The sequence below is a fragment of the Lepeophtheirus salmonis genome, chromosome 7 (assembly GCF_016086655.4).
Source record: "Lepeophtheirus salmonis chromosome 7, UVic_Lsal_1.4, whole genome shotgun sequence".
Lineage (NCBI taxonomy): Eukaryota > Metazoa > Arthropoda > Copepoda > Siphonostomatoida > Caligidae > Lepeophtheirus > Lepeophtheirus salmonis.
The window spans coordinates 16,718,672-16,838,896 of NC_052137.2; the positions used below are offsets into that span (position 1 = coordinate 16,718,672).

The 120,225-nt window shown below is 31.9% G+C and overlaps 1 protein-coding gene across 2 annotated transcripts; it reads left to right on the forward strand.

Moving 5' to 3' along the window:
* Positions 1-37,529: 37,529 nt before the first annotated feature.
* On the forward strand, positions 37,530-117,295 carry LOC121121729 (uncharacterized). Of its 2 annotated transcripts, none has more exons than XM_071889925.1 (3): positions 37,530-37,596; positions 97,443-97,860; positions 115,506-117,295. In XM_071889925.1, the coding sequence occupies exons 2-3, from the start codon at positions 97,654-97,656 to the stop codon at positions 116,250-116,252; spliced, it is 954 nt and encodes a 317-aa protein (XP_071746026.1). In that variant the 5' UTR covers positions 37,530-37,596; positions 97,443-97,653; the 3' UTR covers positions 116,253-117,295. The 2 variants fall into 2 exon arrangements, with proteins under 2 accessions (XP_071746026.1, XP_040572634.1); XM_040716700.2 differs by lacking the exon at positions 37,530-37,596 and adding an exon at positions 97,098-97,157.
* The last annotated feature ends 2,930 nt before the right edge of the window (positions 117,296-120,225 follow it).

The following is a 120,225-nucleotide window of genomic DNA, read 5'->3' on the forward strand; positions in this document are numbered from 1 at the left end:
GTCATCATCCCTGGCACCGAGAGACTCCACCAGATAAAATCCGGTGTCGTTGGCCACCATCTCGCTTAGGCTGAAGGGTATCTCATCACTGAACAAAATGACGACATCCGCTGGCTTTTTCTTAAGCTTGTTGAGAAGAATCTTCGACCTTGCAAGGCGTTTTTCCTTGTCTACAAGCTTGAGAACTTGATTAGGGGCTTCTTTTGTAGACCTTAAGGCCAAGATCTTTCTTAACTAGCCGGTCCATGGTCCTTCTGCTGACGTTGAACTCCCTAGAGAGGCTGCTGGCGGTGACCTTGCCTCTCTTGTCCTCGACAGACTTTTTCAAGACGGCGACGATTTCGGCTGACCTTCGAGTCCTTGACTTAGATCTTGTGGTTGCCTCAGGAGTCCCTTTGGCTACCACGCTGTAAACAGTGATGCTGCTGCAGTTCAGAACCTTGCCAATTTCAGTAGGAGTTTTTTCCTGCACGGAAAGTTCCAAAATTTCTACTCGACGTCTCTCCATATTATCGGCTGTTGTTTCACTGTTGCTATTTAGATTTTGCTGGAGTTTTGTTTATAACTAGTCAAGACCCTTGCCTCGAAGTATAAACCGTTTTAACTTGATAAAATCACGAATATATGCATGTCACAAAATTTAAAGGAGTGTCCAGTTTTAGACGCGCACACCTGTATAAACGGATGTGAAGGAGAGCTAAAATGCACCACAAAGTTTTTGTTTTGATTGAAAAGTGGGGTGCTGTTCTGATGCAACACTAACTTAAAACAATAAAAGAGTCTTTTCTTTACCAGCCTCGTTCTGTTTCTAAGCTCAACTTCTTTATTTATTCTTGATATATGTATTTTTTTATAGTATGACGAATTAGTCACTTACGGGCGTAAAGAGTTCTTATCATTGAACAAAGAAATGACAAACCACAACATGGGGGAAATTTAATTAAACCTTTCATTTTATTCGATCTTTCATCCGGAAAATCGTCAAACGAAAGTCAAGACATGCATTTTACTTCGTTAAGCCCCAAGGCTCTCATCGTATCAAAGCTAACTAAGTGTAAAAATATTTGCTGGCAAGATTTAAGATCAATAATTATATCGACTTCCGCGAAATATTCTGCTTTTTATCTCAAAATTCTGGGTCTACGCCCTTGAGGGGATTTTGTATCTTATTTTTAATTCTCTACGATACTATTCGACGTTGAAGAGGATCGTCCGAAGGTATAAACATTTTATGAAGAGGTCAGCGTTTTAAACTGAGGACTTCTTCGCGGGTTTTACATTATCTTATCCTTGTTATTATTCATTACTTAATTAATACTCGTATTGTTGTTAGGTCCTAGTTAGGCAGTGTAATTGGGAACAACCTGGTTAATTTGTACTAAGTAACCCAGCTCAGTGAAAAAATTACTTTTTATCTACATAATTCTCACAACCCCTCCAGCTATTAAGACCAGTAATATTAACCTAAAAATGAGGATTTTTGCCTCCGTAAAATATATAATACTTTACCAGATAAAACTAGTATAGTTCGACCAAAAAGAAAAAACCCCTACAATAGAAAAACACATAAAAATTTACAACTCCGCCACAATTTTACAAACTTTTTAGACCTCCCCCCTTCATTTACTATAAAGAATAATTGAGAACTATACAAAAGGGAACCAAGGCACCTAAACATCATAGTCTTAAACTAAAAAGTATTCTACTAAACTGTAAACACCTTTCCATGAAAAAATCTTTCCTAAAAAATCCAGTTAAATAAGGTAAACCATAGATACTTATTATAGAATTATCTGAAACTCTAGTGAAGTGTAAAATCTAAATAAATAACTAAAATTTGATGTACGTTGTGTTTAAGGTTGTTTACTTATTAACCGGGGTTGGTCTCTTTCTTAGGTGGGACAGCTATAAGTTTAGTTAGGGGGTCTTAGTAGGGTGCCAGATAAATTGAGTTTGAGTTGAGCTATAATGCCTTGAGAACTGGAGTTTCCAAGAAAAAAGATTGAAGAATGTAAGGTCTTAAGGTAATAGCCATTACACCAGAACTGTAACTAAAAATAAAGTCATTTAAAGTTATATCCTGTTTTTGACGGATCGTCCGAGGATATTCAGCTTATCTTTCAGCGAATGTGTTTTTCTAGGGGCACGCATGACATGTATCTGTTTTGACTGAAAAGCAATGGGAAATGATTAAAAAAGATACAACCCACAAAAAAAAAGAAAAAAATTGTGCATATAAAAAGGAACAAATCCTGATGGTCTTCATTCTAATGAATTCTTCCTTAGTAAATACCAAAAAGGGGAAGGAAAGGTTGACGCAATAGGGATTGTTTTGCTTCATGCTTCTACTATGCAAAGTATTTTATGTAGTTAAAATTTATATAATTCTCAAAGCAAAGATTTACTGTTTGTTGACGCCTAAAAAATCCTGGCTATGTTGGGTACTTCCGCTAGTAATAAATAATATTTTTTTAAATTAGAAAGTTATTTTTCACCAAGCCTGAGTTTTTAATAATTTTTATATTTTCAGATGGTGTTGCTTGACGTTATGAACGTTGATAATTCCACATTTGTTGGGATGGTAATTTATTCTTAGAAAATATTTGTCTAAATATAATTTAGTAACGAATTTAATGAATTTATTATTGTGACATCGTCATCAAAAGGATTGTTCAAAGAGTAAATTTGTGGTCATATGATCCTTTTTATTCTTTTTAAAAATGGATCACTTACTATCAAGGAATAAGGAGCACCATCAGTCCAAAAATGTGGTCATCTACGAGTAGAAGCATCTTTCTTCGCTTTCAGTTATATATTTTTGCGACATCGTTTGTTCTACTTGAGTTCTGAGACATCCATTGACTGTAAATGGAAGTATGCAAATGCCCTAACTTAAATAGTATCTCCACTTTAATTAAAGTAGATACGACGCATACGAGATAGTGATTGTGTTCCTCGACGACGACTCGTCCAACTATTATCATAACTCCTCTCTAGAGGGGTGTCAGAGGGTTCTTGTACCTTATCTCCCTCTCACGGAACTCAAACTCAATGGCTCTGGTTTATTCCTCCAAAGTCCTAATTGACCCTGATCTCAAATTCTACCTGACATCTTACCGGCAACACTGAGAGCGTGGTTCCTGTAAGCTTAGAAACATCTTAATTGAGATCAAGACATTCTCAACCTGCCATTGACATTGTTACAAATGATTTTCGCCCCTAATCCAAACGGTGTTACAATTAATGTCCTTTTTACTGCCTCTAAAATCGACCCTTCAGTGTATCTCCCATACTCCTGGTTAACTATTCTTAACATTCGGAGTACAATTGGGGTGTTGTTAGGGGTTCTTAGTTGTTTTTTAAGTATCGGCGGTGGGTTTCATCCTGTTTTTGGATCCGGTGGTACCTTTTAACACCCTCAACCTTCGATATACAATTGGCGAGATGTGGGAGGCTCTTAGTTGTTTTTTCAAATATTGGCTGTAATTTGCATTACGTTTTGACCCGGAGATACCCGAAATAACTTTCAACATTCGGGGTACAATTGGGGAGTTGTGAGGGGCGCTTGATTGTTTCTTCAAGTATCGACGGGAGGTGGCATCCTGTTTTGGGACTAGCGGTACCTGAAAACACACTCAAAATTTGGAGTAAAATTGGGGGAGGAGGTTTTGAGGGACTCTAAGTAGTTATTTAAGTGTCGGTGGTACCCGAAGTACCCCCAACATTCGGGTACAAAATGACAATTCATAAAGTTTATGCCGTGTTTCCTCATAAATTTATTCGAAATTATTTTTTTACGAAAGTGTTTTATACAAATTGTCCTTATAAGAATATGTTTTATACGAAGTCACCTATTCCCTTATACACATGCGTATAAAACCAACATGAGAATAATTATGCAGAAGAGTTCCTAATCCAATTTAATTTCTTAATGTTCCGTGCAACCCTGGGCAAACCTACTCAAGTTTACATGATTTCTAAATATGTATCTTAATTCTTTGGGCATTTCCATTAATTTTCTTATTATCCTTTTATTAAAATGCTTATTCTTTCCTATTAATCGATATCTTGTTATAAAACATATATTTTCATTTCTTGAACCTTTGGTATTACTATCATTTTGGACTGTTGATACAGTTGTTAGAAAAGGATTGACCACATTCAAATTTGCAGAGCTGTTTTCTTCTAAAAGTGCCTATATCCGGAGAGAGCCATTTATATCTAAATTTGATGATACAATTTACCATTTTAAATTTGATAAATTGTTGCCAATGTCCAAATTAGAGGAATTGATAACAAAGTTACCTTGCTCTATATTTTATGTTAATTCAAAAAAATATATATTAAGTTAGAATTGCGTATTTTCAATATTAACTTCAACTTTAGGATGGGGTGTTGTACTCTTGAAGTTGGTTTCTGTACTAGTAATTTTTTTTTTTTTAATATTCTTAATGATAATGTTTTATACTTCATGGATTTCATTTCCACCCTAAGGAATAAATATATGGTAAAAAAACAAAAACAGACTAATTATTTAAATATGTTTAAAAACGGGTCAGTATTTAGAAAGACACACAATTACTATGATTTTTTTGTATGTAACATGAATATTACTCTCTAATTGAATAGGGCTATAAAATTATAATGTACTTTTTAAAATGCTATTAAGCACATAACCCTCACACAAATCCTTAAATGGAGGAAACACATCATTATTTAGTTAAGACTTTATCTAACATCCCTTAGTTCATCATCCATCAGTATCACACTAAGGTTATGAATTTATACATAAATACATTTCCTTCTATGTTATATTCATTCACTTGAGACCTGAAAAATCCCGATACAAAACGGTATGAACTCTTCTATTTGTTCGTGAGTCAGTCCATGGTTACTAAAGAGGAATACTTGGAGGGTTGAGCTTCTTTACGATCATCATCTAAAACATTAAATAAGGATGAGAGCAAGTCGAACGTCATTTAGGAGTCCTTCCCGAACAAAGAAGCAAGCAGAGATAAGGAGATGGATTCCTCTTGGCAAACGAACTTGTTCATGAATCCATGGGATAGATTCGCAAGTAAAAATTCCATGAGTCCAATAATTAATTAGATTATTACCTATAATTCCTAACCAAATCAAACAGTTTTCCTTGCCACGTAGATAAACTGTCAACCTATGTATTTTCTGAAAAAGAAGTGCACTCTCCATGTTTATAGTGATCCCTCATTAATATTATATTAATTGTACATTTTTATGGCATCATTGTTATTAAAAGAAAGAAAGATGCAAACAACCATATTAGCAAAATTGGGAGAGCATTTTCCTTAAGTCCATTGTCAAATCTCATCAAATCACTACTCCACTCAGTAAATATTTCAAAGCCGTTAGGACATATTCATATTGAAAGTATTCCCAATCTTTAGATAATGTAATTTGATAGTTCACTCCCATAAAAAATAGGATAACTTAGAAAATATAAAATCAACAAAAATCTTTGGAGAATAAACTGAGATCAGACTTTGATTCTGCACTGAAATATAAATTCAATTTTGGGCTTCAATTCATTAATACTAAGTTTCCCTTTTCAATTGCTCCCCTGTGTAATTATTAGTCACATTTTGCGTATTACTGCTCAAAAGGGAAGTAAAACTGTGTCTTCACTACAAATTTGACGATAAGATTATTCTTAAGAGGGGAGGGGGATATAACACGGGTCTGGATGTTTAATTAAATAAAGTAAAAAAACATGTTAATGATAGATGCTTTGTAAATTGGGTTGTCTGTAGTTTATAGTGATGTCTCTCAGCAGATATGTCGTTTCTCATAGTTATCATATTTTTAATGACATTTATTTGTTTGTTTAAATAAGAGTAATTGAGGTTAAAGATAGAACGAATCTACATGTTCTCGCATCTGAGTCGGTTAAGATTTTTAAGTGTAAATATTCAGGTAAATATGGGGTTACCAAATTTTCAGATCCTGAAACTAAAATGATTCATTTACTTGTCTTGAATATAATGAATATTTTACCCGAATTTTGAGCCTTAATAAAATAGGATCTTGATTATTGGTATTATTATTATATTATTGAGCACGTCGTTACCTGCACAGCCAAATACAGTTTATTTGCTGTCAGTTGTTGATGTTACTACTTATATCTCATCATCAATGTTGTGAACGTTGATTGGTTGAATTAGATTAGATTCTTTTTAAATTGTCGACAACTATTGAATAATATTTTCATATTTGGCAAGATTTGTTCAACTACCCACGATTTTGGGCATTTTATCTGTTTCTTTTTGGAGGAAAGGTTGAGTCATACAATGAAGGTAATGACGTACGTGGTATAATTGTTTATGTAGATGTTGCTACAAACACTAATCAAGATAGATAAAGATGCTACTTTCAAATATATTTCATATATATCTTGTTTTTGTAATTAAGATTAAGTAATACAATAAGCTTTTTGAGATCCGAAGATCCTTGAACTTTTTAAAGATCTTTAAAAAGTTCGAGTACTTGAAACCAGTTCAGGTCTTCGATCTTTTCTGAAAATGCAAGTTTACTTATACCATATCTGGGTACTTCAGATCCTATCTCAAACTCGATTCGAAACAGAACTCGAACCCTACCAAACTTTTTTTTTAATCGAATCCAAGACTACTAGTCATTATATCAGTTCTAGAAATAACATTACTCATTATTTTTACAAATTTCTGAGAGTAATACAAATATTGGACATCATATTAGTGTGGCCCTTAATGTTATATCTTTTCAATATTTCACTTTCTGGTATGAGGCTCATTACCTATATATTTATATTTTTATAAATAGGCATATGAAAGGCCATTTTCTACATCTTCAGCAACCCCTAATGACTATGAGTATTAAATAATTTTAATTTTTGTGGCCCTAATATCCCACCGGAAACATCTCCCAAATATTTATACGACTGCCATCGTGGATCTATGCCCAGGAAACCCATTGTACGGTGTGTGCGCTCAGGTGTTTTGTATGACGAGTCAAAGGGTGCATGGGAACCAGAACCCATTAATCCTTGCTGTATCATATGGGCGTTGTCTCGTCAGTCTAAAGGACGATAGACTCATATTTATTGGAGGCTGGAAAAAAATGTTAATATCCTTGAAAATGTAGAATGGTTTATATACAAAATTCAAGCTCTTTGGATTTAGCCAAACATGCGCTCGTTTAAAAAATGGAGGCGTCATGACCCTTGGAGGAAAACCAAAAGGAAAAAATCTTGTGGAAGTATGGAATTCGGAGTTTGGTTTTTGGAGTGTAGAAGATGAAGCGATGTGTGTACTTCTTGAATATATTTGGTATCCAAGCAGTGCTCTGGATTTTGAAAGAAATGCTCAAATTATTGGAGGAGAAACTCCAAGCGATGGGAATTACAGTAGTTAAATGTAGGAGGGGGAGCACTGGATTATTCAGGAGGGATCACTTCTTTGGGTGGGTAACTCTGGATACTTTTATTTCTCACGTTGAATTATAATTAGTATAATATAATATATATATTCATATGAATAAGTCTTCAAAAGCTGCTCAAAAAAACAAAAAAAAAAAAAAACAATCCGAAGAGGTTGACAGCTTCTTAACAACTGACGATATTTGAATAATGAATATTGACGTATTTTTACTGTTTGATTCGATTTTTACAAATTCTAATATGTATATATTCCAAGTTATAATATACTTTTATTTATCATGCCCCGCTGAGAAAAATATCAAAAACCCTTCTATCAAGATCAAAATATAGTACATCATATGCAATTTCCTTATATGTAACTCTAAAAAGAAAATGCTGCTATATTTTAAATTGAGATTACCATTCCAGCTTCATTTTGAACGCGTGTATTACTTTGAATTCCATTGCACATTACTATACTTAGGATTTTGAGCGATTTGTTTTTTTGACAAAATGAGCAAAAAATAAATGTGCTAAAATTTTGAAAATAAGCACTGAAAATATTAAAATTGAGGAGTTTGAATTGAAAGAAAAATACAGTTTTGTGAGAATCACTTAAAGTAATTAGTGTTGTTTTATATTTATCATAATTTATTGATAAATTTTGCTATATTACATGGACAAATCAAGATTTTAGAATGATTTTCTTCCTTGAGATTTTACATTCGTTCAGTATTGGTAAAAGGAGAGACACTATAGTACCTTTTTACGAATGAAAACGTAAAAGTTAATACACCAACGTCCAAAATCCACTGTTGTAAATAACAGGAAAATCGCTTTTAATTGATGTAAAGTGGTTCATTGGACTCGCTGAGACATTTATAATTATCCAGGGATAATTTGATTGCAGTAAAACTAGAATAGGAGGACACATTTTATATGTTTGCTTCGTTTTATCAAACTTTTGTAATAATATAGTAAGTAATAATCCAATAAATACAGGGTAAGACAGCAAAACGTGGTCTCGAGAGATGAATTTAGAAATACATCAATAATTTTATATTTTCACAAATAGGCACAAAAAAAGGTTAGCAAAACATATAGAACAGGTTTTGTAAACACATCTTCCACTCAATATGTCCAGCTTCATTATCAATCAAAGCCTTTACACGTCGCCTGAAGGTCATGCAGGAGTAGCCCTCTTTAAATTATACCTTTGACTTCCTGACATCCAAGAGTGGTCTTCTCCATTTTCTTCATCTTGGCCAACTTATAAACAAAGCTCCTAGAACACTTAACAATTTCCGTATTTTTCATCGCATCAAATCCAGCATCTAGGAGATCTGAGATGATAAATTGGTTTGAAATTCGTCCATAGTAAAATTAGAATGAGAAAAACTGATTAAATCGATAATTTGTTTGATCTCAGATATTTCTTTTTCAAATGAATCGTCTTCTTTTTTTCATTACATATATGGAAGACTCTAGAAATTTTCCTGTTACAAGATTCAACTAAATGACTCTAGGTAAAGAGTGGACACTAAGGCAAGGAAGTTATAAAAGGCCAACTCCCCATACTAAAATAAATAAAATACAACCTATATACCTCTCATGACTGCCCCCCACACCTTCAATACTTACAGTTGGGTTGAGAAAATCTTGCTGTTGAACTTCTTGTGGTTGAACTTCTTGTAGTTGATTGGGTTTTGAGTAATAGAGTCGGAAAATTATCAAAAATAAGAGGAATTTTAAGAACTTGTCGAATTAAAGAAGTTTTTTTCCATTTTCCTGTTAAGGTTGGAATCCGTTGTCTCTATTTTGTAGTCTTCTACTGGTAAATGGTAACTACATAATCTTGACTGTTAATTGGGTTATAGTTTGTTCTGTAAAAATACATATTTTCGATAAACAAAATATAATTCAAAGTACTTTTTGTTTGTTGACTAATTTACAATGCAATCTCACCTAGGCATAATTATAATTCAAATTTGCAGCAAACTCTCGTTATTCAACGGGATAAGATGAAAATAAACGTTATTATCAATGGTTTGACCACTAAGTCCAGATTTGTAACCTGGCACACAGCATGAAACAGGTATTTCTAAATTTTGTATTCGAAATTAAACGGAAAGTACCGGGTCCGGCGAAAAAATCTTTACACTTCGTTTTTGCAACAAATATTAAGGTTATTGTAAATTTTTCGGGTCAAATACTTAAAAAAAAAAAAAATGAAATAAACAAAAAACTAGATCTTCCTAAGTGTCTTAGAAGCCGAGGAAATGCTATTTGAACGTGACCAACAAATTTTGGTCTATTCACTTTTGGACACTGGTAAGAAACCAACGGAGATTGGATTGTTACCAAGGGTCCAAACCAACTACGCAGACATGAATGTGGTATTCCAGCAGGATTGTGTGCCTGCACAAAATTTCCAAACAGGCCAAGAAGTGGTTGAGATCAACTTGCCTTCCCGGCCAAGGGAAATGTGCCCCACCTCCTACTCACCAGATGCTTACCTATTGGATTTCCCTTTATGGGTGTATTTCGAGTCCAAGGCCTAGACCGTCCTTCACCCAAATATCACAACTTCAAGGACACTGTCAACCAGCACTGGGATGCTATGTCTGAAGAGTACATCTGCAATGGGCGCAAGGCTTTCTGTGGCCGCCTGGAAGCCATCATTGCTGCCAAGGGGGTTATATCGATGATTAAGGTAGCCAAGATATCATATTAGTTATTTTTATTTTATTGACATACACTATTACAATTGGTTGCTGAAATACATCTTGATGAATTTTTAGATTGAAAGTTTAAAGATTTTATTCGCCCCACCAGGTAAATGCTTTTTCAAACTCTTCAGACAATGAATTAATTACCTTTTGAATATAATTGGTCATATTCATAGCCTCAGATTTTTGTTAACATTTATTAAAACTGAGTTGATAAAAATGAAGGGAGTTGATCCCATCTAGCTTTACTCTCTGAGCAACAATATTATTAATTATTATTATCTTCGTATTAATCACTATTTGAGTATTACCGGGCTGTGCAAAATTATTTACCGATGATGTAAATATACTTTTTAAGAGGTTTGGTGGCAACCAATCTGATTGTTTCGTATTGTTACTGTTAAAATAAACAAAAATCCTTCCTGTGAGAGCGTATCAACTTCCACACGTGAGAACATGTCCAATCAGGAAACAAAGAGGATCGAAACTGCAGCCCTCCTCCGAGCGGGAGTGCCTCATAACAACATTAAGGAACAGGTTGGGGCCTCGTTGAAAACAGGCAAAATGACCGTGTTGTGAGCTTTGGAGATGTACAAGATTAGCACCGCTAAAAGCAACAAGGGCTGGAGGAAAGTCCCTGTGGCGTACTGAACGCCCTCTGGTAACTGAAAGCACACTGCTTCGGTGATGCTGTTGGGTCTCGTGGCCTCCAACGGGAAGGCCATGAAGCCAAGGTCCTTCCGTGGATCAAATCCATAGTGGGCAACTCTCCCTGGGGGTTTCAACAAGATAGAGCACCCACCCACGCTTCCAAGAAAGCTCAGGAGTTGCTCAAGGACAACATGAACTTTTGGCCCAAGGAATACTGGCCCCCTCAGAGCCCAGACCTGAACCCACTAGACTTCTCTATCTAGGCGCACGTGGAGACCAAGGCCTGCTAAAAACGACACAAGAACATAAATTCCTTAAAGGCTGCTATCAACAAGGCCGGGGCCTCCATGGACGCCGATTACATCCAGCAAGTCTGTGGCAGCTTCAGACGTCGCCTGACCAGTGTCATTGAGTCAAATGGTGGGTACATTGATTAAATTTGATCTCAAACTATTTTATTATTCTTAAAATGTACGAATAATTGTTTCTCAAGTCATTCGAAATGTCATTATTGTCTGCGATATGTTTTGAACAAAAATCGGTAAATAATTCTGCACGGCCCGGTATTTATACGATTAGATACCATTATAATTAAGCTTCCAAACATTATAAGTTAATTCTGACACCATTTTTTCCACCTCCTTTTTCGATATTCGAATCGTTTCCTTATCGTTGTGAGGAGAAGGAAGACCATGAGATTTTTGCCAAATATGATGCGATTTCTAATTAGGGCCTCAATAATCCTGTGAAAAAAGAGGTACGTGCTGTAATTTGGTTTTCCCCAAGAAGTTACATTTTATAGGGATCAACCCTTGGGAATGGCGACAATTTCCAAATATTCTCTCGAAATGTGTGTTCTTGGACATTATTCTTGAATCGGTAAAAAAAGAAGATAGGAAAATGCACTTTATTAAAGGGAAGCATCTCATAGCATGTGTGCCAATCAAATAGATCTATTGATAAACCCTTACAATATGAGCAACAGAAAGGTATCTAGGTATTTCTTGAAAATCTCATGATGAACATGGTATTTTCATTCCTCGAAGGTTACCTTCTCATTCAAACTTCAAAGCTGTTGGGTTTCGAAGTCATTGGAATAAATTCATCTTATACTAGAAATATGTTCAATCATGCCAGGATTTTTCAGGATCATTTTCAGGATATTGTTGAAAAAATACATTTATAATGTAGTGGAAGAAAGCATGTCCACAAATCATCATCAACGTGGGTACCTTAAATCTAGATAGCATTAACCAAGAAATGAATTTGTAATGATAAGGAAACTGAAGCAAACCTCGACCGATTTCTTCTATTTGAATATGTTCCTCACGAATTAATTTTCTCGGTAGTTTGAATGATTGCAACTGTTCTGTACAAGGCTTAAATCCGTCAACGGTTCCATAACTAGGAGAACGGATACTCTGTGCTTGCACGTAATGTGAAGCTGCAAATTCCCAGTTGCTGTTTAAAACCTTTTCTGATGTTTCCACAACAAGCTTTATATTGTAAAAAATACTCTTCCTTTCGGTTACTACGATTCAATTAGGAACATCTTCTCATAATCAGGTTTCCAAAAGCTCATAGCCGTTACTGAGCTACATGACTTCAACCCTTGATCCATTGAAGCAAGATCTTGATTCTGAGTAATACTTCTTCCTTGGTAGTAGATAATATAGTACCAAATATGAGTATTTGCCATAAAGGGCATATCCAATCTATTGCATTCAATGATAGTCTGTAATTCTTAGGAGTCTTGCCAGAGTTGCATCGGATTCTCTTCAAGAATATGAATGGATGGGCTGACAAAATCATCATTCCAATCATTTGATTGAAGACGCTTAAACACCACTTCTCTAAAGTTCACATTTCCGCTCTGTCAATGTCCAGTCAGAATAAGTTGATTTTAAATTTATATTTTAAGAGATTTTAATCCTCGGAGCTTATCATAAGAAGTGATAAGGAAAAATGTGAGGCTATTATATATACGTCATTTGGTGGATTTACCTTGAGCCTCTTTATTTACTTTCACACCCTATTACACACGAATTGTCTCTTTACAACTTCCTTCTGCTTCTAGGAGATATAAATTCAGTTTCTACAAGGATTTTCGAGGCTTCGATGGATTATTTAATGCTGTAAAAACTGGAGAATGTTCAGAAATGAACGAAAGAAACATAGTAAAATCTACCAAAAGATTCGCCAATCTACTTGAAGACAAAACATAATCAAGTTGACTTAGTATTATGTTACAAGATCCTGTAATCCCTGTAAAAGTAATTTTTGGTGCAAGCTCATCAAACTGAAGCTCAGTCCAATAACTATGATGATTAACATCTTATAGTTCTTTGTGTTGTTTTTGTTAGAAGAATCCCCATAGCCGGAAGTTGAAGTCACCCACTATTAGACACTCATTCTCCAATTTCGGGTCAAATTTTTTAATTATGTTTGAGAACCAAAGATTGGATTCCTAGTTTGAACCATAAAACGTATATAGTGTTGTTTTTCTTTGAAGAAAAACCATCTCTATTACTCAATAGTTCCTTTCAGTGTCTGACTGTCTCATCTGAGGACTGAGCGACTTTTTTATAAGAACACGGATGGCTTGTCTTTCCTGTTACCTTTGTGAAGAAGACAGAATGAGTTTTTGGGAAAAGATGGACATTTATATCTTACCGCCTCGTATCAGTTAGAGTGACTACGTCTGGAAAAGAAATTTCTCTGATGTATTTAATTATTTTTTATATTCTACTTACAGAGACTATGGAGTTAACTTTATAAGTCATAAGTTTTCTTTAATTATGGAGTATTGTCTTAATATCATTTTTTATTAATCAAAATTCAGGAAATGTTCACCTCTTGGGTTTTTTTCAAAAAGTTATTTATCTAAATATCTATACTTTTCATTTATATGTCATGTGGGGAAGGATGTGTGATATGAAGAAGGCATAAATAAGAAAGTCTAGGCACTAGAAAAAAGGAACGTTAATTCTTAGGCCCACAAATGGAGTGATGTTACTGGAATAGAGTAGGGATAATCATCTTACTATTTAGTGCTATCTTAATACAATAATAAAATAAATGATATTACTTTATATTGCTAAGAACACTATCCAAAGAAACTTTACAAAAAAAAATTATTTAAATTAAAGAACCTAATTTTTAAAATGTCTTAATTATTTAAGTAAAATATTGACAATTTTTATAAGGAATAAAGTTTACAAAGATGAGTTTAGTAGGACTTATAATTTACTATTCGGAAATTTGAAACAAAATTAAGCTAACCTGTTTGTTTAAGTTTTCTTATTCTGTTAGATGCAGCGGCGTACTATATTTTCATGTTAAATGAAGATATTCTTATAAAAGTGCGATTTGGTGCAAACTTCTTACTTCTAATTAATTAAAGTCAGTGCTTAGGTATGAAATAACGAATTGACTTCCACAATTGCAATCAAAACAAATAATTATCTTTATAAGCTGTTGTTTTTTATCGTTTCATCACTATTCCAAGATACGAGAAGATACATCTTGTTGCGTCTTGACGAGGGAGAGACACAAACTTATTTATAAGGTGGAGAGATCCAGGATGACCGAGAGACACGAGGAGAAGAATTCACGTGGAGGAATAATGTAACACTGTTTATAAGATCATGTGTATTCTAACTATACTCTAATATATTTACAAAAGACAAGACTATTTATAATACGTAAAACACAGTTCTTATAATACATAGACGAATATACAAGAAGATAAAAACATGTAAGGAAATATTAAATACATAACACATCTCCAGCAAAGACATCCACAATTGTTTTTGCAACATGCAGAAGTATGCACGTGTATGGTTTTAAGAATCCTACTATTGTGTGAATTTCAGATCTACTTGATGAGCCAGACTATTTACTGTATAAGATTTATTTTATAACTTTTGACGGTGAAAGTGCTGGATGGCATGTATGTAGGAGGCAAGCATGACAATGCAAGGTTGACGGCGAGGGTGCTCGAGGCAAAAGAGTGCAAGGCGAACTTGTTTGAGGCAAAGCTACCTGTCACTATAAATTATATTTATTATACACTCATTTCAAAATTAATTGCATATCTGCCAAGAAATCGATTACGGTTAACATATTCCTAATTTCAATTAGCCTTCTATATAATTTTTTTTTCTTAAAGGATAAGTGCCTGATAGTTATTGTTACAGAACTACATCTTGGAGTCCATTTTCTCGTGTGATTACGTTTATTAGCTTCCAGATTGAGGGATGCTGGTACTTTAGAGGGGACTGGAAAGCCATATATAGCGACTCAACAGAATCATTTGTCTTTGGCATTCCCTTGTCCATATTCCAGAGAGCTAGTGGATGCCTAGCAACTTTTCTGGCTAAACCGTACAGTCTACCTATATAGGTTTCTTCAAAATAGTCTGCCACAACTGGCAGTTCGCTCGGAAAAGTAACTGTCAGCTCTTGGAAGTGTACTGGAATCTGGTCCAGATGTAAAAAAACGCAAGAAAATATGTTTTTGCCTTTAATCAGAAATCTGCAATAGTGTGTATGTTTTCCTTAATCCAGAAATTTAGATAATTCTCCAAAATGATTGCCCAAGTGAAAGAAGCAACCAACTAATTTTATTTGTGGAAACGCAGCCTTTGTCGCTGATATAGTTGCCTGTTCAAAATATGTCAGGATGCTTTCAGGATAGAAGACTCGGCCCTGGCAACTGAGAAAAAGTATATTCCAAAATCTTCTATAAGTCTGACTTGACGTATTAGGAAGTATTTCATGGAGACACGGAACTCCTGTCCCCATATCAAGTGCATGGACAGTGAAAAGTTGGTAAAATATAGTCGGACAGGCTTTAAATGTCCCATCTACAAACTAATGTTTGCTTTTGGTCATTAAGTGCAACATTTTTGTCGTTTCATATATTATCATTCGATTTTCATCATCGACACCTGAATCATACAGGAGAAATTGTTCTCCAATATTCGTTTTTTGAAATTCTCCTAGAATCTAAAATCCATTTCTTGCTCCCAGTGATGATAGAGCCATTTTATTGTCCCGTATCCTCTGGATTGTGTGGGCTAAATTTCCATTATTTCCTAAACAAGCAGATGCTTCTTTGCTTAAATTTCGGACACTATTAGCAATAATTGCTTCTCTAGGCTTGGAAGATATTTTCACAGAATTTTTTATGGAAGTGTACAATTTCTTGATTTCTATTTTCGATGGTACTGGGACATGACATTGGTTCGATAAAACAAAATTGGCACATGCCCATTCTGTGGTCAATTATATAGAATATATAAAAAGATTCAAAACAGGTCCTTTACTTTGATTTTAAACGTTTAGTATTAAAAACTTAACTGGATTTGTTGTGACTGACGGTCAGCAAATTTGATTTGTATGTTTAAAAAAAAAAAAAAAAAAAAAAGTCCTAGAAATGAAAATTTGATTGACAGTATCCAGTACTAAGTATATTTTTGTCTTAAAAAGTCATTCAAATAGTGAAGAAATAAGTAATTTATTGGGAATAATCGGATATTATGTAATAAACATGTAATGACCATGTGAAAAACAAAACTAATAATAAGATATCAGTTTGTCATTTATCATGAATATAGTAAATATATAGCTCAATGTAATGATCTTGCTAACATAACTGAATATTATGTCTTAAGTAAATCTTATGATTTTGACTATTATTTCCTTTGAAATATACATTTTGCAATTATTTAAATGATACTTAGGAGAACAAGTTTTCTAAAGTATCCCGACATTCAAATTACTTGATCAGTTTGTAACACAGACCAATATATTAGTCCTAAAACTTATAACAATAAGAATTTTGATAACTTGTATGTCTACAATCACTATAATTATATAGGATTTGCCTGTCTAAATAAAGTTGAAGGAATCCATAACATACAAAAATAAAATAACGGATAACTCATAAATAGCCAAATAAATTTTGAGGAATATCTTCTATGTTTTAATTTATTTGTCCAACTAAATCGTATTATTACTTTGTTGCATTTTAACTATTGTCTTCAATAAAACACATTAACATTAGTTCTTATGGAAAACATTTAGTTAATATCTATAATAAATTTATTAGTGTGAAAATTCTCGATCTTTGCAAGAGTAATATTCCAATATGGTGAGAGGCTGCTTGGAAAAGGATCCTCGACTCAATATTTTTGCTAATTCCAACGAAATTCAGATATCACCATTGAAGTATCGGTAAGTTAATTTGTATATATTTACTTATATTTAAAAAAAACATATAATCACTTAAAAGTTCCCAATAACAATTTATATGTAATAACATAACAGAATAGAATATGCCTTGTAGATAAAACATTCGAGAAAAGAGATATTAGATATTATTTTTAAGAGCATAAAACTATCTTTCACTTCTTTTCCAATGACAAAATAGACTCAAAAGTAAGATGAGCTTGAACTGTTACAGTTATATAATTATCCATATAGGGGGCATATCATAAACTCCATCTAATAAATGGAATTATGTCAATCTCATACATATGAATGATTTCTGCATTTCAGTGGAATGAATGTTTTCTTCAAGTATGAGACGAATCAGAGTTGACTGGACTATATCATTTCATTGAAGGAACTGTGGATGGAGAATGATTAATATATATCTATTCTTCTCTTGGCCTTTCTTTCGATTATTGTCTCTTTTTATGAAACTCCTTAATTCTTATAGAAGTATAAAATGATTTCTTACAGGATTTGGAGGAATTCATGTATTTTTGAGCACAGAGGGAATTGTTCACTAGGTCACAAGTCACTATTAAAGATCTTGATGTGAAGGGACATATGCACAATGAAAGATTCCTCCATTAAAGGGCACGAGATCTCTTGAGCAGAACATGAAGTTGAAGCAAAGATAAGAAGGGATATTACTAGGATATCGGAATAGAATAATATCAATTGTTACGAATGGAAACGATGGATGAATATAGAGATATACACTCCTTGTTAGAGTGGAAAGATCGAAACTTTTCGCGAAAGTATTAATCATTATTTTTGCGAGTGCAGAGGAGCAATTAAGATAGTGGTCAACAATTAGTACGACAAATGTCACCTGTATATTATCGAAGCCGTTCCACCCAGTCTTATAAGTTCGAAGGAATGCGTCCCTAAGAGGATATTGTATATATTTGTTTGATAGACACACGTTCCAGAATATTTGGGATGAAAAACACAAAGTTTACATAAATGAGGTGGAACTGGGAGTAGTTTTAAAAATGTATACAAACTCTTTAAATTTAGGATGATCCTCCAACTTTTTTTTCTTATTTCTTAATAGCAAACACCCCAGAAACTAGTTGTATCTGTTCCAAGTTTAGGTTAACTTTTTCAAAAGGCCCAGAATATAGCATCTCATCTTTTTCTTTATCAAATGCCTTATTAGCTTTTCCCCTTTGCTGTAGATTTCCCTGAAAAAAGGAATTTCTAGGTACCCTGATAAAAGCTGTTACCTATAAGCGTCACTGATTAAGTTCAAAATAAAGGAGCTATCTGATACAACACCCAATTATTATTGAGAAATTGCATGCCCTACTGCACTGGTCCAGATCGTATCTATTTCATAAAAATTGAAATTAAATTTTAAGAATACAAATTCATATAATTTATACGGCAATTCTTGTTAAAAAACATCAACTAACTCCCGATAAGTATGACAATTTAAAATACACCTAACTTTTTTGCAGGGTTTTAATCCAACGGCCAGGCGTTACTACTGGCTTAAAACACTTCAGTCTGTTGGAAAAAACATATTGGCCCTCGATGCTTCCACTACTTCCTTGATGAACTCGGCAAATAACAAGAAATTCAGCTCTTTATCCAGCGCCGAAGCTTCCATATCCAGTCATCTCTTTATGAGATACTTCATTCCCGAAAGCAGGTTTCCGATCTTATTAATTTTAAACAAGATTTCCGGCCTCCTGGAAAATTTCAAATATGGATCTTTGATTCGTTTGTCGTCTTGATCTCCTTTTCTCTTTTATAAGGTGAGGATCTTTACCCCTTTCTCATTCTTTTATATTTCCCATGGCTGCTAGTACTGGGCTAAACTCAACTCATCATTGCCAAACATCCATTACACATATCCCTCTTTGAGTCATCTTAGTTCCCGATTTAATGGAGGGGGCTCCAATTCGTAATACTGGCCCTTCCCCCAGCGGTATTTACCCTTGATAAATGCCTTGAATTGGGGTCCGTAGAGAGCTGTCTCTGGAGAAAAAAATTCGTTTTTTAACCGAGTAATAAAAGACTCCTTGTACTTAAAGTTAACCACCGTGTTCTCCACTAATAGCACGATAATCCTGTGCATCTTTTTCTGGACCATTTTTCAAATTTTCCAGGATCCATGGAAGGACCCAAGGAAAGGTTCCCTTATCAAAATATGTTGGTAGACTAGATTCCAAAGCCACTGGCTCTTCGAATGAAGCCACGATGGTTGGCGGTTTCAATGTTATAGTCCTAATATTTTCCTCATCCCCCTCGAATGAAAAATCTTATTCTTCAATATTAGAGAAACCCTCGAGATGATTTTCATCTTGGTCTTCCATAGTTTATCGGAAAACAATATTTAAAAAAAAAAAATTATACAATTAAAAAAGAATATACATGAGAACAAAAAATCTCTTTTTTACTCATAGAAAAGAGAACAGCGATAAAGGAGGACAAAACAGCTATAGTGATGATATTAGGTTTCGTGCTATTCTCTAAGCAAATCGGATGCGGACATAACAATAGTATATGTTCAAAACTAAGTTATGTGTTCTCTAAAATTTTATAATGACTTTGATAACATGTGTACCAGTTTTTCGACATTAATTATATAATCATTTGCATATGAACAGACCAATCCAACACCACATTTTTGTTGTAAACATTTCATTATGCTAAAGACTAAGATTTAAAAAAATTGAATTTATGAACCTAATGTTCATTTTCAGAAATGACTTAGTTCATTTTTTTTTTTTTTTTTTTTCACTCTCTAAAAATAGTCTGGAACTCAAAATGTAATTACCACCACCAAGTTGACGATACTTCCGAATCTCCATTCAATGCTGTCAGAACATAGGTCAAGTGGGTCAATCCTTTAACTGTGTTAATTGTAGTTTGAAATGTTTTATTAGATATACCGTTACGCTTACCAAATATTGTTTTCCATTTAAATAACCATTCTCCGGATGAAATAAGATACTTTATTTGTGTTCTTATGTCGTTAGAATTTAGTTTTCAACTACAATCCCTTCACTTAACATGATACATGGTTGAATCAATATTTACAAAATACTAAAATCTTTTTATTATTTCTAAAAATTTGGCAGTTCCGACGTAACTTAGCAATTCTCTGTTATTTTTAAGACCATGATTTAAAACCTCTATTGTTGATTCATTTAATTTTTTTATTGATATGTTAACTTTTTTTTATTTCTATAGGTTGTGGTTAAACTATATGATTAGTTATTTTATGTCTAAATTTGATGTTCATTCCTATTTTTTTTTAATACATAGATTTTATGTTGTCAAATTTTGTATCATATTTTTTTGTCATTTTCAAAAGATGGGAAGATGAAATTTCGACGACTTAAGAAATTATAATTTCAAATATCGTGAATATTTTTCCCCAATAATTTGGAAATGAATTCTTAATATAAGGTTAATAAGGTTCATTAATGGATAAGAAGTGACCCAAAATATTAAATAAAGGAATCCAGGACGACCCAGGGAAATGAGGAGAGGCGTGAAGGAATAAGGCAACGATGTAATTTAATCGGAACACGTATAAATTCTTATTAATACATAATCATACTACTCTGACAGACATACACAATATACGGCTATTTATAAGAATAATAGTGAGGGTTAAATAATAGCAATAACTAAAAGATGAGACGGTAGGAAAGTAGTCACGAATACATAACAATTAATATACTTCATAAAATATTAATATACAACACTGACGAATAATTATGTTATACTAATATTATGTAAGTCGTTTTTGTGGACATTCAGGTTGATATGTTTTTAAGAAGCTTTTATTTCGTATAATTTATTTTCCTTCTACATCAACAAAGTAGGATCCCCGAGTGTTGATAATTATTCCACGTATGTCCCACATCTTAATCTTTATATTTTGGATCCTAACGTGATCTCCAGGAATCAAAGGGTTTCACTTTGTAGAGGTATTTCCATGGTTTTTTTTGATGAGAGGTCTTTCTATCTCTTCTCCTCAACCCTCTCAAAGTCGGAAGGCAACATGCGAGTGTACACAATGAGCATGCTGGGGCCTGAGATCTTTGTAACTAGTCAAATACCTATTTGGCTGGAATGAGTCCGCTAGATCTTGGTGTATTTCTCCATTCCAGGAGGGATGAACGAAATTAAATTTTTGAGGATCATCTTCATAGACGGCAGCCTCTTGATGCCCTTTTCATTGGGGTGAGTATGGGGCTACGAGCTCATGTTTAATGTATCAATCTTTGCATAAGTCCTTTAATTCTGTTCAGAATTGTGTCCGCAGTTAATTCGAATATGCATTGGAAGCTCCCCATCATCAAACTACGTCAACATTATATCGACTTAGTTGTAGTCTTTCGTAACTGAGTAATGGTGGTCCACCTTGAATATATTGATAAAAAAAATATCCAAGGAAGATTATATAATTTGCATTATAATAATTGTTTGAATAACACAAGGAATGAAAAGTTTGGGACTAACAAAGAAAATACGTTTTTGTCATTCAAACTTTTTTATTATCATTATCATATTGGCATTATGGAGTGGAGTCCCCAAAACATTTTTCAAGCCATTGCTTAGCTTGAATGATGTTTTTTTCCCTCAAAAAGTAAATTTAAGGGCATTTCCTTGCCTTTTGAGTATGTTCAGACAACAACTGGTCAATAATTCAGGTTGGATCACACAGTGAAGCAAAAAAAGGGTATAAGATCTTAGAGGTAGATCAATATGATGTACGAAATATGAACGTTATATTGATATATAAATTCCTCCAGTGGATTTTCAACACGAGTAAGAAATAGTATTTTATATTGTCGGATATATATCACAATTATTATACAAAAACTTGCAATGTCTGCAGATTTTTCTAAAGGTCTATTTATTATATTACCTTAAATCAAATAAGATTATTAAGTTAAATACTCAATTACCGCTATCCATCAGAAGCTATCATAATACCTTCAACTAGAAATGCAATACTTAATGTTCATAAATAAGCAAAATTTATATGGTAGTGAGATATGATAAAAGTCTTTCGCAATGATCAGGAATTCTTATTACAACGACAAATCTGTTTAGACTTAATGTAGGAATATTCTTTAAAATCACTTAGTTTTTAGTTAATGGTATTATGATAGTTAATAGTAATTGAGTATTGAACCTGTATGTCATATAATATCTTGTGAAATATTATCGACAATTTGCAAATATGGTCATTCCAAATATATGTATATTCCTAAAACATCTATAGATTTTTTAACGTGATGATTTTTTTTTAAATAAAGACCTTATTCGTTTGTAGAAGTTACATATATAAATAAACATTTTAGTTTATAATTAAATCCCTAAACAAAAGTCAATACAACAATAATTAGCACGTTGAGTCAAAAGATAATAAAAACACTCTATAGTAGTTTATCAGATCTCATAAAAATCTTCAATAAAATTAATGAAATGATCTGGTGGGAAACAAATGAATAAAAACTATCAAATTCATACGACTAAAAAAAGTAGGATAGATACAAAAATCACAACATTTTAAGAATTAGATACACAAAACTTTTTAAACTGTGTGTGGATGCATATTAGACGGCGAAGAAGCCTCATATTATATTTCGAACCATATGGCGTATCAAATCCTTGGTGTACTTCCACGTTAGATTAAAACAAATTGGAATTTTTCAGGCAAAAAAAGAGTATCTCGCAGCTGTCGTAATAAGAAAAGCTCTAAATTCTTCATTTTCGGATAGGGTCGCCTTCTGTCAACTTCTCTGATATCCTACTTTTACAACTTGAGATATTGTTTGTGTTGCGTACCAATGATCAAATATTTGCCATCATCAATACAAACAAAAGGAACATTGCACATTTCACTCTACCTAACAGTTGATTGTACATCACTTGTAGATGTTTCTATCATTACTTACGAAATATAAACTATTTTTAAAATAATGTAAAAAAATATATGCTAAGTGAATATCGAAAGTAATACATATAATCTTGTAATATGTCTGACATTAAAATGAAATGATTAAGTTAAGGGATTAATATAATTAGAGTTATGCTAAGAAATTGACTAATTTAAGATTGTGAGACATTTTTACGAGTGGGACAAATTTATCAATTAATGTTCATACTTGACGTTTCTCATTTTTTTAGTTATAAGGAAAGAAAAATCTGGCGTCTGTGTCTAAGTGCGATGTTTTTTCTTCCTTTTTAGTAGTTTTAGTATTCTTTAACTAGTTATATATAACTACTAACTAGTTTAGAAACACAAACCATGTTACGTCAAAAAATATTTCCCCTTCAAGAAGGGAAATAAATGTTCAGGGATGAAGCTTGGGGAGAATAAATTAAACTAAGAATGCACATATTTACCCAGCAACAATAGATGTATCTACCGTGAAGATGAAAGCCAACGAAAATACATTTTCTCTTAAAAAGTAAACTTAATTTATTATCCAGTGCATTTTCATAAAATATATATGTAGAACATGGAAAGTATACTTTTAATAATGACTTTCTACCTCAAGTCTAATAAATCAAGAATAAACGCCCTTCAAAAGCCAAGATACAGGAAGAAAATACCTCAAATCTGTTTCAATTGCACTTTTTACTGGTAATTAATCAACTTCCTATTTTTACTCTATTTAAACGTTTCTATATGAATAGCAGGGCCGTCCGGAGGGTTATATTTTTGTGCGGGTAGGGGTTGTTTGGAGGATTTGGTCAAACAACCTATGGAAAATAAATCCTGAAAAAGTGTTATAAAATAGCACAAAAGAACAAACATCATATAATATAAAAAAGGTGAAACTTTAAACAAATATGATTTGATCAGGATTTCTGGTAGCAGTGGCAACTTAAGAAATGCACCAAACTAAATGCACCACAACATCCATAATCTCACATTTCATACCAAACCCTACTCTTCGGGTCTTTTTGGCAGCAACGTTATCAATAATGCATCATATGGCAGCTGATATTAGAGCACATTGTTGATGCTGACAATGGCGAGCCCACTTAGAAGGTTCTGATGCATTGTTAATCTCAAGTATGTTTTTATTAACTTGAGCTGTGCGAAGCTTTTCTCAGCAGTTTATATGCAAAAAGGCCAAGATTTCCATCCTCATCATGTTGTTTGATGGCAATGGTGGGAAATACTCAATTTCCTGGGTTAGAGCAATCCCGTCAATGTTTGGTTCAGAAGCATTTGTAAGAGCAGTACTTAGGGGTTGGCACTTTCGTAGTAGGTCCTCTCTTCCTAAGTTAGTTATTTCGTGGAGTACAGAAGAGGTGTTATTCACCTCTCCAAGGCTCTGAAATCTCTCATCAAGTGACGAGATTGGAGTATCCAACGACCACATTAAAAAATGCAGTTTCAATTTTTTGAGGTGCATCTTGTATAGGTTCATCTGGATACTCAGCCAAATAGCCGTTTTGTGGTTCTCAAACGCTTCTGCTTGAGTTCAGCCTCCACGTTCATTTCCTCACACATCTGTTTTGCAGTTCTGTACACACAAAAAAAAAAATCCATTCTTTCTGTAACTGGTAAGAAAATGTTTGGTTTTCTTTAGGGAGTCGACAGCCACACCAAGCTGCATGGAGGGTGACTGCATAAGTTTACTAACATACTAGATCTTTCTGAAAACATACATATGCAAAAATTGATAGGATGCAAGCTCCTGGGCCAAAGACTGGGCTTCAACTCCAACCACCGGATCTGCAACTGTGTTTCTCACCTCTAGAAGAACTTGCTCAGCCTAATACCTTACTGCCTCAATGCTTTTATCCTACTTTCCCTTCTGGTCTCTGCCCATAATTTTGGAGTGATTCTACCATGTTTCAGGAGGACGTGTAGTACGTGTGATGACGAGTAAAATAAACGAATATAAGCTGAATGTAATAAGTTTAATAAGGTATTTAATTATATTTTCTAAATTCTTTTTATATATACAGTACTTTAAAATCGTCCCATCTTAATAATAAAAGGGTTTAATTAATAAAGAAAAACCAAGGGAGGAAGACAATATTTGGTGATGGAGCTTGCTTGCTAAAGACGTCCCACCTATGGGTAGGGGCTGAGAAGAGCTTTAATAACTATTGTCAAATGCCCAAAGTAGTGAAGGACATCTGACGAGCTTTTTGCAGCATCAGCTACAACCAGATTTAATGTGCTAGCACGACATGGAATAAAAAATACTCTTGAGTTCAGATGAAACAACTTTGCCTGAACACCTTTTTCCTGCCCTTTATGCTAGCTCCATTGTTGTAAGACTTGCCTCTACAATCCTCAAATGAGATGTTAAGCTTGTCTAGCTTTTTAAGGAATAGAAATGACAAATGTTCTCCAGACGACTGCTCTGCAACAATTAAGCCCAAAAAATGCTCCTTAACTTGGGGTACGCCTTCTTGTGACACGATCCGGACTATGACAGAGAACTGCTCTTTTTGACTCAGATCGGTTGTGCAATACAAAATGATTGAGAAATATTTGTACATTTTGACCTCGTAGACAATTTTCTCAATTATTCTAGAAATGATGGATTCAATCAGGTCATTTTGGATTTTTTTTATCGAGGTAATTTACATGATTACCAGCTCCATTTTCCACCCTACTGATATGCTGCTTCATTTAGCATCAAATTTTGCCAATAGCTTAACTTTTTTCAGAAAATTCCCATTGCCTAGATTGTTCTATGTGTCTGTGGAACCCCTAAAGGCCATGTTTCTGACCACTAGTGACTGAATTATTTCCACCAATCGACGTAAAACATCCACCTTCTTTTCTCTGCCTCTGCAAGTTCCCTCTCTTGTTTGTCAATTATGAACCCTTTTACAGGACGGACCTCCAAGTCCTTCCATGTTAGCATTATGATCTTGGCTATCCTCATGGACCTTCAGTAAGTGACCTGCATCTTTCCAATCCTTTAAGCCTTCCTTATGCAGTTTATACTCTCTTATAGAAAAACGTTAACAGGAGAAGCAGTATAAACTGTCCTTTTTTTTAGAGTACATTTGCCAACTTCTTCTCAATGCTTCACCATTGACTAAGAGTCTGTTAAAATAGTAATATTTTCACATTCGCCTATCGTGCTTAGGGAATGTTAGGCTGCTCTAGTTTGGCTTTTGAAGGGCGTTTATTCTTATTGATTTATTACATTTTAGTAGAAAAATTATTATTATTAAAAGTATACTTATCATGTTCTATATATATTATTTTTCATGTATATATTTTATTAGATAATAAATTACGTTTACTTCTATGTATAGGAAAAAGGGTTCTAGAAGGTTTCATCTTTTAGGTAAATACAAGCATTGGTGCTAGAAAAATACATTCCTAGTTTAATTTATTCCCTGTCTGTTTGTTCCTGGTAATTGCGTTCCCCGTAAATGTATGCTCTACAAAATTCATCTCCATATATTTCATTCCTCTTTTATTGGGGGACATTTTTTGACGTCACCCCGGTTTATGTTTCTTAACTATTTTTGTTAGTTGTGTGACCCTTGTTTAGTGTCGGTCCTTACTTAGTACTGAAAACTGATGTCTGTCCAGTTCATTCTCGGTTTGGTCCAGTTCAGTCTTAAAACTTATAAAATTCTGTCCTTGACAGTTCTAGTACTGACAATCCAAAGGACCAGTCCTAAGACTGGACTGGATAGAATGTATCGGGACTGACACAGCACTACTTGTCGATCCTTAAAGAAAGTAAAATTGATCCTTGTGACTTCATGGAAAGTGTTTTTCATTTTTTTAATTTAATTATTACCCCCACCAATGAATTTGAACGGAGTTTATGTTTTTACATCTGTTTGATTGTCAGTTGGTCACCAGGATTACTGATACATTTTGATAGAACTTGGTGCATTGCTTTTACATGGTGCACCGGTAAAAGGTCAAGGTAACACAAAGTGTTAAAAATGCATTATCAACCATAAATTTGGAACATATTGAGGAACATGGCGCAAATTGATGTCATTATGTAGGTTTAATACAGATATATTATATACACAAAAAATCCAATATAAAAAATGGCCATAGGTGAAGGTTTGCCCATTTAATTCTGATAAATGTATAAGTTATGGGCACTTTGGAAAATTGGACATTTTGCACATTGCCCCATTAAAATCACATTTTCTAAAAAAATTCTAACAATAAACTAAAAAATAATAATTTCAATATGTCGCAAAATAATAATATGATTGAAAACCAAGAAATTACATTCTTTGTTTAATTGTACATGTACTCCAAGGCGTCCTCACATTTTCTAAAAAATTTCAAACAATAAACTAGAAATATATAATTGCACCAAAAACCCCAACGCCGTCTTTTCCCTGACCATCAATGATCCTAGTTATTTTAAATTAGTCAATGGCTTAACTATTTGTCTGTTATACTTAGAGGGCTCTGTTAAAGGATGTGAAACTTTTGTTGTGGTTCATGACCCTCTTGCAGCTTCTACACAACCGAAAGATTCCGTTATTTTTAAATAATATAATATATGCCAAACAGGTACGCAATTTGGATGAACTTGATAAAATGTGTGCATATCAGGATTACTACAGAAACAAGTAAGGATCTGATAAACATTTAAATAGGAATCGTTGATATTATTTTATAATATTCGAACTACACAGTAATATATTTTATATATATTCATTATTTTTTTCAAAACTTCAAAATAAAGAACTTAATTCAAAATAATCTTAAACATCTAAAATAATAATTTCTAAAATCATATCTCTGAAGATGGATTTATTTATATAAATATTTTTACATATTTTACATTTCCCCCAATGGCAACGCTACATGGTGCTGAAGAGTGGCATTTATAGTAGCAGATTAATCACTTTTGCTGTCCAGTTACAAAGCAGCTCACAAAATACACATTTATTTTCAATATCTGGTATTCTCACTATGCCCTCCCCTTCTGGTCTTTGATTGTCTTCATTTCCACATATCTCCAACAAATGTTCTTCTGTGGTCATATTGCACTCCTTTGATAAATTCAATCCCTCAAGTCCGACCTGTATTGGATGGTCATACATTGCTTCGTATGGAGTTCGCCCAATAATGGAGTGAAAGTAGCGATTCTTTGCATATTACACAAACCACAATCAGTCAGCCCACTTATTTGGCATATTGTCACGCTGCCACATCATAATAATGTCCTGGATGTCTCAATTGGCTCTCTCAACAGATTCCTGAGATTGTGAATGACAGGGCTTTCCATGCATTAGTTTGCAGTCTGGCCACATGGTAACCAGTTCTATAATTATTCTATTAGCAAACTCCCTACCATTGTCACTTTATAATATCTGTTGTGCTCCCTTGTCACTAAAGATGTGAAGTAAATCATGAGCAACCTCTTCAGTGGTGTTTGTCGTCAAGGGACGCAGGCAGACAAATTTAGTGTGGTGAATTGTATAAAAATCCAATTTTTCTAAAATTATTTTACCGGTCAATGTAAATAAAATTAAATTGACCAAATTTATTGGAAATTTTATAGATTTTCCACATTGCCCGTAACATATATATATATCAGATAGAGATGAAATTTTTGTAAGAGTGCAAGGAGAAGGCAGGAGCAAGAAAACATGGTATAATTGAATGAACACCATTTTTGATATCAGTTCCCTGTTATATGATTTTAGCGTGAGAAAATGAATTACTTCTATAAATGGGTGACCCTTCTACATTTCAAATAGCATTAGTGCAGGGAAAATATTATATTTACCTTATTATAAATTGTTTAAAAAAATTTACACCAAAGAAAGACGAGAATTCTTCTTTTAGAGAGAGATGTGTACACATCCTCGACTTATTATATATTAAGCAAAGAAGAAGTAAAAGCAGACACATCAGCAGTTTTTTTATCTATAATTTCGATAAACTTCGTTTTTCCTTTACACATCTCCATTTTTTAATAATGGAATAAGTTATATTACTAAATAAAAATGTAATATGTTTGTTTTATATCCAATTTATAATGTAAAAATAAATATTTTTTGCAAGATATGTGCAATGTTCTTAATACATACTTCATGTATATTATTTTTTGTTATAAAACATAGATATTTATAGGGAAAATTCCAAGAACTGATATTTCATGACTGGGCTCTAAGTGGATTCGCCTTGAACATTTATGCCTGGAAGATGTTTGCCTTCTGAGAATTTCTCCTTGAAACGCTTATGCCTTGCGATGTTTTCGCAAGGCGGAGACTTTTTTTTGCCTTGGATAATAATAAATAGAATGCAACTCCTTCTTAATTATAAAGGAATTTTTATAACATTGATAAAACCAAGTATATGGGAAAATTTGTCCTCTAAATCAGTTATTTTCCAATATGGGTAGCTTGCCGTGTACATATCAGATGTCTTATCATGAAATAAGGCCAAAATGATGATTTATTAACAGATTTCAAGGATCTCAATTACCATTAGGTAAATTTAATAAAATATTTCCTCCTTATCGTTCTTAACCAATAATCGATATGCCCTAAGACTAACAAAATTAATCACGACTGGACTGAGATAACTATAGTGCTTTTAGTTTTTTTGTTTGTCTGTTTTTTGAGGGTGGGGGGTGATAAACATAGGGCAAGTAGCAGTGATACTGCTTTAAAAACTGTTGTGAACCCCCATGGTATAATTTGTTTGTCTTGAGCTTTAGAGATCTGGATCTTATAATAACTTTTGTCCTTTGTAGCATCTTCTTAATCCAATTTGTAGAATTTTATACAAAGGAACCCATGCTTTTCATCTGCGCTTGTAATAAGAAAATATACATAAAATTTATTAATAACTATCATTAAGTAAACGAATCTTTTCGATCATCTTCTCAAGAAAAAATGACAAGTGCTCTTTTATATTCATTTATATGATTCAACATCGATAAATTTCTTTTATGGCTTTAGTGTACTATAAATAATCCACGAAATATATAAATGTAACATTGGCTAAGAGGAGAATAGGACTATTCATATAAAAGTCAAGTTCAAAAGAAATTTCATGAAATCATCATTATATACATATTTCTAAGGAAAAAAACACATCTTATTACATGCTCCATCAATTCCAAATATATTTTATATTTCACAAAGAAATTTTAAAGTGAATTATTTAATTATTCAACTAGGATGGTTCATAAAATGGGAAAAACTGTAAATTGCTCTTAATCTAACATTACAAACAAAGGTATTCACAGGCAAGGATATTGAGCAGAAAACGAGCGTTCATTTTTAAAGGCCTGAACTAAGAAATCTTTGAATGGCGTTCATTTAGTCGTTTATTTCAACACCCATATTTGATTGTTTTTGAAAGGCATTCTTTACTCGAAAACTAAAGCTAAAAACAAGAGTTGAAACAATATCTATTTTTATCCAAATTTAATATTTTAAAATTATACTTTTTGTTCGCTATACTGAGAGTATCATGAATTAACATAGATGAAAAACATACTAAAATTAAAGAAGGGACCGGCTTTTCGTAATTGCTATCTGAATGTACGTTTTTATTTTCTAAAGTGTTTTCATTATTGAGGAGAGAACATGTTATGCGTATAAACTATGCAGTGTAACTAAAAATTTGCTCATGAATGACCAAGAGTCAAGATGAGGATTTAAGTCAACAAATTAAGTGACAAACTGAAAAATGGAAAAGGTAGGAAATTTCGTAAATTTTTAATATATCTCAGTTGTTCCCAATCCTTTTACTAGAACCACCATATTGATCTTATTATTTAAAAGATATAATATAACCATATACACCCCTCTACACACACACCTAGAGCCGATTTGGCGTGAGTGGTGCCTGAGGCTAAGATAAATATGGAGATTTTTTTTTAAATATTAATTTAATTAGTCAGATGGGGTGCACTGATCAATATAAGTAAACATTATATTATTACAGTTATCAGACATTGGAACTGTCTTTGTAGTCCATATACATAATATATATTTCCTTCTCTAGGAGAGTTGGACATCAAAACACACATTAGGTGAATTTTTTGGAAGGGCAGTGGCCAAAGTAGAACTATGCCTCATTGCCCTATAACCCTATTGCCCGTATCGTTTTTCGTGGAGCCTTTAAGGAAAAAGTATAGTTGTTTAAGGTAAAAGGTTAGAGATGCAATGGGAAAAGGATGGTATTTTTGAATTATCACATGATTAGCTATTTTTAATTCCGCCTTATCCTTTGATTGGCTAACAAATTTTAAATTATTACAAAATAAAACTAAAAGAACAAGAAAAATGAGAAAATATTATTTAAAATACGAAGATTTGGAAGTGCATCGTCATAATGGAAATGTCCCCAACAGGTTTTGGAATTAATTTAGAGAATCCTCATCTCTTGTGTAGGAATCACGAGTAGGTTGGGAGTTCAACATGCGAGAAAGAAAAAGTTGTTGAAGAAGGTAAGGTTTTTCTTGAGTCTAATTTTTGTAACTAATTAATTTAATTTTAAGTACAAAGAACAGAACTCTGTTTATAATTAAAATTTGAAATGTTTATTTTAAATTAGCATAGTATATTTTGCCCGTACAGGAATTAATATAAAAAAACAGCAACATTATTTTAAGAAAAAATAATCGAATGCCTCAGCTCTAACAATTGGTGGTTGAGCTCCAAGTGATCCTCGAGTTGACGATTTTTCTGCCCAAATCCTTCCTTCTGGAAAAGTTAATGTGGATTTGTTAACTGGAATTGATTCCTAAACTAGCTTACAACAGCCAAGTCAAGCTCAGGGATCATATGTCTTATCTGGTGTTGCAGGATTTAAAAAAAATACAAAATTGTACTTTAATCAAATTCCCCTTCTTATAAATAGTATCTGTAGACAAATATATTTGGTATAATTTTGATGTTTATTTGAATTATCTCCCTTGTAACAAATTAGCATAAATTTTTATCATTAAATTACAGATTTACAACTATCACAGCAGTCATCAAACATATTTTTTAGTATCCAGGTAAATAAAAAAAATTCATGATATTGAAAATGAATTTCCTTATTTATCTTGAAACTCCTGATCATGAGGGATGAATAATTACTTACTTTGATGCACCTCTAACAAATGAACTTGGACTTGAAAACCTCAGTAAGAGGAGCAAACTCCAGAATCTACCATTAGAGAAGATCAAAATATTGAGCAAAACATCTACAACCAAGGAAGTGTGCAAAAACAAATTAGATGTGTTTCTAACAGGTAAAAAATACATCTTTTACATTTATATAATTTTTTCACATATATATCTATGCTTATATTTTTCCAATTACAGGCACCGACAGAGATATAGCACAGTCGTAGGGGGGTATTATGTTATGTTCAAGACAGGTTGGAATACAAAGCAAAAATGATGGAAGTCCAACCACAATGAAAAAATGAGTACTGCAAATAATGAAAATCAATTAAATAAGGTATTGCAGAAGAGGAAAAATCTTGCAAGAGGAAACTTTAGGTGGAAAAGCTAAAAACTGCAAAATCAGAAACGGCGGCTGCTCTTTCAGAAGTGGACATTTTAAATATGAATTATTAAAAAAATCCATTATAAAAGAAACTGACCGACTCACGATACAACAATCTTTTATAAAATATTCTTGCTAATTCTCGTGTATTATTTTTTATTGTATTGTTGAATTAATTTTTTTTTAAATTGGAAATGAAATTTGAATAAACCCAGTCTTTAGAAAAAGTTGTTTTTAATTTTTTACACATTATTTGATTGGGGATACAAGGGCAACTCAAGGACATACATGCTAAAATAATATGAACAGAGGTACAGATATGACTCACTAAACACCGTCTTCTCCTTGAAGTAAAGGAGCATCTGCACAATGAACGATCCTTCCATTAAAGGAGATTAGATTTACCGAGTGAATTTTGAAGATGCGAGATCCCTTGAAAATAAAGTTTAAAAGAGGATCAGATGGCGTGTGTATTGGTTATCGGAATGTGAAAATGTGAATTACAAGGAAACTGTAAGTATGTACTTTTCTTCTCTCAACTCCCTTCTTCTGCTGAGTAATTCGTATTTTGTATGAATAAGGATTTGAGGTTTCCTTAATCAATAGGAAAGAGATCAACATCATCCTCAGTCTTATTTGGCGAGTAACGCCCAAAGGAGCTGCAATCTGGGGAAAGGGTAGTGTATCCAAAAAAAATTGACCTATTAAGTTCATTAGAATAATTTCTCACGAGGGCGATGATATACATTAGGTCCATTTTCTTTTTTTTTTCGTTTTTGAAAATTTCAATTTAATTTGCCCTTTGTCCTTTTCCTGAAATGAAGTTTCTCTTTTTTCTCAAAAAATTTCAATTCCCAGTTATTGCAGTGAAAGTAAATCCATTATTTTTTTAATATATGGCTTTAGCAATGTGTATCTTGCGTTATATAAGTACAATCGGCTTACACTATATAAGTGGGGTTAGAAAGACAAATTTTGTAATTAAAAAACTTTATTAGACAGTTTTGTGATTGTTTGACTCAGTAATATTTGAGGGCGCGTCAAAGATGGACACCAAACAAAGAGAAAATATGTCATGTAAATATTTAATTAACATTTTCTCAGAGGTAATCTGCTTGATATTTAAATAATTCACTAATACTTATTTTTTAATAATTTAGTTGAAAATGACCAGTGATGAATCTCAAACAATTGCAATTCAGGCACAAATGATGATAATTGAGTTTTCATTCGTACGTTCTACAGTCTAGTAATATAGTTTGTGTCGGACGAAAGCACGACATTATTTATTACATTTGAAATAAGTAACATACGATTATACGACTATTTCTCAGATCCTACAGTTTGAATGCAGTAACTCAATAAATACTTGATTTTGGACATAGGTTTTGAATAATGATAATGATTTATCGCGTTCATGCATTGCATGGACCTACGTATTTATTTATAAAAATAATAGGATCTAATATATTTGGTATGCATATAAAACGATTATGACTTAAGTTGAAAAAATGTCATAGTACTTTTGACTGATCTATGTAGAGCGTTTTCACTGACGTCATAAATAGCATCATAATTAAAGGAGATTAAACTCATTAATCTATTAAAAAAAAAGTATAAAATAAGAGAAATTGTAAAATAATATATGTACACTGTAACTTCTTTCCTGTTATTGTAAGTATACTTATACATATATTTGTGTGGCGATAACATTGTCCTTGGCCAGTTGAGTCATTAATTATCGTATATTTAGTATGGAGGTATCAAAGGAAGAAATTTGCCATATTTTACATTTTTACTAAAGGGTTTTTCATTAATAGCGCTCACCTTTTTTTTTTTAAATAAAACGAAAACGGTTTGAGATATCGACCATTTCTTTATTTGCCGTTAAAATACATTCAAGTTAATTTATGAATAAAATTCGATGTTGTTTGAATGACCACCACGTGCACGTTTTACGAAGTCCAATCGTTGAACCCAATATTCGACTACTTTTCCGCATAAATTGGCTGAAACTGCAGCAATTTCACGTTGAATATTTGTTCTGAGCTCTTCTAACGTCGACGGATTATTGCTGTAGACCAAGACTTTCACGTGCCCCCAAAGAAAATAGTCTAGAGGCGTTAAATTGCACGAGCCTATTGACTGGTCCATTTCTGGAGATAAGACGCTCACCAAACATAGTCTTCATTAAATCGATTGTAACATTTGCTGTGTGTGAAGTGGCACCGTCTTGTTGAAACCACATATCCTCCAAGTCCATATATTCCAATTCAGAACAAAAAAAAATCGGTAATCATGGCATGGTAACGATTTCCATTCATAGTAACGTGGCGATTGCCATCGTCGACGAAATAGTTCGGCCCAATGCAATCCACACCAAACAGTAATTTTTTGAGGATGTAATGGCACCTCATTAATCACGTGTGGGTTTTTGGCCCAATAGCACATATTCTGCTTCTTAACAAAGCCATTGAGCCAAAAATGTGCCTAATCGCTGAAGATGATTTTACGTTGAAAATCAGGATCATTTTCGAATTTTCCTTCAGTCCATTATACGAATTCCCGACGTTTGAAGAGCTCAATCGGCTTCAGTTCTTGTATCAACTTGATTTTATACGGGTGTAGGCCAAGATCTTTTCGCAAAATTCGCCACAACGATGTCACAGATATGCCCAACGATTGATAACGGCGCGTAAGAGACAAATTTGGGTCATCTTGAATTGATACACTTGCAGCAGCAATTTTTTTTACACTTCGTGCATTTCTTTGTCTCACTGGCACAAGAACATTAAGTAGCGTGTATGTGGACTCAAATTTTTTCACCAAACGTTGAATTGTTGATTTTGCAGGTTGATTACGTTGACCATAAATTGGCGTTAACGCTCTTAAAGTTTGGATCAAAGACTCACCAGTTTTGTAATAAATTTTAATAATTTGCAAGCGTTGCTCGTGTGTGTACTGCTCCATGATGAAACTACAGTTATTTTTGAGCACAGCTGTTAAAGAAACAATAACAAATATGACGTCGTTTTCGAAATCTATTAACGTAAAATGGGAGCGTCCCCATTAAACAACCCTTTACATGAAAGGGGAAAATGCGTCAAAGGGGCTATTAAAATTTGTGATGTATACGGGATTGATTGTCTTTCTGTTCGTGTTGTTCTTGTCCAATTATTTGTTAAGGAGTTAAAGTGGGAATTGTTTTTCAACTCAGTGTAGAACTGAGGATAGACATTGGAGTAATTTTTCCTGATAACATTGATAAATACAAAGTGGGACTTGTGATGAAACGTCATGACAACTATGCTTCTCTACCTCCAAACATTCTTTAAATTGTCAGGGGTACAACGTTAATTTTTCTTTTTTATTATATTTTTACGTAACGGTAGGACATGTTTTATACATCACTGGTCATGACCATAGATGAAAATAATATTATAATGGAAGAGGCTTTTTGTAGTTGATATCTAAATAAATATATGTTATTTATTTTTGGAAAGCTCTTATCATTTCCAGGGGCAGACAGCAGGAGAATTTTTTTTATTATGGGTAGGGGCTTGTTATTTGCAATTTTTTAAATTTCGAATACGAAATTTTTTGGAAAAAAATTTCAAAAGTCAATTTCAATTGTCATAAATTTAAGTTATTTTAGAAACAAAATTTCATAAATCCACAGCTATTTTCTAAAAATTTCAAAAGTTAATATTAATATAATTGAATTAGTGAAAAAAATTTCAAAAATACATTAGAATTCTAAAAAAAAAAGTTTGTGGCGATTTTTTTTTTCAAAAATCCACAGCTATTCAAAGAAAAAAAAAAAAATTGGAATAACATTTTCCAAAAGTCCATTTCTATTCTCATAAAATTAAATTTTTGAGTAAAAATTTTAATTAAAAATCTAGAGCTATTTACTAAAATTTTTGAAAAATAAATTACATATATTGAATTTTGTGAAAAAAAATCGAATATAAAAATTTGTAGTCAAAAACAAAAATTCCAGGATGTTGGGAGGGGCTACAGCCCCTTCAGCCAACCCCTGTCAACGCCCACAATTTATCTTACATTCATGAAGAGAAAAGTCATAGCTTATAAGTATACAGTAATTACTAAACCGTGAAAAAGGAAAAGTAACAAGGACGATTTGTTAGGGAGTTATACGTGAAAGTCCCCGTTTCACTCATATTAGAATTGAGGATGTCCATCAGTCATTCCTGCCTGTTTTCTTGCTAGATGCTGAGTGGGATTTGATTTTTTTTTTTTGGTTTTTTTTGGTTTCATAGCTCCTTGTAACTAACTTAATGAAACGTTATCACAGCTAAGTTGCTCTTTTCTGAAAAATTCTTCAAATGTTTTTTTCAGTTTCTTTCTTTTTTACACACCAAAAGGGCTTCAGATTCACAACCCTACGTATGAAGATATAAATACTCTTCTATAACTTTTTCCATGTTAGTATTTTTTTATTCCACTGTGTAAGTCTAAGGGGTCAATATTTCAAAGAGGATTTTATTTATTCATATGAATATTATGACAGAATCTCTTATTCTGAGAAAGGATTTATTTTCTTTTTCAATTCTCTTTATAATTTTTTGGAGTTTTTCTTCTTATTTTTTATTTTTGTTAGAAAACCATGGGTCTTGATCATTTTCTCTCTTTTATGTACTTTTTATTCTCTAATTGTAAAGGAGTAAGTGGAAAAAGACTAATGAAGGTTAAATCTTGATTTATTTAATATGTGTGAGAATAAAAAACAAGATATATATAAATTATACTTTCCTTTGGGAATATGCTTGTATGTATAATATATATGTGCGGAACTATGTGGGTTTGGTGGGGAGGATAATGATGGTCAGGGCAAAGACTTTGTACAACAAGAAGAGCCCGCAATGAAGGAGATGTTAAAAAAACCTTCTTTTTTTTTTATGTACAACAAAAAAAAATGAATATAAGGATAAAAGACAGAATCTTGGATCAGTAAAGTGTTGAAGATTCATCTCAAAGGAGCCATACTCAAGTGAGCTAATTCATTCCTATTTCGTAGTAAGTAATATCTCATCTAATACTTGTAGAAATACATCAATGATTTGCCATCTTTATTAATAAAGCAAAGTTTATCCGTATGTATGTACAACACTCGGTGTAAATTATGTACACTTTTGAATTTTAAACTTCATAGGATATAGCTTATTAATTAACAATAGAATTTCAACAAAATATATACTATGAATGTATGCGTGCCTCACCTCTCTTAATCATTAATGTAGCCGCCCTTAGCAGCAATGACGGCTTCCAGGCGGTAGAAGGCCTACGACCCACTGAGGATGTATTCCTCCACTGTCATGGCGTCTCAGTGCTGTCTAACAGTGGATTTGAGGGCCTCGGTATTTGTATGACATACACAGAAGGCCTTCTCCTCGACATACATGCAAAAGGTGTAGTTGAGGAGGTTCGCCTAAGGCCTTAAAAGGGTGTAAAAGTGTTTTTTTTAAAAAGATTTATTCAATAGTCTTGCAATGGATGAGATGGGCTTCTTTCATTGCTGGTGTCAAAAGTGGCATTTCCACCCTCCCCCCTTCGCAAGGCTCTTTCCACCCACTTTTTGATAGTTGTCTGGAAAATCTGGTGTGAAACCCCGAAATCTCTTGCATGGGTCCTTATGAACTTGATGATATTGGCCTGGGCTGTTTTCTTTAACTCCTCCTTATCCAGTTTGGCATTTTTGACGACCCCTACTTCCTTTCCAATGTTTAGGACATGCTAACGGTATAGACGATATTCCTTGAGACGCCCAATTGGTGTTTTGTAAGTAGCATTCAAGTAGAATTGAGCGTCTATAAAGGTGAATTATGGGTTCATGCGGGAGCTTTAGAAATGAACTATCATGGGTTGAGGCATCAAAAAGTTTTTTCTTTAATTGAAATTAATTTGTCCGGGACCCTTAGTCAACCCCCCTTTTTTTTTTTACCGGAAAGGTTCCTTCGTGAAGTAAAAAAAGTTCTTATTAAGTAAAAAAAAATTTGTCATATATTTAACAGATTTAACTATTAAAAAAAATACACTTTTTTTTATTGAACATTTATAGCACAATAAACGTTGGGTGCTCCTGTATTTTTTATGTGGGTTTTTTTGTTCCCAAAAGCTGCGATAAGGAGAGACCTGTACATAAGTTTGTGTATGCCATTGTACAATAAAGTTTAATTCATAAGAGTTTTTACAAAAGAGGGGAGGGTTTAGTAGGGATCCCAGATTTTTATTTTTTTTATGTAAGGATTTATATTTACAAGTGTCAACTTTTGAGATGCCTTAAATCACCATCACTCATTGTTTGGTTCCCGTTATAAAGGATAAACTGAACAGGGTAAGACAACAACACGTGGACTGTTAATTGGTGTTTATTTTCTCATTACTATGAAAAGGTTTATTATTTATTTCTTGATATTCTGTTTCCACCGTCATTTTTATATACACAAGCTATACTAATTATTCTGTCATTTAATCATCATGTGCGAGCAACATGCACTACATCTCAGATCTCCTAGATGCTGGGGCTGATGTGACGAAGAATATGGGCATTTTAACTGTTCTTGGAGTCTATTCTCTAGGTTGGCCGAGATGAAAAAACGGAAAAGACCTCTCCAGGGTGTCAAGAAGTGGAGGGCATAATTTAAAGAGAGATACGAAGTTCTTGTTAAGTTTGGAGAAGAATATAAAGTAGGATCCCACTAGGTAGATGAATCACCTCGCCAACGACTTTTCTGATGACCATCAGGAGGGCTATAAAGCACAACTTGGGATTAGTTTATTTTCACAGGGACCCACACCACCTTCTGACAGAGGTCATGAAAGCCAGCAAGCTCGAGAGATGCTAGAAAATCCTCACAGGAGAAACGGGTCAAATTAGAAAATTTTCTCGGACAAGAAGACTTTCACAGTTGATCAATTCCACAACTACAGGAATGAAAAGAGGTTTAACCCAAATATCTGGTCCAAACAGTGATCCTCGACGTTGTGGCCTCCAATGGAAAGAAGATAACTCTGTTCTATGTCAAGGCTAGACATAAAATCGGCCAGGAGGCCTACTATAAGGGCTTAAGTACACCATCTTGCCATGGCTGAATACCAACTACCTGAAGGGTAACTAACTGAGGACTCAGTACAGCGCTCTCTCACACGTCCGCCAATTGCTGAAAGTTCTGCGTAAATAACATGGCTCGATTCTGGTCCACAGCGATATTACCCCCCTTGCTCGCCAGATTTGAAGCCCGCTGGATTTTTATATATGGGGGACTTTGTAGAGGGAGACCAACAGAACCTCACACCCAAATGTGGACTCACTGAAGTCCTTCATAGTGGCTGCATAAGACAACTTGTTAGAGGAGTTTGTCACGAGTCGGCCATAAACTATTTAGAACTTTTTGAACCTGTGATTGAGATGGTATGTTTCTGAGTTCGTTTACACAGAGAAACATGTAGTTAAATGACCTTTATACCATAAAAATGTTTGGTTGTGTGATCTATGTACAGAGTGCTACAAAAATTTACTTTTTTTTGGAAGTATAATAAAATTTTCATTTTTGTTTTCAATGACAAAACTTATAGTTAATGGTTTAAGTAAATATATACAAATTTATAACATGTATAGAAGCAGCATAAAAAGATTCAGGAAAAACTTTTTGTGATAACTTATTCTGTAAAATTTACTTTTTTCCGAAGATACTGCTCTTACAATTATATTAATGATATTTTTTCGAATAATTACTTGGAAGCTCCGTCATTTAGGATTATATTGGAACACTAATTATAAACTATGAAGGTATTTTCCTTCAGTCACTCTCGAAGTTGGGTTAGAAAGATGAAAGAAAAATCAATCATATTCAAAGCGAGAGTAAAGCATGAATCTTTGTCTACTCTCAATGAATTATCACAAAATAAAGAATAAAAGAAGTTCCACGAGAGATTTACTTGTTTAAATTGAGTGACTTAATTAATTTTTTTATCAAATATTTAATGGGATGATGACTTCAACATCAAATAAATGAAATCTTGCAGGCGTCATTTAAAAAAAATAAAAAAATCTGGAAGTACTTTATATAAATGAATGTGACTTTAATAAGCCTTAGGAATGAGCTTAAGTAATCCTTGGCTCATCAAATCATATCAAATTTTTTTCTCAATCTGTTATAATTATTTTTTTTATTCTTGAGAAGAGAATGTCATAGGTATTTAGTGAGCAGCTACGTCTGAGTGTGCTCATGAAAAACAGAGGCTTACACTAAGGATTTGTTGTGGTATTGACTTTATATTATAAAACATAATTAGTAAATTAGTCGCTGCATAATCACTCCGAGCAATGCTGGGTACTATGTACATCTAGTTAGTTATAAGTAAAAATTAAATATTTGGCCTATAAAGTATTTCCGTAACCTTAGCCAAGGAGGGTTCTAGGACTGTGACTAGGATTTTTATTTGTTAGTTGACTACTATATGATGACATTTTAATTTGTTTGTTCTTGAAATTTTTGTAAGAAAAAAAAAGACCATTTATTTAATATTTATACTGTTACTACAGGTAACAGTAATCACAAGTCTGGTAGTACATTTAAAAATAAACTATTGTTGATCAAAATTATGTAGTTTTGGAAGAATACAATTTAATTTATGTTTATATTTGTAGTACGTCAACATACCGATAATCTTGAACATTATATAGAAATTGTATTCAATTTATGGGATAAGTTAAGATATCCCAGAACTTTATTTAGAGTTTAAAATCTTTAGTTGGTTTAAGTGCCCCGATATAATTTATTTCAAATAAAATCTTTCAATTTCTCATTCCCATAAACATTGCAGGACCTCCCAATTTTTATAAAATAATAATGTGTTGATATTTGACAAATGTAATCCCCGTTCAATTTTGAGAAAAATCCTTCTAGCTTACTTTTGTGTTGCGGGTCACATCTGAGAATGGTTATCTTTATATATCCATAAAGAAAATTAGAACCACATTCAATAGCAAATACTATCTCTTCTGCATTCAATGATCTATGATCACATATGTACGTATATTGATTGTCCAAAAATTTGTCCACTCTTGTTTTTAATATTCCAAACTTAAAAAAGCAACTGTCATTCATAACTTATTAATAGATATCTGGGGGGAAAATGTATTCCACTGATCGTGAATATCACAGAAAGTACGTAAGTGAAGTCAGTTTGAAGGTTCAAAATATTATCCGTTAAAATGTTGTCACTCAAACGGCCTTATCATAGTAACATTAAAATCTGCAATGTATTTTTTAATTATCTGTCATTGTATTTATGGTGGTTCTTTATTCATGTTCTGAACGTGGATTTGTTTTACATTAATTAAATAATTTTATGGACTGAACATATGTTTACTTTTTAATATAGTTGGGTGAAAGGTTTTTCGAAATAACATGTAGTGTAAGGGGTATTCGTCTTAAACATGTCCGCCTTGTGCGTATTTTCCTTATGATGTTTTCATCTTGTAACGTGTTTGCCTTGTGCCATTTTTGCCTTCTGCTGTTTTAGTAGTATAGTACTGTTTTGCCTTGAGACATTTTCGGCTATATAACTTTTTAATTTTTTGCTTTGGAAAATAATAAAGGAAATACGATTTATAAAATATACTAGATTTTTTAGTGTAATTTTTAATCATAAATTTCAGTTTTGAGAATTTAGAAGAAAAAAAAGGTAAAAAAAAAAGACTATCTTCAATCACTATTGTTCAAACTTTAATAAGTAGGTTTCAACACATTTCGAAGGAATCACTACTGCTACAGTCCGTCACGAACAATAATTGGCATTCAATTGCAGCCTATTTCTTCATCAAAAGGATATAAAGATATATTGAAATCTCTACTCCCCTCAAGGTTTGTACAAAAGTTATAAACCTAGATCAAGATATGGGGACCTGGTCCATAAAAGTCAAGGATCTAGGTATTATTCTTTGCTAAAAAAAACTAGGATTATTTTTAGGATCTACCGATACCAAATTTTCAGCTGTTTCCGATACCATCTTTATAGGAGATCCCGATTCTTTATTTTGTATTAGGGAATTTCATAAACAAATAACAAAATTGTTTACTTTTTTTTAATCTTTAACATTTGATTAATTACGAATAGGAAAAAAAATACAGAAATTTATCAATCGTAATTGGTTGCTAATAAATTTAAATTTAAAAAAGTTAATTACTCTCTGTGCTCAGGAGTAAATTTATTTCTGTTTGGCTCATATTAGGAATTTGCTATTTTTAATTATTTAAACACGGTCCACATGAGATCAAATGGTCTTGAACTGTCTTCAGTTTTTAACTGAGCTTTATATGCTTGCTCTAGGAATTTTAATTTATATAAAACAGTACTTGAGTCAGGACTCTTGTCTTTTTTAATAGACCCAAGACGGATACTGATGCCTCGAACTTGACTCAGAAAATATCTACTCGAGTTATGTTGTGTTATAAGCAATATTATTCAACAAAAATACAAAAAAGAAGAAATAATCAGTGAAAAAGTTTCTTAATAGTTCAAGAGTAAACCGTGAAAGCCAAATCCCACGACTTATTATACAATTCAAATATGGTTCTTTCTAAATTGTTACTTTCAAGTAAATTTCTTATACAAACCTGCAAATTTGTATAATCTTTCTATGTAGTTACCCCTCCCTTCAATTCTTTTTTGTCAATTTGTCCGAACGTCATCGTCAATTTTAGTTATTTTATTGAGTTGTAACCATCATTTTGTCTCCAAAAATGAGCTCAAATAAGTCATGTTATCCATATAACAATTGTGAATAGATATAAGTGGAATCGGTACTATTGAAACAATTCCAATAATCAATTCTGATACCTCAAAAGAGACCAATGTTCGCCTATTCCTATGAACTATTACACCCTTAATGATTTTGAATATTTATATGCATTGAAACTTAAGCAAGTTCAAGGTTAGACCATCATGTAATCGGGCTTTCTAGATATTTCAATCTGATGAATTGTACCGACTGCTGGGATAGGCAGGCAGATTTTGAACAAACACGTAACCACTTATAGTCTCTGACGTCACTATTGGTAGAATTTTCAATTTAATATATCGTACCGACTGCTGGGCAAGAAAAACAGATTTTGACAAAACACGTGACCACTAATCTACTATAACGTCAATATTAAATGCGTGGGCGGAAGTCAAATGTCAGTCGTACACGCGTTATGGTATAATCTTGTATTTCTATTATCCTTGGGCAAGTCGTTGAATTTGTTGGTTCACCTTTCTAAGATATCAAAAAAATCTTCTCCCAGGCAGTCTAGAACTGTAGATATCTCTTACGGCAAGAATTTAAATAGTTTATTTATACTTATAATTGTTTTGAATAATTTTTCTACATGAAACCATTGTTATGTATTATATACAATTGATGAAATCTGTATATTTCCCTACTCCATTGGTTATTTTAGTATATCAATTGTATTAGTCAACTATATAAAGTTATTAAAACGTTCCCAAACTTAAGAACTTTTATAACTAATAGTTCTTTTTTAGATATAGAAGTCTATTTTTGTGGGTTTTACTAAATTATATTCTTGAATATTTATAAATTTTACCAAAAGAGTTCTTAGATTAACATTAAAATTTTGGATTTCTATGATGAATGATTCCCCACTGCTTGCTAAAGCAGCTTTAGATTAACTTATATTATTTGGTTCAACTTATGTATGTGGGAAGACCTTTTCTGTATTAACTTACACCCAAATACAGATCGAAGCCTAACGTGGAGTATGATTTTTGAGTTGCTGTGTCCAAAATTAAACTTAGAATAGAATTGCTTTGCTCAATGTACATCCGTCAAACAAGGACATTGATTCGTTTATAAACCTATTTGTACATCCACAGTCTGTAATGTTAATTGTTTATAAGTCTCAATTTTGACATTTTTTACTGCAAAAAAAAAAAAGAATTCTTAATATTTAAATTATTCTAAGTGTTCCTGTGCCGACAACATGGCTGATTTTTGGACAGGACATGTGGCCATCATCTTCACCGGATTTGAACCTGCTGGACTTTGCTGTGTGGGCACTTAGGAGAGGGAGACTAACTGGACATTTCATCCGAACGTGGATTCCCTGAAGGTCACTATTGTGAAGGAACTTGTCTGGGAAGTTCATCATCAACTCCTGCAAGGATTTCTGACGCCGTGTGGAGGCTGCAATTGCTGCTGGGGGCAGCCATATTGATTGAACATGTTCACAAAGGCTGTGTCTCAAAGTCGTATAAGAAAATTTCAAAATTATTTATCAAAAAATAAAATTATTGACTTTTTTCTAAAAATCCGTCATTCAGTCCACGTTTTGGTTCCGAACCCTGTAAATATATACTATATACTCGTATATATATATTATACATAATATTCACAAATTCATGAAGACCTTCATAGAGGAGGTGTCCATCTTGATCCATAACTCTAGTACAATCCTTGATACAAGTATAGATTTCAATATCTCTTCATGGCATTTTGATGAAGAAATGGGCTGCAAATAAATTCCAATAATTCTTTGCAAGGGACTGTGGTAGTAGCAATTCCATGATTTCTTTCTAATACTTTGAAAAATCCACTAACAAGGCTATTATTATTTATTAACTTTATTATTTTTTTAAAGGTAAAAGTGCTACAAGGCGAAACCGTATCAGGGTGAAAATGTCAGAAGGGAAATACGTACACGGGAGAAAAGTTCAATGCAAAAATGTTCAAGGCGAATCCTCATAGAACCTGTTAGGGCCTGCTCCCTTATATTTCAATAATGAGAAGTAATGTCATCAACTTTCCATTATCATATTATTTCCATCTATGGACATTATGCACAGTATACCTTGAATTCACAAAATTATACGGCTTTTTTTTCCACGGTTGAGAATTTTGCTTTTTTTCCTCTAATCAGTTTTTTTGAATGTTAATTGGTAGAATTTGAATTAGCTCGTGTTCAGCTGTAAACAATCCTCAACAATTATGGAATAATCTATCCATAGTTGCGATGAAGTGTCCCAGAATTGGCTCACTAAGAACGGATTTTGGTCCATTTTCTGTTTCTTTTTGAATGAAAGGTTGTGTGATGCATTAAAAGTACGAAGAGTATAGAATATAGATCTAATGTCAAGTTTAAAAAAAATATTTGAAATACTGAAGACTCCCCCAACCTCCTGTGACCAAAAAGAAGAATTTATTAAATGAAGTGCATAAATAAAAATTATGTAAGATTTATTATTTAATTAATTATAAATTATTTATTTAATATAATCTTATTCCTAGTGAAAAAATTTGTATACCTTTTTTGGTATCCCAGTTTCAGTCATGACAGATAACATTCTAAATTTCGTTTATTGATTTGTGCGTATATTTATTAGTGATGTGAAGATTAATCGGAATCATAGAATAGGGTGCTTTTTCTGTAATCATCATCGGTAAAATAAAGTTTAATTAAAAGAATTATTAAATATATCCGTCAAGATATAAAAAACGACATGTGAATATGTTTACTTGAGTCTTATAATTTTATAAATATTAGAATAAAATAATTTATTTTAAAAAATGCTCGAAAACCGAGAAGAACCAAATTGAACACAAATTAAACGTGAACAAAAGTGTTAGAAACATATGCGGTCGGTGCAAGTATTGTTAGTTTAGAGTATTAAGTTTTGTAAAGGGATTTAAAAAAGCTTGCTTCCGCAAAAATAGCCTTAGCTTTAGCCTTTCTCATTTTATCAATTTTAATTCTTAGAAAATTTATAGCAAAATAGTATTTTATTATTATTATTTCAAATATAAAAGAATTGGCATCTGAAATTTTTACAGGCATTTCAATGGAATGGCTATTATAATTTTTTTGGTATCGTTCCATCACTAATACTTATGAAAATGACAGCACGTATATATTTCTGTATAAAGTTATCTTATTGCTGTACAATATTATTCATACATACATAATTCGAAAATATGTATGGAATAAAGATTATCATCACATAAAATCCATATATTCAGATATCTTTGACAATTCCCTAATCCAATATAAATTGATTATACTATGAACCTTTTCTTCAATGACTACTCAGAAAATAGATAAGAACATTAACGTAGTTTTAAGACCTCCATATTTGTTATTATTATTCTGAAGGGATTCTTCATTCATTCTAAGGTCCATCTAGCATTGCTCATCGGAAAGTTAAATATTTGCATCACAGGTAATCTGGATTTCTGCCTGTCGGTTGTAGATCAATTATTATCAAGGGTTAAAACAGGGGCGTCCTCAGGGGGTGGGCTGGAGGGACTGTAGTTCCTCCATCCAAAATTAAGAAACTGTCGCTTTTTATTAGTAAATATGATATATGAATTATTTTCTTTTCAAAAAATTTTATGTTGGACATTTAACTTCTTTTTTTTCAAAAAATTTAATAATTGAAATTTAATTTTCAATTATTTTTTCCCAAAAATTTGATTTTTTGTGAATAATTGAGGATTTTTGAAATTTTATTAGAAAAAAATTTATTTTTCAATTTTAATTTTTGGATTTTTTGTAAAAAAAAAATCCAAAAACCATAATAGAATCTTAAGGACGCCCCTATAAAAGAATATTAAATTTGGAAATTGGGTTTTTATTCGTAATTGCTTACTGGGAAGATTTTTTAATTGATCAAAGCTGTCATCGTTATTCTTTTATTCTTGAACAATAAGTATAAGATATTATTCACATTATATATATTTCTGGGCGAGTTATATACTGTATTATTAAAGCAAAATTCCCAATAAACCGATCCCTAATTACTCCGGCAATCCCACGTACTACTTCTACTAAATAATAAAACTAATATAATATTTTTTGATGCAATTCTTTTTCCATCCAATGAAGGCATAATTAATCATATGTATTCGTTAAAACTACAACAGCAACATTTTCATTAAACATCAATGTCTTGCGGATATAATTTTTTTTCATATCATTTGAAAACAGTAAAGGTAATAAATATTGTGATATAACTACAGATCCCTAATTGAATATTTTTTAAAAGAGATAATTTTCCTAAATTTAACCCCCCAAACAAAAAAAAAAAAAAAACCAACATATATATAATTTTGCAGAAGCCCCTGTTGAATCTATTTATGATAGGATGTTCACTACTCAGGAATTAAATAATAATGCCAATTGGTAAAGAAAAGAAAATTCATTTTTCCAATACACCAATTAATAAAAAAACGCAAAAAACAACAACAGGGAGCTACAAAATTCACTGTCTTTGTAGTTATTCATAAAAGAAGCGCTTCGTATGAGTAAAGGGGCCTCAAATGAGAACAAATGGAGTCAATATATATATATGAGTCTTTTTTTGCGCATTTATGTATGTAAGCTCACAATGTTTGGAACTTATAAAGAGAACCTTTCTCAGATACGAGTATTTATATATTTGTAGGATTTTGTGTTCTGCTATTTGGTCATTTGTAGTTATATATACCTACAAATATACATTGACTTACTTATTATGAGAGTAATAAAATAAATAAAAAACAACAATAAAACATTATGAAACTAAAAGGGGACTACTTTATTTACAATGTTGGACATGTTCTACTTATTTATAAACAATCTCAAAATAGCAAAGGGGAAACCGAGGACAATGGCAACACGTTGCAACAGTTCCATGTTCTCGAACAACAAAAAAGCTAGAACCATAAAGTTTAAATAACAATTGTAGAATATTATGCGGATTATTGGGAAAAAAATCAATAATTTTAGTCAAGTTTGCTTTGATATCTTGTATAAACAGGAGCGTCCACAGGATTAAATATTTATATTTATTGATTTTTTTTTAATATTTTTTTTTTTTTTTTTGGGGGGGCAATTCAAAAATCCGTAGATGTTCACATAAAATTAGATTTTAAATATTAAATTTTTGGAAATTTTTTCCAAAAATTCAAAGCAATTCAGGGAAAATTTAATTTAAAAAAATTTTTTTTTTAATCTAGAGCTATTCACAAAAAATTTATTTTTTTGAAAAAAATGTCTAGTATCCACAACTATAAAATATATTCGTTTAAAAATTTTTTATCCTCACCCAAAAAGAATTATTGTAAAAGCCAAAAATGCCTTTATTTTTTATTTTTTTTGGGGTGGGGGGTCCCTGAAGACCTATAAATACTGCTTTCGAGAGGCAAGCGTAGTTGTTTTTTGGAGGGTCATTACCTCCGCCAACGGAATAGAACGGAAGTTAGGTTTTTGTCTGTGTTGTTTTGTCTGTTGGTAACCAGAATAACGACAAAAATTAGTAATCAAGTTTTATCAAACTTCGTACGAAGTTTATATATACAAGCAGAAGAGGAGGAGCTTAAGGTAACACAAAATATATAAAAAACCATAATCGACTATAATTTTGGATCAAATTGGGATATATAACTAAATTTGATTTTAGGCAAAGGTTGTTGGCTCTACCGAGTGCCCATTATAGTTATTTTGTAATTATACAGTCAGCTTTTCAATGTTTTTTCTATAACTGATATCATTTAAACCCAGAATTCTCAAAGTTTTTTTTAAGATGTAATACTTGTAAAATTTTTATTTAACCCATACCAGTAAAAATCATTTTTATCTTCAATGAAAGGGTTGTCCGCAAGTTTTTTTGTTTTTTTTTTTTGGGGGAGAGAACTTGGCTTATAGAATTTTTTTTGTTAAATTACAAAATAGTAAATGACATGGAAAAAATTTTCAAAAATCGATCGCTATTCTCAAAAAATTTGAAACATCCATATCAATTCTCAAAAATTCTCTATTTGAAAAAAATTCAAAATTAATAAATAATAAAATTTTTCTTTACAAAATTTCAAATATTTAATTTTTTGCCGAAATATTTCAAATATTTAATTTAGTACGCGGCATATTAGGTGTCGTTGAACAGACAAATTTGCCTAAAAAGTATAGAATATAACTACCTTGGAAATCCTTAATGTTACTCAACATTTTTTAAAGTAACAGATAGACAGTGATGAAAATCGAGTGCATTTTGTTGCTCCTGTTATTTTAGGAGGCAAACTGAGGAGGGTATTTTCTATTCTTATGTTGTTGTGCATTATTATTTAATTCCTGAGAAGTGAATTTTCTTTCTTCTACATATCATTGATATATACGAAACCGAATTGAATTTTTGCGTATGTAAGTAGAATTGAGAATCGATATCGGAGTATTTTTCCTTCTCCTTTATCCTCTTTTGCCACATTTGCTTGTAAGTAATGTTGATTCTCCTTTATTTAAGCATGTTACAAAATGCTCCAAACTTGCATAACTCTACATAGATGTTCTCTTGAGATAAAAAAATAATATGACGTTATGACTGATGAACCATAAAATGGTTTAACCTTAGCTACACACGCTCAATGCAATACGCCTGCGATATTTTATTAATACGACTTTATTGTTATTTTTAAGATCAAAAATATGTATATGACTAAGTCCTTTCTTGTTTCTTACGCCTGTTGCACGGCTCTAGAATACAATGGATGCGTGTCTTGAAGGGATGGGAATTGGAAGAAAAGAGGTGACTAATATTTTCTTTGCAAATCATTGCACGGTCATTTTGAGTGTAAAAAAACATCACTGAGAATACTCCAAGCTGCACAATATCCTTGGCAATTTTCAAAAGATGTCAGGCCTGAATATAAATATATCTAAGTCTCAATTTATTACAAATATGTCCACAATACCTCATACCTTAAAATAGTTCAAAGTAGCAGAGACCGGCATCGTGGTGGGAAATCCAATCTCATTTAGAGAGAAAATATTGAAAGAGTCAATGAAAATATATATCGCTCAATTCAAGAAATAAGAAAACATAGACTCGCCATTTTAGAGCAAATTCAATGTTGGAATATGGTAGTAATTCCAAGAGTGAAGCATATCCTCAGATGCACGGCCCATAACGAAACACAGAGTCAAATATGGAGGTAGAAAGGGAGGGAACTTATTTGTTTACCAAAAACGGTCGGATCGAGAAGACTATTTACTCCAAAGAGTCTAGATTGCCTTGGTATGTTCGATATTGGGACACAATTGAACATGTTTTTGCTATCATGGCAAAAGAGGCGCACATCGCTTATATTTCCGTGGCAAAGAATAATGCACTTGGGGGGAAAAAGAAATTAAATGTTCACCATTGAGAGAGATTCAACACATACCCAAAGAGACGAGGAGATGTATTGGCTCCAGGTAGGAAGGGCGGCCCTGCTCCACGAGAGTGAGATTCTCCAAATAAAAATACCCGCAAATGTGAAGACATCTCTTGGATTGAAAACGGTAGACGATGTTTTAAAAACTCAGAGTATTTACCCATTGATAATTATGGTCCAAAATCAACTTAGATAATTCATATTCAAACCAATTACGAGGCAAGGGAGTCCATATAACATCCCCAATAGAAAGATGAGGATCAACTTGGCCAAAGACGACTTCAGAAACAAGTTTTGCTAGGGCAACATTGAAGACAGAAAATATAGACCAATATTTAAAGACAATCTGGGATCCATTCCTCAATCCAAAGAAAATGTATCTGAAATATATGATATCGTGGGGAGTCTTCTTTACTGGATACATTTTAATGACGCTCGGGCACTCTGTGTGGATCGTAGTAAAATATAGACAAACCTTTCACTTTTCCAGGACAGTGGGACTTTGAGTGGCATCATAGAGAACGTTGGGAAGGGTGTAAGAGAGAAAATAGGAAGAACCCCAGATGAGATTCTGTACAACTTCGAAGGAACCAACGAGGGACTCCGTTTGGCTCCAGACTCTTATCTCTACAGCAAGTTTCAACGTTGTCCACCCTGCACCAAGAATAGCGGAGTTGGCTCTCGACGAGTTTAAATTAACGGGAATATAGCCGCACTTTGAATTCTTTTAATGCAATGGGAATGTGGGGATCCGGATTGCTAAACTTAATGTTTTTATTGTTTTTTTTTTTTCTTTTTAAACATTGTGCCTTTGTATTTATTATTGGATACATGTATGATGCGAATTCTGTTGTGTTTAGTTGAAATTATCTTCGCTACGAGCAATTTCTGCCCGCTGCAGGGCGTTCTTTCTTCTGTTGTTATTAATTTTTGTTTTCTCTTCCATTCTTTACTTTTGAGGTGTGGTGGGAAAAAAACAACAACAGGGAAACTCGATCGTACGTAAAATAGCTAACGTATGTGGATCATATTGTTATAGCTTAGATTAATATGATCATGACGTATGATTTTCGTACGATCGATTTTACGTAAAATGATATACACCAGAAACACTGTATTCACGCTCGATGTTACATGCAAAACGCCTGCGAGATTGCATTAATATGACTACATTCTTATTTATTAGATTTAAAATGACTGTTTTTCATTCAAACATCCCAATAAACTTTGCTTTATATAACTATTCTTCGTATCCAATATGTTTTTTAGCTAGTGCAGGTCCATGAAAAGTTTTATAGATACATTTCTCCAATCTTTAATAGAGATGACTGAACGATGATACGAAGCTCATGAAAATATTATTAAGTATAATTTTTTTAAATTTAATTTTAATTTTCCATAATTATAGTTGCAACATTTGACGAGTTGCATTCGAATGCAATTTTGAAAGAACTGCTGACCTATATAGTTTTTAAATATAATTCAAACAAGAGCAGAGTTATGTAGGTCTGTTATTTTAAAATTTGGCAAGCTTACGTCAAAGAAGCTTGGAGTAAATTACCCCCAAAAAAAAAACTTGCCCCATGTCCCCTTACATAATATCATGTATGTAGTTATTTAAGGGATAGTTTATGGTACCGATGAGCAAGACTTCAATTCATTGCTCTTTCCCAGCAAACTAAAGTGAGGAATTCTTTTATTTAAGACAAGAAAAATATATAAGAATTTTGGTCTTGTAAACAACAGATGTAGATGTATAACGAAAAGGCAATTTTTAGCCTTGATATATTAGGTAAAGTTATTAAATATTCATAAAAGTTTGAAAAAGTAATTATTATTTTTGTTTTCTTTTTCAAGTTTGGTAAATTTTAACTTTGTCATCTTTTAAAGTTTGTATTTCAAGCATAATTTAAAAAAAGTGTACAGAGTGGGGACTCAAAACTTGCAACGTAGTATGACTTAATTACGAAAAGCGGAATTTTATGGAATCAAGAGGAAATACTCAAAAAGCAAAATGTGACAAGTTTAAAAACTATATTTTTTATTTAATATGTCCTCCTGTACTAACAATAACAGGGTGTACAGACGGAGAACAGATTGACCCCTCTAGACAATGAAGGATGTGTCCATAGCGTAGCACCCTGTCATGATGATGGCAGTTCTAAGCTAATACAAGTTTGAATAAGTTGTGTAGCATATATTTTTCTCCAAAACGCCTCATACTGCAAATTACATGGGATAAATGTTAGGGCTGAATGATGGACACATGGAGACAGGGTAGAAAGCAGGCATATTGTTACTCTAGAAGTTCTTCTTAGCTGTATGGGAGCATAGCTCTTTAATTGCTTCCTGATGTTGTAGGCAGTACGGACGGTCCTTGCTTCATTCTTATAATTTTAATTTTTTGTGGAATGGCCAATCAGTAAACATAATAAATATTATGTTTACATAAGCTGACATCAAATTTCAAGGAGAGAGAAATAGATAAATGCCATCAAAAAAGTCATGGATTACAAAAGAGAAAATATTTTTCTGCGTATTAAAAATCCGTCGTCCTAACAACCCTTCTTTTGTATATCTTCATAAAAATACCTTTCTCTCTTGAATGTACTAAAAATGAATAAGTAAATATATCATTTATAAGAGCTGTTATACTCATTAAATTCATTCAATTTTGGATTATAATTTTTCTGTCCCATAATATAAGAAACGGATCTTCTATGATATGAAAAAACGGAATATATATTATGTTAACAAAAGTTCCCATTGAATCTCAGGGAGAAAGACATAGATAAATGCCATCAAAAAGGTTTCCTGCAGGGACTGAAGCCCCTCCCCTAATTAAGGAATTTGTGTTTTTTACTAGAATTTTTTTGGTAAGGATGGAAAAAATTTAGACGAAAATAGGGGTAAAAACTTTCTTTTTTTTTTAAATTTATTTTCATTATAAAAAAAGTCAAAAGAAAATTATTCAACAGCAAAAAATATTTGATATTTTATTTTTTTTTTGAAAAGCTATGTATTTTTGAATTAATTATTTTAAATTTTAGAGAATAGCTGTGGATTTAAAAAAAAAATCATATATAAAATTTTAATTTTTTGTGAATAGCAATGGACCCCCAATATAATCCTGCGATTCCCCTGCGTTAATAGACTTATACTTCAAATACCAAGAAACCTGTCATGCTGAATTCCTTAAAATATGTAATAGAGCTGTGTGGCCATCATCAAAAGTTTAATAAATATATTATATTACATATTTGTAAGCAATTCCTATGAGTATAGTTTATATTCCTATAGTTTCCAACAAACATATCCTCCGAAAATTAAATATTAATACAAAAAGCAATCAATATATATTGACTAGAAGCACTGCGCAGTAAATGTAGATGGTAGACTTTAAAAAGTTCAAAGCAGAATGCAGATTTAGCCATAGCTTTCTTTACAAAGCAAGCATAATCTGTAGGATTATATATGTATAAGAGAGCGGTTCTACAATTAAAAAAAAATTTCAACCGGTTTTTCTTGGGAACTCTTAGTCGTACAGCTTTAAAAACCAGTTTATCAGATTCTGTTTACAATGCGTTGAAAAAGTCCTTCGGGTAAGACCGTTGTGCAGCGATCATTATCCCCCACCGTGTAGGCCGTGGGCCCAAAGAGATCATCGACTTTCACAAGCTGTCCCCTGCCACCTTTACAAAGTTCCAAAAGAGTTCAAGGAGTTTGGAGGGATGGGAACTCCAGAAAGAAAGAAGGTAGATCGATCTGCGTACAAAATTGGCATTCAAACAATTTGGAGATGTTCTGGACTAAGGAAATGTGACCCTCTAACTCCCCAGACTGCAATCCTTTGGACTATTTCGTGTACGGCGTCTTGGAGAGGGAGTCCAAAAAGCGTGCTCAAAACAATTTGGCTTCTCTGAGATTCTCCATTATTGTGACTGGGAACAATATGCATAAAGATCACCTGATCAAGGCGTGCAGCAGGTTCCACGCCAGCTTGGAGACCATGGTTGAGGCTACGGGTGGTTGTATTGAATGATTAGGTTCATGAAGGGTCACGACGTTTGTATATATATGGATTTGTAAATATCTTTACTAATTAAAAAAAAAAAAAGGTTTATTTCTTGGTCTCGAAAATTCTTAATTGTAAAGCCGCACCCTGTATATAATTTTTTTTTTGGAGAGCAGGGGATTGGTTTTGCAATTTTTTTTAAAAGAAATCAAAAAAAAAAAAATTTGGAAAATTTTTTGAAAAATTAAATTTTTTCTTTAGAAAATTTAAGAAATTTAATTTAATTTTTTGAAAAAAAATTTCAAGTAATAAATTTGTAGAGCTATTCTTATTTTCTCCAAAACAATTGGTAAAATCCATCGTTATTCTCAAAAATTAAATTTTTTCGAAAAAAATTTCAAAACTCATTTAAATTTTTTGGAATAAAATTTCAAAAATCCACAAGTATTCACAAAAAAAAGAAAAATTAACAATCAAAATATCCTTAATTTAGGTTAAAGGAGGCTACAGCCCCTGTTAATGGAAAAATGTTCTTTGTATTAAGGAGAAATATATTTACAGAAAAGTAAAATTATATTCGGCAAAGTAATAAATTTGATAAAAAAGATAGTAATACTGAAAAAGAAATATATATTAAATCGGAATGGTGCATTATTAATATTTTTAAGTATATTAAAGATAAGTCTTATTTTATTTATGAAATAAAATATTTTTGATTTATGTTGTTTTTCCAATTCTTATGAGTCACTTATAGCTGTTAATCGACCTTATTATTGTTCTCATTTCTCAAATACCTATTATTTATTATTTATTTTGGCTGTTCCTTACCTTGTTAGTGTATCTATATTTTTATATTTCATTTTTCAATAGAGTAGCATTGATATTTTTATTGAATTCTAAAAATTGCAATATTATTCTTCATAGAATGTCATTATAAATTAATTTGCTTCATTTTTACCTCACCAAATCAATTCAACTATGATCAAACACAAAACTACTAATAACTTTAGCTTATTATTATGATAATAGAATGCATTATTTTTTATTAAATTAAAGATGACCAAGAAGTCGTTTCCGCCATTTTTATTTTATGTATGTACCATGGTTTGTCATGTTTTGTTTGAGTCGGACGCCGGGAAATATTAATGACAGTGAAATTTAAGGATATAGTTTTATATTTTTTGAAAAATGATTATTACTTAGTCATATTCTTAATTATCATCTAATTTATTTTATCATTATCACGAATAGTGCTTCGTTTTTTGTTTTTGTTAGTTCCCGCGGTCCCCGTTTTTTTTTTTTTTTTTTTTAAATTCTGGAGCCTGATACGACACTCAATAAAACTTTAAATAGTACATAAATGACAAAAAAACTAGTTGTGCAGTGTTGCTGGGGGTTCTATAAGTGTGAAATACTCAAGTTAAAATTCAATTGGGTATGCATATATATATCTAAAATTATTTTTATATACCGATTTTTGGTCCATATCGTGGTCTCAGACAGTGAACCAATTTTTTTCGGTCTCACTTAGTTACAATATGAAAGTATAACTAAACTATATGACAATTTGATATTTATATGTACTATTAATTTGACAATTGCTAATTCATTAAGACCGGAAGAAGTTGACTTTTATGATCTCCAAGAGTTGGGAGTAAAAGAAGATACTTCTTACTTGATTATCCATGTCAAGAGATAATCGAATTCCGTATTCCTAGAGCCACGGGTAATTTTAAATTCATTCAAGCTACCTCTGTTTAAACTTCGTATGATTTCATTCTACTTGAAAATACATATAATGTAATGTTATAAACAATTTATATGTAAAATAAATTTTATTAGGACCTAACTAGACCAAATTTATACTTTAGACTGATCTACAACGAACTTTTCCTTTGGACCGATCTAGACCGAATTTTCCATGAGATCAGTCCACATCAAGCATTTTGTTGTATATAAGGATCTCAGACCGGTCTAGAATTTCCAGACCAAAACCCAACGCTTATAGTTTTATACGCTTTTAGGGAGGATGGTTCTCGCTGAGTTCGTATAAAGGACCAGGGAGTTCTCTCGAGATTGAAGATGGTTCTTCTTCGTTACTATTGCATTATATAAATAAACAAAATTCCCGCTTCGTGACGTCACGTTGATCGATACTACATCATATATATAGTATATGCATAGTCCATACTGAATGAAATATTGGAGAAAAGATAATAAATGAGCGAGGATCTAAATAAAGATATCTTGATGATGCGTTTGGGATCTACATAGAAAAGAGGAAAGACGCCCTCAAAAAAATATGTTTTCCTGTTTTTATGTTGACACATGTGCAATATTGTTTTTAATTCAATTTTAAAATACTGTTATGTTACTTCTAATTTATTCTACGTACCTGCATTTTTGTGAAGTTTTCAATCGTGTAATAAGCACGATCTTGGACTGAATAAATCAATATTCACTCACAAAATAATTATTATTATCATGTGACAAATTTCCTGTTAAAGTAAATATTTCACGTAGATGCAAAACCCTGCGAAATGCCGAGAGAGAAACCCCAACATAATTTAACTCTTATACTGGGTGTGTAAGCCACCAATTTGGTGCGGTCCCTAGGGCAAGCAGGAGCACTTATGTAGCTCATTTTTTGGAGTGTTTTTTTTTGGCCAATAGATGACTTAAAGATTAAAGTTATTTGACCATATTTATCAAAAATAAAGATTTCAATTCTACATACGAAAAATATAAGAGATACAACGAGGAAATAATTAAATATGTTGTAAAATAAAATCAGCGTTATTTGTACAACTTGCAATCATTTCAATACAATCAATTCTCTTTTTTATTCCCGTAAATTAAGTCAAAATTACTATTAAAAAAATTGTCAAATAGCTTATTCAAACGTGCAGTAGTTACAAAAAAATGAAATCAATCGACTGATTCGCTGTCCCGAATATTTGGAAAAGGCACGGGACCCTTCTTAAAATCCACAAGCGGAGTAACAACATAACAATTGCATGAACTCCGGGACTCAGTGAGATGTTCGTTTGTAAGGTTAGGAGGCAATTTGAGGCCTCTAAAGGTCATGCAGACGAAGTTACTAGACCATATCATGGTGTTTGGGGTAGTTAGCTCCGAAGGCCACGCCATGCCTCCTTATGTGTTCCCCCAAAACATCAGGGTCAACCACAATATGTGTTAGAGATTAAGGAATCGACATGGTTATCAATGGGAGACCTTACTTGTGGCAGAAGGACTCGGCTCCCCCCACACCTCGAATAAAATTATCAAATGGATCCAAGGGAGTTTTGATGAATTTATCTCGTCCAACTTTTGGCCTCCAAACTCCCCAGGTCTGAATCTGATGGATTTTTTTTTTTTTTTGTATCGGGGGCGATTGAATGACAAACCAATCGAACCTCCTCCAACACCATAGAAGAACTTATCAGCAGGATTGCAAGAGGAATTCCAGGATTTGCGAAGGGACCTGATATATAGAGACTGTCACTGAGGTTGGAGGTGATTTTTTTAAATAGAATAAATCAGAATCCATCAGGGTTTCAGAATCTGTTTTTATTTTTAATGTGATAACTGGTTGGAGAGAAAATTGTTTTTGAAAAATATCATTTGCGCAATTTAGATAACTTGTACACTTTGTATATTATGAAATTATTAAAGCCGGATTTCTCGACAATTACTGGTAGGCGTAAAACCCGGACAAATCTAGGAAAAAGAGATCATGGGAGAGAAACCCTCAATATTCAATCCCTTAAAAATATGATAACCTAATATGCTGCAACAGCTACAAAATATTTATTTACTTATATATTCATTTATGTGGAATAAAAATAAATTTTTATTTAAATAAAATAATTTTCCAACCCTTTTAGTGGACTTCCACAACTTGAGTTGACGGGATTGTTTTTTGGAGAACCGGCTCTTTCAGCTCTGCTCACTAAAAATGACAAGGCTCATTTGCCTCCCAAATGGCTCTTCAGATTTTTTTGTTGCTCTAATAGATCTGTTACAATTACAAAGGGGTCCGCAGGGGTTGGATAGAGGGGCTGTAACCCCAAATATCAAAAAAAAAAAAAAATCTTAAAAAATAATTTACAAAAAATTTAATTTTTCAAATTTTTTTCTAATAAATCTAATTTTCTGTGAATAGCTATGGATTTTTTTCCTATTAATTTAACATTTAAATTTCGTAAATAAAAAAATAATATTTGATTTTCTTAAAAAAAAATTTCATATTTGAATTTCTTTTAAAAAAAATTTAATAATTGCATTTAAATTCAAAAAATTAAATTGGTTGATGTCAGCTATAAATTTTTGAAATTATTTTCCCCAAAATAAAAATTCTGCTTTCAAAAAGTTAAATATTTGCAATTTTCAGCTTTTTAAAATTTTTTTCCATAAGATTTTATTTTTTGTAAACAGCTGTGAATTAGGGAAATTTTTTTCCAAAAAATTAAACATTTCAATTTCTTAAAAAAAAAATTAATATTTGATTTTCTTGTAAAAAAATTAAATATTTGAATTTCTTTTAAAAACATTTAATAATTGTAATTATTTAAAAAAAATTAATTCAGTTAATGTAAGCTTTAAATTTATGAAATTATTTTCCACAAAATTTAATTTTTGTTTTCAAAAAATTTTATATTTGCAATTTTCATTTTTAAAATTTGTTTCCATAAGATTTTAATTTTTGTAAACAGCTGTGAATTAGGGAAATTCTTTTCAAAAAAATTTAACATTTGAATTTCTTAAAAACAAAAATTAATATTTGATTTTCTTGTAAAAAAATTTAATATTTGAATTTCTTTCAAAAAAATTTAATAATTGTAATTATTTAAAAAAAATTAATTCAGTTGATATCAGCTATAAATTTATGAAATTATTTTCTACAAAATTTAATTTCTGTTTCAAAAAATTAAATATTTGCAATTTTCATTTTAAAAATTTTTTTTTATAAAAATTTTATTTTTTGTACACAGCTTTGAATTAGTAAATTTTTTTTCCAAAAAATTTAACATTTCAATTTCTTAAAAAAAAAAATTAATAATTGATTTACTTGTAAAAAAATTAAACATTAGAATTTCTTTTAAAAAAAATTTACTTATTTTAATTTATTTTTCAAAAAAAATAATTCAGTTGTTGTCCCCTATAAATTTTTGAAACTATTTTCCACAAAATTTAATTTTTGTTTTCAAAAAATTTAATATTTGCAATTTTCATTTTAAAATTTTTGTTTTCATAAAATTTAATTTTTTGTAAACAACTTTGAGTTAGTGAATTTTTTTTCCAAAAAATTTAACATTTCAATTTCTTAAAAAAAAAAATTAATAATTGATTTACTTGTAAAAAAATTAAACATTAGAATTTCTTTTAAAAAAAATTTACTTATTGTAATTTATTTTTAAAAAAAAAATTCAGAAAATTGCCAGCTATAAATTTTTTTTGAAAAAATTTTTTTGCAATTTTCACAAAAATTTAATTTTTGTTTTCAAAAAATTTAATATTTTAAATTTTCATTTTAAAATTTTTTTCCATAAAATTTTATTTTTTGTAAACAGCTGTGAATTAGAAAAAAAAAATTCCAAGAAATTTAACATATGAAGTTTAATTATTGAACTTTTATATAATCCTCATGATGCCTCTGTTGCAAGATGATATTTTGGAAAGAAATCCTCTGCTGCATAATTTGACCGAATGATTTTTTTTTTCAAAAAGTTCCAAAAACCAACCCCACCATAAAATATAATCCGGCTGATGCCCCTGAAATTGCACAGAACTAATTATTAATCAATTAATTAACTATTTCAAATAGTTTAAAAAACTAATCCCTTATAACCTCTCAATAATAAGTTATTTAAAAGGAAACAAAAATTTAAAAAAATACCGAGTATTAAAGTACCGAAGTTCAGTGTATGTACAATGGGGAGCGTCACACTTATCTGAAATGATTTTTAAAGCTGTGTAAAACTAAACATTAAATGTAACCTTGTTTAATTGCCTTTAGAAAAAAAAAAGCTATGTTGCCGCAGCCAAGTATTTGATAATTTTTTCATACTTTTTTATGGTATGGTCCTGTAAAGATTCTATTTATTATATTTGTACTTTTTGAGTATTTTTATCCTATTTATGTGTTTAAGCCAACTTTTGAGGTAGAAAAAAAATCATAGAAATTTACATAAAAGCTAGTTTTTCTTTGGAAAATTTTATTTTAATTTAAAGTATGTCCCTATATTTTATATACATTCCTCTAATCCTGAGAAAATGCAATAGAAAGGTTAAAAAACTAAATTTGGATATATTTTCCCCCTTTCTTTTACACAAGTTCAAAAATTATTTCGGAATATTAAAAATTCAAACACTAAACCTCAATATATTTCTACTTTTAAAAAAACAACAGAAGTCATATAAATGTGATTGAAATGAGTAATTTCTGTGTTATATAAATCAAGGACACTGCAGGACTCTTATTATGAAATAGTTTTTCTAGAATAGGAGACGAGGCAGAGTTGACATCCAAGAATTTCAAAGAAGGAGCAGTGGATGGAGGATGAGAACTCTCTCTGCTCACTGGGTATGAAGAGGCACCATTAAAGGAGATGATATCCACCGAGTGAATCACTTGTGCAAGGGATCTCGCCTTAAGGGTCTAGATCCCTTGAACAGACCATAATATTGAAGAGAGTTTCAGAAGGCATGTAAATTGGTTATTCATAGTAACAGCATTGCGTTGGAAGGGTTAATTGAGTGATTAAAGTGAATTGGAACAGTTCTGCCTTTTTTAGTTTTATTGGGGGTGTCTTTACCCTCTTTGTCTTTTGTATAGATAGATGATGAAATGACAAATTTTGATTAGGTGTAGACTTAAATGTTTATCAGTGATTTTGAAATTATGAGATGCTTCATGCTGAAGGGTTACTTTTAGATTGGTTTATGGTTTCTAATAAAGATACTGCTCTTGGTTGGATCCATTTATTAGAGATTGATCTGGCAATAACCTTACCTATTAAAGGAATATATATATATTTTTTTTTAAAGTTAACGGAAATTTCATGTAGGTGTAAAACCCCGGGACATCCTTAATTTTTATGTACGCAGTTTGATATGCACTATATTGAATGTCAATGCCTTACCTTTCTAATTCCTTCTTCGAAAAGCCTGCATACATTAGTTTTTTTTGTATGAATAAAACATTTACTAATGACCAAAACACTCCTAATATTTTATCATTTTTCTATTCTATTCAACTTAAGCGAATAATTTATAAGCTTTGAATAAAGACAATATACATTATATATGAGTCGTTATCAAGATACGTATCGATAACAAAGTAAGGCACACAATATCTAGAAGCTATTCTTTCAAATATTATGTATACACAAGGTGGGCCAGATAAATTGGGAAAATCTTTAAGGGCTTATAACGAACAAACTAGATATGAAAGAACCATCAATTTGTTATTATTTGAAAGCTACATTTAATGACATTTATTTATTTATAATGAGATCCGCTTTTCCTGATAACCTCGGTCACACACCAAGGTAAGCATTGGAAGGCCTGAACGACCTCTTCCGGATCCACCATTGTCATTGTACTGCTTCTGGTTCAGCACTTTTAATTTACATTCCTTGGCCCAAGGAAGAAATTACAAGACAATGCATCGGCCCAAAGACCAAAAAAGTACAGGATGTCTTTGACACAAAAATTCTTCACTTTTGAAGCCCATATTTTTGGCCTACAAACAGCTCGTACCTGAACCCATGCAATTTCTATATCTGGGGAAAGTCAAGTATGAGGCCTGTGCCAAGTATCATTCGTCTGTGGAGCCCCTACAGAAATTAATTACTCATATAATGGCAAAAATGGAGCTACACGTGGTCCTTCTGGCGAGCCAACGCTTCCAGCGCCGTGTGACCAAGGTTACAATGAGAGACGCATCTCATCATATAATAATTAAATTTCATTAAATGTAGCTTTCAAATAATAATACAAAATAGTGTGCTGCAGAGCGCCATTTAAAATGCAGTGGAAGTAATGGACTAACTTTATAGTATATAATATATATAATGGAGATAAGGTGTCAGCTGTTTCAAAACCAAAGTCTCTTAAAGAATGTGGAGATACGGGGCTTTTATTGTGTAATTACCATATATGAAAAAAATATGATATTTTGAAATTATAGCTTGAATATGTGTTTTTTATTTTTTATTATTATTTTTTTCTTGACGAGAGGGCATTTAAATACAAAGTGTCTCAATGAAGTTAAGCTGAATGTTATTTTAGGTAATTACAGCTGATAATGTTAAAATATATATCTACAGCCCAGTTTATTGTTTATTGTATAAACATGTTGGGTTATTTAATCATTTATTTGTATAGTTGTGCCTCGGAAAAGTTTTAACAATCTCAAGTAGTATTAGGATCGGTCCTGTCGGTCCTTGGTAGAAATATATTAAGAGCATTGCAGAAATACAGTAAAATATTCATGTTTTTATTACAATACAAATGCCATATATTTATACAACAGAATAATTAATATTAGGAAAAACACCCTGAATGACGTCAAGAGAGATACATTTTACCTTCTTTACGGACCAATATGTGAGACTCAGCTGGATAGGACCAGACTGGACTGCATAAGCACTGACACAATACTAATAACACGTGTGCCTTCAGTTTCAAAAGGTTGGTAACCCCTTCAGAGGCGTCTAGAGGTGGTGGGCTGGAAGGGATGTAGCTCCCTTCCAACTTAATGGTTTTTTGCTTATGACTAAAAAATTTAATGTAATTTTTTGTGTATAGCTATGGATTTTTGAAATTTTTATCCAAAAAATTTAATATTTCCATTTTTTTTTTAATTAATTTTTCGAGAGGACCCAAGGTTTTTTTTTATTTTCTAAAAAAATTGAATAGTTTAATTAAATGAAATATTAAATATTTAATTTTTTAGTAAAAGGCAAAAATTCCTTAATTGAAAGGGGGTTTAAAGCCCCTCCAGCCCACCCCCTGTGGACACCAATATAGGGGTTATGGACCTTTTGAAACTAGAGTCCCAATTTTAAATAGTGTTGTGTTCCTTATTTAGAACCAAGAACTGTAGTCCAGCTCCAATTGTCAGTCCTTAAAGAAGGTAAAATCGATCTCTCTTGACGTCATTCAAATTGTTTTCCTTTTTATAAATTATTTTCCTTTTTATAAATTATTTTGTTGTATAATAGAATAAATTATCTAACTACGTAAACTATATGACGTTTATATTATAATGAAAACATGATTTTTTTACTGGATATGTGCAATAATCTTAATATATACCTTGGTTGGCTTAATCTAAATTTTAGGCAACATTTCAGGGTCCGATTTTTATTTTTATTTTGAAAAAATGTAATACTTGAAATTTAATTTTTGGTTTTTTTTTTAATTTTTAAATAATTTGGGATTTTTTTCCTTTTTTTATTTTTGTTCAAGATTGTTTTTATGTTGACACACCACTTATGAACATATTATATTAACTTAATATTTAATTTTATCTTAAATTTAATAAATCAATTTTTTAAGCAATGTAAAAATTCTTTTTTTAACATTAATAACAAAAATGTATTTTTGATAAATGCTTTTTGTTTGAGTTTAACATTGTTGATAAGTTGTTGACGGAAACGTTAATTAATTAGAATTAGGTAGCATGCTTAGGACATAAAGATGTGATTTATATATGTACAGAGGAAACCCCATTGATGTAATCATGTGTACGTTTAGAAGGAGTGAAGTAATTATAATTGTTAGAAATCTTAATTAATATGAAAAGTTTACTTTTTATTGGAGTGCGTTTTTTATCACTCCGGGACTTGCGGCCTTTTCTTTTATATGCCCGTCCTCATTTTAGTGGTTGTAGACGTCATAGATTGTGCTCTTTGGATATCTGCGAATTTTCATGATGTACACTGGGTTGTGTCCCGTGTAAGCAAATTCGATTACTGATGATGTTCCTCCGGGTTACTTACATACATCGTAAATACTTGTTTTGAATTCAAATTTGCTAAGGCTCAACCTTTGACATTAAAATTGAATTATTTCGTGTCTGATGTAAATTTGGAACCTTCCTCCAATTGATTTGAGGCCAATGAGAAGTTCTTTTACAATGAAAATAGGCAAGACATAACTTATATATGTACTTGAAATAATACCAACCTCCAAGGTTTTAGCTCCTGTTAAGATCATCCGTTGCAACTTGGTTATAATCTTTTAGGAAGGACTCGTAGTTGGTTGATATATTTTCAATAAGTAAGTTACTCTAGTAAGGATTGGTTGATTGTTTCTGAAAAAGAAAGTGATTGGTATGTTCCAATATGTTATCGAGAATGTGGTGTTGACAGCCAATATATTGTGGCCTTGGTAAGCCTTTGCATATGAAATTGTCTTGTATACAATCACATTTATGTGTACGTTATTTACTTCTCTAGTGTCCCAGATTAACATGCCCATATTTTTTCACGCATCCTAATTATCAATTAATTTATTTAGTTCATTAGCAGAATAATGTCAAATTTTAATGCTCCAAATTCAAAATGGCTTTTTTAAATAGAATTACATAATATTACGATCCTTTTAGTTTTTACCGTCAAAATGAATACAATAAGTATCTCCACTCACAATATTTGAAAAATATTGTTTTCCTTTTCTATCATTATCTTATCACTTGTTTTCAGATACTGAACTGACTTGGAGTGGGTACATTATATCTCTGTTCAAATATAGTTGCAAGATCATCATGTGTCTTATAGGTCGATAGTGTTTCTGCGCGTCAGTAAACTTGTTTTTGCTTTTATTTGACTTGTACTGTAGAGATGAAGACAATTACGAATAAATTGAAACGAACTCAGGCAAAGAATAATCCCCAGAATCCTTGTCAGTTATAATTAAATACTGAGTTTGAATTTTTGGTCTGGATCGTTTTTTTAGGGTGCATTGATTTTAATGTTACCTTTTTGTCATAAATTAATCATCCTTGCCTCTACTCTTAATCTGCCTTTTTAGGAATCCCTTGTCATCCAACATTTTCCAATTACGTTGGTGACATTGAATAATTGAAATAGTAAAGAATTGAACTTTATAGATGGACTGTCTTTGTTCTTATGCCTGAAATCCAACAATTATTTTTACAATAAGTGCCCCAGAGGATAGAGGGAAATCAAGAATTTTATTGCAATGCATTTTCTTAATCTATAATCAAAATGTTGATACCATGTTATGGTTGCTTTTCATTGCTGAATAGAAAAATTTAATTCCTAAAAATTCGACGATTTGTTGGCATCCCATCAAGATTTCAAAGTCCAACAACTATAATAAGTTCTAGACATTTTTTATCTTTTGCAAAAAAAAATGAATTATTTCTTCAAAAACATGCTTCACTAATTTATTAAAATGGTACACGACTTCCATGCAGTTAATTTGGTCTAGATTAAGTTGTGTTGGACGTAAAAAGAAAATATAATTCATCTGAAGAATCAATTTTTTTTATTGCACTTATTTAAAACAAAAAAATCTCGAAATATCTCTTTAACAACGAACGGTATTGCATTAAAAAAATACAAATATATAAGTTTTAGAAATAGATTCAGGAAAAAAATATTCTTTATACCAATATATAAACATTGATCTTGGTCTGAAAGAAAGCTTGTAAAAATATATTTGGCATTAAATATAATTTTTCTTTAGAAGTGTCTAATTAGCTAATAAATATACAAATTTAAAATAATTTTTTTTATCACAAAAAAAAAAATTATACATATTTTTAAACTGCTCAAAAAGTATCAGAATAATATGTGAAATATTGGAATTCATAATCATCCATTTTTAATCCTTAGTTTCAATACTAGTAATTCAATCTAATACTTAGAATAATAAATATTCCAATAAAAACTTGAAAAAATCAGCACCAAAAATATCAAAATTGAGCATTTTATATTTTAAGTTCAATACAGTTTTTACAAGTATAATTAAAAGTATATATATTTTTTATGTTTATGATAATTTATTGATAATTTTTGCTCTATTATATTTACAAATTAAGATTTTGGAAAGATTTTCTTCCGTTACTTTTTGCCTTCAATTTGTGTTATTAGGTTTATTCATACTAAAAGACCATTCAACGTACACCTTAATAGTTGGAACACATTTGAAGGTTACAAGATCTTCAGGAGTCCTGTAAGATGGAGGCATGTCATCATCACCACAACTGATTACATGTCCAACCTTTTGTACAAATGGAAGATCATGATATTTCTCTTTTTTCTCCATGAATTGTTCTGATCTTTTTTTCGGGTACAGAAAGTATTTTAAGATAATCATAATTGGATATTCTTTCTCTTTCAAGTTTTGTAATAACTTTCGGTAAAAATGACAAATTAGCTATGATAAAAGAGAAATTATTTCCAAGGGCTGGATCTCCAAGAACTTGTTGTCAATTTTCATTGGTGTGGGTACATTTTGATACAATTCACATAAAATTTTCTCGATCTCTTCGAAATAGATTGTGCAAGGACACAAAAACCTTGACCAATGCCCCTAACAGTCTACTACAGGTTCCAGTGGGAAAGGTAGGTCGGGGTACCATTCCTTAAAAAGAGCAGTCTGGTTGATTAAAAAAATCATTTTGGTTTCAGGCTTTTGACCTGTGAAAAAAGCTTCACAAATTGTTCATAAATGTTGTGTAAAGTATGGGCTAAACATATGACATGATGTAGATTTACATTGTCTTAATTGCAACCAGAGATTACCTTTCGAATGTTATCATGGACTAACCTGCACATATCCTAAGCTTTCAGGGCATTTTCAATCAACTCCATAGTCACTAAATAAGAAGGATGGTACTATTGGCTGTGTAGATTTTCCAAAAGGACATTGGCTTACAATACAACCCATGGTATCATTCGTCTGATCAAGACACATCCCAAATGCTAATCAGAGGGAGGGAAAAATGGTGCATAGGATTTATCCTTCGTTGCAAGAATCAAGGGGATTATTCAACAGTTGCTTTTTTTTTGTGAAATTTTCCCTTCCTCACATGGCCTGTTGTTGGAATCTGCCTATCTCACATATCTAATCATGTGCCTGATTTAACAATGAAGTTTTTTTATATTATTTTCCAAATCAAAAAATCATCAAAGTTGTTGTGTAATCCAACTATGCTCCAAATTTTCTTTATTTATTTCATACCAGTCCAAAAAAATGAACAATTTTGACATAAAAAATGACAAAATAAGCCATTTTTGAGCGATTGAGCGATCTCTAACAAATCCTAAATCTACTCATCAATGATGATTTACAATATTGTTAGAGTCATAAAATTCTGTTTGCATTCATTATTATGGATATTAATTTTTAGAGATGATACATTTACAATTAAAGTGTAAAATTACATCGATTTTAGTGTGTATTATTTTAAGCAGCATTAATGATTGATGAACTAATTACGATAATTTTCAATGGTAAAGTAATGGTTTAAATTAAATTAAAATAATAAAAAAAATAACAAATCTTTAAAATAAAACTACAATAAAACTTGTAAATGACTTTTTTTGAATCCAATTCCCGAATATATTGACTTAATTTTAGTAAAATAAAGAATGATACTCCGATGAGAAGAATTTTCAAAAGTGTTCTCTCTATCTGAGTAAAATACCTAGTTATTTTAAATGTATTCTCTACGTATATAAAGAGTATTGCGTATCTAAAAACGAATTAAAGATATTAAATTACTATATGAACTTCTTCAGAACTATTTTATAACATGTTATTTTCTTTTAAAAAAGAAAAGACAAAAAAAAAAAAAGTAGAATGAAAAAATATTAATATTTTTTTATAGTTATCTTTCTTTAGATATTGTATCTTTTTGAAATAAAAGGCAAACAAATGTACGATTTTTTAAATATGTAATATAATTACTGTCCTAATGGTATGACTGTATTAGGAGATATCTTTTGTCTGCTGCCCACGTAGTTACTATGACAATATAGTGTGAAGAAATGATAAGTAGAAAAAAAAAATTAAACATATTAAACCCTGTCATTTTTTCGAGCAAAATCAAAGACAATAGCTCAAGGGACAACTCAATTTCTAGTGAGATGAAGGCTTTATTGCATCCTTAAAATAATATATATATTGATAAAACAAAGTTCATCTGTATGTATATCTCAATATATGGAAAGCAGTCACAGGGTGAGCTGTAGGTATGTAGTACTCCCAGATTTATACCGGGCCGTGCAGAATTATTTACCGATTTTTGTTCAGAACATATCGCAGACAATAATGACATTTTGAATGACTTGAGAAACAATTATTCATACATTTTTAGAATAATAAAATAGTTAATGATCAAATTTAATCAATGTAGCCACCATTTGACTCAATGACACTGGTCAGGCGACGTCTGAAGCTGCCACAGACTTGCTGGATGTAATCGGCGTCCATGGAGGCCCAGGCCTTGTTGACAGCAGTCTTTAAGGCATTTATGTTCTTGTGTCGTTTTTTGCAGGCCTTGGTCTCCACGTGCGCCTAGATAGAGAAGTCTAGTGTTTCAGATCTGGGCTCTGAGAGAGCTAGTAGTCCTTGGGCCAAAAGTTCATGTTGTCCTTGAGCCCCTCCTGAGCTTTCTTGGAAGCGTGGGTGGGTGCTCCATCTTGTTGAAAAACCCAAGGAGAGTTGCCGACTATGGATTTGATCCACGGAAGGACCTTGGCTTCATGGCCTTCCCGTTGGAGACCACGAGACCCAACATCATCACTGAAGCAGGGTGCTTTGTTGTTGCCACATAGCGGTGCTTATCTTGCACATCTCCAAAGCTCACAACACGGTCCTTTTGCCTGTTGAAAACAGGATCGACCGTAAAAGTTTTCTCATCTGAAAAAATGATGATGCGTCCAGATGAGCTCTTGATATCATTCAAGATTTTCTAGCACGCTCAAGTCTGACTTCTTGCTGACGTTCAGTTAGCAGAGGGCGTTCAGTACGCCTCAGGGACTTTCCTCCAGCCCTTTTCAATGCCCTTGAAACAGTTGATCTCGACGTTCCCATCTTTCTGGTCATGTCGGCAATGGACCTGTTGGGAGTCCTCTTAAACACTACCTTTACTTGCCTTGTTGAGACAGTGGGCTTCCTGCCAGCCCCAGGGGAATGCTTGAGATCACCCCCAGCCTCCAAGGGCTTGGAAACGTTGTAAATTGTCTTCAACGAGGCCCCGACCTGTTCCTTAATGTTGTTATGAGGCACTCCCGCTCGGAGGAGGGCTGCAATTTCGATCCTCTTTGTTTCCTGATTGGACATGGTCTCACGTGTGGAAGTTGTTACGCTCTCACAGGAAGGATTTTTGTCTATTTTAACAGTAACAAGTCGAAACAATCAGATTGGTTGCTACCAAACCTCTTAAAAAGTATATTTACATCATCGGTAAATAATTTTGCACGGCCCGGTATTTATATATTTTGATCGAAGAAATAACAATTTTTTCGCATTAATGAACTATCACAAGTGTTTTGTATGTGCACTGTATATTGTGCTCCCTGATGTATATCATTAAAATATTTATGATCTAAGAAATAACAATGTAGTCTTAATTATGAAATATTGCAGGGGTGTGCATTTATACTAGGAGAACAGTTTCTGTTTTTTATTTATCTCTTGTGAATATTATAATTAAAGAAGGGATATGTGTAAAGAAAAAACTTAGTTTAGCAATTAGAAAAAGAAGAACAGTTGTTGCGTAGGTCCTTTCTTTTTTTTCTCATTATTTAATAGTTCCTCGTGGTTTTAACTTATTCATATTAAGTAAGCGTTCTCGCCTATCTATGGTGTAAATTGTTTTAAAAATGCATTATAAAATAAACAAAAGTAAATTTAAATATAATTATAACATTTCTCTATCGATAATGTTTTTGATATGTAGAGGTTTCTCCTCTTTATAGCCGTAATTCATTTTCTCTATCCAAAGTGGTATAACAGGCATATGATTTTAACATGGATCTTAATTCAGTAATATCATAAGACTCGGTCCTACCTGCTCCTCGTGCTGATACAAAAATTCACTCTCTAATCAAAGTTCATATGTATTCACAGTATTTGTTAAGATTTGATTAAAATATAAACGCTGGTGTGTATAAATGAATTAACATATATCTAACAGGGGTTTTGTATGTAGCATCGTATTTTTGTTAGTGTGCACATAGAGATATTTAACTCATACAATTATATTTTCATCTTTTACCCGATGTCTAATTACTCTGGGCCATGCCAGGTACTCCACTAGTAGACATAAATGCTTCCGAGATTTCATTCATATTTACAAACCGTTCTTATACAACTCTATACATGTGTATATATATAAATATACAATTTTGTTTTCTTTTTAAATTTGAAGTGCACGCTCGATACTACAAAACACCTGCGAGATTTGATTAATATGACTATATTGTCATTCCTTGAACATAATATTGCCAAATATATATCAATCCAACCATATATCCAAACAAACTTTGCTTTATTAATAAAGAATAGCAGTAATATCCGGTATTGCACTGAGTTATTATGCGTCTTCAAACAGACAACTTTTGTTTGAAGGATATAGAAAATAATTACCCTAGAAGTCCTTCATGTTACTCATCGCTTTTCATGAGGACACTCACACGTGGTTACTCAATATTTTTTAGTAGATGTTTTCTTCTCTATAATCAAAGAATAATAACAGTTCAGAAAAAAAAATATGAGTCAGGGATTATTTTAATTCCTAGAGCGCGATCTGGCTACACACAAAGCCCCTCCATTTCATTAATATGACTACATTGTTATTTCTTAGATAAAAAATAACTGTATAGAATCCAAACATCCATCCAGACAAACTTTGCTTTATTAATATAGATGCACTCATATATAATATTATGTTAGACATTAAGTGTGGCGTATCAACACCAAATCAGCTTTCTACAAAAATCAAATAAATTTATAATTCCCAAATTATTATTTTACTTCATAAACATACACATTACCGGATTGATCTTATTAACCGATACAAATCGGTATTTTTTTAAAATTTTCAATAGTAAAGTATGAACGAGAGGTTTTGTTAGGAGATTTATTTAACAAAATTATCTAAAAATAGTGCTTGACACAACTTTTATTCAATATGTGAGCCCTCAACTCTAATAATGGTCTCAATACGAGGCCTAAATTGCTTGCAGACCTAGACTTTGTAGTCAGACTCGAGCTTGGTGCCCTCTTTGTTGATGGAAGTATCTTGAGACTGGACACTCCTGTTAGGAGTATCACAAACCCTCTTCTCCAGACGTGGCTAGATAGAGTACTCTAATAAGTTTACGTCAGGAGAGAAGAGGGCTACATGTTGAGGTCCCAAAAGTCTGGAAAGTTGTTTATCAGGAATTCTTAGGAACGCAATAGAACGTGGCTCTGTCTTGATTTAAAAAAAATTTATCCCTGAACTTTTATCTGGCCCAAAGTAGCACTTTCTTATCCAGAATTTAAATGTAAACATTTGCATTGAGCCACTACTTCTTCTCCACAAATATGGGAGGGCAGACTACACAACACTCAAGACCAGGGTTTCAATGAGATTTTTGTAGTCAAGACATATCTCACTGAAGCTGAGACATTGTCTGGATGTTCGGTTGATGTAACAGCTGTTCTGCTTATTCACAGTGGCATCACGATGAAAAAAATTTCATCAGAAAAGAGCAAAACTTTGCCTGAATGTTTGTTGGTCATGAGGCAATTTAGAATCGTTCTTGATTTTTCCAACTGTCTCAGCTTATTCTATTCGGAAATAACATGTTTTGTTTTCCTCCTCTGTGATTTTGCACCAATGTCATTCTGGATTGAAAATAATAAAATGTGTCAACCCTGTATCTTATATGTAATGCTTTTCATCGACTTATTTAGGAACAAATGGGTATTATACTCTACTTTCTGACATGGATTGAGGTACATGAAAATATTAAATAAACTCTCAAGCCGAGAGTTTATTTAACCGGAAGAACGAGAATGTGATACGTACTTTGACGATTTTTATTAATATAGAAAATAGCCAGGCTCCAACACCTAGGTACTGCGGTCAAAGCCAATGTTATATAATAAAATTAATTTATTATTGCTCTCTTTCTTCATCTTCTATAAAATCCACCCAGGTGGAGGGTCCATCATTAGCGCTTGGGAAATTTCGTCAAACAACTTATATATTGAATCCAGCACTACAGTCTCAGGGACAAGCGGATTCTCGAATGCCTGAGCTTGGGCTCTCTTTTTCTTCATATCATTCTCACTTGCAAAAAGATTTGTTTCATCTTGCGCCCCATATTGATTACAGTTGTTTCTCCTGATATAATGTAAATATATATATATATACCTAGACGTTTACACGTAAAAACAGGCTCGTACACGTTCACTCTTTTTCCGTTCAATCTTTCATTTTCTAAAAAAATTCCGTTCGCCGTTCATTCGTTCATTTTTTAATTTATATTAATTCATTTAGTATTTATTTTGTATAAAAAGTCCAACCTAAAAAAATTATCATTCATTTTTAAAGCCTTTTTTGTTTCGTAATACATAAAAGCAAAACAAGCTATCCCAGGGGTCCTAAAAATATACAATGAATTTTTAGAAAATGGGGTCCAGTTTCTTCAAATTGTTTTTTTTATATCGTTAAAATAGAGGTAGTACAATTATTCAAGGCAAACCCTCCAATTTATTTTCAACACCCCTCCTTTGAAAAATAGCTGAACCGAGTTATTTTTTCTGAGTTACTTTATTTAATGAAAAGGTTGACTCGTAGCATAAACAATATAGGCAAATGCTGAGAATGTCGTTCATTCAGGGGTGCCACAATTGGTATGAGAAAAAAAGGTGATCCCGAACCTACCCGAATTTCAGGCCGAGCTAAATTTTTTCAACATTATAGTTGGGCCAAGTCGCACCCATAAAACTAGGGTTTGGTAGGTATTTAATTGTCAAGCCGAGTCGGATATCATTTTATTTTTTATATTCTGGCTGACTTTTTTGGAGAGGCCTCTGATTAAGTATGTTACAAAGTCAAAAAAGTCAAAATTTGAATTTGGAAAGGTGATTGCACGTTGTGTATGGAGTGTTTCTTCCCATAAATACCTCAATTATTAAAATCCATTGGTTAATCACTGAGAAATCCAGAGATCCGTGGTCGAAAATTTAATCAGTCTTTTCCTTGAATTGCACGTACTAAGAACTGGTTCCTTAAGATATTGAATATGACGCACGGTGTTTATTATTATTATCTCACTCTAAAATATGTCCTCCTATATATACGACTATCGTAGTTTGAATCATAAAACTTACATTTTCCTAGATGTGAATCGTACGAGGTTCAGTGACCGGAAAGGAATGAGCATCACACAAAGTTGATACTCCTCTCATAATTTATAAGCGCCTACAAATTTCAAATTCTCATAAAAACTGAGGTTCTCAATAAACTTTTATCTTTTTTTCACTAATGAATGGAAAAATGTTCAAGCTGTTGTGATTTACAACTAATTTGCACACACCTGGGTAAGAAGATTTAATTAATATAATATCCAGAGTTGTCGTCAACCGCCCACGGTATCAAGGAACAAGAGATTGGAATGATTACGTTAGATATATCATGAGGATCGTAGTTACACTTTATTACACGTTATATCAGAACGAAGGAAGACAAGAGAGTCATCACTCATAGTAATAAAAAGGGAAAAAGAATATATAGTCACGTGCACATGCACAGGTAATACTCATAATACATTACACCTCCTGATTTTAAGTTATTAAATGAAGCTGTATATTGCAACTTTTTCTTTAATTTTTGGCAATGTTAATATAATTTAAACCTTCTAGAACATTAGTATGATAAATTTTTATAAGGTCTTTAAGAAAAAGTCTTCAAATTTATGATCCAAAAGATGTACATATTTACGGAAGTATATAAATGTTTTCGGGATTCCCTTTCATTACTCAAATGGGAGAAATCAAATTAATATCATTTATATTTAATAAAAATAAATTCTTAATATTTTACTCAGTTTAATTTCTTTTTCAATCCATTGCTTCGTTTAATAGCAGCATTTGCAGGAACATAAGTCATCTCAAGGTGATATAATGGATTTAAAAATATTTACTTATCTAGTATTTGTAAAGTTTCCTTATAATTTGTTTCTGAAACAAACATTAATTTCAACACGACATTAGCACCTTTAATACTGTACACTAGGAATGTACTTTGTCTTAATTTTTAACCTCTTTTTTTTCAATAATTCTCATTTATTCTCTGGAGAGCGTGGCATGATATTAGCATACTCGAATTTCTTACACCAAAATATGTGATCTAATAAAATATGATATTTCAATAAAACAACACAACTTTCTTAAACATCAAGAGAATTGAATTAAATTTTCAGGAATTACAGAGTACAGTATTGTGTAAAAGTATATTTTTAAATACCTGACATTGAATTGTATAATATAAAATTCGAGTATATGAATATCTTTTAAAGCATTCCACACAATTAATGATAGATATTGAACAAAAGGAGATGTTAAAAATTATGACACAGTACTTAAAAAAAAAATCAAACAGGGAGGTAGCAAGGTCGGGTTAAAATGTATAAATTTCGGATAAACCGATTGTATAAGAACTAAATAAAATTTTAAACAAATAAAGGCATTAACGTCCAATGTAGCTTTCATTTGATCCATTACAATATATGTGTGACTTTGAAGGCTATCTTGAGAGGACTTCTTTTCCAGTAAATAGTTCAATTAAACGATGCAACGAATTGGAAAAAAAATTTACACTAAATAAACTATATTTTAGCCACCATGAATAATAATAATTATAATTAAATCCATAATCAAGAAAATAAGATGTTGTAATCTTCGGAAAAAGTTTAAAAAAAAAAAAATATTATTTTATGGATAATAAGAAAATGAACGCCGTTTATATTTTTTTCCTTTCGTCGTTCATTCGTTCAAAAAATGAACGGAAAGAATGACGTCACATATACTTTGTATTTGAAATCAGTTCATCTATGCATCCTTATGTACCCTTAAAAAAGTTATCTGATCCTTGAATTGGCCAGGAGTTTCTCATATCCTTCCACCTGTGGACATTGACTTCACCATGTCGATGAATAGGGTTTTTACAGTTTGCCCGTTATTCTGAAGAACAAAACTATGATAAATACTTACATGACTTATATTAATATAGAGACTAGTGATTATTTTATACTTATTATTGTTCTCTCTTCAAAAATAAAAAAATAACGATGCCAACTTGGATCAATAAAAAATTATTGAAATGTAGGAATTTCAAAAAGAGGGGAAACTTCAAATGATAAATATTTTTTTTACCTCTCATGTAATTTATTTTATTCTTCTTCCTAGTTATAAAAATCGTTTGTACTTTTTAGCTCACCTGTTGTTTTGGAATTGATAATCTGAAGAATGAATTTTCTTTTCATCAGTTGTTATCATTATTAATTTAAATCTTGAGGAGTGAACTTCCTTTTCTACTACATTCAATTATATTCAAAACCTGATTGAACGTTCGTGTGCGCTCATAAAAGACGGAGAGTAACCTTAAGGATTTGTTGTCGAGTTATAATCATAAGTCCCTGTTGGACTCAGAGTAGAATTGGGGATCGACATCCGAATAATTCAGCAAATGTCTTTGTTTATTTACTTCTCCTTCCTCGTCACAGCTGATTGTAGCTTGTGTTACACTTACAAATATCTTTTTGAGATTGTATTTTTATAGTTGATTTCGTACCAACATACGTTAAACCTCTAAAATGTCTAATGAAACAACCTCCAATATTAGAAATTTAAAAAATAGGCGTCTTTGTAAGATCGAAAAGTTATAAAGACGCTAATAAGTTTATCAATATGTCAAGCTTCAAAACTAATGCCTTTTTATTAAATTGATTGGGATTTGATTCTTTGATATTTGACTTCATGAATAAGTAATCACATACTAATGCTTGAAATATATTTAGGTACCATGATAATATATTGGATAACATTTATTGTATAGAGTCTCATTTTTTGGCCGAAAAGCCCGTAAGATGGTCCAAAACCTCACACTTTGGAGTCTGGCTTAATCCGAAGTCTGATATTTTCTAGGCCCATTCACTTCCAGCCATAACAGCTAAGCTGCTCTTCTCAAAAACTAAAAATTTAAAATTGCCAGGGTTACCGTGTTGATTTTATGTTTCTTTTTTTTTTTTTACATTCCCAAAATACACACGATTTTATCAAACCCACCCTTTTGCCAGGTAGTTAATAATTAAATACACCAATGCTGTTGAGTTCATTTGGCCTTTAAGCCCAAAACACTTGTACAAATCCGTTCAATATTTTTTTATCTCTATAAAAGTGCAAAGATATGATAAATACTTTATAAGGGAAAAATGAATTTTTACTAAAAAGTCAAACATATTTTGTTTCTTTTGGGCCTTATAGCCTAGAACACTTTCATGATAATGATGGGGCTTTTGCCTTACCCTTAACAACCGGTACTTTAGAAGGTACTTTCATACCAAAAAAAAAAGAAATATATATTTTTTTAAATTATTATTATTTATTTGTAGGATATTAAGTTAGAAAGGCAATAACTATTAGCGCTTAATTAATGAACATAACTAGATAGTTTATTTATCATTTGCACAGTCAAAATATCATTAAGTAAATGTTACATCTACTTGTTTACAATCATATTTCATTCCTACAGTCTTTAACATTGCATTAGCGATCCTCGTCCCAGATGTTCTTTAAATAAAAGCTTTCTAAATTGAATGAATTGATTGTAATTATATTGTCCTATGTTTAATATACATAACAACCACATATCGAACCCCCTTTTGTCTGTTTCTTCCAAAACAATATGTAAACCCCTCTTTCCCTCGAAAGCTGAACCAAATTACATATTATTGAATCAATAAAAACTCTGTTGACAACACAGTAAGGACCAATTTTTTTACCCTCGTCGTTTGTGTTATGTATCCAAGGGTTTGTAGAGTGGGGAAAAGGGGTGAGATCTAGAGGTAGGAAGTATCCCTGACCCAGATCCGAAGTAATTGGATACAATAAAAGTAAATTTGTTGGTATTATCCGAAAAGATATCTAAAATCATAAAACGGGCAACTGATAAAAACAAAGGTCTTAATTCAGGTATACCATTTGCCTCTTTCCCGCCTTCCCCTCGCCCTCTTACACAAGGCCCATTATTATCTATAACCTAATATACATATCCATTGAATTTACTCTGAATGGATAAGTTACAATTATAACTTTTTGAGAGCTTATAAAGCTTATTGATCTCAAGATTTGTTTGGGAATGCTAGATCGTTGTACTGCCCTGGAATAAATGAAGTAGATCATTCGCATTATGAAAAAAATGGAGAATGTATTATGTTTACATAAGTTTCTACTGAATCTCAAGGAGAGAGAAATAGATAAAGGCCATCAAAATATTCTGCCTCTATGCACTTTCTGAAATGTTATATATAATTGTTTTATTTGTAAGCAATTTCGATGAAGAAGTTTTGAAAACCCGTATTCTCTGAAAATTAATTATTAATTCAGAAAGGAATCAATAGAGGTTTATTGCACCCACTACTCAGCAAATGAAAGTGGAAGACTTAATAAATATAATATCCAAGAAGAATGCTGATTTAGTCATAGTTTACCTTGACCTCTCAAAATTTTAATGACTTATTATTATTAATTCTATAATTTGTTTAGTGCGTGCAGTCATTTTTTTATGAGGACGAATGTATTTTTTTATTTTGCTGTTCTATCCTTTGTTAGCGTATCTCAAGGTATATACTGAAAAATTATTTTGAATAATGCATTTAAAAAAATATATTTGTTTGATAAAAAATCTTATTAAAGGACATTTAACACGGATATTTGTCTGCAAACCTCTCCTTCCTTTCCTATCCTCAGTATTTTCCTCCTAGTTTAAAAAGTGAGGTAGATAAACAAAAATTGACTGAAAGCTTTCTAAATGTTCATATCTATGATTCATAAGTACAATGTACATATATTTTTACAATACTTGATTCTACATACCTTAGTTATGTATGTAAATACTTATGTAATGACGCAAGGAAGAGGAAAAAATACGTTTTATACAACAATAAATTTTGTATATGTTATTATCTAATCAAGGAATCGACTTTGTTTTAAGAACCTTGTCCTATAAAATGTACAGTCTGCGAGGTAAAGTTGTGGACTTTTTGATAACGACCAAATAGGGTCAACTTTTGCCACAAAGAAAAGGAATTGAGGCTTCAATTCAGACTTCTTTATTGATATATTTTTCTATTTTTCAAAATGATTTCCTTTGGCTTCTATCATGCCCTTCAACATGGATTTAAAGGCGTTACAGCATTTATCGATGAAAGATTTGGAAATGGCCGTTCACTGGTACTCGACGGAGGCCTTAAGGTTATCCAAATTTCGGTGAGGGGCAGCACAGGCTCTCTGTTCACACTTTAGTGTAGCTTCTCTTTTTTTTTTGCCTTGGTTATTCTTAAAAGCAATACCAATGTTGTAGTACATAAAAGGAATTACCCAAATCCTTCACATATCTTTTCATAATCCAATCACTGACATTGAGAGCCTTGACAGGCTGCCTCATCGACTTGGCCGGACTTCTGATGATCGCAGTTACCATTTCCTCAATGATTCCAATTTTTGGCGTCTACCGCTACCACAGGACCTCTTAATGCTCTGACCTGAAGCCAGCAAGTCTTTAATCTTGTAAACTATACTCCAAGAGCACCCTACGACCTTTATGCTCTCCTTGACACTCACTGGGCTGTGGAGAAAATCAGACACTATTTTCCTTTTTGCCTCCAAGCTGACAACTGTTGATTTTTTAAAGTTTTTATTATGTTTTATTGTTTATAAACTGAAATACTCCTAAATTTTAATCACGCAACATAGTAATTTAAAATTTTGTCCTTAAAGTGATCCGAATTGATTTAATGTAAAGTACCTGTACTCTCTACAAAAAGTATGTACCTAGATATTAGTTGCAATTACATAACTTTATTCTCTCAATGTAACTTGATAAATGTACGAAAAAAGATTAAAATGCTTTAATAAGACTCTTCAATCTTCATGTATATTATGTGTAGGAAATAAGTATTTGATCCATTTCCAATTTATAAGTTTTCTAACTAAGACAGGTATATTGTAACAGTGAGGTACAGAATATAAAAAAAGAATCCAGAAAATCACAACATATAAAAATGATAAATTCACTTGTATTTAATTATTCAAAATAAGTGTATAGTCCTCTAACCAGCAGCAAATATTCTGGTACCCACAGACTAGTTAGATTATTGAGAATCTCAACTCATTATCATAGACAAGAAACGCTAGTCCAAACTTAATATATGTATAAAAGACACCTGTCCATTGAGTGAGTCAGTAAGATGACAACGTCTCCTCAAAGAGCAAGACTAAAAAGCTGTCTAATGACGACAGATACAAAATTGTAGACCTGCACATGATTCAAACGGCCTAAAGACCATCGGAAAATCAATTTGGTATGTTGAGGTCAATATTCATATATGGAAGAAATACAAAATGAACTTCATTTCCGCTCCATGCATGAACCTGTCTCGTAGACTATCTAGAATCATTAGTAAAGTGTGGAATCACCCAAAAACTACACCAGAAGTACTTGTTTCAAGATGACTGGGATCATAATCACAAAAAACAAAAAGTATTTGCAATCCACAACGCCTTAATGGATTAAATTCCTGTAGTGCCGGCAAGGTCCCTTTAATCTGGAAGGAACATGATCAAGACGGTCTGAAGGTTTCCAATGAACGCCTAAATTATTCAAAGGAGGCTTGGGAGAAGGCGGTGAGATCAGATGAGACTAAAATCGAGCTCTTTGGCATCAGCTCGACTCGCTGTATTTTAAGGTAGAAAAGTGATGTGTATAGTTAACCACAAGAACACTATCTCCCTCGTCAAGAATAGGGTGGATATGTTATTTTCTTGGAGTGTTTCTCTGCAAGGGGAAAATATGAATTCACCGTGCAAAGGGAGGATAAATAAGGCTATGTATGATGAAATCTGGGCAACAACCTCTTTTCCTCAGAAAAGGCACTGAAAATGGGTACTTCAGCTCGACAATTACCCAAAACATACGGCCATGGCAACAAATGAATGGCAAAGTGACATCCTTGAAAAATTGTAGGATTTGGAAATGATCTGGAAATAAAAGAGGTGTAAAATCCCTCCGGATGTTTGTGCAAACCTAGTGACCAACTATAAGAAACATCTTACCTCTGTGCTTGCCAATAACGGTGAATCTACCAAATATTGTGTCATGTTTTGCATGGGGATCAAACACTTATTTCCCATAATAAGTTATAAATTAATTTATAAATATAATATTTTATCTCAGTGTTAAAATAAACCTTCATTTGAAATTAGAGACTGCTATTTTCTTTGTGAGTGAACAAATTTAAAAAATCGGCAAGGGATCTGCAAATACATATTTACTTCAATGCATCTACTTACATATTGTCACAAAAAGATTTCATAAGAAAATAAAAATAAAAGAAAGAGCTAAACTGTAATTTGTCAAAAGAAAGAGGATGCAATCATTTTTGTATGTAAAAGAGGCCCATTTTTGGAATTTTATTTGATATTTATGTACAAATTGTGAAAGAGAAAGGAGCGTTTACACTGTCTTATATAATTTATGTGTTGGTTAGATCATAGTGTGACAAAAAATAATTCAATTTATATGCAAATCAAGTCAATAACGACTTTGCATAACTTGAAAAGCTTCTGTAAATACTACATAAATGTAAATGAGAATGTACCAGAATTATAGTGACAATGAACTTTTAAATGGAAAACAAGATGTTCTCTATATTTGGGACTATTTAAGCTAAAGTAGTTAAATCATATGTTTAGGATGTTGATATTGACAGGGTTACAGTTTTTGAAATATAACATGTATTTCCTTCATTCTTTGACCGACTTTTAAAGTTAAATATTAAGTAACATCTCGGACTTATAATAAAAAAATATTATTGAATAAAAAACTGAATAAAACAAGTACTTTTTACAACTAAAATGTCCATAAAGTTAAGGTTGGTAAGAGGATTATCAGGTTAAATATGTAAATATCCTTTTTATTTTTGAACTGATCAATGAAGAGATAAAAGTGAGTTAATATTTTAACTTAAAGCCGATAAATGCAGATCAAGAATACTTTGTTGCACAGAACACTGATGTATATTCTGGCGTTGACCTTCAGGTCCTGCTTGAAGATGAAGATAAGGGGCGGCATTTCGTGGCCTTCTCTAGCAACAATGCCTAGAACCATAACTTGCTGGGGCCTTGATTATCCTAGGAGTTAGCTTGAGGTAATGTTGTAACTCAAACGAGATAAATGTTATTTGCAACAAATAAACTAAAAAAGTACTTGTACACTAAAAAGTACAATATTCTTTTTATTTTATAAAATAATAAATATCCTATTAGAGTCAAATATTTTTACTCAATTTTGAATTTTTATAATAGGTCAACAAGTAAAGGAAATATGAATGTTTTAAGAATGCACAAATAAGATTTTACATCTCACAGTACCAAAATATTTAACCCTAAAGCCTGTCAAAAATCAATTTCTAAAAAATATTATTATTTATCTACATTTGCTTAAATTGACTCAAATTCTGAGAAAAAGCTGTTTTTTATTTAAAATTCCAAAGTGACTGCAAATCTGAAACAGTATATAATCTGTATATATGTATGCAATGAAAGGCTTTAAAGGGTTACATACGTCTCATTCATTCGTAGAATATCTAATAGTCGATTAAAGCCTAATATATCACTTCTTTTCCATATAAAATTTAACATCTTCCATTGAAAGTTTGAATTTATTACAAACAAAACTGAAAACCTTTTTTTTTAATTGAGAGGGATTGCCAAAATGTTTTGAAAAAACCTATGATATTGTTGTCAATGTATACAGAGTGGGGACCCAAAACTTGCAGGACCATGACTTGACTACGAAAAACGAGATTTTTATTGAATGTAGAAAAACCAATTCTTCATTTGTTTAAATACCATACTTAGCTATGTTTTTTATTCAACATGTCTTCCTTTACAAGCAATAACATCCTCGAAACAATGGCGTACAGATTGGGAGCTCTTGACGATATCCATTTCGTATAACGTAATGGCAGCTCGGAGCAAATCCATATTCGGATGAGAGATGCAGCGGATATTTTTCTCCAAGTCACTCCAAACTTCAGAAAGTTGAGGTCAGAGCTGGAGGAGGGTCACATGGAGGAAGGTCATAATCAGCCATATTGTAGCTGTATAATTTTGTTCTTATTTGTTGTATAGGAGGTGGTGCCATCTTGCGCCTAGACATGATTCCCCTCCGGATAGGTACTCTTCCGCTACGGAAAGCCTGTGTACATCAGCACGTCATAGTATTACTTCAGGTGCTGAAGATATCACACACGTGTTGTTTTTTGGGTTGTTGCTCCGACATTTTTATACTTGGAGACAAATTATAAAAAACAACACTTGCTTATTTTTGTTTCAGCTGTCGTATGGTTGTGTAATGAAAAGTTGTAGTTACAAATTGACGGAATTAAATGCTTCCGTAAGATTTAACTTTGAAGGAACAATTTACATTAATATATCGTGTTGACTAAATAATTAAATATAAGATTTGATATATATTATTCATCCAATACATATTTAATGAACTCAGAGATGATATTATTAAACACTTAACCATGCTAAAACAAAAAAAAAACCATTTAGATAGAGACTCACAACGCCTAGATAGTTATAAATCAAGTAACTTTCTCCTTAAAACCTAATAATAAAATCGGGCATGAGCAAGCTAAAACAATTATATTATCTGCAAGGTGGTGTGACAGTCTGTAGTTCATATTTTAAACTAGTTGTTTAAAAAAATGGCGCATGCTGAGAAGAATTTTCAGAGTGCTCTCTATATGTGAGTAACTTAGACCTATATATTTTTAATAAAGCAAATGCAAAGTTTGACTGTATGAATGTATGAAAAAAAAGTCATGGGTTGCTCTCTGATGTATATGGTACTTTGATCTAAGAAATTATAATGTAGACGTATTAATAAAATATTACAGGTGTGTGCTCGAAGCATCAAATATGTTTCTCTATTTCCGTTTGTTTTTATTATTGCTCTCCTATGTAAATCATCATTAATATGCATTTTCAGTATAGGTTAAGATTTTTATGAATTATTTCAATTTGATTAACTCTCGCAGGCGTTTTGTATTTAGCATACCGGGAATGCGTGTTTTTGTTTCTTTGTTTTTTTGTTCGTGAGTGCTCGAGAGACTAAAGTAGTCAATAGTCAAATATTAACAATATTTTGTCAAATTCATACTATTATTCCTTCATTCTTGAGTACACGTCATATGGATTTATATAAGTATTGTGAAGTTACGTACGAGTGTGCTCATGAAAAACGGCAAAAGTAACTCTGATGATTTTTTGGGAGTTATTGTCTTTATTATTACAGTAAATTTGTCATCAAGATTTATTAAAAATTTGTTCATTTTATGTACTTGAAAATATCAAATATGAGCTAGCTGACTCCTAATTACTCTGGGCAATACCGGGTACCACCACTAGTATTATTATAACTATTCATCATTCAGGGAGTTGTATTATTTTGCCGCAAGAGGTCGTCACTCTCTTCCACTCTGTTTACAAACTAATGTAATAAACAACGCTCTTACCCCATTGAACTTAAAAAAAAGTTGCTTCAACTTTTTACACTATATGGACAAACCTTGCTAAAAGAATTATTGATCATGTGATTTTACTTCAAATAACCTACAAAAACCAAATCTTAAATCTGAGATCTTTTTCATGGAGTTTGACAAGTGTTCCTTTAAAAGTAAAATTTTGAGAAAAGTATTTATGATTTCATTTCATGCCATTGCTGAATATGATATAAAATAGTTCAAGTAATAAAAAAACTTATTAATAATACTTTTTGTAATATTATAATTTTGTAAGTATTGAGTGACAATCACTCTACCTTAAAAGAAAGTATTTTGATATTAAGTTAGATACAACGAGATTGTGATTGATTTTAATATTTACATCCCACTTGCTTTGTAAAAAAAAACACAGATTTTTATTTCATACTTCTCAAAGGACATTAGTTCATATTACGTATAATTTGTTATACTACCTGCAAATTGAACAATTTTTGATCCCAATCAAAAATTAAATATACGCCTTTTTTTTTCTAATACTCAGGACTCAAAATTTGCCATTGATTTAATAACGATTTTTTCCTTATTATTTTTAATTATAAGCTTTCATTCAGCAACCAAACGACAACTGAAACAAAACTAAACAAGTTTAGATTTTACCCATTGTCTCTATGTATAAAAATATCTAAGAAAGAAAAAAAAATTGCGAACGCGTAAGCAATCTCCTCTACCCCAGTGGCAGTGCCGAGAAAGCTACAAAGACCCTTAGGATCTCCATCTGGACTGCTTAAAACAACAAATAGTCCTTTACAGCCCATACAGTCAACAAGAACCAAAACATTTGCAGCAACTATATAGCTGACTTCCGGGGTGCCTTCATGTGGCCCTCCTCTGACCTTAACTTTGAAGTTCAGGGCGTCTTAGAAAATAATTTATACCTCACCTTATATCCAAATTTGGATTCTCTCCGAGCTACCATCTTTAAGAGCTGCCAATCAGTTCACGAGGGTGTTATTGTTTATGAAGGAGGACTTATTAAATAAAAAATAATGCTAAATATAGTATTTAAGCAGATCCAAAATTGGTTTTGATTGTTCTTTTCTTAATTCCATAAAAATCAAAAATCACGTTTTTCGTAATTTAGTCAAGTTTTGTGTCCCCACTAGAGTATTATTTAATTAAGAGGTGTTGGAGTATATATAAAAAAATAAAGTTTCGGACTGAAAGTAAATAATGAAAACTTTATTTTGAACTATGTATATCCTTTGACTTATGACAAAATAAAGTGTATTCCGGAAACAAGATTTATATTTATTTAATGGTTTTGATAGAGTGTCTATCCAAATTCTGAATATGAAAATCAATAGTTCTTATATTTTTGGCATCATATTTAAAAGAACAATATAAGTAAATATTATTTTCATCAGTTGGATATGTTTATTCTCTATTAAGAGAAATGCCAAAATGATTTTAATATAATAAATATTTATTCAAAGCCTGAAAACTTTGAAAAATATTATATTTTTATACTCATGTTTTAAAAAACAAATATTTTTATTTATAGATTTAAAATGTTTAATAAATCATGTTTAAATAAATAAATCTACTAATTTAGTAACAATTATAAAAAATAAATATGTACAAACAAGGATTTCTCTCTTACGATTGTTTTCCTTTCATTTTCCCGGGAAATCCGGCATTTAATTATTTCATAATGTAAGCTTCAATTAATTATCGTGATATCTTTTAGCCCATGGGTCGGGTGGCGTATTTTACAATTATACAGCTCCAAATCCCACCGAAAATTTCATTACTTTTGTATCTAACATAAAATATCGAGTGTTTTATTTGATAAACATGTGAATAAATTATAAACTTTAAGCAGTCGATATTCAGCTGATCATGTAATCACATAAATAATTATTGAGTATTGTTTCATATTTTGAATGTTTTATGTATGAATGTAACATTGTAGTTCCTTTGTGAATTCAATAAAGGATGATGACGATTCAAAAAATTTTGTTTCGTAAAAATATACATGAAGGGACTTAAATCAATAAGGTGTAAACATAGAATCAGGATGATTTAGGAGTGAACAAACCCCTAATTGAATTAAGATATGATATGCAGATACCATTTACTCACAGATATTAACTAAACTCTTTACGTATATCCTGATCTGAGCTTCAGCAACTAGAAATTAGATCAATCAATTTCCATGATCTTTACTAAGTTTCTTAGAGGTCCGGTACAAATGCAGGCTCAAAAAGCCTGTTCAATGTTGTGAGAATCTTTGATGCAGAAGTAAACATATCTTTACTGAGCTCGAGTGCTCTCAGCTATCTTTTATGAGATGAAAGGCCTCAAAGTTACAGCAACTCTATCTTGAACTTCGTACGAGCTGCAGAAACTCTCTTGTGGCATGTCCCTGGTTATGTGCGTCAGATGTGTGCTTACTACGACGTTGTATTTTTAGAGCTGAACCAGACTCTGTAAGTATTAAAAATAAACTCTGTCTTGAAGAACCACGTTTCCAGATCTTCTCCATCGAATTTGAGGAGTCGAACATCGGTACATAAACGCCGATTCTAAGAAACTTTGCAGGAGGTCCTACCTATTCATTCAGAAGTACAAAGTCCTGAGGAGGTTTGATGCGAACGGGTGTTAGGCATAATGCTTGTTGGGATCGGCAGTGAATGCATTTGCATATCAAGAACAACGACACAAATAGCAGGGGAATAAATAATTTTCCTATCTAGACATTGAGAGATCACTCTAAATTATTATATACTTCAAGGCTAATAGAAATACAAGGGTGTACCATAACGCAGTTCCTACAAATGTTTGACTTCCACCACGCTTTTTAAGGGTGACGTCAAAGAGTATAACTGATACCAAGAGTAGCTATCAATTGCCTTCTTTGACCGTTACTGTAAAGTACCACTTTTATACTCTACGACGTCATATCTGTGTGTTTTGCTCAGAAGTCTGTACGGTACATCACATGGACAAGCCCCATTACATGATGGCATAACTTTGTATTTCTATTAACCTTGATATACATGGAGAGTGAATGATGTTGTATTTTTGATATATGAAAATTATATTGAAAAAGAAGCTTGGTTTTTTGAATTACTTTAAACTAATATTCAAAATCCACAGTTTTTCAAAAAAAATTAATTTTTTGAAACAGGTATTTACAAAAAAAAAAATCCACCACTATACTCAAAAATTAAATTTTTTAGAAAACCTTTCACAAATCCTTAGCTATTAACAAAAAAATTCAAAAACTTACAGCTGTTGATAAAAAGTGAAATTTTTTGAAAAAAATTTTTTCAAAAAAAAAATTTCAAAATCTATAGATATTCACAGAAAGTTAAATTAAAAAAAAAAATTGAAATGTTAAATTATATTTTCAAATTTGTCTAGTAAAAAGCAACCCCTCTAGCTGACCCGCTGCAGACGCCCGTTTTATCAGATCATTTCAAGCAGCTGTGAAAAGAATGAAACAAAAACAAATCCCACTCTGTATATAGAAAGTACATTAAGGCTGGAATTACTTCAATGTCGATCCTCAATTCTACTCCGAGATGACCAAAGACTTACACTTATAATGAGAGATTTAAAGTAATATGAAATGTTGGTTTGTCAAAAAAAAAAAAAATAATAATAACGTGGTCATCTTGAAAATTTGAAGAACATTTGGGAGGAGAGCAGCTTAACTGTCATAATGTTATATTAAATTAGCTGCAAGCTGTTATGTGATAATTGAAAGAAATAAAATAAACCCACTCCGTATATATCAATGATATAGGTAGGAATTACAGCAATATCGACCCTCTCATACTTCCATGAGTCCAACAAGTACTTTCACTAAAATCTCTACAACAAATCCTCAGAATTACTTTTCGTCTTTCAAGCAATAGTAATTATTTTATACTTATTGTTCTCTCTTCAAGAATAAAATAATAATGATGACAGCTTGAATAAATTTCAAAAAGAGCGCGAACTTCAAGTTTCATATTTTTTAAATGCTATGTTTACTACTTCCGAGAAAACCCCTTATTGTTACTTTTTGTAATGAGTAGTGATGAAAATTGTGTGCATTTTTTAGCTCACCTTTTATAAGAGTTGGCAAACTGAAGAGTAAATGTTCTTATCTTGAGCTGTTGTCATTATTATTTAATTCATGAGTAGTGAATTTCCTATCCTGATAGAAAATTTGTGTGTGTTCATAAAAGACGGAGAATCTCCTTAAGGATTTGCTGTGAAGTTATAATTGTAAGTCATTGATGGACTCAGAGTAGAATTGAAGTTTGACATCGGAGTAGTTTTTTTTTTTAAAGAAAAAGAAAAAATCCAGAACTATTTACAAAAATTAATTTTTTTTTGAAAAAAAATTCAACGATCTACAGTTATTTACAAAAGATTGAAATTTTTGGAAAAATATTTCAAAAATTAAATATCAGATTTTAAATTTTTTGAAGAAAAATTTCAGATAATAAATAATTTTGGGAAAAAATTTCAGATAATAAACATAATCGAAAAAAAACAATCCACAGTTATTCACAAGAAAATTCAAAAATCGCTTGCTATTCCCAAAAAATTTCAAAAATCCATAGTTATTTACAGAAAATTAATTTTTTTGCAAAAAAAATTATTATTAAATTATATTTCAAATATTAAGTTTTTTGAAATAAAAATTCAAATGTCAAATCTTTTGAAAATATTTTGGGTGGGGGGGTTGATTACAGTGCCTCCAGTCCAGCCTTGCAGTTGTCCCTGATGTTTATTTCATTCCTCCTCTCTCTCTTGTTGGAGGTGATTGTAGCTGATCTAATAAAATGTCATGACTGCTACCTGCTCCTCTTAAAAACATTCTTCAAATTGTCAGGAATACCCTCTTGATTTTCATTTTTTTTAAACATGCACAAAATACACACAATTTTAATCCCAATACATGTACACATGCACTTCTAGGATTAAGAATGAAATAATAATTAATATAGTTTCGGGAAAGACAAACAAAAAAAAAACACCTTTCTGATTGCGAGCTAGAAATTACCAGTTCCACCTTTTAAGACATATTTTTTACTGTTCTAATTATGTCCTACGTGCAACTCATTAGAAAATTATTATTTTGATTTCTACAAAATAATCAGATGCTTAAATAATAATGATTAAATGTATACAATGCCTTTGTAAATTAATTAGGAACTAACAATGAATGAATGCCCTTTCATCTTGTATTGTTTGCTCAATATCTATTCATAATATTGTACACCATCTCATCTCAAGGTGTACTCTTTGATTATCCTGTGTCAATGAGACACAATCAAAATATGATTTTTTTCAATGGTTCTATTAACTCAACTTAATTCTTTTTGAAACTATCTTTTATCTTAATACTTTGGTTCGCTTTTTTAAATAATATTATAAACGTAATAATATTGTATTTTAATATACTTTAGACTTTGCCAAATTACATATTACTTTTCCAACTTTTGACTTGTCCTTTGATAACACTGGTCCACAAAATATCAATTTTTTTTCGCCCTTTGATTCTTTTTTCACCGAGAAAGGTGAAATTGAACTTTATAATCCAAAACATCTTATTTTGTGACCTACAGAGTAGAAATAGGGCGGATCTTGGACCTGGATCTGAAGAATCTAGATACAGTATAAGTAAACTTGTATTATCAGAAAAGGTCTGAGACCGGAACCCTGTTTTAGAGGTCTCGAACCTTATGGATCTTAAAAACGATCTCAGGGATTTTCCAGATCTTAAAAAGTTATATTATTGCTTAATAAAGATAGCTCCTCCCCTATTTTATTTTATTTTGTCTTGAATCCGGATCTGGAGTATTTGGATACACTTTAGGAATTTTGTATTATTCGAGATTCATGATCGGAACAGGCTTCGGGTACTCGAAATTTTACGGATTTCAAATAAGATTCAATGGATTTTATGGATCTTAAAAAGGTTATAGCGTTGCTTAATACCTAATCCCACTTCGAAGAAAAAAAATTACCTATATAGGACTGTGGGTCTTAACCTTTAGTGGAGGTACTTAACCCTACAAGCTTTATCAGTACATTCACCTAACCCCTTCGTGATTGTAAAAAGGAAATATGACTTCTTCAGATCATAGGTATATATTTAATTAGTGCAGAAAATGTATCATACATAAGTTGCTTCCCAAAAATTATAAAGAACAAACCAGCAATGCATGCATTTGACACAAATGCATAACTTAATGAATATTATTGAGGGTTATGGAGACTCCACTCCATAAAGCGAATAAAAAAAAATTTTGAAAGAAAATGAGGTTTGGTTTGTGGATGGGTACAACGCCAAGAACAGACAGAGTAGCCTTTTCATAAAATCTGGCTCTCTTCATCTTGAATTCAGCAAGTGGTGTGTTCTTATATATCCCATCTCCATATATCTTTAGGAAGAGTTCCTTCAATTTTGCCCATGCTAGACTAGAATTCTCAACTTGACAGTGCAAATTGAGGACGCTGATTCTCATCACGTTCCTTTATATACGTGAATCCATATTGTGCGTATTCGTCAAACGAAATTCTTTTTTTGATCGATATAGTTAGTAAGAAGAGTTTGAAAGATTAAAAGTAAATAACAAATGACGAACAAACACTACAGGCACAAGTTGACTACTGAGCTCACCAAATTCCCTGCTGCACAGATATCAAAGCCTATCAATATGACCTGATTACTTGCAGCCAATGGTGTGAAAATTGGAGCATAATTTAACAAAGAAAACGAATGGGTTGTATTTATTTTGTAAAACAAAGGAGAATAAACTTTTTTGAATCTCAAAGTGGGTCCACCTCTACTTTTTTTTCATGTTGGTATCCCTCCCCCCCATTTGAGCGATGCAACGCTGTTGCAGCATATTTGCACTGAAAGCAGGTTGCCCCTTTTTCGACAGTCACGTCACTGGATGTAGGGGTCTTGCCGAACCTCTGAGAATGTATCATCGAACTCCTAGGGTTTGATCGAACCCAGGATACGAACCACTGATATATAACTAATTTTTTTTTTTTTTCAAAATTGGGAAAATTGGATTCCAAAGTTCGGGCACTCAAAATTTATTTTAACATTTATGTTTAAAGATCTGAACCTACCCAGATCTGTTCTATGCTAACTTCATAGTTTTTAGTCACGGGATTAACAAAGAAAAACGTAATTATTTTCGTTCAAAATTGTTTTTTATTCGCTTTATACATGGAGTCTCCAATACACTTTTTAAGCCATTGCTTACCTTGAACGGCATTTTTTTTTTTTTTTCATCAAGAAGCAGTGTAAGTTATTTTTATTTTAAAAAACCAAAAAATACACTACTAATAAATCCATCATCATTGGAATATTCAATTATTTCATGATCTTTATACCAAGTAATGTAAATCTTTCAATTAAATGTATTAATCTGATTTTTGGCTTGCAACTTGTACAATTTCATTATACAAGTCGCACCTTGTATAATGAAATATATAACATTAAAACTTAATCATCTCAAAAGTTTTAAAAACTTTGTCAAAAAGTTATCCCAAATCTTCCCCATCAAAAAAGAATAATTATCATAGTCACGGCCCATTATGTCCATTTTATATAGGTACACAGAGTACCTATTTGGATTCATCATTTCCCCAAGAAATTGAATTTGAGCCTGATTAAGATCAATATTGGTTTATATTTTAGGATTATGGGGAATAACGGAATCCCGTAAATATATAATAAATACTGGGATATTTAAATATTTCATTATTTATTTTAAGCAGAACCAATAAATTTTCAACAATTTCTATCTATATCTTCTTAACTCTTATGTTTTTCGTTGAATAAGTCTCTCTAACTATGCCTGGGTTGGTTATTTAGTGCCAGTGGGTCCCACTTTGTTTCATTCCATAGCCCGATTCGACTTGTAACAAAAAATAGCTATAATTAAATTGTGGCTTTTCTTTAGGTGTAAAAACCAGGAACTCCCAGAAAAGTAATCCATAGAGAGAAGCTTTAGTACCTACACATTTTGACGTAATGAGTAAATAAAAAAATAGGGTTTTTAATTGTATTCACGTCGAAAGCACGATTTTCAATACCCTATTTCTAAAATCTAGGAAAGCTTGCCTTTGGAAAATTTGCCCTGGGTAATACTCACCGGGAGAAAACTTCACACTCCTTTATTCAATATAAGCTAGCAGTAGTATGTTTCTAGCGTTGCCCGCAGTAATTGGGGCGTCGTCTAAAAATACAATTTTTGGTCTAATAATATTGAAGATATCCCGAGTAGTTCACTCCGTTTTTCACGAGAACACTTACAGATAACTACTTAATCCTTAATCAATATTGTATACTAGGAAAAGGTTACCCGACGTCACTTGTGGCAAGGAGGGAGTGGAAAATGTCATTGACAATGGCCAATGTAATTTCTTCTTAATGTTTAGACTCCATTGGTGCGGTAAAAAATAAATTTATAATATAGCGCATGTATAATATATATATATGTATTATTATTCATTTTAAAATTATTTTGTGTATTTCACTTCAAATAACATACCCACATACATGCATAAGACAATTCTTGTAGATGAAAAGTCGACCTATTATTTTTTCGAAAAAATTGTCAAATCAAGATTCGCAAAGAAAATGGCAAAGATCGGTTTTTCACTAATTTTGCAAAAACAATGAGGTAATAGCATTTAGTGTCATTATTAAAAAGAACAAAAACTACTAAGATTTTTTCGTACTTGCAAAACCACAAAAGTTATTGAAAATAATATCGTCAAAAAAAATAAACTTCGATAACTAATTCCTTTTTACAAATATAGCAAAAATTATGTAATAAAATGTTCTGGAAATTGAAACTTGAAGAGTTATAATTTTTATATCTATAATGAAACTTTTTGGGACCTTTCTTTAAGAAATGGAAAATTGAGCTCCAAAAAACAATTTTGTACTTCGGGTCTAGAATAATCCTACCCTCACCCAAAAACCAGCACCCCTGTTTTAGCCTGACCAAGTTCAAAAGAGGCATAGTTTCAACCCCCTATGTCCAACCGTGTGGGCACTCATAAAGGACCCACACAAACTGTATTAGCTTATAAAATACAAAAAGAAACGTATCTATCTTCCTCCTCCGTTTTTGCTGCCTAGCTACAGTTTTTGTTTTCTTCTTGCTTTATCTACTATTACAAAGTGAAGGGAAGATTGGATTAGCCAGTTAATTGGTCTTGGATGAATACTTATGAGAATTCAATCTATTCATTTATTTTTCAGGTAGTAACATGAAGAAAAAATTTCATTAACCAGTTAATTCGTCTTGGATTGCTGCAGTTCCAATAAACACTTATGAACATTCTATTTAAGCATTGGATATTACACAGGATACTAATTTATTTGGAGGTAAAGGAATTTTAAAGTGGTTATGTAGTTGGTGCATGTATTAAGCGATCTTTACTTTAGGCAAGTTAGGAGTAGGTTAGTTTATTGATATGTTGTTGAACAAGGTTTAATTTACTAAGGTTATTATAATAAACTTTTTATTTGTGATATAAAATAATAGATCAACAAAAAATTATTAATCATTAATTTGGTTTAGCTACACACTGAGAGGATTCTTACGTAGCAATCTGTTCATTGTTTACTGTTACAGATTATTTGGTATCTTTCCAATTTGTTGGGCTGTCTTTAAGGAATGCGTAACTACGGCAGTAACAGTACCTGTTAAGGAATAATTCTGACGAATATAACCTTCTTTTTTTTTTATCAAACCCTAAAATATTTTTTCTGTTCTTTGGTTTTTTGATTTTTGTTCTGGAATAAATTAGGTACTTTTACATTCGATTCAAATAGACAAATATAAATTATGAATAACATTATTTATTTGAATTTTTAAATTATTTGACCATCCGCATTTTGTGCCCCCCTCCCTCAATGCATCCGTGAAACAGGTAGGCTACGGATTATCATATTAATTCATATGTATTTTCGCCTCAAGAATGAAAGAATATTATTAAAAGTTTGAGAAAAAATAAAATTGGTGGAATTACTTATGAGTACTTCAGTCTGTAGAGCTTTCACTAATAAGAACAAACGTTCTAACATATCAGCGTTTATATTTTATTCAAATCTTAACATATACGCACATGAATTATGATTTATGATATAGATAAGGGACCAATAACAAAAACAAACGGAAATAGTGTTCATTGTATACATGTGCAAGGCTACAATATTTCATTAGTACGACCAAAGTTAATAGAAACATTATTATTTCTTATATCAAAAATATTTATATTATGTACATCAGGGACCACCCTATATACATGTTGAATGCTATATACCCATTAGACCGGTTTGATTTACAACTTTTTTTCGAATTTCGATTACGGATAGTGCAGAAAAGTTGTCATATGGTTAGAGATTAACCAATGCAAAATTTAATTACCCTACGATATCATCTTTAATTATCATGGACATTATTCTAACCTATAAAAAGTACAAATAAAGTGTTTTTCTAAAGCTACCCTATTAATCAAATAGAGTGAATTACACGAAAAAATGATTCTTCATTTCTGAAAATGTAAAAATAAGGATGCGCCCTCTACGCAGATCATCAAATTATCTGAACTTCTTTCTCTTTTTTTTTTGTTCCATAGGACAATTTTAGAAAAAAGAACTTGTTATAGTTTTTATGGGGTAGAACAATGACTAACAAAATTATTTTTTGCAAAATGACTAAAAATGTATTTTTAGTATCTATATTCAATAAGTAAAGAGTTTTCGCCTTTGTTCATAATTTGATCGAAATGTGCCCCCTAAAGATGAGCAAATAGGATAATACAATTTTGCATTGGCAATTGTCATACAATATGAAAACTTTTCCTCACTACCTGTAATCAAAATTCGAAAGAAGTTGAAAATCAAACTGGTTTAATAAGTGTGTCTGCAATATTTCTTCAATTCGACTACATGGTAATTTCTTAGATCAAAATATGTTTATGATATACATCATGGTGCACTTTATACCTTGCACTCGGTGACCATTTCCCATATATTCAGACATATAGACAGCTTTTTTCTTTTTTTACTAAATATAGATAATAAGGCTTTTAAAATATATTATTGAGTTTTTTCGAAATCATTTGACTTTAATTTGATTTAAGTAAATGTAATATGTATCCTGATATGATAATGCTGATCTGTGGGGTTAATTCAGTATTTATTGATTTGGGTAATACTTGTGTACAAATTTGTTCGATTTCAATACATAAGTGAAATTTTGATAGTAACAACTATGTATTATCACTTCTTTTAATAGCATCGAGATCTGTGGGAATTATTTCTTATTAGTATCGTAGGCCTACTATCAATGCAAGGCTCTCAATAATATATGTAGAGATATTTATTTAAATAGGATAAATAACACTATAAAAATAACTTACAACTTATGAATGAAAGGGAGAGCCTTTGAATAAATAATATTTCGTGTGTGACATTGGCAAGAAGAGTAATAAAAACTCAGTTATTAACCAATTATTATGTTCAAAGTAATAATTGGCCAATTATATTTAAATAAGATATGAAGAAGAAGGTTAATTCTTTGATTATTTAAGATGTTTCAGGACGGGTTTCTTTGGTCAATGCATAATCCCCTTCCATGGTTGTAGGAAAACATTGCACAGGTTTGTATACAGGCATTACCCTAATACACAATCAATAATTGCCTCAGATATGTCTTTTTTCAAAAAAAAAAAAAAAATCATTGCTATTCTGGTCTTTGGATTTTTTTGGAAAAAAAAAAAATGAAAAATGTAACTTTTTTGAAAAAAATTTCAAAAACTTAATATTAAATATTAAATTTTTTGCAAAAAAAAATCACAAAACTGTAGTTTTTCTCAAAAACTTAAAAAAACAGTTTTTCTCAAAAATTTCAAAAACTTAATATTAAGTATTAAATTTTTTGCAAAAAAAAATCACAAAACTATAGTTTTTCTCAAAAAAATTAAAAAAAAAACAGTTTTTCTCAAAAAATTTCAAAAATCCCTAGCTCTTTAGCCAAAAATGTATTTAAAAAATAAAATATTAAATATAATTTTTTTTCTCCAAAATTCACAGCTTTTCACAAAAAAATTGAAAAATTATATTTTAAATATAACATTTTTTGAAAAAAATCATATATTACATTTTCCGTAGAAAAAATTTAATTGAATTTCATATTTTTAATTTGGGGGAAAGAAATTTGAAAAATTAAATAAAATTTTAAATGTTTAAAGCCCCTCCAGAGCCTCTGGATAGGGTGAAAAGAAGCAGAAACGTGAACAGCTCACAATAAAATAACCTGTTCATTTTTGTGTTAGCGAAGTAACGTGTTTATGCTTCAATAATGCAACGTATAAAAGGCATAGATAAGTTGAGAGGGAAATTCCTTACTAGGGAAAGGACTTTGTCACTTGTGAAAAAACGTGTAAGGCGATATGTAGTTTAAAAGAATCTCATTCTTAAGATGACGTAAGTTCTATTGAAGAGTATAAGCCTCCAAGTCAGTCATGGACGCCATTGTTTTTTTCTTTCTTTCATCAATGATATTTAATATTTAATTGTGTTATTTGATAGACTATACGTTTGTGCAGAGTATATAATGAAACGATAAAAAGAGCTTAAAAATGAATGGAATGAGGGGCTGAATAGAGTCAAGTCTATTTCTTTCTATTCATTTAAAGATACAATAACATTACATTATTTATAATATATATTTTTATGTGCTAATCTTTTATTTTCTTCTTCTTTGGACAGTGAGGAATACGATCGAATGAACACCTTGATTCCCTCTCACCCCTACTATTTAAGTCATTGAAGTAAGTACATACAAGTACTACCCTACAACGTACAGCTCTACAAATCTACGACGGAAAGAAAGCGATTTCGCGTACGCTGAACGGAGGGGGGAAAGAGAGGTGGTAGACTCACACACACACACACACGCAAGCACATACCCTGTGCCACCATGACGGAGCAAGAGGAGGAAGAGGAAAAGAGAAAGAGAAGTAGTTGCCGAAGTTTCGAGGGTTTCATCACTAGGAAGACTTTATTGCAATTAGTTCTAATCCTAGTTGTGACACACCGACTGATCCCTCTAGTTTCTTCATCCTGTATCAGGGACTCCCACTGTCCTCATCAACAAATCTGCATTCATTCGGAGCAACAGCGTCATGTAAGGAGGCCTCATTTTTTATTTATAAAGTACTTTTTTTTGACACTCAGTTGTGTATCATGACGGATCATGTACAATGAATGACTCATGTGTTGTTTTTTAATGTTTTGAATGACTGTACAAAGAAATTATTCAATAGTGTTGCTTAAATCATTTAAGAAAAGTTATACTTTTCGGTAGATAAACTATAATTTGTACATTTACATAATCTTGTCGATAATTAATTATACATAATATGTCGATCCTGACACATCTTCCATAATTAGTTAATTAGACCCTATTTATTTTATTGCATTTTGGAAGAAGGTACAAAAATGTGAATAATAATATTCCAACCAATCCAAAGGTAGCTAATGTCATTAATCATTTGGACATTTCTTTTAAATCCTATATAAACTTTAGTATCTAACATGAAATATCGAGAGTTTAAAAAAAAAATATATATATGAATAAATAATAGTCTGGTTACTTATCAACAGTTGTTATTTAGCGCCTTATGTATTCACATAAATAATTTTAGATCACTATTTCATATGATCAATGTTTCTATGTATGAAGGTAACATGTGTGTAGTTCCTTTGTGAATTCTATAGAGGATGATGACAATTCAAGATTTCTGTTATGTAGATTTATATAGTACAAATAAAAAATCAATAGTGAGTAGCTATCTTGGGTAGTTTATAGCAGAACCCTAAATTCTGTTTCAGTTTTTGTATAATTGAGATTAACCGTAAAAAGACCAAAACTGCAGTTTTGATCCTAAATACTTGATTAATTTGGATCCAAAGAAAAAATTGGTGATCAAATTATTTACAAAAAACGAAAAAAAAACCGTATTGAGTCGTGAGTTATAAAAGACACCCTTCTTAAGTATAGTCCTAGTCGATTTGTTGATCGGATCAATTTGAAAAGGTAATCTAACAATACAAAAGACAAGGAATAATAATTAAAGTATTATTCTTATCGGTTTAGCCTGAAACCGAAACTACAGGGATCTAAAAATAGGACCCAAAATCCCATTACATAAAAAACATACTCAAGTCCAGTACAAGTCAATTTGTTAATCTTTGACACTAGTCAGCTTGAAGGGGAACCTAAGAATAAATTGTATTACTCAACAACCTTTCTTTAGAAAAGAAACTGGGGAGAAGAGGCCCAAAATCAGTTGATAGTTATGTAATTTTTCCAAACTATGGAATTGTTATTCAATCATTTTCGGAAATTGTTTCACAGTTCCTTAGGAGCAACTTATTCTTATTCATTCAATCAACGTTCAGAACATTGATTAGGTCCTAAGAAGTAGAAAAATCGATAGTTGAGAACCAAGTACTCTGTTTATTTTCGTGTTAGAGAAATAACACCGTGATCACTTCACACAAAGTAAATAAAGATTGTGACAACATTTAGTAGGAAATTATATTTTACATGCAAGGTTTTGTTAAGAATCAATTAGGATACTATGAATATGATTGATGTTTTCCATGGATTGACAGGGTCGTTCTGTGGTACACCTTTATTAAAGTCACTTAATCTGTAATAATTGGTTCATTTTTGGTTTGAATCTCCATGACTTTATGTATCTATGTTTAATTCTAATGATACAAACAGGAAATAAGCTATTTGTGGCAATTTATATTCTATATACTCATGGGTCGATAAGAGATTATTCTCATGGATGTTTACTCTCCATGACACTCCATTCTCATAGATCTTTTCATCCATAATTAAGAACAATGAGGAATGACTCTCTTGTTTCAGGTCTGTAATGAGTCTTAGTATATTTTGTCATTCTCTTAGCAGCACGAATTTAATTCGTCATTAAATACAAACAAATTAAAACTTAATTAAATGAAACATATCTTCTTCCTACGATACGTAACATATGATAATATTTAGAGTCGACATATTTTTGATGACTCAGTTCAATGCATTTTATTTATAGAAGACAAAGAAGATTTTGCAAGTTTTGACAAATTCAAAGACTGATTTAAGTTTGAACAACATTTCTCTCAAGTTATGAATGAGTTATATTTTTATCAATATGTTCGCAAACAAAACTTGTTACCATGATTAACATTTTATTTAGATCTTCATCCGGTATAAATTAAGTTGAGGCTTTTTATTCATTCGTTGTTACTAACTATTAATAATATATAGTGTGCATACCGTAAGTGAAGAAAGTTGTGTACAATATGTTGTTTCATATGAATGCCATTGAATCCTCGTTTCGTTTCAAAAATTTAATTTAATTTATTAAGTTCCAAATAGCTAAGGGCATTTATGGAGCTGGAAATTTGGTTTTAGGCACTAGATAGTGTAAATAAAAGAGGGAAGGTGGGGGGTAGATTATGGACCTAGGCCCGCTACTAAGCTTGTCGGTGCCCAATAATATGATAACTATAATATTTCTTAAGCCAGGGTTTTCCAAACTTTACTATGCCAAGGTCCCCTACACTAATACATTTTTAGATGAGGTCACCTTTATACGATGTACTATGTATGTGTAGACTGAAAGCAATCCTCAATTCTACATCTTCCTGCGCCCGCCCCTCCCCCTAGCTTCCCTTGATGGCCCACATTGAAAATCATTGTCTTAAGCAACCCGAGTTTTGGGACCACCTGTTGGAACTTGGAGCACTACGCACTCTGCGTATAAGGTAGATGCAGCCCTGTTTGTATCTAATATCATTTCCTGGGGCCAAATTGTCTTGCGACGCCTTTGTTTTAAGTGCCTTTTACCAAACTAAGTCTGTATAAAAAAGAACAGAGACCGAAGTCTGGAACTTAGACTGATCAAGATGAGCCGATACCTAAGCTGTTGAAATGAAAGAACCGGTACCGATGGAGCTGCTGAACCTGAACCAGGCACAACCTTGACTCTAGCCAATTAAATTTGGGTAAAAATTGATCATGTAGGCGTAGTTTCACCATTTGGTTTTAGCATTGGTACTAAGAAACCGGTGTCGGAAAGTATTTTCAAGTGGGCGGCCTAATTATATAATGGTGACGTTATTAGGGGCGTCCACCGTACTATTTTTTTTTTTTTTTTTTTTTTGGGGGAGGTTCTGGGAAGTTGTACAATTTTGTCTGAAAAGCGTTTTGTTTTATAAATATAAATCCCAAATTTGACAAAGAATTTTTTTAGAAGGGAATTTTATTTTCATTTACAGAAGAGACGAAATTTGAATGAATTTTGAAAATGAGTTTTTTTTCTTTTCGAACATTATGACATTAAATTTTTTGTATTATGATAACCATAATTTTTTTTGCAAAAGTTTGGTAAGGCAATGGCTACTATGGTTCCTCACCCACGTCCTAGGGAAAAGGCTGTCCTTGGAGAAATTATAATAATAATAAAAAAAGGTACAACAAATTGTAAACACCGTTCAAAGGTTTTTTACGTTAATCGTTCAATTTTTTCCGTTCAGTCGTTCAATCCTCCTCAAAATCCCAGCCCGATTATAACGATTATTATAACAGATACAAAATCCTCACTTAAGGGTTTTTATATTGCTGAATCCTCTGATTATACATTTGCAGTGGAGAAAATAAGTATTTGATTCACTGTCGATTTTATAAATTTACAAACTGACAAAGAGAAGAGTAGTCTATAATTTTAGTGGTAGGTTTATTTTAACTGTACTTTTAACTTTAATATTATGTAAGTGTTTGGAGAAAAAAGAATGCTGTTTATAATCCCAAGAACACCATCCTCAACGTCATACATGGGGTAGAAACATTATGTTTTAGGGGTGTTTCTCTTCTAATGGGAAAGTACAACTTAACTGTATAGAAGGGAGGATAAACCATGTCCATCCTCTGGGAAATCTTGACAGCATCCTCCCTGCATCAGAGCGGGGGACTGAAAATAGGTCTTCCAGTAAGTTAATGCCATGAAAAACGAGGAGTGTTCAAGAATAAGCAGATTAAGGTCATGGAGTGACCCAACCAGGCACAGGACCTCAATCCCATAGAAAATCTATGAAGGAAGAGGAAGCTAAGAGTTGCAAAGTAACAGCCGGGAAACATTAAAGATGATCTGTAGGGTGTACCAAAATCCCTCTTGATGTGCGTAGCAACCTAGTGACCAACTATGAAACGTCTGACCTTTGTATTTGTTGACAACGGTTTCTTTGCCAAAAATTGAGTCATGTTTTGCATGGAAATCAAACACTTATTTCCAATGATAAAATACAAATCAATTTATAACTTTTATATTTTACAGGGTGCGCAAGCTATCTATACCGCTACTTTGTCGCTCTCTCTGGGCTAAACACAGGCTCTTTGGAAGCTGATTTTTCTTTTGTTAGATAGGTTGCTCAAACTTGTACCGGTTTGAAACAAATTGAATTAATTGACCCATTCGTTGTCCCAAACACATAGAAAAAAGTATGCAGCTCTCCTTGGAAGCCGCAACGTGATCGACACCAAAACAATTGCTCTGGGATTCAGTGAGACGTTTGTTTGCAAGGTTAGGAATGAATTTGATGCCACTAAAGGTGATTTCGAGGCAACAGAAATTTGGTTTGAGTCTCAAATGTCTTCTAGACAGTTTTGACGTCTTCATCTTGTTGGACTTTTGGCCTCCAAACTCGCTTGATCTGAATCTGATGGATTTTTTTGTGAGGGCTGCAACCGAACAACAGACCAACAGAATCTTCTGCAACATCAAAGACAAACTTATCAGGCTGGATCAAGAAGCAATTACAGAATATGCCAAGGGACCACGTGGTGAAGGGCTGCTCACACTTTCAGCCCCGTATTGAGAATGTATTTGAAGCTGGAGGATATTTTTTTGAATAAAATAAGTCAGAATCCATCCAGCTTTCAGAATCTAGTTTTATTTTTTTAATTTGATAACTGGATAGAGAGAAAATTGCGTTTGAAAAAAAAATCCTTTTATTTAAGGAATGAAAAAAAAATTCCCATCATGAATGATGACATCCTTGGGCCTTGAGTTGTATCCAAGATTTATCATTAAGGAATTACAATTATTTACACATTCTATTAAAAGTACCTTCAGAGTATTCATACACACATATTTATGATGGTACCAAACAATAAAGCATATGTAGAAATTGTAATTAATTTCTAAATTCAAGGTCCATTTTAATTATTTTTTTCTTTTATTGTTAGATTCTATAAGTAGTCCTATTGTATTGGTCCACCCCTCTAATATGTCTGCTATTTCATATAAAATAATTATACTATTTACAATATTGTACATGAATTACCTTATAAGTTTTAATTACCTCCACCAACGAAGTTGAACGGAGGTTATGTTTTTGCCTCGGTTTGAATGCAGGATTATCGAAAATAGTTACGGGTCCATTTTGGTAAAACTCAAATGTACAACATAGGAAATTTTTGACTAATAGCATGCAGAAGAAATGCATTCTTAATTTTTAGGGGGAAATTATTTCAAGCGGAGGTTCGCGCCTTACCCATTCTTGTTTAATGTATGTTTTTAACATCAATAATGAATCAACAGCTGAGTTATACATGTAAAGATGATTGAACATAAATTACCTAACTTACACACAAATCTACACTGTATTTCTTGTCAGCTGTCAATTTTTCTTCTTCTTTTCCCCTAATCCCTGTTATGTACTTTTATGATTGGTTGAATGGGAATGAGCTCTTGTTCAGTTGTGAACAATTATTTTCAATTTTTTGAATATTTATTGCATAGTTTGAAAGAGTTATTGACTAACTACCAACTGATTTTGAGTCTTTTTTTTTCTGTTTCTTTTTGGAGGAAAAGTTGCAAAATACATCAAACTATCGACGTGACGTACATATGGCGTCATATATATCCAGCTGGAACATTCTTTGGATATCCAAGCAACCACTTTAGTTCCCAAATAACTAGACTTGTGTGGGACCTTATCTACAATTGCAGTCCAGACCCATTTGCCACCAGTCAGTACAGCGAATGGAATTCCACCCAGTAAATTTTTGGAATTTTTTTTTTTTTTAATTGTGGAAATCATGAATTATGATTCATAATTGTTTTTGAAATTTACGGTAAAAGCATCTTTATCAAATCCCAAATTAAGAGGATATCTTTATCTGAAAAAATGTTTGTCGATTTTCTCAAAGTTTTTGTATCTCCTACCTTAAAAACAAATTGAATTTGTTCAACTTTATTGGCAGAGGTAATAAAGGACCTATGTTTAAGCTTTGTTCTCAGGGTAGACTGAAGAAATTGGGAATAATATAACTATAGACAACATCACATTAGACTGATGAAGAGTGTTACTGTTGCACATATAATGTTAATAAGAAATAGCTGTTGGTTGTATCAAAAGATCAAACTAAATTTAAAAAGTATTGTTTAATTTGATAAGTTTTATAATTTATTTTGTATCTCAAAATTCTCATACCTTGATTCATTATAAACTTTTTTGAATTTTTTTTTTTCAAAAATTAAATTTTTGTAAAATAATTTCGAACATTAATTTTTTGAGAAAAAGAATTAAAAAAAATAAAGCCATTCACAGAAAATTACTTTTTTTTTTGAAAAAATTAATTTTTTTAGAAAAAAATTGAAAAATTAAATTTCAAACATTATATTTTTGAGATCAAAATGTCAAAAATCTATAAACATACAAGAAAAAATTAACTATATTTGGGAAAAAATATATCAAATATTTTGCTCCCTTAGATCATTTCTAGTAAAAAGTAAGAATTCTACAGTTTGGGGGGCGCTCTAGCCCTTCCAGCCCACCTCCAAATCTTGAAATATATTTAGTGGTATGTGACCACATAATATATTTCAAGATTTACAGAAGTCAGGCAATGAGTGATTTTTTCTCATGAGAATGTGTTACAATTATTTATGTTCATAAAATATACAGAACACAAATTTATATTTTGAAAAAACCTTTTTTGTTGTTATTACTTTCAAATCTCGATGTATAAATTATATTACAATTTGTGTATATGAATATACATATGTATGTATATATATCTATATGAAAAACTATCTGAGAAAAGGTGGAAGAAGAGAGATTAATGAAGATGAATCAAAATAAATAATAAGAAAATGAGTTTGTACATATGTTCAAAACTCATATAATAATGTAATATTCTTTTCAATATTCTGAAATGATTGAGAGAGGTTCGTTTGAAGGGAAAGGAAAAGGGTTAGCTACAAAATTCTACCAACATAAATTTCTCAGGAATTTTAAGTTGGAAAAACATTGCACAGTTATTTAGAGACTAAATAGCTAATGCCTACATACCACATTTGCACATGTTTTTCCATTCGTCGCTGAACATGGAGACTCACCATTTTCGATCGTACTTTTTGATACGCTGTAAACTGGGCAAAATAGTGTCTGAGATCCACACCGACCTCAGTATCGTTTACCCTTATGCCTGCCTTAGTCGTGCAACCATCTTTCGGTTGGCTGGTGAGATCCGGGATGGTACTTTTAAGCTCGAGATATGTGTCTCATCAGGACGTTCCCCGGAGGCAAGGACAGCAAACAACATCGCCCAAGTCAAAGAATTGTTAAAGGGCAAACCCCAATTGAGTGTTCGAGAGGTCTTAACGGAGCTTTCCCTACCACCCACTGCGGTTTTTAAAATTCTTACTGATGATCTCCGCTTCAATAAAAATTCCTCAGCGTGTGGTTAACCCATGCTCTCTCTGACCCCAGCCCAGATGAGCGAGTGAAGAGCAGTAGGGCCCTGATTAAGCTCTTCCAGGACCACGGGAATCAGTTTTTGGATTCGCAAAATCTCTGTGAAAAAAAAATCAAATATTATATTTTTTGGAAAAAAGTTCAAATATTAAAATTTCTGGAAAAAAGTACAAAAATTCCTAGCTATTAGTAAAAAATTATATTTTCTTAAAAAAAATATCAAAAAAACAAAGCTATACAGAAAAAATTATGTTTTTGAAAAAAGTTTCAAATATTAAATTTTTTGGAAAGAAATTTGAAAAATACTTAGTTATAAAAAAAAAATTTACTTTTTGAATTGTTTTTCATAATTTCAGTGCCGTTTAGAAAAAATTGATGAATTAATTTTTTTGCATATTTGGGAAAGGGGGGCTATAGCCCCTCCACCCTACCCCATGTGGACGCCCTTGGTTGCAACTGAAGGAATGTGCACTTTATAGTGTTCACAGAATACTATTGCAATATAATTATTAGGAAATTATTTCATTAAGTGTCAATCGAAATAGGTTGTAAAGATACACTGTTAACATGTTTAAATATCAAAGTGTCTATATTTAGATCAATTTATATATTTTTTTTATTAAAATAGTCAAAAATTAAACCATTAATATACAGGTGTGTGCGTCTAAAACTGAACACTCCTTTTAATTTTATGGCTTGAGGGCTTGAAGAGGGGTTCTCTTGTAGACCTTAAGCTCTTTCTTAACTAGCCGGTCCATGGTCCTTCTGCTGACGTTGAACTCCCTGGAGAGGCCGCTGACGGTGACCTTGCCTCTCTTGTCCTCGAAAGACTTTTCCACGGCAGAAACCATTTCGTCCGACCTTCGAGGCCTTGACTTAGATCTTGTGGTCGCCTCAGGAGTCCCTTTTGCTACCACGCTATAAACGGTGGTGCGGCTGTAGTTCAGAACCTTGGCAATTTCAGTGGGAGTTTTTCTCCACGCGAAAAGTTCCAAAATTGCGACTCGACGTCGTTCCATATTATCGGCTGTTGTTTCACTGTTGCTATTTAGATTTTGCTGGAGTTTTATTTATAACTAGTCAAGACCCTTGTCTCGAATTATAAACCGGTTTCAACTCTATAAAATCACAAACATCTGCATGGTGTAAAATTTAAAGGATTGTTCAGTTTTAGACGTGCACACCTATATATATATAAATAATAAAATATTCAAATATTGCATTATTCAGATCCCAATTACTGTAAATGCCTCATTTTAAATTATTCATCTCAGTTTGTGGTTGTAACTTGTACAATTTGCTTATACAAGTTGCAACTTTCAAAGGGTAAAATGAAAGATTAAGAATTTATCTACATTAAGTATAAATGATGTCAAATGGATATCTCCCATTTAAGTAATGAAAATCTTGCATTTCTATGGGGATCCCCAAAATACTCCTAGACTTCCGTATACACCTCTTGCAAGTTTTTTTCGCACGGTAAATCGGTATTTTGCAACATACATACATATACTTTTTTAAATTACTTGGAATTATTATCAAATTAGGGGTGTGGCTGTCTTAAGATTATTTCCATTATATTATGTAAATTTGATTTGCACAAATAAACATTTTTCACTTTAAAATGGAGGCTGTTTTTTTCTTCTCTCCAATACAGCCTTGTGAGTGTGTATAAAAGTATACATACCTAGAGTTTTAAAACATAACATATTGATAGAGTAATCAATAATAGAATATCTGTATTGCATTATAAAAATGAATTATAAATAAATTAGTACTGAGAAATGTTTTCAGTAAGTGTACATTAAAATCTGTTTCAAGATACGCTTTTACATGGATAAATATCATACTGTCTTTATTTGAATCAATAAATATATTAATTTACTAGAAATTGTACATGGCATTGGCCCGAACTATTAGTTGTCGACGAACAGACAGACCTTGCTTTATGTAATATAACTCCCCAACAAATCTTCAGTATCACTTTCTGTTTTTCATGGACGCACTCCCTCGTAGTTTCTCAATCCTTAGTCAGGGGCATCCGCAGGATTACATTTTTTGAATAATTTAAAAAATACATATATTATAACTCAATACTATAATGTTGACTCATACTTAATCCGTGCAACTCCGTCTAACCAATTAAAGGAACACTAAAAAATAAATAAATATAACTCTAATCCTTATATAGCAAAGACGTACGTAAGAATTACTCTAATGTCGATCTTCAATTGTAGTGCTGAGTTCAACAAGGACAAAGATTAATAGGTACTCAACATTGTTACTTGCTCTCTTTCATGAGCATACGCACTAATGATTACTTTTTACTTAAATGTTCTTTCTTTAAGAGTTAAATAATTAAATTAACAGTTTTGTGATATAAAACACTAAAAAATAAGTTTGCGCGTCTTTAGGTCATATTTTTGTACAACTCTAAGTATTGTATTTAAATAAAAAGGTAAGTTCACAACACCTAAAAAACAAAACTACAGGCAAGCTAGAAAATACAGTCGATTTTCATTACAATAAATATAATCCTTATTCTTTTCTTTTTTTTAAATATGACTAGATTGTTTTGTTATTTCTCAGATCAAGTATTTGCCAAGTCCTAAGATTCATACATGGATGCAAATAATTTTTTTTTTATTAATATAGATGTACAAGGAACAACAAATTCAACTTTATTTTTCTACTAGACGTGGTATATTTTTTAATTCTGTTTGCGGCATATGATTAATGCAACCGCCATCTTTGTTTGTTGTTCGACAAACTTTTTTCTAAAACGTGTTCTTGAGCCTCTTAACGACGACATCATGAGCCCGAAGTGCGACATCATTTTGCTTCATTTGGAAGGGAAGAGCTGTATTACCTCAATGTGTCCAAGTCATCGGTCCATTATACGATCAAGTAATACAAAGAGATCAGTAGGATCGATGACAGGCCAAGGAGTGGTCTCTCGAGATCTATGAGGGCACCCAGGTTGCTCGAGACAAGAACGTCGAAGATCTATCCAAAAAGAAGCGCACCATGAGAAAGATGACTCATGAGGCTGGTGTGTCTTAAGAAACCATGTGTTGGGCGGTAAGGGAGGACCAGGGATAAGGCCGTATCACCTACAAGAGAGGCAGCTTTTCAGCGAAGGTGCTTGTGAAACTCCTCAATTGTTTTACATATCAACATCAACGACCGGATGATAGGCTGGAGGATCGAAGACATTTCTCTGAACAAGTACAACATTTTCAGGCACAAAAGCTGGCCTTGGCGAGGGTCTGAGAGGGTGTCATCTCCTGCAAGATGAAGACACCATTGATCTTCATTCCCGAGAGTGTGAAGTTCAATCTACGTATATATCTGGACATATTACAGCCTCAAGTACTTTCTTGGTCTCCAGGAACAGCCCTGGGAAGGGTATTTCTGCTTCTAGCAGGACGAAGCACCTTCGCATACTGTAAAGGCTGTGCAAGAGAGGTGGCAAATTACTTTCGAGTACTTTTTGAGTAAGAACATGTGGCCCCTTCTTTTCCAGATCTCAGCGTTATGAACTTCTCAATATAGTCCATTCTGGAGAGGGAGGTTAGTGTGGCTTCCTTGCGTAGCGTTGAAGACTTGAAGGCCCCTATACTGAATAATAGGGACAACTTGTGAAGGAGACCATCTATACACCGTGTAAAGCTGTTCCGACGCGTTTGCAAGCTGTTGTTGCCACAAATGGTTTGCATGTGGAATGAACTGGGACTCATTTCGACGGAAATTTCATGCAATGCTGTAAAAAGATGTTTCCAGAAATAAATATTTATGCACTTTTTTGGTTGTTGAAGTTGTCCCAAGACTTATGCGTCACCCTATATAAGAGTAGGCCAAATAAATAAATAAAAAATGTAATTGAGTTATACATTCACATATGTATATCCCAACATTCATATTGTATGTTAATTCATGAAGAAAAACTACTTTATTTATTTAAAATTATGACACAACTCCTATGTTTAATAAATGTTTATGTCACATTATAATATCATTTCGCAATAAGGGTTTCGTGGTAATGAAGGAAAAACTTTATGATATATTATGTATGATCTTATTATAACCCATTATAAGAAATAGGTTAATTAATTTACCACTGAGTGTCAGTAGTAATTTGTTAGTCTCAATGCAACATTTATTTATTAATTTCTGTTTATCTGTTATTTACTTAACTATTATATATAAATAAGAAAAGTATAAATGATCTACAATTCAAAATTATTCCTTCCAGGAAAAGGAGAATATCTCTTAAAGTATAAAATCTAAAGATTACATTTGAATTAGAAATGTTTTTGTGATCCTTGATATTGCTCAAATTTTTTTAATCATTTCCATTCATTTGTACATTTTTATTTTATTTTGAAATTAGGTGGTTAAAAATTAACATCTTGGCAGTATGGTAACGGTACTGATTTATAAGAATACATTTTTGTCATTGGAAATATCTTACTGGTTACTGAAAAGTTTAGAAACAGTTTCAAAGATATTTTATTTTATAAGGCAAGAACGTAGAATAAAATTTAAAAAAAAATGTGAAAGCGTTGCTAAATATAACAATGGCGTAGGAGGAGTTTATCTCTTGGATGCAATGCCAGCTTTTATGGTGGTATAATTCGATAATAGAAAGTGTGTTGGTTTGTATTGAATGGATGTAATTGCTCTGTAGTGAGTCTGCCGATCAGGCATATCGACTGATGAAGGCTACTAGTAATTATATCTGCCTTGTTAATAATTTATCTTTCATATTGACCAGGTCTTCCTCTATATTTGAGATGAGCAGCTCGCAAATGCTTGAGAGGCAACAATGACCTTCTCCCCAATATTTATAATAGCCTTCATTAAGCCTATGCAAAGGTTCAATGTGTAAATGAACGGCGAAATTTGAATGTTCCAGAGGGAATGTTGTGCAATATTCACATATAATTATGATAAATTTTAGAAATTATATTTGTAATTATAATATTTTTTCCTGAAACTTTGTTCATCTAAGTAAAAAATGCACCTCTTTGAATTTGTTAATATAATGTTTCAAAATTTATTTCAATAGTTATCTAACAAGTATGTCTTCAAATCATATATGTTTTATAACACCTTAATGCTACTGATACTAGCGATAGGTTAATTAATTAACCGGCTGCTGTTAGAATTCTAGAGATCTTTTGATATTTGTAATAAAAATAATTATCTTCTTTGAGTCATAAATAGATTAAATATATACCCAGATTTTGTCTAACTGTCCAAATAATTATCGCCTGTAATAAGTTAAAGTGTGAATAACGAGAAATGAATGTATAAATGGAATGGAAATAGTGATGTTGTTTTTGTAGGTAAAGGTCCAGTTCTGTTCATTTATGATCAATTTTTAATCAATTAAAATAGTTTGCGTAACTTTTTGATTGGTATAATTGGTCAAGTAAAAATTCATTTGATGCGTTCTAAATATTATCTTCCCATTTCTTCGAAACTAACTTCAAATTAATTCTGTAGAAATATTTTGTACAAATTATAACTTATAGGTGTGAGCATATTGTACAATAAGGCGGTTTGTTGTTCAACTTTTGTTCGAATTTCGATTATGGTAAGGGCAGAAAAGTTGGAATATGGTATGAAAATTAGATATAAAAAAATTAAATTATTCTAAGTGGCCAATTCTAAGGAATTTTATCTTTTGTTATTCTCTATTTTTCTCTGTAAGGTAGCTTTAGGTATTCTATTTTAGGTTCCCAGGTATTGTATTTCAACTCTCCAGATGCTCTCTTAGTCCTGAAGTAGCTTAGTTCTTTCAAAATGCTTAACGAAGTCTTCCTGACATATTCTATAACTTTAAGAAGACCTAGAGAAGCAATCGTTAAACAGTTCCGTCGTCCACCATAAACATTATTTGTTGATGATATGTTTACCGTGACACATTATATCGGTCAAATGTCCATAACAACTTGTACACATAATCTAGGATACATTTTTATAATTTTCATGTGGAACTAGACCAGAGTGGTATCTTGCTTCTAAATTAGGATTGGTACAACTCTAGAAGGAAAAAATTACTTATTTGAATATATTTTTTAGCAAGAAAATGAATTGATTATGTTTGTTCCATACATCAGCAATCAATGTATACATAATAAAGTATAACGCATTTGCTTTAATGCTTAGTTTTACTCTCTATTCATGAATAAATTTGTCGATTAGTGCACATAATGAATAAGAAGGAACGTATTACATTCGAAATTTAGCTGTTATGTATAAATAACAGCTGTAGTAAAAATAAGAACAAAGAGAAAATTCGTCCCATTTTACAGTTTTCATCGAAGAAGGTGGAAATGCAAGCTAGGTGGCTGAAATTGTAAATAGTGTTGATACTATTCCAGCCAATCACGCAGTATTTTGATTTTGTTGATTCCCTTTCAGTAATTTTCTGCGTAAAGATGCACCACGCTTTGGAAGGCCAATTGTCGAAATTATGGATACAATAATGGAAGTTGTAAAGTTCGAACCTCATGACGTAAGCACTGTTTTGATTGCCAAGAAGATAAACATTTATAGAAAACTAAATAATAATGAAAAAAATCCATTCCTTTACACTGCATCAATTATATAGATTTGAAAACATATTAGGAGTTTTCTCTCAAGATCCCAGAGTTTCTGGGGACTTCTTGAATTTTTTACACTTTCGAAAAATTACACAGAAACCCCAGATTTGATTATTTTATAACACAAGTTTCATTTAATTTTATATAGTTTTCAAAGTTCTGTATTTGGAATATAATATGTAATATTGAAGCGGTATGATTCAGATTACTTTTTTTTTTTTTTTTTTGGTAAACAGAGATACATGGATTCTAGTGATGTGTGAGATGAGTTTTATACCGTGGGTCGGTTTGTGTATGTTACAATTTTACAACCAAATGTTGGCTTCTTTATCAATTACTATTTAATTATTTTTTTAGAGGGTCGGATTGGTTACGGGAAAAAAGCAGGGCCTGTGGTATCTAAAAAAAAATCCCCAAACCATTATTGATACTAAAGAACTTGAGATTTGATAATATATAGGTAGGAACAGGGCTGTGTCGATCCGTTTTTAGGACCGCAGTATAGTTCAATTTCTTAAGAAGCAAATACAGGTGAACAAGAAATTACTTTTTTGATTTTGGATGGGAATTTACGTGGATTTAAGGCCATCTATGTCAATAAAGAATGTAAAATCGATCCCTCGTGACGTCATTGATATGGACCTTTGATATAAAAATAATAATAAATTATATAACTAACTGAAAATATAATACGTTTATTTTATATTGTATGATAATGAAAAAATGTATATATCTTGCAAGATATGTGCAATGTTCTCATATATCTTATTTGCATTAATAAATCATGTATATTCTTATAAAAATTGCAAAGACCGGTACTAAGACTGGACTGAATAAATAAGGACCGATACAACACTAGTTAGTACTAGGGGGGAGTGTTAATTCATTAAAATGACAAAATTGACGAGAATTACAAGTATTTTCTTATTACTTTGAAAATAGATTTAAAAAATCAGCAATTATGAAATGATTTTTTTTCCGGAGTGCATAAAAAATCATTTTGCATCCGAAAAGTTGGTCTAAAATTGAATTTGATTTTAACATCTCCAAACCTCTAGTAGTACAACAAGAGTATGTGAATGGAAAACATATTATGACTACAACCATTTTAAAATGAATTATTTCTACTTAAATTAAACAAAGAAATACTTAAATTGCACTGGTTGAATATTTAGTAACAGGATCCAGATCTATCACTGGAAATTGTCTTTGAGAACTATGTATACACGTATTCTTGAAATTGTGATTGTACCATTCCATTCGGATCCACTTCAGTAATGTCATATTTTGTTGTTGTCTTTACAGTTAACTCTCCATTAGCGAACTGGAATATTATACAGCCCAATATTTATAAAAATCTTTCTTATTTTTTAATCTACTTTTTACTTTAGAGAATGTTCCTATAACATCAAATCAGGTTATATGCAGTTCTTTATTTATCTTGAAAATGGCTCATATAGGATTTATTTGTATAATTAACCTTTTTTGGTCTAGGTTTAGTGAATTTAATTAACCGTTTTGCGTAGAAGTTGATTCCATATTTTTCTTTAAAATTTGATTGATTTTTCTCTTTTTCAATACGAGGACTACGTCATAGCTACAAGTAGTAGCTAATAGTAGCTAAAAGATTATAATATTGTAGCTGTTATGTTATGCAATACACACAATCTCATTAAAAACTTATGCTTACTAATTTAATTCTCAGAATTAGCATAAATTAAGTAATATTTTATATAAAATTCAATTGTTTCTCATGTAAATATAGGTATATGTTACAATTCAGTCCTAAGAAGGGAACAAGACACCTACCTCCGTCATTTTGCGAGACCTGAGCGATCCCCCCCCCTTTTACTCCCCGAACCCTTTACCCCCATTAGTTTTATAATTATATTTTGAGAAGTACAGCTAGCTAACGATAGAGGGCCAAAGTCATAAATGAATGTTGTGCTTTTTAGGAGCTGTGGTTGGGCAATGATACTTTTGAGTTTGAATGGAAAAGTAAATACAAATTAGGAAACACAAATATAGTCAATAAATGTTTTCATGTAAATGCCAGATCGTTCGACTCTGGATCTGAGAGACCACCTTCATTAGAGAGGCTCAGACTAAATACAATATAAACAGACTTGAGGTTTTAAAATCTATTTCTATTAAGGTCTGTTCAAAGATAAGTAGTATACGTTTACACTTAATTAAGTCATCAACGGCTGAAGTTTAGAGGACAATAAAAATCTTCACTGCTTCTTTACCACTTATTTATAAATAATGAGATAATGTGTGAGTGTTAACTAAATCTTTGGGTAACTTTCAAGATAGCCAACCCTTTTGTCTGTTACAATTGCCTCCACAGAGACGAGCTTTTCCATGCTCAAATAGATTAAAAACAACTTTAACCCAGATTTTTTTTTTCTTTTTTTGTGCCTTTAAAATAATTTCATATTGTAAAGATTGTTTCTTAGCATGAGTTCGATTGGAGTCTTTTCAGATCCCAGATGAAATAATAATAAAGTTTAAAAAAACTGTATTGACTAGTGACGATATCAAGGGAAGTCCGATGGATCACTAATACCTACGTAAATAATAAAATAAATAATTACAAATACATGGTTGTTATAAGAATATTAAAAGTTTGGTTATACGGTTGCAATTTATTTTAATGGAGGGTTTATATTCAAAGGATAAGATTGCACGGCGAGTGAAAACCTTTGTTGGAAAATAATGAGGTAGTTGTCTAGAGAGCAAGAACCCCAGAACCACAAATAGTGTTGAAGACTGCAGTTCAGTTATTAAAGATTATAAAGTTCGGTGCTTAATGAAAAGATTAACGAGATTATTTATTTTTGCGAAAGAACAGATGTTTAACTCAATTCAGTCAAATTGTATCAACTCACTCCATACTCAAATTGTATATCATGGTCACACAGTAAAATAATTTAGGAAAATCCTTATAGATTGAAGGAAGCAAGAGTTGATGTTATTATAAATACCAAATATATTTATTGCTTGCATGTTTATTAAGGTAAATACTTATAGAGTTATATCGGTCCTTATTTAGTCCGGTCCAGTTCAGGCATGTGCATTAGTCCTAAAAAAACTTAAAAAGTTCGGTCCTCGATGACATTACTCAAGTATATTTTTTCTCTTTTTAAATCAGGACTTGTCTTACTACTGGACCGGACCGACACAACACTACATATATATTTGCACAATGTAAATACATATTAATAATCTGTAGGATCAAGGCCAAATATGAAAACCTTCAAATTCAATCCTAAATCCCGCATGTTTCTTTTAACCCCCACACATGCATTGACTAATTTCATACATAAATTACATAATAATATTTTTCTACAAATGATAAATATTTTACTTATTTCAGATCAAAAGTGGATACTGCCGCTGTAAGGAAGGGTTCGTATCATGGAAATGGCAATGTTACTCATCCGGAAAATCCCTGGGACAACCCTGCCGGATTAGTTCCCAATGTAACGGACACAAATATCTTATTTGCGATCCTCTAACAAAGACTTGTGCCTGTGAGATTATCAAACTTCGAAGTGGATCCATTTGGATCAGAAGAAAGGACTGCAATCCCCCACATATTACCAAAAGAAACATGTATCACAACATCAGCTCAAACCTAACTACGGATGGTGGCACAGAGGACACTTCATTCACTAGCTCCGGACTAAGTGATTATCAAATGAATACAATGCTGTATATTGGACTCTCCTTATCTGTTGTGATTCTTCTCGGACTTTTAAGCCTCGCCTATCGTAAAATGATACAAGATAAGAAACAGAGTCAGGCCGCTATTAAGGGCCTCCTCGAACTCATCTCTGAAAATCAAAGTTTAAATAGTTTTTGTAGTACGATATCAGATGATGAAGTTGTTATTGTGCGCTCTGACGGGCAGAACTCCAGTATTGGTGGCGGTGTTGGCAGAGGGGGATGTATGGGGAGTCATCCTTACTCCATTTCAGATAAACTTCATTTGTCACCCTTAGCAGGAGGGGATCAATACCCTCAATTTCCTTCTCCACATTTATCAACACCCATTTTACCTCCAATTAGAAGGCCCTCTGGCCCACCCTCTATAGCCTCATTCCCTCCTCCGAGTTTTTAATTTGAAGGAGGAAGTCAAAGATAGCGATAATGCAATATAAATTATAAACCATAATTCAGTAGCGGTGCCCGTTAATTTTGCCTCAGGACATAAGCCTTAAACCATTTCAACTTAGGACATTTTTCCTTACAGCCATTTTGTTTCAAATGGCTATTTCACCTTAAAATATAAATAAATGAAGTCCATACGTTGTTATTGTTTATTTTTGGCTGAAATTGATGTTCATTTACAATATTTTTTATTAAAAAATGCATTAAATTTTTGTTTTCTGTTGGAAAAATCTATTGAATCCGTGTACTTTTCTAGTACAAATTATCCATCATGTCTAACGATAATATCTAAGAGAGAAGTGATTAGCAATTCTTCTATTCGAATGATTGCCGTGTATATTGATTTTTGTTTTTCGTATTATACTAATTTTATTACCTATTTTGTCTCTGGTTCGATTTTATTACATAGTATGGTTTTGTTGGTGTATTATGCATTGAAATTTTGGGTAATGATTTCATCATTTTTCCAACAGAAAACCAAAACTTAATGCATTTTATATTAATAAACATTACATATTTTATTTAAAAAATTCCAAGGGAACATCAATTTAAAGCAAAAATAACAAAATCGACGTATAAATCCATTTATTTATATATTAAGGCAAATTTTCTTGAGGGTAAAATGATGTTAAGGGAAAATATCCTGAAACAAAATAATTTAAGGGCAAAATTACTTAGCGCCCTCAATAGCATAACCAACCCTATCTCTTTCCCTCTCTTTAAATATATATTTATTAATTATGTGATATGATGTATTTTTAACAAAAAAAAATATTTTTAAATTATTTTGAATTGAGCTTATTTCATTAGTGTTAATCTTTTTATTTCCGAAGAAAATTTTATTTATTTATTTCATTGTCCTGACTTAATTTTGTTCTTTTTTAGACCCATGGATCAACCTACCGTCATCCAAACATTTACTACATACGAATAATTGTCATTCAATAAAACCAAAAACTATTTTAATTGAATAAATAGTCATATGAATCTTGATTTTGTGTTTTTTTCTCATTGTCCGTCGCTTACTTTCCAAACAAATTGTAATGCAAGTACTTACTTGGTGTGATAAACCACCCCATCATTAAAATGGACGCGGAATATTGGCAAAAAAATGTCTAATCTTTAGTTAGCTTTGAACATCGAAGTAACTAATAATTAGGTATTATTTTTTTGTAAGAGCACTAGAAGAAGGCAGGAGCGAGGCATATGGTAGACCTGAATTGAGACCCTTGTTAATATCAGCTGCCTGTTTTATGATTTTGAAGAGAGAAAATGAAATACTACTTAAAATTATAATGTATTATTATGTACTTATAATTATATATAAATTCATATATATTAACTTTATTGTGCATTTTAAAATCAATTTATACCAAGGATAGGTAACAAGTCTTCTTTTAGAAGGAGATGTTAACACACACACGACTTATTAAATAATGAACAAAATAGAAGAAACAGCACACGGATCAAACGTTTTTCCTTTTTTAATCGCTATACTTAGTCTTTTCTTTACACACATTCCCTCGTTACTTATAAATAACCCTTTGAAACTCTTGAAATGGCCTGCAATCAACAAAGTTTCGTCTTAAAAACAATTTAGTGTTTTTGAAAAGATATGTGCCTCATTTACTTTTACTATTAAAAGGCTTAATTTACTATATTAAGTTTCTAATTGCAGTATATTTTTGCCCTTTTGAATAGCCTTCGATTAAAAATAAAGGAAGAGTTTTAAAATGCATGTTTTTGTCAAAACGAAGACGATTTTATGTTTAAATAATTGGTCAAGTATAATTAAAAGTGAATTTATATTACTATCATTGAAAGTGGTTATAAACCACTTATTTTCACATGCGGGAGTGAATCCTCCAATATGTTTGGAGCTATAGATAAATAAGTTTCGAACTATTGGTCTCTAAAGCTATTGAGATGGTTATGATTCGTCTCCATCCTTTATTTCAGGAATTTTCGCTGTTTCTGATAATAATAACTCTCATTGGCCCTCTTTGGATAATAATTTTATGTGTTTCTCTTTGGTCAAATTTTCCCCCCTTGCAATTTTCGTAGTACTGTTAGTAATACAATATATGGTACTTCTGAATTGAGCCCCTTTTAATATTAGCCATATGCTATATGATTTTGGGAAGATAAAATTAATTACTGTTATAAATAGATGTAATTATATCTACATATAAAATGGCATTCATCCAGCAAAATTATTATATTTAAATTTTAGTTATATCCGGGTTTGACTGTATATTTATCTTATTTTGCATTATTAAAACAATTTGCACCAAAGTTATGGAGAATGATTACTTCAGAGAGAGAAGTAAACACCACAACCACCCTCTATGAAAAAAAATATTATGCCCCAGTATGTTTTAAAAACCTGAAAATGAACGTAGTCGCCCTAACAGTTTGAAGAATTTTTTATAGAGGAGCAGTTTAGGTGTCATGACGCTTTATGATATTTGCTGCGATCCGCTATGATATTATTGAAATAAATACAAACCCCACTATATATCTAGCAAAATACTATTGTCAGGAATTAATCCGATGTCCATCCTCAATTCAGCAAGGATTAACACTTATAATTCCTCTACAGTGTTGCTAGAACCATAGGTTCCTTGTATTCAAAATTTTACAATCATAATTTTTGAAGAAAGCTTCAAACTTAGTATCTTCAGAAAAAAATTTGTTTTCAAATTTGGAATTTATAAGAAAACATCGCCCCCTCCCCTCCCCCAGAAAAAAAGAAAGATCCTATGGGTTTTTCTCATGACGTCACCATTATATAATTTGCCCTCCCACTTGCATATTCATTTCGACGCTGGTGCTTTGCGTCATTCATGAGGAAACACATGATAGTTTATCCGTATAATGTGTTCTCTCCTCAAGAATGAAATAATAATGAGAACAGCTATATAATTTTATAAACTTATATTCAGGGTAGCAATTACAAAGACCCGGGCCCTCGTCCATTATAATTCATCAAAGAGTACACACAACAGCCTTCACCCTTTTATCATTTTTAAATTTAGTTTTTTTCATTACTAAAATGACATTCTTACATATTTGCATCTGCCTTTAACATTAGTGAACAAATGGGACTCTTTTATCAAAATCTAAAATACTGGTTGTTTAAATTAGTATTGTTAAAGATAGACTATTTCTAAATTAATCTTTTATTTATTTAAAAGTCTGTTTTTGGAGTTATATCATATAGATTCTAAAACGGCCAGACAGATAAATCGGAATTTTTAGTAAGATAAACGTATAAAATAATCAAGTATGTTTCTATCACGTCTTCTAGAAAAAAATGGCTCTGCTATCGAATGGCAAACTCATCTATTTTCACCGATAAATCTAAGGGGGATGAAGAGAAGAGGATGTGCTCCTTTTGCAATTCAGCTATCGAAACCTCGAGGCATATATTTCATGATTGCCAAAGAGTGTCTCACATTGTAGCTTTGGCCTCTGTGTTGCTTCAAGGAGCACATGGGGCTCCAATCTCATTAGATGAGTTGCTGGTAATGTCTTCTCCCTGTCATAAAAACAAATTTAAACGAGAAACAGTTATAATTAAAGTTTTATTAGTCCTTTACACGGCCAGTTCTTGCAATTCCAACAGACCCATGGGTTGAATAAATTCATAGGGAAGTCAATCTCCATTTCAGACGCTCTTAGGAAAGACGTCTCTCGCAGAGTTCGTATAAAGCTTAAAGTAAGACAAGGGGGTTCTCTAGAGATTCGGGATGGATGTTCTTTGTTATTATTGTATTAAATAAATGAACAGGATTCCTGCGTCGTGACGTCAACGTTAATCAATATTACGTCATATATGTAGTCTATGCATACTGAATGATTTATTGGAGAGAAGGCAAATAATGAGCTAGGATACTTCTAATTTATTGTAACTATGTCCC

Excerpts from the sequence above, each read along its gene's own strand:
- LOC121121729 (XM_071889925.1), top strand. The coding sequence starts at position 97,654 with ATGACGGAGCAAGAGGAGGAAGAGGAAAAGAGAAAGAGAAGTAGTTGC. Across the intron at positions 97,861-115,505 it reads ATTCGGAGCAACAGCGTCAT|ATCAAAAGTGGATACTGCCG; the intron begins GTAAGGAGGCCT and ends TACTTATTTCAG.